Below are 106272 nucleotides of genomic sequence, written 5' to 3' on the forward strand. Positions count from 1 at the left end.
CTCCACACTGGGCATGGAGCCTGATGGGGGGCTCAATCCCACGACCCTGAGATCATGACCTGAGCCTAAATCAAGAGTCAGACACTCAACCAACTAAGCCACCCGGCACCCCTCAAAATGTCTTTTTTATGGTTGCTTTCTTCAAATCAGGATCCAGACAAGGTATACACACTGCCTTTGGTTATAGGTCTCTTTAAGTCTCTGATTTTGTAGTACTTTCCTCTCTCCCTCCTCTTTAAAGTCCATTGATAAAGAGACTGGAGCATTTATCTTATAGAATATCGCACATTCTGAATTTAGCTGATTGCTTCTCTATATCGGGTTCAATTTTTAGGCAAGAATCCTTCACAGGTCGGGTGGTGTGTACTTTCTGTTGCATCACCTCATGAAATACACAATGTCTGGTTGTCCCAGACTCAATCATAAGATCGATCAGTGAGGTGGTTCAGGTGGTGCCAGTCTAATCCACCTATAATAAGTTCCCCATAAAAAAATTACAAAAATTTTTTAAAAGTTTCCCATCAACATTTCACCTTAATTTTATCATCTATTAAATGTTGTACTTTGTATTATTTCATTAGGAGTAGCAAAATGGTGATTGTTCTATATAATTCATTTATTAGCTAGAATTCTCATTAGCATGTTGGCTACACTGAAATGCAGTTCATGCAAGAAATGATAAATGCGGGGCGCCTGGGTGGCTCAGTCGTTAAGCGTCTGCCTTCGGCTCAGGTCATCGTCCCAGGGTCCTGGGATCCAGCCCCCCATCGAGCCCCCCGCATCCGGCTCCCTGCTCAGCGGGAAGCCTGCTTCTCCCTCTCCCACTCGCCCCTGCTTGTGTTCCTGTTCTCGCTGTCTCTCTCTGTGTCAAATGAATAAATAAAATCTTTAAAGAAAAAAAAAGAGGATAAATGCTTGATGTCTTTCCCCTCATCAAGTTTTACAATAGTGACCTGATGCCCTAACCTTAATCATGACTAGTGTATTTCATTTTTAAGGAATTATTATGAAGTCAAGAATTTTTATGTATTTGTAGTGTTTCAATCAGGAAGTTATTCATTTTGATGCTCAAATTTTCCCATCTTAGGTGTGTCAAGTTAGCACTTGTGTCCAGTAATCCCTTTAATCTTTGATAACTTCCTTCCTTTGGGTGTTACCTTTTTTGATTAATCTACCAACTACTAATTCTAAGTCTATAGAACTAGTTCTAAGAGGACGTCTACAAAATAAGCTTTACGTACACAGAAAATTTCTAGAAGGAAAAAATAAACGTAACAGGAAATGAGAAATTAAAACTTTTCATTATATACTGTTCCAAAGGAACGAAGTTTAGAGTTTTTAGTTTTTACTGTGGACTAATAATAGTAATTTTTGTAGAAACAACTTAAAATTACAGTATTTAGTGCTTTATAGTTTCCAAAATTCACGTCAAAATTGATACATATCTGATCCTTAACAATCCTTTGGATTACACTGTGAATTAAAAAAGCCAGGGCGGGAACTGTATGCGTGTCTATTTCCAGACGTAAACCGGAGTTTAACAGTCCTCTGGAGCTTGGATGTCATGCACCTCAACCTCATGAACTAAACGCAGCTGCTATTGCGCACTACATCCCCAGCCCCATCTCATCTGATGGTACCCTAAACAGAATTCAAGGAGTTATTCTGAATCTGCGTAGCACACGGACTAAAAAACTATTCGTTGTTTATCTGAAATTCACATTTTTAACTGGCATCCTATATTTTATCTGGCAAATTCACTCTTTAAGAAACAGCTCAGCTGGTGCCTCTCCAATTCTTGCCCCACCTCCTAAAATCTCACGTCGCCTCACTGCAGTTGTTACGTAGGCAGGCGATGGAAAGGGCTTTGGAATGCTAGGAAATCCTCAGGGATCAGTAAACTTTGGACGGTGAAAATGTGGCAGGAGCCCTAGACATGCAGAGGTCGGAGTCAGTTCAACGCGATCGTCTCCGACAGCTACCGCAATAGCCACGGCTCTGTACTTGACGGCACCTTTTGCAGCAGTTGCTGGGAATGCCGTAAAGCGGAGTTGCCGCCGCTGTTGGGTGAGGTAAGGTGTAGATGACGCCTCTTGGTCGCGGGGGATGGGAGGGTGCCTTCAGACAGGTATCGTCGGTGGCTCTGGTGCCCTCACCGGGCGTCCCCCAGCATTCTGAGCACCCGCCTCCCCCAGCCCCCCAGCGGCCGAGGGGGCCACCGGCTGAGCGCGCTCCGGGCGGGGCGGGGGCACTCTGAGTCAGTTCACCACTGGGGCAGTCCTTCCCACGCTCCTGGGCGTGTCAGCAAGTAAAATCCGCATCCTGGGACAGGCTCAGTTTTGGAGAGCGATCCAGACCCTCGTAGGACTTTGCCTGACGTTTGAGCAGGGCCCTGAAAGCCATCTCAGGATTTGCGAGAGCACAGGCACTGGGGGGTGGGGGGGTGGAGAGCGCTGCAGGTTGTGGGCCCAATGTGTGCAAGGGTGCAGAAGCATGAAAGGAACGACTGGGTTTGGGCAGCACCGCGTACATATTAGGGTAATGGCTGGAGGAATGGGTGCAGAGAAGGGAACGCTAGGAATGTGGCGGCTGCTAACGTTGGGTCTCAACCGGGAAGGACCTTGATGCTCTCTGAGTGTGGAGTTCTTCCACCGGCACTGGGGAACTACAACAGTTTTATAGAGAGGGATAATTTTTTTTTTTTAATTTTATTGTGTTATGTTAGTCACCATACAATACATCATTGGTTTTTGATGTGGTGATCCACGATCGGTTGTTTTCGTATAACACCCAGTGCTCCATGCAGTACGTGCCCTCCTTAATACCCATCACCGGGCTAACCCATCCCCCCTCCCCCCTCCCCTCTAAAACCCTGTTTGTTTCTCAGAGTCCATAGTCTCTCATGGTTCATCTCTCCCTCCAATTCCCCCGCCCATTTTTCCCTTCCTTCTAATGTCCTCCATGATATTCCTTATGTTCCACAAGTAAGTGAAACCATATGATGATTGACTTTCTCTGCTTGACTTATTTCACTTAGCATAATCTTAGAGAGGGATAATTTAATTAACCATCTCTCATTTTGACGCTTTCCCTGTGGGTTCAACTTTTAGTTCATTTGGGGAATATTTACTGAACCCCTTCTTGTGCTTCATAACGGATGGATGCTGCTAGCCATGCTAAAGTTTCATATGGCTTTGATGTCTGCCTTTTGTTTGCACTGTCAGTTGGGGGGATGTCTGGAAAGACTGGATATGTGTAGAGGTGGTTGTTACAGGCTTTGAATAGGAGTGAGGAGAACTGAGTTCAGAATTCATCACCATCAGTTTCTCAGGTAACATGAGGCAAGTCACTTCTCTCAGGGCCTTGGTTTTCTCAGATGTAAAAAGAGGACCTACATGATGTAGGGAAATGAGGGAGGCCTAGTAGAAGAGACTGGGATACTCTGGGGTTGGGTAAGGTTTGAATCATCAGGAACCATCTCTGTTGAGCATCTTGGGTAAAGATAGAAAAGTCAAGGAAGAGGCATTCATATTTTATTTATTTATTTATTTATTTAACTTATTTTAGAGGGTGGGGGAGGGTCAGAAGGGGAGGGAAACAGAGAATCTGAAGCAGACTCTGCATTGAGGGGGAGCCTGTGGAGGGTTCAGGGCTTGATCTTATGACCTGAGATCATGACTTGAGCCCAAACCAGGAGTCGGACATTTAACTGACTGAGAGACCCAGGTGCCCCGAGGCATTCATATTTTAGAGTCTGTTTCTGGCTAGGTTTCAAGGGCATAGAGGACTTGGGAAGGATGGCACTGGATATCAAAGGAACCCCAAGTGGAAAGAAAGTGCAGTATGTGTGAAAAGGAAGAAAAAGGAGTAAGAGACATGTCAGCAATATATAGGACTTGATTTCTTGTAACTAGGTGATTGATACTTAGAACCTGGGTTTTGAAAAAGTGAATTTAAGTGCCGTTGACAAAAATAAGCATTTTATCAGAGTTCTAGCATGCAATAATGTATTGGCAGTAAGGTGATTCAGGTTGTAGCTCTGGAGGTTGCCAATAATTAGCTTCTTGGGCTATCATTTAATTCTTCTAGAACCTATTCTCTGTAAAATGATATTGTTGGACAAGGTGGTCTCTCCTCTAAAGCCTGTAAAACTTGAGTCTAAGAATGGAGAACAACCTTCTGAAATGGGGGAGGGAGATGGTTGATGGAGAATGAAATGGTTAATTTTGAACATACTGAATTTGAGGTGTAGGAAATAGAGTTGGAAATATAGGCAGATGGAGTTCATAGACTGGAACTTAAATAGTGAGTTTTCTCTCAGAGGTGGTAGTTAAAAATCTGGAAGTAAATTTGCTTTGAGGGATAGATTCTAGAGTAACTAGGGGATGCGCCCATTTATGGGTGGCTAGAAAAATGACTGAAGGAGACACGTGGCTCTCAGAGCAAGGACTCGTTTTAAAAAAGATTACGTGTAGCCATAGTAGATTGTTGAGGCCAACGTTTTTATTAAAATAATTTAACAGCATTTGCAGCAAATATTAAGCACCCATTTCTGGGAACACTGGCAGAAAATAAATATAATCTCCATTGTCTATTCAGAAGTAATATCATTACATATTTATTTATTCAACAAATATTTATGTGTTTCAGGCACTGCTGGGTGCTAAGGATATACTGATGAACAAGGCAGATGTTGTTCCTATTATTCGTGCATGTAAGGGCCTTAGCTTCTAGGTCAGTGTTTTTCAAATTTTAGCATATGTAAGAATCACCTGAGGATCTTGTTAAAATGTAGATTGTAAATCAGTAAGTCTGTGGTATGGTCTCTATGTATTTTTGACAAACTCCAACATGATGCTGATGTTGCTGGTCTGAGGACCATGCTTTTAAGTTGCAAAGATCTAGATCCTGTCTGGCAAATGTGGCAGTTATTAAACCACTGCTACTACCCACCATCTGTTTTTTTTTTTTACTTTTTTTATTGTTATGTTAATCCCCATACATTACATCATTAGTTTTAGATGTAGTGTTCCATGATTCATTGTTTGTGCATAACACCCAGTGCTCCATGCAGAACGTGCCCTCCTCAATACCCACCACCAGGCCAACCCATCCCCCCACCCCCCTCCCCTCTAGAACCCTCGGTTTGTTTTTCAGAGTCCATCGTCTCTCATGGTTCGTCCACCCCTCCGATTTCCCCCGCTTCATTCTTCCCCTCCTGCTACCTTCTCTTTTTTTTTTTCCTTAACATATATTGCATTATTTGTTTCAGAGGTACAGATCTGAGATTCAACAGTCTTGCACAATTCACAGCGCTTACCAGAGCACATACCCTCACCAGTGTCTATCACCCAGTCACCCCCTCCCTCCCACCCCATCCCCCACTCCAGCAACCCTCGGTTTGTTTCCTGAGATTAAGACTTCCTCATATCAGTGAGGTCATATGATACATGTCTTTCTCTGTTTGACTTATTTCGCTCAGCATAATACCCTCCAGTTCCATCCATGCCGTTGCAAATGGCAAGATCTCATTCCTTTTGATGGCTGCATAATATTCCATTGTCATCTGTTTTTATTAATAATTTCATTGCCTTTATGAAAATAATGTATGATCATTATAACAATATTGGGACAGTATAGAAAAGCATAAAGAATGATGTAAAAAATCACCCATTTCCCCCACCTAGACATTATTGGTATTTTGGTGAATATCCATCCAGATTTTATATGTGTGCATATGTTCACACTTTATATATTGTCTTAAGTACTTGATACATTCTGAGCCCTGTGTTTGATTCTGTTAGCTGTATAATTTTACTAAGCTCAATACCCACACGTTAACCAAGCAATTAAGTACTCGCATTCTTGAGAGGAAGACTCTACTCAGTTAAAAATAACTTGGCTTAACACCATTCTGTTACTCAAAAAATGGGAAGGTATTAACATAATTAAAGCTTATAATGTGTAAGCTATAGTAAATGAGTACTTGTTAATTGACTCAGAATGAAAGACTTTTAAAAGCTTTTTTTATAACTTTTTTTTTTTAAATATTTGAAAATCAATTGATGTTCACATAGGCGAAGGCACCCAGATGAGATGGTACTGTATCAGCGGATTCATATAAAAGAATAGTACAAAATCAGCCATAGGAGGTCTTAAAGTAGAGGAAGTGACACAAAGAGGTACGTTAGAAATAATTTGACTTTGATCCCTAAGATGGGTATTTTGAGGACTGGTAGTAGGATATTCATGTAGGAGGCTTTCTATCTAGACAGAGGTAATAAGGCCCTTAAATGAGGCTAACTATATGCAAATGGAAAAGAAATGACAGCTTTTAGAGGCACTGAGAGGGATACACAGTTTGTTGACTCATTAGATACAGAGTTAGAACCACAAAAACTATTTTGTTTTGAACATAAGTAATTGAGAATATAGGGATACTATTAACAGAATAGATGGTCAAGTCATGGAAGAAATCTGGTGTGAAGGCGGACAGTGATTCATTTTAGGTGTTAGTGGAATGTTCAAGAAGACATATCCAGCAGTTAGCTGGAATATTTATAAGTCGTAATTAACCAGTAGATTATGGGACGTATCCCTAATAAAATGATTAAGAACAGGAGAATGTAAAGAGAACGTCCATCTGGATTTTATATCCAGGAGAGTATCGTAGGCATATTAGATGACATGGCTTTCTTCACCTTTTTACTTTGCCCTTGTAATATCAGTCCCCTCCTATCTTCACTTCCTTTCTTAGCTAGACTTTCTTATCTAGGTTTATCATTTCAGACACTCTTTGCAGAACCTTATCATTCCCTAGTCATTTAGAACGGAGTCACTATATATTTGCAATTTTTCTGGAGCATTAAATAGACCAATTTTTTTTTTTTTTAAATCCCAGGTGTCAGCATGTTGAGGTAGAGGTTATATTGCAGAGGGTTAAGAAGTAAATGAGTGTTAAGCAGTTAAAGAGAATTCTTAACCCCGTGCAGTCTAACCTTAACCCCCAGGCTACAGATAACTCAAGAAGTTAGCCCTGAAAGAAAAGGAAATGACCAATATGAAAGACCGGCAGTATTTAGGGAAGATTGGGTAGCATCTATTGCTACTGGGCCTTCTTTTGCTTATAGCAGCTGGAAATGTTGATTTTTTTTTCATGTCTTAACCTTGAATACATTTGTAGAAGCATTTTCTCTTTGTGCTTTCTAAAATGCTGCCTCATTTCTCTAATCATGCCTTTGCCTAATTACACTGCCCTCTTCTCTGTAGGTTAGCCTCCTGTTTTATTTTGCAGTGCAAGCCATATTTGAATTTCAGTTCTGTCTGATTCATACCACCCATGTCTCCCTCTCCTTTCTCTCATGTCCCTGAATAAGTTGGGACCTAGCAGCATTGAGGGGAACAGGCTAGCACACAGCATCTGTGAACCTAAATTAGGTGTCAGGGCTGATATTTCTTGTCAGAGGGCCTCTAATGTCAAGAGAGATGATCCAGAAGGCAGGAGTAGGGAAAAGTGGAATAAAAAAGTCAGGCAGTTAGACATTCTTTCAGACAGATCCTTACTGATGATTCTCAAAGGCATGGTGGTGGTGGTGGTCATGGGATGTCAGGTAAGCCAGGTGTCAGAGTCTTTCATTGCCATTATCTGCAAAAAACCCAAATAATGTAAAACGGGCAAATGGGAAGCCGAAAGAACATGAAATGCTGCTCTTGGCTGTAGAGAGAGCCTGGGAACTTGTCTTGAATTCCGCATCCTGTACATTTCCTTTCACATTTGTGTATAGCTTTGATCTACCACCAGTTTTTTTCCAAACTTTTTCATGTCTTGACACATAGTGAAATTGATAATAAAGGATATAAGAACGTGTTCGTTCGTGGCTGGAGATGACCAGTTTTGGGCTCTGGCTACCCCAGGCCCAAAGAACGAGAGGATTGATAGTTCTGACACGTATAACCCATTAAAGATTCGTTGGGAAGCAGATATACCCATTCCTTTCTTCATTGCCAATTCTCAGTTTATGGCACTAGTGATGGCAGGCTTCCATGTCATCTGAGACACATTCTGTGCTGTAATATACCATACTTACATTAACCTTCTCATATTTGCATTAGAACTTGAAGATACTTGAGTTACTTAAACCTCCTAACTCCTCTTAGTGTCGCATTATATATTTTTCTGAAAACATTTGCTTTTTTCCCTTTATTTTCCCCTCGTTTTATTATCTCTGCAATACTTGTTCCCTTTTTCATTAGACATGATATACTGTCTTCTTTAGGAAGCTTTCCCTAAGTATAAGTAAAAAAAATACATTACTTATCCTCCCCAGAACTTTTATTATGATAGGTAAAATATAACATGTAAAAAGAAATATATACACAATGTTTTTATTTTGCTTCTATTTTGCCATAGTTCTCCATATGTTATTTTTAAATGTTTCTTGTTCAGGAGTTGGAACAAAGTATGGGCTTTAAATTCTAAAAAAAAAAAAATCACTCTTTCATATTTCATATTTTGCTTTAACATAGAAGTTCCTGCAGGACAGAGTACTTTTTAAAATAGAAACTTTAAAAAATAATTTTGTGTACTCTTGAGCGTTGTGCAATGTATTTGAGTATACTTAGCATACATGTTATTTCTTTATATTAATTCAGCCAGTTTTAGACTGGTAGGGGGAATGATTCATAGGTACTAATAAGTATAATTCAAAATGGAAGGTGGTAAAAACCTCTCCTTGTGCTCCCGTAGTAATTTGTGCCTACTCCTTCATAACAATTACACTGTTTACATTGCCCCCATATTTGCCTCTGAAAGGGTCTATCACAAACTAGATGTGGGGGTGGTAAAGAATGAGGTTTGTGCATTTTGGAAAAAACTTCCATGCTATTCTTTAGGTACATCACACCTTCCATCACCATCAACATCACCATTCTTCTTTTGAAAACTTCTACTCATCTCTAAACTCTTAGAAAATAGGAAACTGTATCTTATTTATCATTTTATCTCCAGCTCTTAGCTTTTTGTGGCATCCGTGCTTGTAAGGTAGACAGTAAATATTCCCAGCAGGAAGGTAAAACTAGGAGTTTAAAGGTAGGAGAGATTAATTTTGACTCGGAAGAGCATGAAAGACTTTATAAAAGGGTTACCCAAGAGGAGTTATGAAAAGAGGTGTTGAGCTAGTTTTATGGAAATGGATGAGAGCATTTCACACAAGAGGGATGAGCAAAAGCAGAGGCAGGTAAGTGTGGTATGTATTCCAGGAATTCTTGGGCAAAAATTTCAGAGTGTGTAAAGTGGGAGAAGCCTACAGAATTTGCCTGTGTTCAGTCGGATTGTGAATACTCTTGTATGGAATTGGAACTTCATTTGTAGGTGGTAGAGAGTCACTGAAAAATTTTTATCATGGCATACCTTAATTCATCTTATCATCAACTTGGTATATTTGTCACTGTGTAGGTGAGGTTATGGGTAGGTAGAAAGTGCAGACTGGGGCTTCAGTTAAAATTAGCATATTAGGTACAGTTAGAGTCTAAATTAGAATGACAGTGAAGAAAGAAGAGGGAATTGATGCCAGAGATATTTTAGAGGAAAAATCACTAAGTCTTGGCCTCTCTTTTTTTAAGTATCACATTTTTCATTTTAAAGTGGTAACTACATTCCTAATAAAGAGATTGTGCTAGTGAAAAGGAATGTTTTGACAGGTGAATACTCTTCTTTTGCAATTGAATTGCCTTGGCATTTATAGAAAATAAGTAAAGTTAATTGGATATCATCTTGATAATAATAGTAGAGTTAAGTGATGATATGTGTTGGAGGTTTATTTTATGTTAAGAATTAATTATAGATTAGAGACATGTCCAAACAAGAGAACAAGACAATAATTTGGACCTTATGTTTCTATAGTAGTGTATATAGGCCTTTTATGCTTTCTTTCTATTTATTAATTCAGGCATAGAAGAGTCTCAATTACGGCACACTCTGAATGCCACTTTAGAAAATTACAGAGGAATCAGTATACAATATGTTGATGCACCATTTAATATAACTACAAGAAACTGAGCTGAAATATTGAAAATGAAGGATATTCTTCTTGTCATCTTGTGAGCTACTTTTATCAGAGTATTTGTTTTATTTTAACAGATTTTAACTGACAGCAAAAACTAATGTCATCATCAGTGTTATTTTATATATGTTGCTAGTTTTTATAGTTTGAGGAAACAGAACATGATTGTGATTTATTCAGTTGTTTTTGCTCTATATTACTGTTGGTATCATTTCTCTTAAGTAGTTTGTTGACTTTATATAATATCGTGTTTGCTTCATGTAGGCTTTAGCTCTGGAAGCTCCTTTGTATTGTTTTAAAACTCTAAACCAAGACTTTTGATTTTTTAAGATGGCAGAGTAGAGACATTTATGCCCTCTTCTATCTGAAATTACCTGAAACAACAAGGAGAATGAGAGACAGAGATTACATCTTTGATGAGACCAGAAATCCTATAACCCCAAATCAAAATATTTGAGAAATGGTTGTCAAATGTAAGCAGAAGGAGATTAAAAGAGGATGCTAGTAGGAAGAGATCTCAAAGCTTGCAGAGCAACGTGTGAGAGATCATCTGTTCACAGTGGGTCAGGATGTATAGGAAGGCAGTGAGAGCGTCCTTGGATTGTTTGGCTGCATGAACTAGCAGGAAAGGAAGAGCAAATGAGAAAACACACAGATAAGCCATCTTTGCAGAACACACTTTCTTGGTGAGGCAAGAAGTGATGGCTAAACAGCTTTCTCTGTCTTGTTCTCAGACACATTCTCTTTGTCTCTCATTCACACACACATGCGCAAAACACTCTGTCATAAATGCTTTCTTGTACATCAGTGACTATCTTCTGGTCTAGAACCAAGCCTGCTTCTTCCTTCCACAGTCCTCTTGCAAATAACTGATCCTAGTAGAGTTCACATCGTTCACAGGTAAATAATAAAAAGGAAACAAGCACAGTATCTACACAAAAATGCTGCAAGAAAAAAGGAAAAAAGAAACAGGGGAAAACAAGTGAAAAAGAACCCATGAGAAAACTGTATTGGCCTAACAAATGTGATGAAACAATCACTTCTTGAAAAAAATAGACAAAGTTTATTGACCAGGGAGAAATAGTAAGACAACAGGATCTGATAAATCATATTCTGGCAGAGCTCAAGAAAGAAAAGGAGAAAAATAAAATCAGAAATAAATGGCCATATTGGAAGCAAAAAGAATTAACATTGTTGAGAAGTCAGAAAAGGCCATGACGACAGGCTTTTGAAAGTTGAACAAAGTGAAATGAGAATGAAAAGAGATGAAACAAAAGCCCAGTTGTGTTCTGGAAATAGAGAATTCAACATTAGACCAGAAAAATATTCAAACATATAACTTAAGAAACTTCCCACTAAAGAAATCTTAGTTCTACAGATCAAAAGGGCATGTAATAAAAATTAGTATACATTAACCCTTGAACAGTGTGGGGATTAGGGACACCGAGCCCCCCCCATGCAGTTGAAAATCTCTGTGTTAACTTTTGACTCCCCAAAATTTTAACTACTAATAGCCTACCATTGACCAGAAGACTTATTGATAACATAAACAGTTGATTAACACATATTTTGTATATGTATTATATATCGTATATTTGCAAGAAAGTAAGCTAGAGAAAAGACAGTGTTATTAAGAAAATCATAAGGATGAGAAAATACATTTACAGTACTGTAAAAAATCCACGTATAAGTGGATCCATGTAATTCAGACCCGTGTTCAAGAGTCAGCTGTACAGTCATCAACATCAATATGTAATCTAGTTTTTAAAAAATTGGATTTCAGAGGTAAAGAGTGCATTCTCTGTTCACACCATTAAAAGGGTCAATTTACCTGTAGGGGAGTCCTGGGGGAAGGATCAGATATTGTCAAGGGGATATTTAGCATTATAGAACAGTGGTACAAAGCCTATAAGTCATCAGGGGAAAGAAAGTATGATCTCAGCCAAACTATCAGTTGACAAGTGTATTTGAACAATGTAAGAACTCAAGGTAAATAGTATCTATAAGTTTTTTGATAAAGTATAAGAAGATGAATTTCAGCCATCCAGTAGATGAATGGAGATGATTCAGCAAAAGGATTGGCAGGAAGGTAGGATGAACAAGAACAAATTAACTGTGAGATTTGTAGTAACAGAGTATAATAGAACTGTTACAGGGTAGAAATAACTAATAAAGTCAAGAATGAAGGAGGAGAAAAAGCAGGAGAGTAAGTATAAATTTGCTGATTTCCTCTTATTTGTCAGCTGGAGAACAAAGGACAAAAAGTTTAGACATCAAGTAATGGAGGTGTTAGTATATTTAAAGGAATAAAGATGAACACTTGAAGAACTAAATATAATATGTTTAACCAAAATCAAATAGTGCATAGGAGGTACAAAGAAGTAGAACTATATTAAATTTCTTATCTTAAATAGATGCAACCAAAGATGAAAGAATAAAAATTTTTATCTTTACACTTTACATTTGCAAAAAAACTGAAAACATATATGGGATATTTATAAAAACTGACCATATCCTAGATCACAAAAAAACAACAAAAAGCTATCATACAGATGATGTTTCTTCTTTCTTTTTTTTTTTAAAGATTATTTATCAGAGAGCGAGAGAGAGCACAAGCAGGGGAACAGCAAGCAGAGGGAGAGGGAGAAGCAGGCTCTCTGCTGAGCAGGGAGCCCGATGCGGGACTCGATCCCAGGACCCTGGGATCATGACCTGAGCTGAAGGCAGCCGCTTAACCGACTGAGGCACCCAGGCACCCCAGATGATGTTTCTTGACCAAAAATTTTCTCAATGTCTTCTATGGAAGTGGTTCTTAATATGGTCAACAGCATCAGCATGGCCTGGCAACTTGTCAGAAATGCAAATTCAGAAGCCCCATGCCAGATCTACTGAATCAGAAACTGTAGGAAAAGCCCCCAAATCTCTGCTGGTCAGGTTTTACAGATATCCCATTTATGTTTGTTATTTGCAGTTGTTATTTGTAGAATGCCATGATAAATATTTTTGTTCTTTCATGTTTGGTCTCATATCTAATTATTTAGGAGAGGAAATTAGTAAATCAAAGAATGTTCCGTAGAACTTTAGGTAACTTTTTCTTTGTTGTAGTGCTGGTTATTAGAGGTGGAAAAATTAAAAGTAGGTTTTGTTTCTTTAGAAATATCTCTTTTGTTTACAATATCTTTTTTGTTTACAGAAAGCAAGATTATCTTCTTATTCAAAAAAGATGAAACGAACACGGTTACTCTCAAAAGACAACCAAGTGAGCACCTTAGACTAATGAGTAGAATCAATAAGAACGTGATTTTGGCGCTTTTAACTTTGACAAGTTCTGCATTTCTACTGTTTCAGTTGTACTACTACAAGCACTATTTATCAGCAAAGGTAATATTTTTTCTCTTTTCTCATCATTAGGGAAATTAGTTTATTTTAGTACAGTGTACTTCTCCCTCCCATTCTAGGGGAGGATACTTCTCTGTTCTAGTTGACCTTGACCATGAGACTTACTTTGGCTCGTGGAATATTATAGACATACGCAGAAATTTCAAAGGGGCTGTTATGGTATGACTTGCCCTTTGTGTATCCCTGACTTGCCAGGAGAAGAATGTGCCCTGGGTAGATCCTGTCCCTCCAGTCTGGGCCCTGGATGGGATTTATGAAGCAGACCAAAGCATAGCTTCCTGGCTGACTTGCAGATCTGACAGAAAATAAATGCATATTAGCCTTTAAGACTGGGACAAGCCCAACTGGAGCTACCCAGGCACCCCTATGAGCTATTATTTTTATTATTATCTTCAATTTTATAATCAGAAGTAGTATTTGTTATATCATGTCCATGGCATACAAATTGCCTTAGTAATAAGCACCATATTCATTAAGCAGAATTGAACAAAATAAGGCATAAAATTAAATAAAGCTCAGTAAACCTGTATACTATTAAATTTGCAAAGTTTGTATTATTTGTATTAGAGTTCTTGTTTTTTATGTTCACTATTAAAATAGGTAGAAATGATGACATCTAAGTTCTGAAATACCAAAGGTTACTTTTATTAAAAAATATGGAAAATACATTAAGCTATTCCTAATCAAGTAATTTTGCATTCTATAAAATGGAGCTTTAAACTTTATTAATTCAAAACTTTATTTAAAAGTTGCCATTTGCCAGGCATTTTGACAGGGTGATAGAAGCAATGAGAAATGGTTCCTCTCTTCCATTTATTTATAATTTGTTGGGGATGGATGCTACTGGAAGTATAGATGCTTCTTGTATGTTATTAGTGTGAAGATAAAATATTATCTATAAGGAATACTAGTAGTTTATGCCAACAGGAAAAAAATTCTTTATTTAAAAATAGTAGGTGTAGTTAGAGTAATAGATGCTGAAGCTCCCAACTTTTTATTTTTTATTTATTTTTATTGTTATGTTAATCACCATACATTACATCATTAGTTTTTGATGTAGTGTTCCATGATTCATTGTTTGCATATAACACCCAGTGCTCCATGCAGAACGTGCCCTCTTTAATACCCATCACCAGGCTAACCCATCCTCCCACCACCCTCCCCTCTAGAACCCTCAGTTTGTTTTTCAGAGTCCATTGTCTCTCATGGTTCGTCTACCCCTCCGATTTCCCCCCCTTCATTCTTCCCCTCCTGCTACCTTCTTCTTCTTCTTTTTTAAAATTTTTTTAATTCTTTTAATTTTTTTATTTTTTAAAGATTTTATTTATTTATTAGAGAGAGAATGAGAGAGAGCACATGAGAGGGAGGAGGGTCAGAGGGAGAAGCAGACTCCCTGCCGAGCAGGGAGCCCGATGTGGGACTCGATCCAGGGACTCCAGGATCATGACCTGAGCCGAAGGCAGTCGCTTAACCAGCTGAGCCACCCAGGCGCCCTTCTTTTTTTTTTTTTAACGTATAATGTATTATTTGCTTCAGAGGTAGAGATCTGTGATTCAGCAGTCTTGCACACTTCACAGCGCTCACCGTAGCACATACCCTCCCCAATGTCTGTTACCCAGCCACCCCATCCCTCCCACCTCCCACCACTCCAGCAACCCTCAGTTTGTTTCCTGAGATTAAGAATTCCTCATATCAGTGAGGTCATATGATACATGTCTTTCTCTGATACATGTCTTACTTTGCTCAGCATAATACCCTCCAGTTTCATCCACGTCGTTGCTGATGGCAAGATTTCATTCTTTTTGATGGCTGCATAATATTCCATTGTATATATATACCACCTCTTCTTTATCCATTCATCTGTCGATGGACATCTTGGCTATTTCCATGGTTTGGCTATTGTGGACATTGCTGCTATAAACATTGGGGTGCACGTACCCCTTTGGATCCCTACATTTGTATCTTTGGGGTAAATACCCAGTAGTGCCATTGCTGGATCATATGGTAGCTCTATTTTCACCTTTTTGAAGAACCTCCATACTGTTTTCCAGAGTGGCTGCACCAGCTTGCATTCCCACCAACAGTGTAGGAGGGTTCCCCTTGCTCTGCATCCCCGCCAACATCTGTCATTTCCTGACTTGTTAATTTTAGCCATTCTGACTGGTGTGAGGTGATATCTCATTGAGGTTTTGATTTGTGGATTTCCCTGATGCTGAGCGATGTTGAGCACTTTTTCATGTGTCTGTTGGCCGTTTGGATGTCTTCTTTGGAAAAATGTCTGTTCATGTCTTCTGCCCATTTCTTGATTGGATCATTTGTTCTTTGGGTGTTGAGTTTAACAAATTCTTTATAGATTTTGGATACTAGCCCTTTATCTGATATGTCATTTGCAAATATCTTCTCCCATTCTGTCGGTTGTCTTTTGGTTTTGTTGACTGTTTCTTTTGCTGTGCAAAAGCTTTTTATCTTGATGAGGTCCCAATAGTTCATTTTTGCCCTTGCTTCCCTTGCCTTTGGCGATGTTTCTGGGAAGAAGTTCCTGCGGCTGAGGTCAAAGAGGTTGCTGCCTGTGTTCTCCTTTAGGATGTTGATGGACTCCTGTCTCACATTTAGGTCTTCCAACCATTTTGAGTCTATTTTTTTATTTTTTAAAGATTTTATTTATTTATTTGAGACAGAGAGAATGAGAGAGAGAGAGCACATGAGAGGGGGGAGGGTCAGAGGGAGAAGCAGGCTCCCTGCCGAGCAGGGAGACCGATGCGGGACTCGATCCAGGGACTCCAGGATCATGACCTGAGCCGAAAGCAGTCGCTTAACCAACTGAGCCACCCAGGCGCCCCATTTTGAGTCTATTTTTGTGTGTGGTGTAAGGAAATGGTCCAGTTTCATTCTTCTGCATGTGGCTGTCCAATTTTCCCAACACCATTTGTTGAAGAGACTGTCTTTTTTCCATTGGACATTCTTTCCTGCTTTGTCAAAGATGAGTTGACCGTAGAGTTGAGGGTCCATTTCTGGGCTCTCTATTCTGTTGCATTGATCTATGTGTCTGTTTTTGTGCCAGTACCATGCTGTCTTGATGATGACAGCTTTGTAATAGAGCTTGAAGTCCGGAATTGTGATGCCACCAGCTTTGCTTTTCTTTTTCAACATTCCTCTGGCTATTTGAAGTCTTTTCTGGTTCCATACAAATTTTAGGATTATTCCATTTCTTTAAAAAAGTTGATGGTATTTTGATGGGGATTGCATTGAATGTGTCGATTGCTCTAGGTAGTATTGACATCTTCACAGTATTTGTTCTTCCAATCCATGAGAATGGAATGTTTTTCCACTTCTTTGTGTCTTCCTCAATTTCATTCATGAGTATTTTATAGTTTTCTGAGTACAGATTCTTTGCCTCTTTGGTTAGATTTATTCCTAGGTATCTTATGGTTTTGGGTGCAATTGTAAATGGGATTGACTCCTTAATTTCTCTTTCTTCTGTCTTGTTGTTGGTGTATAGGAATGCCACTGATTTCTGTGCATTGATTTTATATCCTGCCACTTTACTGAATTGCTGTATGAGTTCTAGCAGTTTTGGGGTGGAGTCTTTGGGGTTTTCCACATAAAGTATCATATCATCTGCAAACAGTGAGAGTTTGACTTCTTCTTTGCCGGTTTGGATGCCTTTTATTTCTTTTTGTTGTCTGATTGCTGTGGCTAGGACTTCTAATACTATGTTGAATAGCAGTGGTGATAGTGGACATCCTTGCCGCATTCCTGACCTTAGGGGGAAAGCTCTCAGGTTTTCCCCATTGAGAATGATATTCGCTGTGGGTTTTTCATAGATGGCTTTTATGATGTTGAGGTATGTACCCTCTATGCCTATACTCTGAAGAGTTTTGATCAAGAACCGATGCTGTACTTCGTCAAATGCTTTTTCTGCATCTATTGAGAGGATCATATGGTTCTTGTTCTTTCTTTTATTAATGTATTGTATCACATTGATTGATTTGTGGATGTTGAACCAACCTTGCAGCCCAGGGATAAATCCCACTTGGTTGTGGTGAATAATCCTTTTAATGTACTGTTGGATCCTATTGGCTAGTATTTTGGTGAGAATTTTTGCATCCATGTTCACCAAGGATATTGGTCTCTAATTCTCCTTTTTGATGGGGTCTTTGTCTGGTTTGGGGATCAAGGTAATGGTGGCCTCATAAAACGAGTTTGGAAGTTTTCCTTCCATTTCTATTTTTTGGAATAGTTTCAGAAGAATGGGTATTAATTCTTCTTTAAAAGTTTGGTAAAATGCCCCTGGGAAGCCATCTGGCCCTGGGCTTTTGTTTTTTGGGAGATTTTTGATGACTGCTTCAATTTCCTTAGTGGTTATAGGTCTGTTCAGGTTTTCTAGTTCTTCCTGGTTCAGTTTCGTAGTTGATACATCTCTAGGAATGCATCCATTTCTTCCAGGTTATCTAATTTGCTGGCATAGAGTTGTTCATAATATGTTCTTATAATTGTTTGTATTTCTTTGGTGTTGGCTGTGATCTCTCCTCTTTCATTCATGATTTTGTTGATTTGGGTCATTTCTCTTTTCTTTTTGATAAGTCTGGCCAGGGGTTTATCAATCTCGTTAATTCTTTCAAAGAGCCAGCTCTTTGGTTTGTTGATCTGTTCTACTCTTCTTTTGGTTTCTATTTCATTGATTTCTGCTCTGATCTTTATGATTTCTCTTCTCCTGCTGGGTTTAGGCTTTATTTGCTGTTCTCTCTCCAGCTCCTTTAGGTGTAGGGTTAGGTTGTGTACTTGAGACCTTTCTTGTTTCTTGAGAAAGGCTTGTATTGCTATATACTTTCCTCTTAGGACTGCCTTTGCTGCCTCCCAAAGATTTTGAACAGTTGTGTTTTCATTTTCATTAGTTTCCATGAATTTTTTCAATTCTTCTTTAATTTCCTGGTTGACCCATTCGTTCTTTTTTTTTAAAGATTTTATTTATTTATTTGAGAGAGAGAGAATGAGAGACAGAGAGCATGAGAGGGAGGAGGGTCAGAGGGAGAAGCAGACTCCCCGCTGAGCAGGGAGCCCGATGCGGGACTCGATCCCGGGACTCCAGGATCATGACCTGAGCCGAAGGCAGTTGCTTAACCAACTGAGCCACCCAGGCGCCCCGACCCATTCATTTTTTAGTAGGATGCTCTTTAGCCTCCATGTATTTGAGTTCTTTCTGACTTTCCTCTTAATGATTGAGTTCTAATTTCAAAGCATTGTGGTCTGAAAATATACAGGGAATGATCCCAGTCTTTTTGTACTGGTTGAGACCTGATTTGTGACCTAGGATGTGATCTATTCTGGAGAATGTTCCATGGGCACTAGAGAACAATGTGTATTCTGTTGCTTTGGGATGGAATGTTCTGAAGAGGTCTTTGAAGTCCATTTGGTCCAGTGTGTCATTTAAAGTCTATTTCCTTGTTGATCTTTTGCTTAGATGATCTGTCCATTTCAGTGAGGGGGGTGTTAAAGTCCCCCACTATTATTGTATTGTTGTTGATGTGTTTCTTTGCTTTTGTTATTAATTGGCTTATATAATTGGCTGCTCCCATGTTAGGGGCATAGATATTTACAATTGTTAGATCTTCTTGTTGGATAGACCCTTTAAGTAGGATATAGTGTCCTTCCTCATCTCTTACTATAGTCTTTGGTTTAAAATCTAATTTGTCTGATATAAGGATTGCCACCCCAGCTTTCTTTTGGTGTCCATTAGCATGGTAAATGGTTTTCCACCCCCTCACTTTCAATCTGGAGGTGTCTTTGGGTCTAAAATGAGTCTCTTGCAGATGCATATCGATGGGTCTTGCTTTTTTATCCAGTCTGATAGCCTGTGTCTTTTGATTGGGGCATTTAGCCCATTTACATTCAGGGTAACTATTGAAAGGTATGAACTTAGTGCCATTGTATTGCCTGTAAGGTGACTGTTACTGTATATTGTCTGTGTTCCTTTCTGGTCTGTGTTGCTTTTAGGCTCTCTCTTTGCTTAGAGGACCCCTTTCAATATTTCTTGTAGGGCTGGTTTTGTGTTTGCAAATTCCTTTAGTTTTTGTTTGTTCTGGAAGCTTTTTATCTCTCCTTCTATTTTCAGTGACAGCCTAGCTGGATATGGTATTCTTGGCTGCATATTTTTCTCATTTAGTGCTCTGAATATATCCTGCCAGTCCTTTCTGGCCTGCCAGGTCTCTGTGGATAGGTCTGTTGCCAATCTAATGTTTCTACCCTTGTAGGTTACATATCTCTTCTCCCGAGCTGCTTTCAGAATTTTTTCTTTGTCTCTGAGACTCGTAAGTTTTACTATTAGATGTCGGGGTGTTGACCTATTTTTATTGATTTTGAGAAGGGTTCTCTGTGCCTCCTGGATTTTGATGCCTGTTTCCTTCCCCAAATTAGGGAAGTTCTCTGCTCTAATTTGCTCCAATATACCTTCTGCCCCTCTCTTTCTTTCTTTCTTCTTCTGGGATCCCAATTATTCTAATGTTGTTTCGTCTTATGGTATTGCTTATCTCTCGAATTCTGCCCTCGTGATTCAGTAGTTGTTTATCTCTCTTTTTCTCAGCTTCTTTATTTTCCATCATTTGTTCTTCTATATCGATAATTCTCTCTTCTGCCTCATTTATCCTAACAGTTAGAGCCCCCATTTTTGATTGCACCTCATTAATAGCCTTTTGATTTTGACTTGGTTAGATTTTAGTTCTTTTATTCTCCAGAAAGGGTTTCTCTAATAACTTCCATGCTTTTTTCAAGCCCAGCTAGTATCTTTAAAATCATCATTCTGAACTCTAGTTCCAGACATCGTAGTAATATCCGTATCGAGTAGGTGCCTGGCAGTTGGTACTGCCTCTTGTTCTTTTTGTTGAGGTGATTTTTTCCGTCTTGTCATTTTGTCCAGAGGAAAATAGATGAATGAGAGAGCAAAATGCTAATAGGGTAACAACGTCCCCAGAAAACAAATCAGAAAAGACCTGAAACTGGGGGGAAAGAAAGGGAAAGAAAGAAAAAAGAAAAAGATAAAAACAAACAAAAACAGAACAAAACAAAACAAAAATACAGAATATGATCAAATATGATCAGGCTGGTGCATAGATCAGTGCCACACACTAGATTTTAGGTGTATTTTGGTCTTTTAGAAGAAAGTGCCTCCCAAAATTTTAAAGAAAGAAAAACTTATATATGTACAAAAATAAGGGTTAATGGGGCGCCTGGGTGGCTCAGCCGTTAAGCGTCTGCCTTCAGCTCAGGTCATGATCCCAGGGTCCTGGGATCGAGCCCTGCATCGGACTCCCTGCTCGGCGGGAAGCCTGCTTCTCCCTCTCCCACTCCCCCTGCTTGTGTTCCTGCTCTCGCTCGTTCTCTCTCTGTGTCAAATAAATAAATAAAATCTTTAAAAAAAAAAAAAAATAAGGGTTAATACGATGAAGGGATGGAATATGACTTTAAAGATGAAAATTATAGAAGATTTTATAAAAGGAATTGATAAGATAAGAAGTTGTTTGAAAAAAGGAGGAAGAGGATTAAAAAAAAAAGGGAAAAAAAAAAAAGGGAGAGAATGTGATCAGGCAGGAGACTAGAACAAAGCCATACACTAGAGATTTAGGGTATATTTTGATCTGTTAGAAGAAAGTGTATCTCAAAATTTTAAAGAGAGAACAACTTATGCCAAAAATATGGGTAACTACTATGAAGGGATAGAATATGACTCTAAAAATGAAAAATAAAAATGTTTTTTCAAAGAAGGGATTGATAAGATGTTGGTTGAAAAAGGGAAAAAGAAAAATTAAAAAAAAAAAAAGACAGTTAAAAAATAATTAACTTTGAAAGACTAAAGAATCGTGGAGAAAAAAGCCGTGAATTCTATGTGCAGTATTCCCCCAGTGCTGGCGCTTGGCCGTTCTCATTGATCGGTAAACTTGGTCTTGGCTGGCTGTTCTCGCTGATCTTCTGGGGGAGGGGCCTGTTGCTGTGGTTCCCAAATGTCTTTGCCAGAGGTGGAATTGCCCCACCCTTGCCCGGTCCGGGCTAAGTAATGTGCTCGGGTTTGCTTTCGGGAGCTTTTGTTCCCTGCAAGCTTTCCGTTCGGCTTTGGAGGCCGAGAGTGAAAATGGTGGCCTCCCAGTCTCCGCCCCAGAGGAGCCGAGAACTTGGGGCCCCACTCCTTAGTGCACCCCCAGAGAAAAGCCGTCAGTCACTCCCGTCTCCCCGGTCTCCGGCTGCACTCTGTGCTCACCCGGCCTGTGACTGAGCATTTCTATCTCTGGCACACAACCCCGGGTGGAGTCTCCAAACCCAGCCGATCCTTGCGTTGAGCTCCCGGGCAGCTCCTTCCCGGGGGAGGAAGGGGAGTCTCCCCAGATCTGCAGCTTGTTGGGTCCCTGCTGGAGGAGCAGTGGCCCGACTGTGCCGCGGATCACGGTTTATGGTAACCCCGAGCTGAGAGCCCGCTCCTCGGCTCTGTCTCTGCAGCCGGCTTCCCTGCTCTGATCCCTGGGAGCTCTGCCGCACTCAGGCACCCCCGGTCTTTCTGTGACCCCGAGGGTCCTGAGACCACACTGTCCCGCGAGGGTTCCACACCCTGCTTAGCCACTGGAGCAATGTCCCTCAGCGGAGCTGACTTCTAAAAGTTCCGAGTTTTGTGCTCCGCTGCTCTTTCACTTGCCAGAAGCGGCCCATGGAGGCCCCCTACCCCACCATCTATCCTCCCAAATATCTCCTCGGATTCACTTCTCCACACGTCCTACCTTCCAGAAAGTGGTCGCTTTTCTGTTCAGAAAGTCGTTGCTATTCTTTTCTTTGATCTCCTGTTGAGTTCGTAGGTGTTCAGAATGGTTTGATCCCTATCCAGCTGAATTCCTGGGACCAGACGAAATCCAGGTCTCCTACTCCTCTGCCATCTTGTTCCGCCCCCCAACTTTTTTTTTTTAAGATTATTTATTTATTTATTTATTTGAGAGAGAGCAAACGAGCAGGGTGTGGGGGAGGAGCAGAAGGAGAGGGAGAAGCAGGCTCTCCGCTAATCAGGGAGCCCAATGCAGGACTCCATCCCAGGACCCTGAGATCATGACCTGAGCCGAAGGCAGACACTTAACTGACTGAGCCACCCAGGCGCCCCTGAAGCTCTCAACTTTTAAATTTTTTTTCAATTTTGTTGAAAATATATAATTTTTGGCTTTTTATTAAACTTCAAGATCTCACTTAAACTTCAGGGAAGTACAGATTGATCTTGAGTATTCTAGTATAGTTTCTTGTGACATAGGAAGAGAACTCAGTTTTGTAAACTTTGTTTACTGATTATATCTGAATAGCATTTCTCATTTGTTCAACATTCTCATATTCTCAATCTCTGTTAGATAAAGAAAATTCACACAAATAAAATGATTTGTAGTTCAATTAAGTTAGTTTGATTTGTTAGCAGAAGATTACAGAATGGTAGCTGTGATCAGCACCAACTTACAGGTCAGCAACATCAATGTAAAAACCATAATTTTAGGTAATGTTTGAATTTCAAGGCAATTTAGAAGGACACTTGAGATTATGTATTAAAGCTAGGACAAGAATGAAAAGTTGGTTTTATCTGTGATCACGGCCTACTTGTAGTAGTAAATGCCTGCAGCAGTAAATGTTGAGAAGGACTGCAGAGCTTTTCAGGCTCTTCAGGAGAGAGTACTCTTTTATCATTGGTTAGAGAAGAAGGGTTATTGCTATCTTAGAGTTAAGGAGGCCTACTTCTGACCATTTCTAGGGCCTCACCACTGAATTCTCTTGGCCCTAGCTGGTTAGACAAGTTTAGCCTTTCTATGATTTTCTAAATGAGGTCTGAATAATCTAGTTAGTTGATAGCATTGAAGAGAAGGAATTAGTATATTATATCTCTTGGGTCGGGTACAACTACCTACATGGGTGGACTTGACTCTTCAGATTCCAGAGAACAACCCTCTAGATCTTTGAAATAAACTTGTGTGATGGCCTTGTGAGCATTTTCTTTGAGCTCCAATTTTTAAGTAATTGGCTGACAGTTTGCAGCACAAAGGAAGGGGTGTCTGTAGGATCCCCTAGGGAATGTCAGTTCATTATTTTTTTACTGCACCAACCAGGACTGTGTGATTATAATTCTGTGTGTTCATTCAATCTGTATTTACTGATTACTTGTTATATACAGGCCACTTTACCGGAATACAGAGATAAATAGAACACAGGTCCTACTCTCAAGGAACTCATAATTTGATAGAAGAGGCAACAGTATTCATTCTTGAGTTTGGGGCCTAGATAGTCCTGAGTTCAAATCCTCATTTGGTTGTTTGGCTTACTACAAGTCACCTAACTTTTTTGAACCCTCAATTTCTTTAAATGGGGCTAATAGCAACATTGCTGGTTGAGATAATGTATGAAATGCATCTAACTTAGTGTTTGATACATGGTAGATGCTCAGTAGATGGTAGCTATTAATAGTTTACATATTCTAGTCCTTTTAAGGTTTACATTGCTGTTTGATAAATAAAATTGTATTTAATTATTACAGGCTTCTCATGAGCCTACATTTATCATTTTTTCATAAATGAGTTATCTGGGGCCCAGATATCTTAAGCTTCTTGCTAAAGATTGCCGAGTTCAGGTCCTAAAATGTTTTCGTTAATAGAGTATCATACAAATATGTTCAAACAAAATACTATAGCATTTATAAGGTATGAAATGAAATTGCTTTAAGGTATTATGAATCACAGTAGAAACTTTTAAAATATTGCTGCCTCAGTGGAAGGAAGACAAAGCCAACAGACTATTTGTATAAAGTATTGAGTGAACCAAACCTTAGTGATGTTCTTGACTTAGAACCATAAGCAACAACCAATGCCTGCAGTATTCAGCTATTCTCATTACCTAGAAAGCCACTTACAGGGTTCTGTGCTAGGATATCTTTCTTTGCATTATATGTAGTAACCTCTGTGTGTTTGGTTAGAAGGCCAGGAGAGAGTGGAAAGTTTGGATTTCAAGTTTGGCAATAGTCATTCACAGTGAACAATTTCATATGCCATTATTAGAAATGGAAATTAATCTGGTAGCCATTTAGATCATGTGCAACAAAGATTTTTGAAATATTTTGAGTTGGTCAGTTGCTTGTTAAAATCATGCAAGAAACATGATTGTAAAAAAAATCTTCTTTGACTATTGGCTGGTTCTCTTACGCTCTGAAGGATAATATATGGGTCATTGCTGGAGGAAGAGTATTCCATCTGATAATCTGATCTAGTATGATAAACTTTGATAAATGCTGTTGTCCCTCTCTTCCTATCCTTTCCTCCACCCTACCCCGCCAATTACCACCATTGTTCAGGAGAAATGTGAAAAAATTTCTTACATTAGAATTGAGGGATATTTAAAAAATACTTCCATGTATTCCCAGACTTTAGACTTTAGGTTTTCTGCCAAATTATTTTGTCATATTAATAAAGCTTTCCCACTGTCTCAGATCACATTTATGACTCTTATTCACTAAGAACTTCAGTGATTTGGGAGTAAGTAAAAGAACAGTGCATGTACTAGAAGGAAAGGCACTGAGATACAGAAGGGGAAGGCTGCCTGGAGGGTTGGTGAATTTACCATGATTAGTGTTTCTGATCCTTAGGATTGCAAATTTATTTATTTATTTTTAAGATTTTATTTATTTATTTGACAGAGAAAGAGAGCACAAGCAGGGGGAGCAGGAGGGAGAGGGAGAAGCAGGCACCCTGCTGAGCAGGAACCGGATGTGGGGATCCATCCCAGGACTCCAGGATCATGACCTGAGCTGAAGGCATATGCTTAACTGATTGAGGCACCTGGGTGCCCCAGGATTGCAAATTTATAAACAATTGAAAAAGATCAGTTTTTTAAGTCTTACTGTTTGATTCTCTATAGGCATGAGTAATGATCATGCTAGATTAAGAATTCTGGTTTTTGGTTTCTGTAAGAAACTGATTGTCGGTTACTGTCTTTCAAAAAAATGAAAGGATTTTTCCTTGAATCTTCACCTCCTATATCCCAAATACTTTCTCTTTAATGGCATATCTTAATTTGACTCATTTATCAGTGAAGTTCAGTAGCCACCAGACTTTTTCTACCCTCCTTTTTGGTATCTGATTCCATCTTTCCATTTATTTATTCACTTCACATAATTTTTACTTTATCCTATAGGAGTATCTTTAGGCTTTAAAAATTTTTTTTAAAAACTCCTTATTTTATATAGCATTTCTTTTAGAACATTCAGCCATTTATTTCTCTTTTTTTTATGTTATGTTAGTCATCATACATTACATCATTAGTTTTTGATGTAGTGTTCCATGATTCATTGTTTGCATATAACGCCCAGTGCTCCATGCGATATGTGCCCTCCTTAATACCCATCACCAGGCTAACCCATTCCCCCACCCCCCGCCCCACTAAAACCCTTAGTTTGATTCCTGGAGTCCATAGTTTTTCATGGTCCATCTCCCCCTCTGATTTCCGCCCCCCTTCATTTTTCCCTTCCTTCTCTCAAGTGTTCGTTGAGTGCTTTCTGTGTGCTAAACACAGTACTAGGCTGTGAGCCAAGATGATGAGTCAAGCGTAATCCTTGCTGTCTAAGAAGTCACAAATTGGGGAAATTTGGGATTGAAGAGGAGAGGAGTTAAGAAACCTTAGGGCACCTGGGTGGTCAGTCGATTAGGTGTCTAACTCTTGATTTCAGGTCATGTCATGATCCTCAGGGATCAAGCCCTATGTACAGCTCTGCACTCAGTGCAGAGTCTGCTTGACATTCTCTCTCTCCCTCTGCCCCTCCCCCTGCTCTCTAGCTCTTTCTAAAATAAATCTTAAAAAAAAAAAAAAAAAGGAGAGAAACCTATAAAGAGACACACAAGCAAATGACAATATGTTACTTCTTCAAAGCACAATTCATAAACCCTGTTCTGCCTACTTTACTAGTTACAGTTTAAGAACTCTTCTGTTCTTTAGTCTCTAGCTTTTGTAATCCTCTTCTGTACAGCTGTCACAGTTATTTTTCTTAAGATCTGATCCACTTATTCTCTGCATAGCATACCTGTGAAATAAGATCCAAATTTCTTACCATGGTATGGTAGATAGTCTCTGCTTCTCAAGATCCTGTCTTCCCCATACTGTGGGCCTCAGGAGGCTGACCTCTATGGACTGCATTAGCTGAATTCCCTTGCCTTTTCTAGTTGAGGTCAGGCAATGGGAAACATCACCCGGAGGTTGGAGACCAGGAGGAAAGAGTGGTCAGGTTATTTAGTCTCTTGGTTCTCTATTTCTGGGATCATTGCTTGATAGGGACTGCGTTCCTCCGAAACAGCTACAGTGTAGCCACTGGGTGCCAGTAACTGTTCCTCACCAGAGATAGATTAGCCATTAAGATAAATGAAATTTAAACTGCAGGGCTATATATTTTGGTAAAGTTTGCAGAAGATATTTTTGCATTCTTTTTCTTAAAAAGGACCACCAAAATTGTATAATTTTCAGGCCCCTATAAAACTGGATCCTCCTATGTCCTTATCCTTGGCCCTTCAAGCTTGGGTAAGTGCAAAGTTTATAAGGAATGAAAAACAGCTGAATAACCTACTTAGGGAGGTTATGATTGAATATTTAATGGGTGAAATAATATTTTGAGTTGGTTTTATGAGTATAAGTTCTCCAGGTAAAGAAGGATGGGAAGGCCATTGCAAATAGAGGAAATAGCCTATTTGAAAAGGATGAGCTATGTGGATATCTAGAAGAGGAGCATATTACCTAGAGACCAAAGGAAGCACAAAAGTCCTGAGGCAGGAACATGCCTGGCAGTTTTAAGAACAGCAAAGAGATGAATATGGCTATAGAGGATTTTTGCTTTTATTCTAAGTGAAATTAGGAACCATAGGAAAGTTTTGAGCTGATATGTGACATGATCTGACTTAAAAAAAGTAGTAGAGTGGATGCTCTGTTGAGAACAGATTATTGGGTCAAGGGCTAACACAGATCATTTAGAAGGCAGTTCTAGTAATTTACATAAGACGGTGATGGCTTGGACAAGGGAGCTAATGGCAGAGTTCATGAAAAGTGGAAAGTAGAGCTGTCAGAATTTGTTGATGGGCGAGATGTTGGGTATAAACAGAAAGGAGTCAGGGATAACTTTAGTATTTGGGGCTTAGATAATTGGAAAAGGGAAGTTGCTGTTTACTGAGATGGGAAAACTAGGAGAAGCAAACTTGAGGGATGGTTAGAGATCTGGAGTTTTTTTCATACATGTTAAGTTTGAGATGCTTATTTGACATCGAGATGAAGAAAGTGAATAGATAGTTGAATAAGTTTGGAATTCAAAGGACTGGTTTGGTTGGAAATATAAATTGAGAGTTGTAAGCGTATAGATTGTGTTTAAAGCCATTAGAGTTAATGAGTTACCAAGAAAGTGAACATAGAGTAAAAAGAGGGAGAAAAGTCTCGTGGTCTGAGTTTTGGGACCCGCCAATACATTGGAGGTGGAAGACCTAGCAAATAAGAAAAAGAAGGAGCAGCCAGAGAGAAGTAGCAGGAAAACCAGAAGTAGTCGGGATTCTGAGAGCCAAGTGAAATGTTTGAGTGAGACAAAAGTGATCAACAATTCTTGATAGATCAAATAAGACAAGGAGTAATAACTAATCATTGGATTTAGCAACGTGGAGGTCATTGGTGATCTTGATGAATACTTGGAAGAGTGAAATTAATCTTGTGGGCTCATGGGAAGAGAGGAATCGGAAGCAGTGAGAACAGACAACCCATTAAGGGTTTTGCTTAAAGGAGGACAGAAAATTGTTCGTTGGGAAAAGAGGAGTTGTTTGTTTGTTTTAAGATAGGAGAAATAATATCATATTTATATATTGATGAGAATGATCCAGCAAAGAAAGCAAACAGCTCAGAAATTCATTCTCATCTACTAATGGAGGGCTATGGTGAGCAACAAGGGCTGTGTTACAGTTTGCTGTCTCTTTTTAAGGATGAAGATTACAAAGCTGTCTCTTTGTGGTTTAATCTCAAATATCCCTTGGTATGAAAATGTTATTGTCTAAGTTGCAGAGCTTATGAGGAGAGACCAGTTCTGGCTTTACCTTAATTACTCAATATATCTCGTCCTCTTTTCCACTCTCCTTCCCTGCATTTAACAAACCATCATTAAACATTTACTCATTACCGAGCACTATACTAGGCACTGTCAATACAGAGAAGGATTGGACTTGGTCCCTACCCTTAAATTTGCAGTTTAGTGGGGAGATGAGTCTCCTTTTTAGGAACTTGGGGCATATTTCATTTTTAGGATAAAGCTATTCTTACTGTTCTTCAGCATCCTCCCAGCTATATCTTATAGGTAAAGAACTTACTCAAGGCATAAGAAACTTCTCTGGATCTTCTTTGAGCTTAAAACATTCTCCCTATTGTCTCTAGACCATCAGACATTCTTTTTCCTATTACTTTCTTTTTTTTTTATTTAAAATTTTTTTTTAAAAGATTTTATTTATTTATTTGAGACAGAGAGAATGAGAGACAGAGAGCATGAGAGGGAAGAGGGTCAGAGGGAGAAGCAGACTCCCTGCCGAGCAGGGAGCCCGATGCGGGACTCGATCCCGGGACTCCAGGATCATGAGCTGAGCCGAAGGCAGTTGCTTAACCAACTGAGCCACCCAGGCGCCCTTTCCTATTACTTTCAAAGTATTTTGGGCCTGGGTGCCTGGGTGGCTCAGTCGTTAAGCATCTGCCTTCGGCTCAGGTCATGATCCCGGGGTCCTGGGATCGAGCCCCGCATCGGGCTCCCTGCTCCGCGGGAAGCCTGCTTCTCCCTCTCCCACTCCCCCTGCTTGTGTTCCCTCTCTCGCTGTTTCTCTCTCTGTCAAATAAATAAATAAAATCTTTAAAAAAAAAAAAAAGTATTTTGGGGCTTATCAGATGAAAACTGATAATGCTTTCTTCCTTCTGATTCTATAGACCTGAATATTTTTTTAATTTTTATTTTTTAGTGGAGTATAGTTGACACACAATGTTACAGTAGTTTCGACACAGTGATTCAGCAGTTGGTACATTAGAACATTAGTTAGTACATTAGTACAACACAGTGATTCAGCAGTTACACTATGCGCACCACAAGTGTAGCTACCATCTGTCATGCAACACTATTCGAGTACCATTGACTGTATTCTCCATGATGTCCCTTTCACCCCTGTGGCTTGTTCCTTCCATAACTAGAAGCCTGTGCCTCCCACTCCCCTTCACTCATTTTGCCCATCCCTCCACCTCCTCCCCTTTAGCCGCAACCAGTTTGTTCTCTGTATGCCAAGCAAAGTAAGTCAGAGGAAGATGGCTTTGAGTTCACTAAAATGTTCTTTTATCTTCTTAGAGTGGAGCTGGTTTATCAAAATCTAAAGGAAGCCGAAATGGATTTGAAAGCACACAGTGGGTATGTATGATAAGCCTGAATGGAATTCCTCATTTACAGTGTTCATTGGTTCGTTCGTTTACGTACTCCGTAAGTATTTGTTGAATGATGATGATGATAATCGCTGTCTTGGTGGGCAGTGGGAGTAGGTGGTGGAGAGGGAGGGGTAGGCCCTGTGTCAAGTGTGTTACATGCAGCATCTCATTTAGTCCTTATGGAAACTTTATGAAGTCAGTACATACTGTTATCCTTAGTTCACTTAAAGGGTTTAAGGTTAGTTGGCTAATAAGTGGCTGAGTCCAGACTCCTACGTGTTTGCCTTCAAAATTCTCACTCACTGAACTATGGTGCATCCCCAAATGAAAAAATATGTGAATCAGAATTGAACTATGAATAAGGGAAAATAATGATTAGGAATAAAAATCTATTCAGCTGGTTTCCTTTTTAAGATAAGGAAAACTAGCAGTATGTACGATATAGCCCTGTTTTGATTTATAAATTTCAGAGCCTATACATTTATAAAAATGTTTTCCTACCTTTTTTCTAAGCAAATTTTGAATGAAAAACAATGCTAGGTTACTAGTTACTAATAAAAAATTACATTTATCCTATTTGTATGTATTTTGGATATGACTAGTTATTTCTTGTGGATGACCTCAGTCTTTGGCATCTCTTTAACCAGGACATGAAGCTTCTAAGATAGGAAGTGGGTTTTCAAAATCATGAAGCAGCAATGAAGTAGTAATAATTTTAGGTCCTTGCTGGCACCAGTTGGTTTTGAACTACTATTTAAAAAGTAAAGTCTGGGATATCCTATACCAGGCTCCTCAGTTATGAAGTATCAAGATGAACTTTTAATTTATTAAAAATAGCAGATGTTTGCTCTGTGGACTTAGGGAAGTCTGAGGGGAACAGGAAGCCCCATCTTTTTCATTCAGGGAAGGATCCTGAGGTGGGAGAAAATAACTCTTTTTTTTTAAAGGGTTTACTTCCAAGATAAATGAGCAAAAATTAAAGAACAGCTCACTACATTCAGTGAGTTCTCTTTGTTAATTACATTGCATGGTGCTAAGAATTAGTCTTTATAATTGCAGAATCATGTGGAAGGGGAGAAATACTAAAATACTTTGTAATAGTATTTTAAAAGGAAGGAAAAGTGAAATCTGATCAGTAAGTGTGATACTGAGCCCTGAAAAAAATTCTAGAATGAGTTATTAAACAATGACTTGAGAGCACTTAGGAAAGGGAATGATTATTAGGAGCTAGCCTTTCACTAAGAACAAGTCCCACCAAGCCCTTTTAGATGAATAGACTATTATAGTCTCAGTATACCCTGTTTTCAACAAGACATTTTTCTTTCTTGCAAACAAAATGAAGGTCAGATGATAATAGTCATGTTTATTTAGAATTAATTGGATTTAGAGTCAATTGGACATCTTTTTCCAAGGAGCATTGATGATTGCATTGATAACAACCTGGAAGGCATATTTAGAAGGTGAGTTAGAGAATCTCTCCTCTACCCTGCCCTAATCTATATTTATATCAATAATTGTAATAAAGCCATAAATGTGTTCATGTTTCTATTTAACACTAACCTGAAAGAGATTCACTCAACAAACATTTATTAAGCACCTTATATGCGCAGGTGTCTGTCACATCATCATCTTTCTTCCAAAATAATTTCTTTTATTCTCCTGGTGTAAAGCACAGAAAGCAACAACTATAAAAGAAAAAAAAATTGATAAATTAGAAGATCAAAATTTAAAACTTCTACTCCTTGAAAGACACCATTAAGAAGATGAAAAGAAATGCCACAGAAGAAGAAATATTTGCAAAACACGTATCTGACAAAAGACAGGGTATCAAGAATATATAAAGAACTCCCACAACTCAGAAACAGATTTTTTGTTCATACTCTTTATCAGCTTGAGAAAGTATCCTATTCCTGGTTTGCTGAGAGTTTTTAATCATGAATAGGTATTGAATTTTGTCAAATACTTTTTCTGTATTGAAATTATCATAGGATTTCCCCCCTTTATTCTTTTGATATGGTGAATTTCATTGATTGATTTTCAAATGCTAAACTAACCTTTCATTTCTGCCATAAACCCTACTTGGTCAGGATATTTACTTTTTTTTTTAAACTACTGGAATTTATTTTCTAGTATCTTTATAGTGGTTTATAATTTTCTGTTTTGTAATATTTTTGTTAGGTTTTGGTATTTGGATTATACTGGCCTCATACAATGAGTTAGGAAGGATTCCTCCCTGATCAGTTTTCTGATAAAGTTTTTGTAGAATTGGTATTATTCCTTAAATATTTGATAGATTTTACAGATTATTGTAGTCTTGGTATTTGCATACTCAGAACTAAAAACAAATGGTAAGAGACTTACTACTAGCTTTATCTCATTTTTCATTTAAATTCAATTTAGTTGGGGTGCCTGGGTGGCTCAGTCGTTGGGCGTCTGCCTTTGGCTCGGGTCATGGTCCCAGGGTCCTAGGATCAAGTCCTGCATCGGGCTCCCTGCTCCGTGGGAAGCCTACTTCTCCCTCTCCCACTCCCCCTGCTTGTGTTCCCTCTCTCACTATGTCTCTCTCTGTCAAGTAAATAAAATCTTTAAAAAAAAAAAAAAGAGAGAGAGTCTTTTATGGTCATTTTTTCTATCCTTAAAATTCTTAATATCCTATCTATTTATATCTTGTATATATTTTACGTATTTCTTCAGATTATGTGAATAAGAGTTTACCCTTAATTCTATGAGGCACCTTTTTGATGGCGTACATCCCTTTGAAATGATTATTACTTTCATTGAAGTATGTTTTTAAGCAGTGATATACACCAGTTATTCTATTTATCTTTGCTGCTCTTTGGTGTTACTTACTCTTGAGTGTGATTATTGTGTTTCTATTCTAATTTTGAAATTTACATTTTCAGTAGGGGACTCTACTTACTGCCCAAAAGAATTATATTTTAAAATATTACATTATTACTAGAAAATCAAACTATATATGGGAATAGTCAAGCAGGCAATATATTTTAGTTTGAATCTTTTGCTTAGAAAAATTATTAAGCAGTATTACAAATATGAAGAAAAGTGGCACATACAATTGATTTTTGATTTTGAAAAGGTTGACATGACCAGTTTTTAAAAACTGACATCTGGTATTTCCTCTCCCACTTTGGCTCAAAAAGATTTAGTTAATACCTAGGGAATAATTTGTAAGCCCAGAGTTTTCATTTCAGATACGACTTCCTCTGTGAAGATTTTGTTATTCTTTGGATGTACAGTTAATTAGTAGCTTACTATTCTCTATAGTGTGTTGCATATGTTTTTGCTATAGCATATTTTACCTTATATTATGAATCTACTGAGTGAAACATATATATTCTTATAGAATTAATGAATAAAAATTTAATAAGGTAGATTGTTGTATTGGTTTAGAAGAATTAAGGGGATTCTTTTCCTCTCAAACAGCGTGCAGTTAAAAAATTTATTATGCTAACATCCAGCCAAAATGTACCAGTGTTCCTTATTGATCCTTTGATTCTGGAATTGATTAATAAAGACTTTGAACAAGTCAAAAATACTTCTCATGGCTCCTCTTCAGAATGCAAGTTTTTCTGTGTTCCAAGAGACTTTACTGCGTTTGCACTGCGGTATCACCTGTGGAAGAATGAGGTAAGATGATTCACTTTCAGATAACAGAATGTGTCTTTTACAAAATAGTGTGGGGTTAAACCAGTTTGAAAAGTAAAACATTTCAAAAATCTTTAAAGCTTTTTATAAATTGTATTGGGAATATTTTCAGTAATAAGTAACAGAAGACACTTAATAGTGGCTTAAGCAAATAGGGGACTTATTTTTCTTGTGTAACAAGCGGTTGAGATTGGTGCCATTGGTATTAGTTCAGCTGCCCACTGATGTCAGGATGGCATCACTGAAGTTCTTTCTTCATTTTTCTCGTCATTACAAGGTAGCTGTCATAGTTCCCACGCATCACATCCATGTTTAAGGCAGGCATCATGAGAGGAAGGGATGGTGACGCTATTCATTCTTTGAAGCAAAAATTTTTCTCAAAAGCTCTGATAAACTGCCTGTACTCACTGTCCAGAATTAGACTCCTATGTCTTCTTGTTGTAAAGGGAGCTAAAAAGACAGGTATTTAGGATTTCCACCAGTGTAGGCAGGCAAGTAGGAAGGGATCTGGTAATGAATATTCAGTATCTGCCACGTAAGGTATGTGAGGGCAATATCACTAGTCTATAGCACTACTCTTTCCATTCTGTAAGGGTGCAGTACTTGTTTGGTACTCAAATGGAGGGCTGCTTAAGTGTATCCAAAAATTCAAACTTATATTTCCATCCTGTTTAATGGTTACAAGCAAAAGTCGACCAAACATGCCAAAAATTTGCTTGCTTCTTTTTTTGGAATACCTCTAACTACCCAGTTTCACTGTTTTTCATTCTGAGGAGTTATTCAAATAAGGGTGAGAAAATCAGCATTAGAGTAAATGAACTTAAGTAGTTTAGTCAGCCACCTGTGATAGATGTGCACCAGCTGTGCAGTGGGATCTGTTCTGGTTGTGCTGACCACTGGTAGGTAGGCTTGTGCTCCAGGGTGGCGATGGGAAGGCAGGATAAGCGACATGTTTCCTTGATTGCCCTGGGCTCTTAACACAGGGCGTCAAGAGACTGAGCTTTGACTTTTTTCTGGCCTACAGTTGGTTTTTCCAGGCAGTGATACAAGTGATGAGACAGACAAAGTGTACATATAAGTACATGATTTTTGTTGGCATATTTTTTTCTTTCTTCCCAATTTTATATTTTTAAAATATTTAAACTTGTGGAGAAGTTAGGATATGGTATTTTAAATTTAATTTTTATATTTTTAATTAAAATAATACTAGTCCTAAGTTTTAAAAGTCAGATAGTAATACAGAACTCATAAGGAAAAAGAGCAATATCTGCTCTTCTCTCCTCATCCCTTATTTCTACTCCTAGAGTCAACCACTCACAACTCTTTCTACCTTGTTTATTTTCTCATTTATAAATGAAATGTTTCCGCTTCTATTTTTAATATTTCATAAAATATTTCATGTTTTTAACATTTCATATTAAAAATTTTAAATTAAATTTTCATATTTTAATATTTCTAATTTAGTTTATAAATTATGAGAATTTAGCTCATATCTATTTTGTCTTCCTATATACACACACAGTCTCTTCTGCCATTATCATCCTAAAATGACTATATCACATTTTGTATTAAACCAGTAGTGTTGACCTTATGAGGTAGCACTTGGATGCTACCTCATTTAATCTCATTATATTCCTTTTCTCATGCAACTCTTTTTTTTTTTTTATTTTCCATTATGTTCAGTTTGCCAACATATAGTACATCGTAAGTTTCTGTTGTGTTCAACAATTCATTAGTTGCTCTTTTTTCCTCCTTTTCTGTTAACTAGTTTTCTATGTATCTATTAATAATCTGTGTATAAACTCTGTAACAGAAACATGACACTGCCAATAGGATCTAACATACTGGGTAATCTCTCAGTTCCACTTTTTTGCCCTTGGAGACATCCCTCCTAGAACTCTGGGTCTTTTTGCCTTAATACAGACTGATCTGCTGTGCAGATACTGTTCTGTAACTCCCCTTCACGACATTTTAGGAATTCCCTTCAGAGAAAGTGTGAATGGGAGGTTGAAACCTTGCATATCTGAAAATGTTTCTTTTTACCTGCGTATTTGGTTTCTAATCTGACTTATATAGCAGTTAGCTTCTACTGTGTAACAAATCACCCTAAAATGTAGTGGCTTAAATGACAACCATTTGTGTAGCTCATGATTCTGTGACAGTGATTTGGGTAGCATTTAGCTGGGCAGTTCTTCTAATCTCAGCTAAGCTCAGTTTCCAGTCAGCTAGGCAGCTCTACTTCTTCAGGATGGCTGGCTGTCAGATGGGCAGTGGAGGTGCCTGGGCCATGTGTCTTTCATTATCCAGGCTAGTCTGAGAAAGCAAAAACATGAGAGGTTTCTTGACATTGTTAAAATATTAAGATTTTTTAACCATGAACATAAATATACCTCCTTTCATTCAGGTGTCCTTTAATGAGCTTTAACAGAATATTGTAATTTTTCTAACAGATTTTGTACATTTTTTAAAAAGATTTAATTAATTAATTAATTAATTAATTAATTAATTTATTTATTTATTTATTGTGAGAGCACGCACAAGTGGAGGGAGGGGCAGAGGGAGAGGGAAAGAGAGCATCTCAAGGAGACTCCGCACTGAGTGTGGAGCCCAACATGGGCCTCAATCCCACAACCCTAAGATCGTAACCTGAGCCAAAACCAAGAGGCAGACACTTGACCAGCTGAGCCACTCAGGTGCTCTATATTTTACACATTTTTGATAAGATTTATTCCATGCTACCTTACAGTTTTGTGTGTATGTTTGTGTGTGAGGGGTGGGGGCAGTGGATAATGTGGATATTTTTCCTCTTCCTTCTCCAATTCATTGTTATAGGTAATGAGAATGCTGTTGATTTTTGTGTATTGATGCTATTTCCCAGCTACTGTTCTGAACTCTGCACTGTATAGATAAACTCCAAAGTTTCTTCCTCCCATTCTCCTTTCCTCATTCCCATTCCCCCTCTTTCTTTTTCTCTTTCTTTGAATGTAGATGGTTGTATTTTCTGCACAAAAAGACATTTTAGTCTCTTCCTTTCCAACCCTTAGACCTTATTTCTTTTTCTTGTGTTATTGATTTAAGTAGGACTCCCCTCCCCCCAAGATAGTATTAATTAAAAGTGATTTTTCTTTCTGAAAGAAAGACCATTTTATTACTGGGATGTTGGACTTCCAGAATTCTCTCATTTTCTTATCTTTGCTCAATGATTTTTCATCTCTTTTTTCTAATAACTGTTCTACTTTTAGGCAAAATCTTTAACAATGTCATTGATTTTCTTCATATTCTTGCCCAAAATTTTTATATTTTTCTAAAAATTTTGTGTACTCTTATAATAGGATTCTTGTTTCATGGGTGCAGTTTTGTCTTTTTCACTCTGTAGATTTTCATGTTTTTTGGTTTTTGTTTAGATGTTTGCTCCCTGCTACTTTTATTTTTCTAAATCCCTTCATTTTAGGTGTTTATTTTTTGTTATGGTTATTATTAGTATAGATACTAACCAGAGAACACTAACCTGAGCATTTTCTTTTCAAGGAAGAAATTGGTATTAATTTGCATAAAGAGAGTCTTTGAACATGTCCACCAAGCTACGTAGTTTCCCTTTTTGGTATTCTCCTTTTTTCTCCCACCACCACCTTCCCCCTTGCCACCCTTAGTTTGAAATCTTTGGGCAAAGAGCAGATTAGCAAAAATATGTATGGCTTAATTCAGTGTAAGAATCACTTTAGTTTTGCTACCAGTATTTGGTTTTACATATTTAAGCTTGATGTTTCTTTTGTTTTAGGAAGGCTGGTTCCGGATAGCTGAAAATATGGGATTTCAATGCCTAAAGATTGAGAGCAAAGATCCCCGGCTAGATGGGATAGACTCCCTTTCTGGAACTGAAATTCCCCTGCACTACGTCTGCAGATTGGCCAGTCATGCCATCCACTTGGTGGTCTTTCATGAGAGGAATGGCAACTACCTCTGGCATGGCCATTTACGACTCAAAGGACACATGGATAGGAAATTTGTTCCTTTTCGAAAGTTACAGTTTGGTCGTTATCCTGGAGCTTTTGACAGGTAAATTCAGGATCTAAAGACGAGTTCTGAAACCTCTATTGTCCAGTCATGAATTCTTACTCTTTGTTTACACTTAGTAATTAAATCTAATATGTAATTCACACAAATCAGTTTTGAAATGTAAATATTCAACAGGAAGAAGTCCAGGGAATGTGCATCAGGAAATATATATAAGAATGTTCATAACAACATTGTTTTCAATGCTGCCAAACATCGTATATTCATACAATGAAATATTGTAGAGCATGGAAGTGAATGAATTAGTGCTCTGTGTAACAATATAGATGAATCCTACAATGTTGAGTGACAGAAGCAAGACATAAAATAATACAGCTCTTGATTATATTTATAAAAAGTGCAAGCACAGGAGAAAGTATGTTGATGGATATATGCTTACATAGTAAACATGGTCAAAAGGTACAAACTTCCAGTTACAAATAAGTTCTGGGGATATAATGTACAGTGTGGTGACTATAGATAACAGTGCTGAATTGTATATTTGAAAGTTGCTGAGAGAGTAGATCTTAAAAAGTGATCTCAGAGGTAACTGAGGAAAATATACTTGATGTTTAGCTGTTTTACTTATGTTGTATATTTTGAAGAGGCTGCCAGTTTTCTGGGTTAAGTCCTTGTAATAAATCTTAACTTTTGTTTTCAGGCCAGAGTTGCAACAAATTACTGTTGATGGACTAGAAGTTTTCATCCCGAAAGATCCAGTGCACTTTCTAGAAGAAATACCACACTCTAGGTTTATTGAGTGTAGGTATAAAGAAGCTCGAGCATTCTTTCAGGTTAGAAATAATCAAGTGTTGTACTTTGTAAAAAGAGATGTGTTTATTTTTAATATTTCGGGGGAGGAAATGAAGGGACTTACGGAAAATCAGTAAGAAAACATCTTTTTCGATTCATCTGTTTTCTTCTAGATTGTTTTAATTTTTTAAAAGTAGATTAAAGATTTTTTATTTATTTTTGAGAGAGAGAGCGCGAGCACAAGCAGGGGAAGGGGGCAGAGGGAGAAGCAGACTCCCTCCTGAGCAGGGAGCCTGATGCGGGACTCAATCCCAGGACCCTGGGATCACGACCTGAGCTGAAGGCAGGCGCTTCACCGACTGAGCCATCCAGGGGCCCTAAAGTAGATTAAACATTAACCTTAAGAAACTATTTCTTCCCTAGTTAAATGGTGTGATGTTTATGGAGACATTGTTTTATTTGAATAGACTTTTGGTAGGGTTAGCACTGGCCTCTGCTTTCAGTTAGGATACACCATATGCTTTATCAAAGGTGGTGTGTTCCTGAAGCACCCCAGTTAGGATGAAGCCGCTGTAGGAGACAGACCATGTAGATTTGGAAAAGATTTCATGGAATGAAATGAATATGAATGTTTTGTGTTTATGAAGGTTTTTGAAGGTAAATGCTACACAGAGACCAGTGCTCTTTGAACTTTACTTTATTCTGCTGCTGTAGCTTTCAATTCAATAAACATTTATTGAAAGCCTGTTTCCCAGGAACTCTCCTGACCCTGGGGATGTAAAGATGATTTTGAGAGTCATCAAGGTTTAGCTCTAAGGTATGACTTGAAACAGAAATACAGTAAAAACAGATTTATGGTGGGGTTTTGGTACCCGAATCCTTCCACTTGCCCTTTATTTTCTGGGATTCCCTTCCAAGAAAACTGTAGACACATGGACAGGAATGGAATGAGGAAATGAAATACCAGCCGTATCATCACTGGCCCAGTGCCCCACACCCGCAAATGCAAGGTTTTTCCGGTAGGCTGTGTTATTCCCCTGGACCGAGGCCTGCCAGCCTCCCTGGTGGGTCTTCCCGGCCCAGTCCCCTTAAATCTGTGATTGTGGAGCTGTGAAACATACCCAGTCAGCCTCATGGATGAAAAGCTGGCAAACTGCATCTATGGATGGGCCTACTCTCACAGGCAAGCGCTGATCTTCATTTATCACGTGGTAATAACAAGACACAGAGACGATGCAGCCTGGTGCTTGGACTTGACCACTCACTCCTCTGGCCTTAAGGGAGTTTGTTCTGGTTGCTGCCTCTGTCAGAGCTCTTATCACAGTGAATTGTGAATGTAGGTCTTGTCCCCCTACTAGATGATGTGAACTTATTGATGGCAGGCATCTTACTTTACTCACCTCTGTAGCCCCAGTATCTAGAACAGCATCTGGCACAAAGAAAAGGTCCTAGAATTATGGAAAAATGTATGGAGAATAAGGTGCTCATCTGAATGAAATTATTTTTTTTAAGGATACTTATTAGGACTACTCCATTACCTAGCAAGCATTTCCCCAGACTCATTTTGTTGATCTTTGTGAGAAAGCAGTATAAAATATAAAATGTTTCAAAATATTGATACAGCATTAGGATAGTATCAAATTTTTTAATTCTGTATTTTTATTATTGCTTTTGAAATTTTCAGTCAAGCACTCGACCAGCATTTGAGTAAAGGATGCTAATGACAGATGCTCCGAGGGCTTATCATATATAGCCTTGTAGTTTTGGTGTTTAAAGTACCATCACACTGGAGACTGTAATCCTGTCTGGAGGTTTATATTTATAGTAGGATCATGTGTGTCCTTCACTTGAAGCAGGGTATACTTGTGATTTCTAATTTGCTTTTCTCTTTTGCTGTTGTATTAATATTACTGATGTAGGGTGCCTAATTAGGTTGATAACTCTTTTTTCTTATTCTCTTAAATGTTTCATTCTTCATCATTTAAAAGTACCAGGAGTTTCAGTTTTCAAATTGAAGTGAGCATACATCACTTTGAACACTTGATGGCGCCAAACAGTCTGAAATATAATGCCTGGTGTAAAACAAGCAATGAACTAATCTAATAGAGCTCATAAAACAAACTTCTAACTTTCTGTTTCTAATATTTTTTTGGAAACATTCTCAAACTATCAGGAAAGTTATAAATGAAATACAAGTAATTTTTTCCTAAACCATTTGGGAGTAAGTTGTTGACTGTGTATCCCACAACCTCAAATAATTTAGTATTTTCCCAAAACAAGGACATTGTCTACATTGTCTTAATAAAAAAATCAGAAAGTTAACACATAGAGTATCACTATTTAACCCCATTCAAGTTTTGCTAATTGTCTCAGTAATGGCCTTTATAATAAAAGGATCCAGTTCAGAGTAAAATATGATAAAAGGATTTAGAATCACATGTTGTATTTAATATTTCTTTTTCCCTCTATTTTTTTAAAGATTTTTTTTTATTTTAGGGAGAGAGAGAGAGAATGTGAGTGGGGGGAGGGGTAAAGAGAGAGGGAGAAAGAGAATCCCAAGCAGACACTGCACTGAGCGTGGAGCCCAACCCAGCACTTGATCTAACGACCCTGAGATCATGACCTGAGCCTAAATCAAGTCAGTCGCTTAACTGACTGAGCCACCCAGGCACTCCTGTATTTAATTTTTCTCTCTTTAGTTTCCTCCAGTCTGGAATGATTTCATAGTCTTTTTTTTAACTTTTATGACTTTGATGCTTTTGAAGATTACAGGCCAGATATTTTGTAAATTGTCCCTGTTTGAGGTTTGTCTGGTTTTTCCTCATGTTAGATTCAGGTAATACACCTGTAGTAGGAATAATACGGAAGTGATTCTATGTTTTTCTCATTACATCCTATCAGGTGCTGCATGGTTGTGATTTGTCCCATTACCGCTGATACTCACATTGATCACTTGATTAAAGTGGTATCCTAGCTTCACCCCTCTAAAGTTTCTGTTTTTTCCTTTGTAACTAATAGAAATTTGGTATGAATCTTTTTTTAAAGGTTTATTTACTTATTTATTTGAGAGAGCGTGCATGAGGTGTGGGGGAAGGGCAGAGGAAGAGAGAGAATCCCATGCAGACTCCCTGCTGAGTACAGAGCCCGTTGTGGGGCTTGATCTCATGAGCCATGAGGTAATGACCTGAGCCAAAATCAGTCAGAAGCTCAACTGACTGAGCCACCCAGGTGCCCCAAAGGTACCTTAACACCAGGTAGATATTGTCAATATCCTGAGGCTCCTGGGTAGCCTAGTTGGTGAAGAGTCAGACTCTTGATTTCAGCTCAGGTCATGATTTCAGGGTCATGAGATTGGGCCCCACATCAGGCTCTGCACTGGGCATGGAGCCTGCTTAAGATTTTCTCTCTCCCTCTACCCCTTCTCTGCCCCTCCACTACTTCTGCACTCTCTCTCTCTTAAAAAATAATTGTCAACATCCTTATCAATCTTTCAATTTATTTGTTTACATCAGTATGAACTCATGATTTCCTGTTTTATTCAATAAGTTATAGTCCATTATTTTCTTTTTTAAAAATTAATTCATATTTTTTTAGTAATCTCTACACCCAATGTGGGGCTTGAACTCATAACCCGGAGATCAAGAGTCGCATACCCTTCTGACTGAGCCAGCCAGGAGCCCCCTTTATTTTCATTATTTACTTTGATCCTCAAATTATTCTCTATTTGGCCAGTGGGAACCTCTTCATGATGGCTTACATGTCTTTTTGACATGTCTTCATCATTTTTTGAGTACTTTTTTGCTTTTTGGAACAAGGTGCTCTAGGTTCATCTTGTAATTTCCCTGAGACAACGCTGGAATCAGCCATTTCTCTAAGTCCTGGTTCCTTTTAGAAGCCAAGGTTTGGATGCCAGGTGTGCTCTTTGCTACTTGGGTTTTGTTGCACACAGGCCCTCTCAGTGACTGTGTGTGTGTGTTTATTTCTGTATCCGTCTATCTATCAAAATCCATGAATTTACATAGATATTGCCAGTCCAACTAATTTATGTTTCAGTTAAACAGCATAGGGTTTGTTTCCTTATTTGTGACTCCCTTCTCAAACAGTGAGAAACTTGACTCCTATTATTCTTAATACATTTGCTTATTTGTTCAATCTCCTGTCGTTGCTTCTGTCCCCTCTCCCACATGGTTGCTGTCCTCACCCTGCTTGAATGTTGCTAATCTCCCCCTGTGCTGCCCCCATCTATGGACACACTTCTCAAACTACTCGGGCTCTGACTCCCCACACTGGACATGGAGGGGCTGTCCCCTCCATGTGGATTCCCTCATCACTTCCTCAGGCTCTGATACCCATACCAGGCCACCCATGTGCCTTTTCTTGCTCTGCCTTACCTAATAGTTCTAGTATTGAATAGTTCAGGAAGGGAGGAGGAGGAGAAGAGGAAATGCTCTCTTGACTTACTTTATTTACTTTTATTTTCTCAATCTACCAAGAAGTTTAGAAGTAGGATAATATACATTTTCCTGAACTTGATTTTGTTTCAGCAGTAACCATCAAAAAATAATTAATGACTTTCAGTCCAGTCTGTTGAATTCCAGTGAAAAACCAGAGGGAAATATGGAACTATCTGGACACCTGGCCTAGGGATATCTACAAAGCTATATTATCCTCCTCCTTTTACTAATTTTTTTCTGAGACTTTGGACAAATTTCTAAGTCTTAATTTCCTCATCTATAAAATAAATGTCACGTTATTTTCCATCCGTATTTTGGGGGAAGCCTGGGGAAAGGTTACCTGAATAACAAAGATCAAATGGACATGATATTTAAATTAGGATTTTGTCTTTTTCTAGAGGCGTGATAAGCCCAAGATTGATATAAGACATCTTTAAGTAGAAAAAACATGCATACTATAATTTTAAAAATCCCTAACAGATGCAAAAGGTTTATAGGTGTATATACTTTAATACATATGGGGTCAATTCTAAGAAATGGAATTTCTGGGAGTGTCGTGCTAGGTAAGGTATGTCAGAGGTGAGAGTATGTCCATGCAGGCGCAGCCTCAGTAGGACATAACTATCAGAGTAATGTCTTTATCAAGCACAGAGTTTCATGTCTGTTACTTAATTTGACCCTTTCAGTCACTTTTTGAAATTAGGCAAGTATTTGCTTTTAACAAATAAAAAAATTGAGGTTTCAGTGTGCTACACAGTCATTATTGGCTGAGCATAGACTAAGTCTTGCGTCTCCAGTATTTTCCATCACACCAAGGATAAGAACATGTGCCTCCCATTCCAATCATGTGTTCTCAGAGAAGCTGTAGCTCTGAGAATGTTTTCATCTTGAAGGGATCCTGTATAATTTGTATGTGTAGAGAAGGCAACTTATCTTCTGGGATCCCACTTTCTTCCTAGGGATACTTTTTTCTTACGATCCTTAGAGTCCCTCCAGCAGCTATATTTTCTCCTGCTATATTGTAAAAGAATGACAGGATATTTTGGGTATTATAGGCAGGGCCTAGTACAGGAGGGGCTTGGTCATTTATTCATTTACCCATTCACCACTATATGTGATACTCACATATTATGTGTCAGGCACCATTCTAAATTGTTACATACAGTGATGCAGAGGTTTAGTACACGCCCTCAAGGAACTGTCTTTACAGCCTAGTGGAGGAAACCTAAGTAAAACCAATAATGTGAATTAAAAATGATAATAATTATGGTGAAAGTGTATACACATGGTAACTATTATAAACTCATTGGACAGATTCTTTCATTTGTCTTTGCCTATATCTAGGACAAATATTATTCTTTGCTCCCTAAATGTTGAACAAAAGGGTAGCACTGGGAGAATAAATACATCTTCCTAGAAAAATTAGGGAATGTTTTTCAAAAGGTAGAACTGAGACCTGAAAGATTTTGTTAGTCAGGAGCATTTCTGAGAAAGGAAACACGTATAAAGGCACAGAGGCTTGAAAAGTCATGGTGTATTTGGGGAGTTAGAGGTTATTGCTGTATTATGAAGTGTGAGGAGAGGGGCAGTGAGGCTGGACCAGTAGTCAGGGACCCCAACACAAATGTCCTTGTCTCCTATGCAAAGAAGTTTAGATTTTGACCCATAAGTAACGAAGCATCACTGAAGAATTTATAGTGTTTTCCTCAGTCTAGAACACCCTAAAAATGGAGAAAATTAGAAAAGCATGACTAGGTAAATGATAATGATAATATTTATCTAGAACTTCATATTTATGAAGCATTTTTCTGTAATCCATTGTGTCATTAAGTCTTCACAGCGGTCCTGCAAAGTGTAATTAGTATCCTTTAGTGCCTGATGAGGAAACCATATCTAAGAGAGCTTTGTTCTTTCACTCTCTCACTCATTCCGCAGATGTTCAGGTGCTGTGCTGGGCTCTAGAGATAAAGTGATAAAATGAAGTCACTTTCCTCATGGAGCTTGTGCTCTCCTGAGGTGATACGCCCAGCACCACAGCTAAGAAGAAGTGGGGCTGGACTTGAACACAGATAATCTGAACCAAAATCCCAGGCTCTTTTTATTATGCCCTGTAGTCTCTAAAGACCAACTGAATCAGTGAATCATGAAAATGTCACTAAGTGCTTTTGGCTCAGATATGCTTATAGCTCTCAGAATTAGTCTTCTTTTCTCCTAACTGCCCAATCTGCTCAATTGTGATGTGAAGGAGTTGATAAAAGTGGAAGTCTCATCCTTTGGGAATCCTGGTTATACTCCTTCCCCTTTAACTTGTCTTTTTCTAGAATCTGTTCCTGTAGTCTTATAAATGAGCAACTAACAAGGAACTCTGAAACTTGATTTTTTTATAATAGAAAAATGTATAATATGGGGTTAATTTTCAGATTTAATTTAGATGTCACAGAAATATTTCTAGCAATTTAGAAATGGCTGTAATAGCTGAGTATTTGTTGTATCTGTAGCAGTACCTTGATGATAACACTGTGGAAGCTATGGCCTTTCGGAAGAATGCAAAGGAATTATTGCAACTGGCAGCCAAAACATTAAAGAAATTGGGAGTACGGTTCTGGCTGAGCAGTGGAACTTGTCTAGGTAAAATTCTTATTGCTTTACATTTGTCTTTTTGTCATTTCATCCTCTTTGGCTTTAGGGATAACTACTTGAGATGACAAAACATCAGTGATATTTGAAGTGTCATATTTATAGACAGAATAAATGTAGTGCACAGAGCAGGAATTTCTTGATTTCTTTAAAGAAATTAATTTCAGAAACATACAAGAGAGTTAGGAAGGCCATGTTGTGTTTACCAAAAACTGTAAGTCATGTATAAAATTTATATCAGAACATGTAGACTATATTTGATCTTCAGGCAATCCTTGGATTAGCATTTTATTATTTCTGTCCCAAAGATTGTTCTGCCTTTAAAAAAAATAATAAAACCCAAAAAAACCTCTATTCTATTTCTTTACTTACTTACACATTTACTTACGCAAACGAGAAAAAGACTGAAGGGAGTTCCAGAAGGTCTTTCTACAAGTCTTTTCCAGGTCACTGATACTCTCACTGGTTACATCACTGCCTTACCACATTCCATTCATCCTGAGGTGGGGAAATGTACACTTTTCTAGAGTCCTTATGCGAGTTGTTATTAGCATCAGAGAAAGATTTTTGGATCTCCTTCCACTATACATTAGATCAAACTTCTTGGAATTTAGAATTATTAAGAATCTAAATTCTGTTGTTTTTATGCCCTCTTGTTAATAACTATAGTTGGTCATAACTGTATTCTTTCTTGATTATAACTTTATTTGTACAAAAATTAATTCTGCTTCTGTTTTTATAGTGTTACAATATAATTTGTTGTCCAATTCGAGAGACTTTTAAGAGTGAAAAGGAGTACCATTAGTAATTATATTGATATGACAGATGTAAACTGGGATATATGGTTATCCTATTTATTAGGCTTTGTGGAAATTCATGTGGTTCTTATTGTCACAGAGCTTTTAGGTAGAGTAAGCCAAGAAAAAAACACATCTCACACATGTATATGATATATGCTTTAAGGTTTAACTTTTTGAAGTAAGATTGTGTTATAAAACTATGTCATCAGAAATACTTCTTAATTACTTGTCGTGTTTTATTATGCATTTTTAGCCCCATGGTTTTCTTCATTTAAGAGCAAAATGAAGGAGTTGAATTAGATGTTATTTCAGGAGCCTTCCATTTTTTTTTTAAGTAGGCTCCATACCCAGCGTGGAGTCCAGTGCAGGGCTTGAACTCACAACCCTGAGATCAAGACTTAAGCTGATATCAAGAGTCAGATGCTTAACCAACTGAGCCACCCAGGTGCCCCAAGGAGCCTTCCATTTTTAATAGTTTATGATTCTCTGATAGATGTGGAGTGTGGAATTTTCTCAAGCTAGAGATGAGATGCCATCCTGGACTTCTAAACATCTCTGTTACAATGAAATTAAAGTTTAGAATGCCAGACAGTGTTGCCCAATAGCAATGCCTATAAAGACAATCATAGACATTTATATACTTTCTGAATAATTTGGATGAAAGAATTAGAAGGATACAGGGGAGACCCAAGAGCCCTTAGTAGTATTACGGTATAGATTTTGGTTTTTTAGAACAGTAGTAGAGCACCTAATTGAGAAGTAGGTACATAGTAAATATACCTAGAAATATCTTTTGATATTGACAATGTGCTGAAAATTGAGGATGATACTTCTCTTTTTTATATGACCCATCAGGGGCACCTTGTGGTGCAGTCGGTTAAGCGACCGACTCTTGGTTTCAGCTCACGTCGTGATCTCAGGATCCTGAGATCGAGCCTTTCGTTGGGCTCCATGCTCCATGGGGAGTCTGCTTGAGTTTCTCTCTCCCCCTCCCTTCTCCCCTCCTCCCCCCACACTTTCACGCTCTCTTTCTCTGAAATAAATAAATATATGAGCCATCAGACACGAGCTGTTCAATAAATTATTTCTCAGGAAGGGGATATTGGTTAAGCAAAAGAATTAAATTATATTTTTTAGCATACCTTAAAGGCAGCCTTCATCATTAGAGGTTTATGATCAAACATTCTCAAAAGTAACTTAATTTTTTTAAATGGATGGCCCAGTTAACATTATTTTTTTAAAGATTTTTATTTATTTATTTATTTATTTATTTATTTATTTATTTATTTATTTATTTATTTATTTGAGAGAGGAGAGAGAGAATGCAGGGGAGGAGCAGAGGGAGAGGAACAAGCAGACTCTGCATGGAGTGCGGAGCCTGATGCAGGGCTCAGTACCACAGCCCTGAGATCATATCCTGAGCTGAAATACCCAACCAACTGGGCCACCCTGGCGGCCTGGCCCAGTTAACATTATTAAAGCTAATAGCTTATTTAGAAATTAAAATACATCATGAAAGTTTTTGAGGATGCTGAGTGCTCAGAGCAGTAAAAATGAAGGAAAGAAAAAAAAGGAAAGAAAGGTTCTTCAACAGATGGCTTCTTATAACCACAGATTTTAGTTTGGGATTTAAATTTTTTTTTTTTTTAAAGATTTTATTTATCTATTTGACAGAGAGAGACACAGCGAGAGAGGGAATACAAGCAGGGGGAATGGGAGAGGGAGAGGCAGGCTTCCCGCGGAACAGGGAGCCCGATGCGGGGCTCGATCCCAGGACCCCGGGATCATGACCCGAGCCGAAGACAGACGCTTAACGACTGAGCCACCCAGGCGCCCCGGGATTTAATTTTTTAAAAATATTTTTGGTAAAGCGCTGTAAGTCTAATCTTAAGAAATAAAATCCACTCTTACAAAGATCATACAATAGTGACTAATTTTTTCCAAACTTAAGTTTTTAAAAAGTTTTCTTGTTTCTTTTTTATTTTTAGGGTGGTATCGGCAATGCAACATTATTCCTTATAGTAAAGATGTTGACCTAGGAATTTTTATACAAGATTATAAATCTGATATTATTTCAGCATTTCAGGATGTAGGACTTCCACTCAAACACAAATTTGGGAAGGTCAGTAGTAAAAATCTGCTTTACTTCATAAGTACCATGTCTCAAAAGTAAAGTTTATATTAACTCAGAGATGGTTAAGAATGTTACATGTGTATCACTCAGTACTGGCCAGGCTGAGCTTAGCAGAAGCTTGTTATGTGACTTTTTGTTTGTTTGTTTTTTGTTGTTTTTTGTTGTTTTTTGTTATGTGACTTTTGCACTATTTAAGGAAACTAGAAAATCTGTCTTTCTTTTGACAATGAGAAGGAGAAAAGGATCTTGAACTCTTGCAGGTGATTTGTTGCCATTATGTTAGATAACAATATAATGTAATTAGTATACCATGTAATGCAAAATTAATACAATTATTAAGAATCTCACCTACCCCACCTGAAATTATATTGTTTCTCATAAGTCATTTAATTTCTTATTCACTTAGGCATCCTGTCATTATCAACATGAAACGGTCCTTTGGTAGCTAAGGGTTAGAACTATAGAATCATTTCAAATAGTACTTGAATTTCTTATTTATTTCACATGTTCTGGGTCATAGCAATTTTCTGAGTTCAACTAGGAATAGGTCATCATGACTTAAATGAAATCTCCTTTTAGACAATTTGATTTCTATGCCCTAAGCCCATGATTCCTTGCAAACATCTTACTCTTTTTTTTTTTCCCCAAACAACATCTTACTCTTAATTTGATTGTTCCCAGTGAGGTGTTGTCCTGGAAAGTGAGTAGAAGTATGTTTAGTCACTGAAAAATTTATTTATCCTAATTATTCCAGTTTATAAAAAATATTTAATAAAATATTTTCCAGAGGTCAGAGTCAAAGCAGTAGAACTCTAGGCATGCAACAAATGTTTACTCTACACTCACTTTCTGCCTGGCACTGCACTCTGCACCTGGGACACAAACATGAATAAGTTACAGTACTTTTCTTTGAGGAGTTCACTGTCTAATTGGGAAAAAAAAAAAAAGCACATAGTAATTATGTGATTAGTGCTATATCAAGACAGAGGCACCAAGTCTAATGGGAACATAATTATTTGTAGGTTAAGTTTCTTTAGGGAAATGTTCTCAAAATTCTTTGTATCTTTAACTTTTGTTTTTTCTTTTTTCATATACATAATATAATTTATGCTACATAGATGGGTTTCTGTGATGCCACATTTATTTAAGTACTTATTATTGATTGAGATGAGAGACTTATTTCCTAATAGTTTTTCTTGATTATTAAAGGGAATCATTTTTCTTTGGTTCCTTTCCTTCTTTAGTCAGAAAGGGGCTCAGGAACAGAATGTTCTGCAGAGTGGTAATTGAGCTACTGTAAATCATTTACTCTGAGTTTTCATTAATTATCAGAAGCAACATTATTTTATATGCATTTAAAAAAGAAATCAAATCTTGGCACGCTATTGATAAATCCCAATTTAAGAGATGTTCCAGTTTGAAAAAATATATTATCTTAGAATCAGTATTCTTTCTCTATAAAACAAAATCTTTTTTTTTTTTTTTAAGAAAATATATTTCCTTCGTTTCAGTCTGTGATGGTTTTTGTCTTCCTCCTAGGTAGAGGACAGCTTGGAACTATCTTTCCAAGGAAAAGATGATGTAAAACTCGACATTTTTTTCTTCTATGAAGAGACTGACCATATGTGGAATGGAGGCACTCAGGCCAAAACGGGAAAAAAATTTAAGTATGAATCAGATAAGTACTTATAAAAGGGGCTAGAGAAATAATTTCAGAAGGTAGAAATAGTAAGTAACTGAAAATGAAAAACAAACGAAAGACTGTCACAGCTTCACTCTTAGCTAACTTCCTCAGTTTACCCATAAAGCCCAATTGTGTTTGGAAAGTATGGACTACTTATAAGGACAGTGTAAGAGGAGGAAGTGCCCCTGGGACTTCAGTCCAAAGAGTCATTATGATTAGAAGCCCTTGAGTCATCAGAAAGGGAAAACCAAAACAAGGAACACAAAAACCAAGCCCAGAGCCTTAGCCAAAATACTGATTGGCTGTTAGAGTTACAGGAGCTTGTTAATTTGATGGAAATGGATAAGGGTCAGTAAGAAGGAGATAGGGTGAAGTGAAGATTAAGTGAGGACACTGGAACTGAACTGGTCTGAGGCCACAAATGCTCGGCAAGCTCAGGAATGAGCCTTCAACAATGACTGAGGGCTGATCCTTAAAGCATACTCATTGAGCTTAACAGCTACCATATTTTGTCAAATATAAGATAGTATGGATTGTAAGATGCACCATTATTTTATGTGCTACTCAGAAAGGAAAAATACTGTCAATTATAATTCTGAGACACATGATTCACAGATGGAAAAATTTGGGTGGGGGGAAATGTCTCGGAATTGATGGAGTGCAGTATGTTAGATTGACATTTTTAACATTTTTTTTAATGCTGCTACAGTAAAACTCTCTGATGAGAAAAGACAAAAATGACATTAGAGTAACAATGCTCTCCTTTATGAAGCAGTTGACCTATTCTCAATTCTGAGAGAGAAAGAGAAGGAGAGGCAAAGGAATGGGAATGAGAACCCAAAGAGCATGGGCTTAGGAGTCAAGGCAGACCTGGGGGACCTTGGCTGCACCCTAACCTATTTGTGGCCTTTAGCTTTTCTCTGAACATTAATCTCCTAGTCTATTAAGTTTGGGTAGCACTACTATGCGTTTGACTGTTATGAACATTTTGCATGTGTTAACACATCTAATCGTCAAAACAATCTTAGGAGACAGGTATTCTGTGAGGTGCTGAGAATGTAAGTAGTTTGTTCAAGACCACACAGCAAGTAATGAAAGGACTCAGCAGCCTGTCCCTTAACCACTACTCCCCACTGTCTCCCTGATACACCTGATGATATGAGGCACCTGACATAATGCTTAGCATTCATTATCAGTAAATGATGGTTATCATTGTTGTTATTATGATTACTAAAGTGATTATTATTATTACTGTCATTATTATGGTAGTTATGTGCCCAGAAGCTTAAATTTGATTCACTAACTAGCTGAGATTGGAGCTTCTATCATAAATTTGGGCCATTGGGCAGAGTGGGGAGAATTCTGTGACACAGAAGAGAAATGCCATATTCAGACTGGTTTCTCCTGGGTACATTGACACACCCTCTTGGTATTGCTGAATCTTTATTTGAAGGCAAGGAGTCTTCATGTAAGGTAAATTCTGGAGGTTTGAGAGTAATCCAAACCTTTTTCTAGTTATAAAGTATCCCCAAACTGACATTGACCCCAGAGGATATTCTTGAAACTTTTATTTAATATAAAAATTATTTTGCTTTATGACAACAACACATTCATGCTGGGTAAGCTCTGAATATAAGACAGAAATTAAGTTAATGAATATATAATTGACATTCTCCCTATGACCAGGTGAATGGGGATAAGTGTTTATGACATTCAGCTATAATTTGTTTATTCAGATATAATAAAGAAACTGAATTTGGTGGTGCCTGGGTGGCTCAGATGGTTGAGTATCCAACTCTTGGTTTCAGCTCAGGTCATGAGATAGAGTCCTGTGTCAGGCTCCGTACTTGGCATGGAGTCTGCTTGGGATTCTCTGTCCCACTCCCTCTTTCCCTTCCTCTTGTGCTCGCTCTCTCTCTAAATTAAATAAATAAACCTTTAAAAAAAACCCACAAAAAAAGCTGAATTTAATGTATAATTTAGAGGCTTCTTTAAAAACTGTAAGATAGTGTAGCACAGAAATTAAAGGGATGGAGCCAGTCAACTTGCTTTTGAACCCCAGCTATTTTACCTTGGGCAAGTTATTTAACCTCTCCGCCTAAGTCTCCTCAAGTGTAAAATGGGAATAATAATAGAAATTGCTACATAGAATGGCTTTTTAAGGATTAAGTGAGTTAATACAAAAAAGGGTTTTGAAGAGAATTAAAGATGTCCTGAGTGCCAAGAATTATTAGCTGCTATTACTATTACTATACTAGTAGGACAAGGGTAAAGAAAACGATCTCTCTTCATAGTCTTATGAGAAAATTACAGATTAGATACATATATAATTAACTCAATATTAAACTGCCAAATCTATTCTTAGAGAAGTCATATGAGGATGTCACCTTTTTTCTAAGAAAGATACTTTCTAGAGCCAGTATTATAATTCTTTTATTCTTAAATTTCCTTCTAAGACTTGAATTTCTTTCTTCTCACTGACATGATCTGAAACCCACAAACTTCAAAAGAATGGTTCATTTCTAACCACTACATTTCTGCATAGAAAGAGCTTCTATCATTCTGCTTTAACTGCTCTTTATTGTAGCAGTGTTTGGGAAGTGTGAAGTGTTCTAATTATTTAACAAGAGAAATGAGCAGTGATGGAACTGTCTGGACAGATGGTGTGAGTCCCAGATTTTCTATCCTGTTACTGTGACCTTAAAAGGCAGAGAAAAGAACGGGGGATGGCTGTGTAGAGTAGTTTCTTTGGAAGATTCCCCCAGCCATATGCCATTTTTATTCTTTTCAGCACTATTTACTTGAAGGAAATACAGTATTTTCACCACTAGTGTTCCTAGAGTGGGGAAAAGAAACCTTTTAAAGCTACTCTAAAGGTCTTTTTATCTGTATAATATTTTACTTTGTATTCATGTATAGTTTATTCTGAGAAGAGCTTAATAATATAGATGCTTACCATTTGGGGAAAGAAAAAGGCTAAGAGGAACTCAGGAAGGAAGAAAAAAGTTCCCCCTTTTGAAACTTTACTCTGCATGCCTGCAGAATGATGTTTTTGGTCCTCAGATGTAATAATAATATTAGCGGCAATAATAAAGACACAGCTACGAGGGTATCAGCTGGTTATCTGGCACATGATAGGTACTTTACGTTTGTTATCTCAGACAGTCCTCACATTATGCCTGTGGGTTAGGTGTGCTCACTCCCAGTTAGGAGAAAACTAATGCTCAGAGAAGTGAGGTAACTTGCTCATTACTGGCAGGACCACGATTTAACTCCAGAGCTGTTGGACTCGTCAGCCTAAGTGCTTATTTCTAAGACTTAATACGTTGAACGAGTTAATACATGAAATGCATTTAAAACAGTAGCTGGCACATAGGAAGTGCTCTGTGAACGTTAACTACTGCTGCTACTATCATTACAGTATTATTACTACTATTACTGCTACTGTGTTACTCTGACACAAAGCATGGTACCTTCAACACAGTGGTAACTTGGATTAGTTACTCCAGTGGGCTCTGAATTTTTTATACTTATTTTTCTTCTCCAGAGTCCAGTCACTAGCAATAAAAAGTGAACTGTGCCACCAGGATGTGATGTTTTATTCCATCATGTCACAGTTCCTACAGATGCTGCCCAGGTTTCTTGGGATTCTTTCTTTCCTTGCCATCTGAATCAGCTGAATTAAGTAGAGGCCAGAAGTTTGAGAGGCAATAATAAAAATTAACTTTGAATATTTGCTATGTGCCAGGCACTATGCCAAGCTTTTGTATGCATCATCTCATTTAATCTTCACAAGCTTATGAGAGAGATCTTAATTTTGTCACCTTCATTCTGTAGATGTGGAAATTAAGGCAGAGCTAAAATTCAGACGGGGGGCTATATCACTTTAGAGCCTGGATTCTTAGATAAAACACAATGTTAGTGTCACCATGATCTATCATATTGTTAATATTCCTTCTATGAAAATAGCCCTTCTACTCAGTGATATTATCAGGGTAATACAGCTACCTCTCTAACCTCTAATAAGAAATATGCTACCCTCTGGGCTACTAGTGGTTCCTTATATCTTCTGATATTTGTAGTTTCTGCTTATTGTACAGATCTTCAGAAAATTTGGATTTGTTCTCTGTGGGACTCCTGTCCAGGTGTGCCTCCTATATAATGTAACGTTTCATTTCTGCAGAGCCTATTTACTAACCCTGTGTGCTAAGGATTCTCACGTGAACATACTTAGGTTCTGCTCTCAAAGTTCTCATAATGAGGACCATGAAACAAATTATTGAAGTACTTTATCAGTAGTATAGTAATTGAAGTATGTGTTATATATAATTGAGCTACCAAATCAAAGTCTGTCTAGAAGCAACAGCAAGGAAGTGTGGCTTAAAAATAGAGAAGTTTGTTAGGTAGACTTGGTAGGAATATGGAGAAAGGCCTGATAATAGTTTTGCTTAACTATTTTTCTCTTTAGACTGTTCTGATTTTTTTCTTATTAAAAATTCTATGAATGTCTTTTTTACATAAAGTGAAAGCCTTATTAAGGAGTTTCCTTGACTAGATTCCCAGAAATGGAATTATTATTGTTTGTGCTGTTTAAGAAGTAGAAAGGGTAAGTGGGCAATGTTCCTAATACCAGTAAAGTTCAAGATTTTATTCCTCCGTCTCTACTTTTTCCTTTGACTCCTTAGGACTCTTTAAAGTTACATGGGCTTCCTCAATTCTTTTTTCTGTTTTAGGGTCTAACCCAAGATACCACATTGCATTTAGATACCCAGTTTTTTGCAACTTCATTTGAGACCAAGATTTTAATCACTAAGTAGTACCAAGTTATACATCATCACATGTCCCAGTTCTGCCCATTCAAGGGCATTGAGTTGTCTTTTTTTGATGTTGCTCCTCAGTACCTCTAACTGGAAATAATCTCCCCTTCTTCTGAATTTCCATAGGTTTTTTTCTCATGCCTTATTTGTGGACTTCTGCTGATTTGTCTGTTGTTTCTGAGTTATAGATAGAATCAGGCCTGGCAAATCTGTTGGGACTGAGTGAGACCTGAGCCCTACATGAAACCAAAATCAGCTCTTAAGTGTATTTGTTTTGTTAAGATGATAGGGTGATGCCAGATTGATGTCTTGATCCAACCTTCCAGCTTTGGAGAATCAAAACCATAAGGTGAAGCCACCCAGTTTTTCAGTCATTCTGCTTTACCAGAAACTAAAGATGAGAGTTCATTGTTGAATCCCCACTCATAGGTTCTCTCAGCTTCATAGATTGATAGGCTACCGTGGTTTTAGCTCTCAAAAATACACTTGCCTTTTTAGTACTTACAGCTGTGAAGCTAAAAAGGCAAATTTGGATTATTTCTTTAAATTAGTATATTTAAAACATTGGTTTTTCTGAAAATAATCTCACATTTCCTACTCTGTTTGTGCCTTCATATCTTACCACAGATATATTGTCTTAGGTTTCCTTAATTGTATCTCCAAACCTCTAGTGAGTAGCAGGTACACATTATATCAATGAGGGAAGAACTTTGAATGCATTTTGTATGCATTTTGTATGATAATTGTATACAATGTACAGAAGTGGGAGTTATTTATATAGTTAGCTTTGCTTATTTGTTTTTTTAAGAGAAGATTACCTCAAGGGGTACCTGGCTGCCAAAGTCAGTAGAGGATGCGACTCTTGATCTTGGGGTTGTAATTGTGAGCCCCACATTGGGTGTAGATATTACTTAAAATAAAAAAAAATCTTTAAAAGAAATTACCTGAGAATGAATAAATGGCAGACCTTTCATTTATGTGAAGTAAATTATGTTTTTTAAGACTGCCATACGTCTTGTTGTTTGAATGTAATTCTATAAAGTATTTTATAAGGTAGTAGTCTAAGAGAAATAAAAACATATTTTTGCTAAAAGAGTTGACATGAATGTTCATAGCATTCTTATTCATGGTAACAATGGAAACAGCCCAACTGAAATGAACTACTGATACATGCAATAACATAGATGAATCTCCAAAATATTATGCTGAGTAGAGGAAGTCAGATAGGACGAGTACATACTATATAACTGCATGTATTTGAAATTGTAGATCAGGCAAAACCAATGAAGGATGTAGTAAGATCAGTGATTGCTAGGGGCCAGGGTGGATCTACTGCATGACTTGCCAAAGAGCACAGGGACCTTTGGGAAGCAGGGTGGTAGAAGTAGTCTGTGTTTAATTGTTGTGGTGGTTACACAGGTATATGTGTTTGTCAAAACTTAACATGGGTTCACTTTGTTATATGTAAATTACTTCTCAAAAAAGTGTATTTAGAAAACAAGTTTATTTACAAGTTTAAAAAAATTATGGGGGCGCCTGGGTGCCTCAGTCAGTTAAGCGTCGACTCTTGATTTCATCTCAGGTCATGATCCTCAGGATCATGGGATTGAGCCCCACATTAGGCTCCGCACTCAGCGTGGGTTCTGCTTGTCTCTCTTCCTGCTCCCCCCCCCCCAATTCGTGTGCACTCTCTCTCTAAAATAAATAAATAAAATCTTTAAAAAAAATTATGACTTAGAAAACTGATGTGAAGAGAAAAGAGCCCAAGATTACATACTGAAATAGAGAGATAACTGGGACCAGAGTGATGAATTTGATCAAGGCAGGCTTAATTGCAATGATAAGCTTTGAGCCTTTTGCATCTGATTGTACAAATTAGGTAATCTGAGTTCAAAATAAAACAAGCTTTTTCTATTTAGTATAACATTTGAAATCATAATTTAATCTCTTTTTAAAATTATCTATTATATCCAAAGAGAAATACTATTAAAATTGTCTGAGAGAAAGCAAGCACAGCTGAGTCTAATTGGTTGTTGATGAACTATAGATCTAATTTTTGGAAGTTATGCAGTAGAAATGAAAATGTCCTGGGGCTTTGTTTCTGGCATTAAAGAAGAGTTATGTGCATGCTTTAATGGGTAGTTTTTGATACAGTCATTATGCAGGTGCATTCGGGTGTTGCATGATTAACAACCACCTATACAAGCTTTAATTTGTCTACTCATTGATAATATAAATTTGTTCTTGTTTCTCCTGTGGTACAGATAATCAGTAGTTCTGTCCTATGGAGATTGCATAGCATAGTTTAAAAGTCGGTAGGATAGATGGAATCACTCAATTTACACTGGAAATCAGTGGGAAAATGAGTTCAGTGGGTAGAATTTTATTTTATAAAACATGTATGTGCTGTGTATATTGCTTATATGTTAGAAGTTTGGGATGGGAGTGGAGTATGGGATCAATAAAGATCTCAGAGATTATATTCTAGTTTAGGCTCTGAAAAGTATATTAGCCATTCCACTATTACCCTTTTTGCTTCTGTGTTATCTGTGGTAGAATTGTGAGGGGCTTAGTGGAAGAGAGAATTTAAAAAATGCTAGTCAGCATGCTGTAACCTTGGTTCTCAAGAATAGATTGTAATTCTTAGAAAATTGGGCAAAATTGATGGTGAGGACTTAATGACTTAGTATGCACAGTAATTCCTCACTTTGCCACATTCCCTTTGGTTTAACACAAATCACTGGTGAATGTCTAAAAGACATAGCTGATCGGGGCGCCTGGGTGACTCAGTTGGTTAAGTGACTGCCTTCGGCTCAGGTCATGATCCTGGAGTCCCGGGATCGAGTCCCGCATCGGGCTCCCGGCTCAGTGGGAAGCCTGCTTCTCCCTCCCCACTCCCCCTGCTTGTGTTCCTGCTCTCACTGTCTCTGTCTCTGTCAAATAAATAAATAAATAAAATCTTTAAAAAAAAAAAAAAAGACATAGCTGATCAACATCACTAATTATCAGGGAAATGCAAATCAAAACCGCAACGGGATCTCACCTTAGGCCTGTCAGAATTCAAAAACATAAGAAATAACAAGTATTTGCAAGGAGAAAAAGGAACCCTCATACACTGTTGGTGGGAATTTAAATTGGTTTAGCCACTGTGGAAAACAGTATGGAGCTTCCTCAAAAAATTAAAAATAGAAATATCATATCCATTAATTCCACTATTGAGTACTTACCCAAAGAAAACAAAAACACTAGTTTGAAAAGATATATGCACCCCTGTTTGTTTCAGCATTATTTACAATAGCCAAGATATGGAAGCAAACTAAGTGTCCATCAATAGACAAATGTCTAAGGAAGATGTAAAGTGTACACACACACACAGACACACGGGAGAATATTACATGGCCATGAAGATGGATGAGTTCTTGCCATTTGAGAAAACATGAATGGACCTAGAGAGTATTATAATAAGTGAAATAAGTCAGACTGAGAAGGACAAATACCATATGATTTCATGCATAAGTGAAATCTAAAACAAACTAAACTAAATGAATGAACAAGCAGAAAGCAGAATTAGACCTATAAATACAGAGAACAAACGGATGGTTGCCAGAGAAGAGGGGAATAGGGAGTTGGGCAAAATGGGTGAAGGGGAGTGGGACATATAGGCTTCCGGTTATGTAATGAATAAGTCATGGGAATAAAAGGCACAGCATAAGGAATATAGTCAATAATATTGTAATACCAGTGTATTGGGACAGATGGCAGCTACACTTGTGATGAACATAGCATAATGTATAAACTTGTCTAATCACTGTGTTGTACACCTGAAACTTATGTAACATTGTGTGTCACCTATACTCAAATAAATATAAAAAATAGATATAAAAGCAAATAAAATACAAAAAGATATAGCTGAGCTAAAAGAAAATGGAGTGAATGATGAAAAAGCAATATTTAAGCAGAATTCCCAAATTAAAGACAGATGAGCAGGATAAATAATAAATCTACATCTAGATACTTCTTAAGGAAACTGTAATGTCAAAAACAAAAAATTTGGGGCGCCTGGGTGGCTCAGTAGGTTAAGTGTCTGCCTTCGGCTCAGGTCATGATCCCAGGGTCCTGGGATTGAGCCCCACATCGGGCTCCCTGCTCAGTGGGGAGCCTGCTTCTCTATCTCCTCCACTTGTGCTTTCTCTCACTATCTGCTTGTGCTCTCTCTCTCTCACTATCTCCGTTGCTATCTCGGTCTCTCTCAAATAGATAAATACAATCTTTAAAAAAAAATTTTTTTTCAGGCTACCAGACAAAATAGATTGTTCACAAAGGAGCAGCAAATATACCTCTTTAACAATAGAGGCCAGGAGATAATGGAAGTTACAGCATCTTTCAAAAGCTGAAGAGAAATAACTAAGTTATGTGCAGTTAGAACTAACATTCAAGAGGGAGGTCAAGATAAAGACATTTACATGTATAAAAAGACTAAGAAAGTTCACGTCTCAGAGATCCACGCTTAAAGATCTATTAAAGGACGCAGAAGGATATATGAAATAATGGTGAACCAAAAAATGGGTAAACTATGTCAGTAAATTTGTGAGCCATTGTCTGTAAAAAAATAAAATGACAATGTGTTAAAAAGAGAAAAGTCAAAAAAGGAAAATTCTTGATGATAATAAGTTGAGGAGGAGGTGATTTGTCAGTGTTGAAGGAGTGAAGTATATTTAAGTTCTGTGTAGTAGGAAGAGGGTCGAGATTCTGCATACATTCAGTTTTTATTAGAAACTCTTAGATTGAAGTGTATAGGTTAAAAAATAGACAGTAGCTATTACAAACGGTAACTACTACTAGATAGAAATATTATTTAAAACTTCCAAATATGGGTGCCTGGCTGGCTCATTTGGTAGAGCATGCGACTCTTGATCTCAGGGTTGTAGGTTCAAGCCCCATGTTGGGTGTAGAAATTATTTTATTTAAAAAAAAATGAAATCGTTAAAATCACTTCCAATTAAGCAGAACAAATGAAAATTTATAAACCTTTATTAATTAAATGAAATTAGGAAAGTGGGACAAAGAAAAGGTATGGCAAACTGAAAACATGTAAAGGTAATTGTAACAGCATTGTAATACCACTTACTGTGTATGTGCTAGGCACTATTCTCAGTACTTTATTTATTTTAGCTAACATCTCTCTAAGATACTGTTAGTACCTTCATTTTGTAAATGAAATGAGGAAGTTAAGGCACAAAGAGATTGACCGGTGTATTGTAATGGTAAGAAGTGGAGCCAGGATTTGAGCCCAGGCAGTCTGGCTCTAGAATTCAAAATATGTCTAAATATAAAATTAATTACAGGAAATATTATCAGATTAAGCTAACCCATATAAAGATGAAGATTAAAATGGGATAGAAAAACAAAACATAGCTGTATAGTGCTTGGCAAGAGGCACACCTAAAGGAATCACACAGAAAGGTTGAAAATTATAGGGACGGGAAAAGATATGCCCCAACATTATTAACTAAAAAAAACTGCTGCTATAATATTAATATCAGGCAAAATAGAATTTTAGGGGGAAAATATTAAAGGATTGAAAGACCCATTACATAATTTTAGAAAGAAATAGTCCACCCAGAAATATTGTATGATTTTAATAACATGGTCTTTAGGAGCATCTGCGTGGCTCAGTTGGTTAAGTGTCTGACTCTTTTTTTTTTTTTTTTTAAGATTTAAAAAATTTTTTTATTAGAGAGTACAAGCAGGGGGAGCAGCAGAGGGAGAAGGAGAAGCAGGCTCCCCGTTGAGCAGGGAGCCCAATGCAGGGCTCGATCCTAGGACCCCAGGATCATGACCTGAGCCGAAGGCAGACACTTAACAGTCTGAGCCACCCAGGCACCCGAAGTGTCTGACTCTTGATTTCAGCTCAGGTCATGATCTCAGGGTTGTGACATTGAGCCTCACGTGGGGCTCTGTGCTCAGCGTGGAGTCTCCTTGAGATTCTCTCTCTCCCTCTGCCTCTCCGCTTGCTAATTCTTTCTCTCAAAATAAATAAATAAAATCTTTTAAAAATATATGTGTAAATCAGAAGCTGATGAAATTCTAATGAATATTTAACATGTCCACAATTATGATGGGAGATTCTGAAATACTGTTATTTAAAAAACTGCTGATTCAGGCAAAGAAGATATTAGTAAAACTATTGAAAATATGAACAAAATCAACAAGCTTGATTTATTGGATATATATAAAATATATACCCAACAAATGCTGAATAGACTTTATCTGCTATAAATAGAACATTTACAAAAGTTGATCATGTATTATATCATAAAGGCAATCTTAATAAATTTCAAAGCATAAATAAAAATCTTCCTGTGTTTGTATGTATGTATGAAAGAGAGGAGGGGGGAGGGAGGCAGATTCTCTACATTAACATTAAAGCGAGAAAACTTACATGATTATTTCAATAGATGGCGTTGTATGACCACAATGGAATCAAATTATAAACAATTAAAGACATCTTTTAAATGTATGGAAAGGGGCACCTGGGTGGCTCAGTTGGTTAAGCGGCTGCCTTCAGCTCAGGTCGTGATCCCAGGGTCCTAGGATTGAGCCCCGCATCGGGCTCCCTGCTCAGTGGGGAGCCTGCTTCTCCCTCTGCCTGCCTCTCTGCCTACTTGTTCTCTCTCTCTATCTCTCTGTCAAATAAATAAAATCTTATAAATAAATAAATAAATAAATAAAATAAAATAAAATGTATGGAAACATGGGTGCCTGGGTGGCTCTGTCAGTTAAGTGTCTGCCTTTGGCTCAGGTCATGATCCCAGGGTCCTGGGATCGAGTCCTCCATCTCTGCTTAGCGCGGAATCTGCTTCTCCCTCTCCCCCTCTCTCAAATAAATAAATAAAATCTTAAAAATAAAATAAAATATGGAAACTTTAAAATGCCCTCCTTAATAACTAATGACTTAAAAAGGAAATAATGGGAATTGTAAAATTTGGGGGGCTCAAAGATAATGTACTACATATCAAAACTTGTAGGATGCAGTTAAAAGGAGAGAGGTAAACTTGCAGCCTTAAAAACACAAGTATGAAAAAATAGATTAAAAAATTAAGCATTTAATTGAAGAAAGTAAAAGAATAATACAGGTAGCCTTAGCAAAGCAAAGAAAGTCAAAAGAAAAAAAATTAATGAAATAAAAAACAGTATCAAAGATCAACAAATCCAAATGCTGGTTCTTAAAAAAATAAATAAATTAAAAACTAGTAAACAGACATCTAGCAAGATTGATCAAGAAAAAAAAAAAGTAAAATTAAAGACAGTATTCACTACTGAAGTCCAAGAGCTTTAGAATTTATGCTCTGAACTAAGTTACACTGACTTTCAAAAGAAAATGCTAGGGACAACTTTAAATCATTAAATTTGATAATTAGGTATAATGTGAAAATGATAAAAGTTTTCTGGGAAGAAATAAATGTCAATCAATTCAAGAAGATCTAGATAACCCATTATGAGAAATTGAATAATCAGAAATTCTCCTTTCCCTTTCTTTTCCCTACCAAAAGAAAGTTTATAGGGAAGTTTTACCATGCCTTCACAGGAATAGATTACTCCCTATGTTATATCTCCTATGTCAGAAAATTTAAAAATAAAACAAATGCTTTAAGCAACTCATTATATGAAACTGATAGCAAAACTGGATTAGGACAATGCCAAAAAATTTTTAAAGGGAAAATACACTTGTTAAACACGGATGAGACTATCTTAAACACAATGAATCAAATTTTGTAGTACTTGTGTATTAGTGTAATTTTCAACATTAAAGGATTAAAAGATTAAAGGGAAAAAACCCTCCATTATTATTTCAATAGATGACATTAAAAACTTTTGATAATTTCATAATCAACCAAAAGTGGGGGAAAGGCCTTCTGGCAAGCTTGGAATAAAATGGATCTGGAATTTCTTTAACTGGATGAAGGGAATATTCTCAAAACCTAGAGTGAGCAATCATATTTCATCATCAACTTTAGAAGACTTTCTGTCAAAATCAGAAAAAAAAAAAAGTATGCTCTCCCTGCTTCTATTAAGCAGAATGCTAGAGGGCTCAGGCACTGGAATAACACAAGAAAAAGAAATTAAGAATTAAAAGCAGAGACAAAATTGGTAATGAGAATAAACCATTTGTGTTGTTTTGCAGGAAATTCTTGTTTAAAAAATGGCTCTGCTATTCCAACTTCAGAGTTTAACGCAACTTATGTTTTAAAAAGGCCAAATTCAGTTGTAAATGATGGTGTCTCTCTCTTAGCCTAGCTAACTAGTAATAATAAAAACAGTGTTTTCCATTTAGCAATTATGTTTATCAGTTGTACAGTTAAACTGATGAGATTACTTTATCCAACCACCAGTAAGTAGTTTTACAGATTATAAGGAGGTTTGTGAGGAAAAAAATGAAATAGTTTATTCCAACTCTTTTTTTTTTAACTCCAGCTAACTCTTAATTCTAATTATTCTTTTGTGCAGAGATGAAATGAAGTAAAGGTGCTATGAAATAGAAAATATGAATGGAAGGATTTTTGTGTGTGTGAGAAGATTCGTTGAGCTTACACGGGTTGCCTTAGTCTGAATTTAAATCTGTTCACATTTTGGATCCTGTCCCAGAACTCTGAAGTACACACTGCTTAGCCAAACTTAACCTTAGCTCTGAAAGCTAAGGTGATGTCGCAGACCCATGGTGTGTTCTAGTCTTAGTCATTGTTCCCTGGTAACCTGGACAGAGTACATGGCATGTGGTGGTGTGTCACCCGCCCCCTGTCTGCCTCTCCTCCATCCTATTTTACACTCCGCTTTTCACATTTTATGGTTTGTTTATCTTTCTTCTTTTCCTCCAAGGAAGCTGGAATATTCTTTTTTGCTGACTGAATTGAAAATTATTCAGTGAAAAGAAAACCGCAGCGATTCAGGGATGTTTCCATTTAGGAACAAAAATGAACATTTGAGTTAAATTGTCTTTGAGTTATTTTTCACATTGTTTATGTATTTTTAATGTTTTGGTTTGGTTCATTTGAACATTTCATTGTTTAAAATATTGCTTTTGTAGAATTTGTAGTACTCTCATCCACCCTGTCTATCCTGGACCTATGATCTTTGATAGACTGGAGAGGCTAATATTTAGAGAGGAGTTTCCTGGCCTATGTTATGAGATGGGCCATAATTTCTGCCTCATTTCAACTAGAGTGTGTCAACTTGATAGGATGCGACAGGTGGACATTCTGCTGACCAGCATCTGATAGGGGAAGGTGGAGGCCCATGATGGATGGCTGTGTCTGATGACAAAATAAGCAATTCCATGAAAATGAGTGTGCAGAATAAAATTGGGACCAGCAGATGGTGGAGCTATGCTGTATCGTATTTCTTCCTCAGCTATGAGATTTGCTGTGGCCGCCTTTTCACAGAAGCCAGCTGGGGTTGTCTATTAACTGCCAGCACCCATTGGTTTGGGTAGAAGGGACTTGTTGCTTTCTTTAGAATTTGTTCAGCCTCTCATTTTCATGTATGGCTTTATGTTCATCTGGTGGTAAAACATGATATTTAAAAGCAGAATATATGAGAACTGACCTTTCCTTGGAGAACATCCCAGCTAGATCCCATTTCCACAATATGATTATGCTTTGACATCTGGCTCTTTCCTGTTTCTTTTTTCTTTAATCCTCTGATATTTTAAATTTCTGTGATCTCTGCTGTTGTCACTTCAAATCTCATTACTGAAAGTTCGTTTCATTTTGTGAAGAGAAGAAACATTTCTCAGAAAACACCAACACAGAATATCGGGCTGTAATATAAACTTAAATCTAACGAACTGCTCGTTTTAGCTTTCCTTTGTAATATATTAAATTTACTGATCTGGAGTACCTTTAAGAAACATGTTTTGGTTTAATTTCTTAAACTTACCCGCTAGTTAAAATAGTTCCACTAGAGATAGAGTAAAATTCATTATAACTAACGTTGCCTGAACTGGTGTAGAGATTCTTTAGTATTTGAGATGAAAGAAAGGCAGAAACTACAGATAGGTTCATCTGAGGGACAGAAGCCTGGGAGTGCATCTTGGAGTCATGCTTGCTATCTATCCCTGGGGAGTCCAGGTTATGAAAGAAAAGAAGATTCACCTGACACATACGCTGCTTATTTTCGTGTTCTGTAGTTAGAGTCTTTCAGTAGCAGTTTGAATTTGATGGGGATTTAATGATGTGTGAACTGTTAAAAATAAGAAAGTAAGTTTGTGGCCGAGAACAGAGATTTAAAAAGGGCAGGTAGTAAAATAAAAGGCAGAGCAGGAAAAATGTGGTCTGTATAGCTGTCTTTAAGGGACATCTTGTTGACATACGGACATCTAGGCCTTAGACCTCTCTTCCTGCATTTGAGGAGCGGATGGGGGTGTGAAGCTTTCCTCAAAAAGCCATCTTAGGGGTGCCTGGGTGGCTCATTTGTTAAGCGTCTGCCTTCAGCTCGGGTCATGATCCCAGGGTCCTGGGATCGAGCCCCACATCGGGCTCCCTGCCCCGCGGGAAGCATGCTTCTCCCTCTCCCACTCCCCCTGCTTGTGTTCCCTCTCTTGCTGTCTCTCTCTCTGTCAAATAAATAAATAAAATCTTAAAAAAAAAAAAAGCCATCTTAGTGCATCCTACCATGCTCACGTATCATGTGAAATTTTCACTACAGTATGAGTTAGGAAAGGAGTTTGAAAAATACCCTGGCTGACTCTGGGAGTTTCTTCTTTAACTATCTCAATTAAGTAGGTCGTTGGAAGCCATCTAGGAGCACAGTGAACCCCAGGACACAGGAGTTAATAAGACCTGCCCCAAAGGCACAAGCATGGGTGATGCTGTAATTGGAGAATGTCCTGTATTGCCAGAGCTGACTCAGGTTCTCTGGCTGGCTAGAAGAGTTTTGTTTCCTTTCTCACTGCTGCGTGTGCCTCCCTCTGTGTAGGAAGAATTGCAAATATTAGAAATGTAGTAAAAAATATATATATATTCTTGATGAATATATGAATATATGTATATTCATTGGTTTGCCTGAGATGTTTAAGAAATGGCCACAGCCAAATCCAGGTCCTTCCCTAGGGTTTTATGAGCTCTGTCAGTTTCCTCCACCTTTTGGGTGCTTTTTGCTTTGACTTCATTCTCAGACAGGCTCTCATTGCTAATAGATAACAAAGATGCTCAGCTTCCATCCCACCAGCTTAGAAACCTCAGCAAAAAGAATGCCTCTTTCTTCCAGTAGTTCCAACGAAAATCCCAAAGCTGACTTTTATTTGCCTAATTTGTGTATATTCTTATCCCTGATCCAATCACTATTATGTACCAGTTAGGCCTGGGTCTTTTTTGCCCATCTCTGGGGACTGAGGGTGGGTCAGCCCCTCCTGAACCATAGGGGAGGGAAATGAGGATGCTGTCAACAGTAGAAGAGGAAGGGGACAGTCAGAAACAACAAAATGTCCACTATATCTGTCCCCAAAGCTATTTATTTATTTTTTTAAAAGATTTTATTTATTTATTTGAGAAAGAGAGAGAAAGAGGGAGAAAGAGCATGAGCAGGGGAAGGGGCAGAGGAAGAAGCAGGCTCTCCGCTGAGCAGGGAGCCGGATGCAGGGCTCCGTCCCAGGACCCTGGGATCGTGATCTGAGCTGAAGGCAGACGCTTAACCGACTGAGCCACCCACGTGCCCCATCCCCAAAGCTATTTAATGGGAGAGGATTTTCCTTCAGCCCAGAGCTCACTAGCAGCTGGGTTCTTTAGATCACACTTGTACTGTTGAGCCTAACCCCTCTCCCCATTGCCTCTGTTTTGCCACAGATACCTGTTTCCCAAGTTTACACTGTGCTGGACCGAGTTTGTAGACATGAAGATTCATGTGCCCTGTGAAACTATTGAGTACCTTGAAGCCAACTATGGTAAGAGCTGGAAGATTCCTGTGAAGACATGGGACTGGAAGCGCTCTCCCCCCAATGTGCGGCCCAATGGAATCTGGCCTATTTCTGAGTGGGATGAGGTTATCCAGTTATACTGAGACAGTAGGTTGAAATGGTAGAATCCCCCTTCTGAAACAAAGGTGGATAACTGTTTAAGAAGATAAATCTCTATTTGTCAAATGTAAGTAGGGGCCAAAGATATGTCAAGAGTGAAGATGCAGAAAGAGTCCTAACCTCTGAGCCATCTGATTTAATTCTCTCATTTTACTTTTATTAAGGAGTCCCCGTGTGCCAGGTACAGTGCTAGGTTAGAGTGGAGAAGCGGAGATGAGTGACACACATGCCTGTCTCTTCCCCTTCCCTTTGGTAAGCACCTCAGTTTTCCTTTGAGGGAAACACCCTTACCTTTGAAGCTCCTATAAAATACGATGTTCTTTCAGAATGTTAGATAATGGTTGGACTGGATGATGGGTTTATTGGGCAAAGCTAAGGAGGGATATGCCAGTAAAAAAGAATAGCCCGTTCCTGCAATCAGAAGCTAAGCTTGTATGTTAGTGCTGCTTTTAAGGTTGTAGAGTTGGAGTTAATATCTAAGTGATCAGACTTTAGGTGGCATCAGGAAAAGATGCTAGATTCATTTTACAAGCAACAGAATGAGAGCTTCTTTCTAGCTTTGTCAAAGATATGCAAATTTCCGTACATTTTCTATTTTTATATTCGAAGTGAAAAGGAAGCTTGTGCTTGTGTGATGCTTTAATTCCCAGCTATTGTGAGAATATTTTCACTGACCTCTGTAGCACTTGTTAACAAATCATTCAAGCGAGATCATGCTACCAGACATGATTTTGAAAGGGTTATGATTTCACAAAACTTACTTTCCTTGTTTCATTACCAACCATCTGTTAGGTAAAAATACGAGCTATTCAAGGACTTTAATATTTTCTGAATTTTTAATCCTTGTACTTCCAATTTTAATGTTAACACTAAAATATTAATAGAAATACCTCTAATTTTTCTAAGTGTACTCTTCTGTGTATTCATTCATCAATTACAGCTCCGTATCTTTATTTATGGCCTATAAACCAATTTAAATGGTATATAAGCCTACCTGTCCCCTCTCCTCTATACTATATCACATGTCCAAAATGAAGATAAATGGCAAATCTGACAAATGCTTTCTCCGTCCTCCTACCCCCAGATCATGGTGTTCGTAAAATTTGTGTCCATTCTCATTGTTCTATCTAGATGTTCTGTCTGTTGCATATTGATGGGACGAGAACTCAGACTTCCCTGCTTTATCAAGTACCACCAATTTTAAAACCCTTCAGTTTCCTTTCCCCGCCTCAAGATGTGTTTCTGAGTGGGCTGGGATGGCCCTGTCTCCCCCATCTCTTCATGAGTCATTTAATGGTATATTCCAAGTGAGAAGTAAAGGTATATGTAGGCACAGTAAACACTGCTATCTTTTTCTTTGTCCAGGAAAGGAAGCCAAGTCTTACATTTCATCCAGGCTGCTTAGGACTACTTTCTCAACAAAATCCCAGACTTTCCTCTAAAACCAGAGAATAATAGCAATGTCAGAATGGAAACCAGAGGGTCTGAGGGAATAGGCTGACTGAATTTTCCTAAAACAAAGTTGGGAAAAGTGACCTGCAGCCACCGAACTCTATATTTTCAAAACACCAAAAACTTTTTTTTTGATAAATGATAACCACTGACCTTCCTCTCTTAGGATGAGCTTTCAATGTGTACTCATTGGATCTTTTCATAACTAACATAATGAAGTTTTCAGGGACTCTTACAGATTACCAGTACACTTGTCCCCAAATGACCGGCCACTGTAATCAGATTCTCTTTGCTGGAAAATCAGCCCATAGAAATTACACCCGAATTCTAAATAGCTGAACCTAATTTCATTTTTCATGGTTGAAAAAATATCAGGATAATAATAGTGTTCCTCGGTAAAATCTACCCTGCTTAGTGAGGACCATTTGCTTGTGCTCAGCATCTAGAAGTGTATGTAAAAGTACATACATATTTCTGCCCATTTCAAGTTGGGGCTTCCACTGTTTGCCAGGGGGTCCTACCCACCCTTTATATATATATATAGATATATTAAAGATTTTTATTTATTTGACAGAGAAACAGCGAGAGCAGGAACACAAGCAGGGGGAGTGGGAGAGGGAGAGGCAGGCTTCCTGCTGAGCAGGGAGCCCGATGCATGGCTCGATCCCAGGACTCTGGGATCATGACCTGAGCCGAAGGCAGACGCTTAATGACTGAGCCACCCAGGCGCCCCTCTACCCACCCTTATTTAAGTTATTTTTCTTTTATCTCTCCCTGGAGTCCAAGGTCTTGAAGAATCCAAAATCTAAGATGTCTTGGCCCCATTGACAGAGATTCTATATCCTTCCCTCCACAGCCCACTGGCAGCTGAAATGCCTTTCTTGACTACCTTCTGGTTTCACAGGCTTCTGCTCTTGCTTGGTTCCTACCCTACCTTGGGGGAATGAAAGCTTTTCCCCAGACTCTGAAGGCCAGGCTTGCTTCTGATACAGATTCAGCCATACTTCATTCTGTGCTTCTTGACAGTTCTTAACTGTGCTCACTGTCCAGTGGATCTACCATCAAACCTCATCAGACCACTTTTCTTTCTTCACCTGAGTATTCCAACAACAGTTCTCCTCTTATGGCCACATTCAGGTCCACTTTGGTTTACAGGAGAAAACCTCTTATATTAACTTGGAAGTTAGGCACCCATGGATATCTCCAGACAGATCCTGAGAGGCAAGAGTGATAACCTCTCACTTGACAACCAGGTGGCCACTTGCTTCTTCTCTAAGCAGGGATTACTTGGCCTTCTCCCCTCCGCTGCAGCTACTGACATCTGGCCCCTGGAATAAAACTGGAGTACAACTGCAGTTCCTAAAATCAAGCATCCCTAAGAAGCTGGGCAGTGGGATAGCCAGTTTGATTCCCTAGTTACAAACCCTGAAGTATGACTAGATGGCAGAATGTCTACCACCATCCTCCCGGAACAAGTTCATCTCAAGTGAAAATCATCTTGCTCTTGAGTCTTAAAAGCTATAGCGTCACATTCATTCTCTCCCTCTTATTTTATAGCTAAATCAAGAAGAGAGAGCAGTGATTTGAGAACCTCCTGAAGCTAAAACTCAAGAGTGCCATGACTTTTGGCCCAGTCCTTGTGTCATTGCCTCACAGCACAGCATCTTTAACTCTGCTTGAGATGCTTGACAGAGAAGTCATCCTGTGTCTCAGGAGTCAGTTTCAGGGTGTTTCTGCCATTCCCCACTTCATATCTTTCTGCTAAGATTGAGAGCCTGAGGTGACAAAGAGATCAAGAAGGAGTATTTCTTTCTTGTCCAGAATACTTAGGCTGTCTTCATACCTTTATCTGCAAAATGCCATATCTCCAAAAGGTGAAATAGTTCATGTTTGGAGACATCAGCCTTTGATCATGATACTGTTAACATCCAGGAGTACCTGATTCTCGTAAGCTCAAGATGTGTCCCATTGCTACTTCACCCCTTCCACTTCCCCGGGAAACCATTAGCTAAGCACTCATTTCTGAAGAATTCTTCCTCCTCCCCTTATTAATACTCTCTGACGGATACAAGCAGTTGAGAATAAGTTGTACTCATTCCTTTTCTTCTTTGTGACCCCCAAACCACTGTATCTAGTCTTAACTTGGCTCCAAACTTCAGATGGCACATAGGACAACAAGGTGTTACATAGAAGAGCAGCAGTTTGTAGACTGGGGACCAGAGCTGCATTTGGGAAACCCACTTGGAATGAATTCCCACACTCTAGCCTAACACCTCACCCAGTACCATAAGCCTAAGGCTGCAGATGTTTCTAAGTCTCCCCCAAGTTTCAGCTTCTGGAAAATGAACAATTCTTTCATCCTTAATATTATAAATCCCCATGGGAAAATTTCCCTCAAAGACTAGTCAGAGAAAGTGCCACATTCCCAACTGCTAATATATAATTATCATGGAAAAACTCCAGTTCCTGATCAGACAAAAGGATATCTTTGAAGAAATGTCCCAGCAGCAATTTCTCTTTCCTCCTCCTCTTCTTCTCTCATTAAGACCTGGGCTAGGTCACCTGACATTTCACTTAGGGGAATCAACATGCTGGTATAAAAAGATCACAAACTTCTGAATTAGGCCCGAGTTTGCATCCCAGGTTCATCACGTGGGGTTTGTGGTAGAGGACCTCTCAGCCTCAACTTCCACATGAGTGAATTGGGGAAATGTGTACTTCTCAGGGTTTTTAGTTAGGATAAAATGGAACATAAAGTGCTTAGCATCAGGCCTAGGATTAAGTAAATACTCAAGAAATGTTCCATTTCTTACCTCCAAGTCCCTTTTCTAATTATTCTTCAAATGTGATTAAAAAAACTATGGTTCAGAACATAAGCCTTACTCAGGAGGCTGGATGACTGAATTTGCTTAGTGAAAAAAATTGTTTCATTGTATCAAGGCATTAAAGGACAAATTGTATGGTTCATGAATTCTGAGACATTACCGAGTTGCCTCCTTCTCTAAATAGAACTAGTATTTTTATTTTATTGGTCAAGCTATTGTCTCCTAAGCTCTCCTTATATGATCCCTTATGTTACATAGTTCCTTGGTCCCAAGCAATTCACTCTCTCTACCTCCCTAGATTTGGTACTTGTTCTGCCTTGGACTTCTTCAATATTCTAGCTTTTTCTAGAGGTAAACCCTCATCTCCTTGTTAGTAAATCTCTACCCAGCAACATCAGATATAAGTCATGATTTGCAGAGGGAAAGAACTTGGAATACTTAGTTTCATGTAACTGTCTGTGCTGATGAATGTTTATATCTGTGTTTTAGTAAAGGAGAATTGAAAATACTCATTTCCACCTTCTTCCATCAAATTTGTGTTTCTCTCACTTAGGCAAGAATCTACAGGGTATGTTTTAAGCTGTTTTAAGCTTCTCTGCACAAACTAAAATCTAATTATAGTTTATAAGTCAAACAGACCAATTCAATAGTGATACCTTTTCACAGGACCAGTAGGCAAGTCTACATTTTTCTAATGAGGAATCTGTACTTCTGTATTCTCAGAACTTGTAGATTAGAATGCCCCTTTTGCCATCCCCCACAACCCAACCCAATGTAGAGATGATATAGGAACCCGTTAGCCAGCCAAGCTGCTAGATGCTTCAGAGCAGCTCTCACAGTGGAGTTGAAAAGGATTATGAGGAGAATTAGAAGTACTGTATTTTGTTTTATAAAACAATGTACTGTCTCATGCACCATTAAAAAAAATTACAAGATTTTGTAGTCTTTTGATGACTCATTCAGAGCATGGGTTTGTTAAATGAAAATCATATATAGCTATTTGTGTGCCCCTTCTACTTCATAACCAGAAAAACATGTATGTGAATTTTTTAAACAAAATATTTTAAACATGGGTAAATTTCAGCGTATGCTTACCAGTTGACTATTTGGTTTTATCTTCAGGTACAGGTAGTTTGTGGTACTACTGAAAATACCTTTAATATTATTATTTTGATCAGAATTTGTAATATATGATCAGTTTGGGATGACAAATAAAATTTTTTTAATCACTTGAGATGTTTTGAGTGTATTCTTGAAGTTTGCAGTACATATTACAGCCACTAATGTTCATAAGCAATCTGGTAAAATAATAAATCTTGCCACCAGTACAGTATTTCTAAAATTAAGGTAAAATGAAATCATATGAGTGGGCCCTAATCAGATATGACTGGGTCCTTATAAGAAGAGATTTAAGAATACAGACAGGCACAGAGGGAAGACTGATTAGGTAAAAGGAAGGTAGCCATCTACAAGTCAAGGAAAAAGGCCCTCAGAAGAAACCAGCTGTACCAACACCTTGATCTTGGACTTCTAGGCTACAGAACTGTGAGAAAATAAATGTGTTTTAAGCCACCCAGTCTGTGATACTTTATTTTTTTTTAAGATTTATTTATTTGAAAGAGAGAGAGTACACTCTCATGCAAGCAGGGGAGGGGCAGAGGGAGAGGAAGAGGATCTCAAGCAGACCCCTCCTGAGCTCAGAGCCTGACACAGACCTCCATCTCATGCCCCTAAGATCATGACCTGAGCCAAAGCCAAGAGTCAGACACTTAACTAACTGAGCCACCCAGGTGCCCCATCTGTGATACTTTATTAGGCAGCCCTTGATTAATGCAGTAATCAAGACAGTGTGGTATTGGTAAAGAAATAGACACATAGATCACTAGAGCAGAATAAAGAACCCAGAAATTGACACACAAATATGCTCAATGGATTTTTGATCAAAGAGCAAAAGCAATTCAGTAGAGGCTAGGATAGCCTTTTCAACAACAAAAATAACCTTAATTTGCACCTCATACTTTATACAAAAATGAACCCAAAAGTATCCTGTACTTCAATGTAAGACTATGAAAATTTAGGGGGAAAAAATAGAAAATCTTCATGATCTAGAGCTCGGCAAAGAATTCTTTCTTAAGACTTGATACCAACCAAAAGCACGATCCGAAAAAGGGAAAATTGGTAAGCTGGACTTCACCAAAATTAAAAACGGCAAAAGCCTACAAGAAGAGGATGGAAAGTCAAGCCACAGACTAGGAGGAAACATTTGTAAACTACATGGCTGACAAAAGAGTAGCATCTAGAATATATAAAGAACTTGACCCTCAACAGCTTAGAAAAATCCATTAGAAAATAGGCAAAAGACATAAACAGACATTTCACTGGAAAAGATCCGCAGGTGATAAGCATGCTAAAAAGCATTCAGGACTGTTAACCAAATAGCCAAAGCAATCCTGAGAAAAAAGAACAAAGCTGGAGGCATCACATTTGCTGATGTCAAACCATATTCTAGTGCTATACTAATTAAAACAGAGACCAATGGAACTGAGTTGAGAGCCTGGAAAATAAACCCATGCATATCCAGTCAACTAATATTTGATGAGGGAGCCAAGAATACTCAACAGGAAATACAGTCTCTAATAAATGGGGCTGGGAAAAATTCGGATATTCATATGGAAAAGAGTAAAACTAGACTTCTGTCTTCCACCACTCACAAAATTAACTCAAAATGGATTTTAAAACATAAATGTGAGACTTGAAGCCATAAAACTCCTAGAAGAAAATGGGGAAAAAGCTACTTGACATTGCTCGTATCAGTGATTTTTTGGATATGACACCAGAAGTACCAAAGGCAACAAAAGTGAACATAAACACGTGGGACTACATCAAACTAAAAAGCTTCTGCACAATAAGGGAAACAACAAAATGAAAGGCAACCTATAGATTGGGAATAAATATTTGCAAACAATATATCTGATAAGGGGTTAATATCCAAAATATATAAGGAACTCCTACAACTCAATAGCAAAAAAACAATCCAATTGAAAGTGGGCAAAGGAACTGAATAGACATTTTTCCAAAGGAGATAATTCATGTGGCCAACAGGTACATGAAAAGGTGCTCAACATCACTAATCATCAGGGAAATGCAAATCGAAACCTCACACCTGTTGAAATGGCTGTTATTAAAAAGACGAGCTAACAAGTGTTGATGAGAATGAGCAGAAAAGGGAAATCTTATTCACTGCCAATGTGAGTGTAAATTGGTGCAGCTACTAGGAAAACAGTGTGAATGTTCCTCAAAATATTAAAAATAGAGCTACCATATGATCCAGCAATTCCAGTTCTGGATACTTATCTGAAGGAAATGAAATCATTATCCCAAAGAGATTTCTGTACTCCCTGTACATTGCGGGTTTATTTACAATAGCCAAGGTATGAAAACAACCTAAGTGTCCATCAACGTATGAATGGTTAAGAAGATGTGGTATATACAGAGAATTGAATATTACTTAGCCACAAAAAAAGAGGGAAATTCTGCCACTTGGGGCAATGTAAGTAGACCTTGAAGGCATTATATTAAGGGAAATATTAGAGAAAGATAAATAACTATGATCTCATTTTATGTGTGGAATCTAGAAAAACCAAACTCAAACAGAACAGATTGGTGGTTGCCAGAGGAGGGGGTAGGGACTGGGGGAATTGGGTGAGGGTGGTCAGAAGGTATAAACTTCTGGTTATGAGACAAATTTGGGGGATATAATGTACAGCATGATGAGTATAGTTGACAATACTCTATTGTATATTTGAAAATTGCTAAGACCGTTTCATCACGAGAAAACAAAAATTTTTAGCTATGTGAGGTGATGGATGTTAACTAAACTTGTAGTGATCATTTCACAATACATACGTATATCAAATAATTATGTCGTACACTTTAAACTTGTACAGTGTTGTAGGTCAATTATATCTCTATAAAACTAGGGGAAATGTTGCCATTTTTCCTTGTCATAATTTCTTCCATGAACACCTCCTGAAGTATTACTGAAGCAAATGCTAATAAATCAGTCCTTGCTCAGCCGATAATTAGAAAGCATTTTCTGTGTTGTCGCTGGTACGAGAAGTGACTGGTCAAAGAGCTTCCAGGTAGTTCATCCTCTCCCTCAGCTCTGCTTCATCACACTTTGTGTTTGGACCTCTTATTCTTTCCTTTGGATGCAAAGATACAAAATCTGCTAAATTTCAGCATATTCCTCTTCCAAAATGTATCATTTTCCAGAAAATGTGAAAATGTCCATCTTTACTAAAAGTCACTACTACTTTTATTTCTAACCTTTTTACCTTTACTGTTCTTCCCATAAAGAATGTTTCCCTAGGACTCTTCTCCCCCTGCAAAGCTACCTATAAACTGCTGAGCAAAGGTGCTAAATGTAACAGCATTTTCTGGAGGGAGTAAAAGTTACCATTGATAATAGCGAAGTAAAGGGAGAGAGCTATAATATTTATTATTAATATAACTTTTTAGAAAAGATGTTCAACATCATTAATCATCGGAGAAATGCAAATTACAACCACGAGATATTACCGCACACCTATTAGAATGGCTAAAATTTTAAATAATGGTAACATCAAATACTGTGGTTGTCTCTTTTATGGTTTTCTTTTTGCATGTGTACTGTGCACATGGTTTGTACTATGATTTTATTAGAGAGTGCCCTTCAACATTTTACAAAAATTCATATAACACTCTTTATAAAAAATTTAAAGGAATGACCTTGCCACCATTTTTAGAAGACAGATTTTTAGGTTTTTGTTTTTTCTCCTTTCTTTCCTCCAATTCTTCATTGATTTGCTCTGTAAATTTAATAATCCTCTTTAACATTTATTTTCTTATTCTTTTGTGTCCTTTTTAGTTAACTTTTCCCCCAATTTAATTTACCAGCAAAAGCCCTTTAGCAGCTGGTGTCATTATCCTTAGGTTTTTGTAAGTTTAATTAATTTCATATTTATCACCAGTTTTTTTTCTCACCTAAAACTTTTAAATTCCATCTTTTTCTCTAGTTTCAGTAATCTGGAGAATATTTTCTAGTGAATATGGCAGGAAGGGTAGTTGGATGACTAATTTTCTGAATGTTTATCACCACCAAATGTCTTTCAGGTCACTTAGAAGAATGATAGTTGCAGTGTGTTAAGAGTTTGTTTTGGAACCTAAACTGTGCAACCCTCTAATCCGACCAGATTCCGTTTGTCTGACTTTACAGACAAAGGAAAAGCCTTTGCTTTTAGGAAGCTGTCCTCTCCTCATATCATGCCTGTTACAATTTACTAGAAGCCATCTTTTCCCCATACTCTAGTGGAAGACCAGAGACTATCTATAGCAGTGCTGCCCACTAGAGCATCCATCCTATGATGCTGGAATTGATCTCTGTCTGCACAATCCAATACAGTAGCCACTAGCCACATGTGACTATTGAGCACTTGAAATGTGGCAAATGTAACCAAGGAACTGAATGTTTAATTTTAATTAATTAAATAGCATCATGTAGCTAGTAGCCAGCATATTGGATAATGTACATCTAGAGAGTTTGATGGGACCAGCAGGGGCTTTGGAGTTGTACAAATTTGGACTCAGCTCCAGGGGTGACACTTCCTAGTTTTGTGATCTTGGGCTAGTTATTTAAGTTCTGAGTTCCAATTTTTTTCATCTAATGGGGCTAAAATTAATTTCTACCTATGAGGGTTATTATAAGAAATACAGGAAATCTACAGCATCTGGGACACTGTTTAGTACATAGTAGATGTTTAATAAATGATAGCTATTGTCAATATTATCTTTACTTGCTTTTATTTCTGCTTTTGGAATAAATCCTATGAACTTATATTTTCCTGATAAACCCAAGTAATAATTTTTCTGTAAGATTAGATATTTGAGTTCTCCTGGGTATAGGGCCCTGTCCTGAGGTCTGGTGATAAGAAATGACCCTGGCGTCAAGCGCACAGATGCATGCTGTCTTTTGGGGAGACGGGACATGGGATTAAAACAACACTTGACAGACCAAGCTTAGAAAAGGAGACCAAAAGTCCCAGACTTTGTAGAGGGCAGCCTGAGCACCCAAGGCTACAAAAAACTCCAGGAAGGAGAGCATGGGAGGGACAGTGAGGTGCAACTGGATCTTAAGACATTATTAGTGAACAGTAAATATGAGTGAAGAAAGGGAAGAAAGCATTTCTGGAGAAAAGAAGCCATTGAAATCATGGAGTGGCCTTTATAGGACAGTACATAAGACCACCTGGCTATATATGGATAAACAGTAAAAAAAAAAAAAAATACACACACACACACACAACTAGAAAAGTGGGCAAGGAGCAGATTGGGGTGGGGGACTGAATATCCTGCTGTGAAGGTTGGGTAAGAGAAAGTGTAGAAAGGTTATTTGAATAAGAACATGATGTCTTTAATGAACACTCCTGGCTAGAGTACTACTCACAGATACTGTGTAGAGAGCTGAGGTTCATTTGTTGACTCAGCAAATATTCATGAAGCACCCTCAAGGCCAGAGTGGGGATTTGGGAGAATTTAGGTTTACTGAGACTGATCCCAGAACCCTGGGATCCCTACAGTTGCAGGGACAGAGGACAGAGGCTTACCCAGGTGGGCATAAGATGCCAAGTGGCTCAAGTAAGGTCACTCCTAGGAATTCCCAGCTGGTGCCAGACACTGACACAGGGCATCCAAGAATAGGAAGAGCGAAAGGCTCAGGGGCACTTGGTACTGTTCTGGGAAGTGGGGCTCAAGAGCAGTGCTACAGGCCACAGAGAAGAAGTATGATGCGACTGAGGTACGGTGTGATCCAGAGAGCTCACGGGATTAGAGAGCCAAGGCAAAAGTTTAGTCAGATGAATTGGGGCAGGACAGTTGGTAATGAGATCCGGGTTCTGGAGAAGATAAAAGCAATTTCTAGAAAGGGATGGAGGAGTAAGGACACAGTGGTCAGTGTTAGACCTGGGACAGAACAATGCATGCAATGTGAGAGATGTGGGGAAGAGGCTGGAGCCATTTCTATACCTGTTGCAGCTGGAAACCAGGACAGGACATACTCTTCATGTGGGGACAAGGCTTAGCTATGGGAACTGGGGAAAGCAGAAGTCAGAAGAGGAGATGGGCCCAGTAGAGATGTTAAATTCCAGGTCTTAACTTGGTCCTCATTTCCCTATTGTCTGTTTACCTCTGGAGACTCTGGTCTCCAAAGTAGAAAGAGGAGCTATTCTAGTTGTATGAGGAGGGCAGCTGATGCTAACAACGGACTTTACTCTCCCCACCCTACCTCCTATCCCCACAGGACAGCTTGGGTCCCCATTGGCTTTCTGGGGCATTCTAGGCTTCAAAACCAGGCCAGGCCAAGTCCATTTTGTTTTCCCTCTTCTCCATTTCCACCCAGCCAGATTCTGCTGCCTAGGTCAGAGAGCTGAAGCCGGGACTACTCACTAATGAGGTCTGGGCCAGCCTCACTGCCTGCTTGGATCCTAGGATGTCGAGTATAGGAGGAGAGGAGCCAAGCACAGTTGTATTCTGTTAAAAAAACAGTCTAATTCAGCTACAATGTGTGTTCAGAATAGTCTGAAACTCGAGCTGGTAATTGACTTATTTCAGGCAACTTGCAAAGAAACCAGATCTCCACCAGCTAGAAAAGATGGATGTGTTCTTGGGTAGTGCAAAAGTATCTGTATTATGAAAAGCAAACGTGAGAACTGTGGCAAGAAATCAAGGTTTCCTCTGTAGGTTTTTTATTGGTTACATTTAAAATAACATCCTGGGGGGAAATTGCAGGGGGAGAAGAACCATGAGAGACTATGGACTCTGAGAAACAAACAGGGTTCTAGAGGGGAGGGGGGTGGGGGAATGGGTTAGCCTGGTGATGGGTATTAAGGAGGGCACCTACTGAATGGAGCACTGGGTGTTATATGCAAACAATGAATCAAGGAACACTACATCAAAACTAATGACGTATGGTGATTAACAACATAATAAAATAAAATTAAAAAAAAAATAACATCCTCTAATTGTCCTAAGAAGCCCCCAGTGGAGCATCCTGAAAACATCTGCTCAATTTGAGGACTAAGGGGGTGCCTGCCTCATCCCCTCAGCGGATGTGTTGTTTGGTTTGGGATTTGTCAGTCTGGAGAGCTGAGGGCTCTGGGAAGCTCAGGCCTGGCAGATTTCCCCCACCTGCCTAAAATATAGCCGAGGGGGGCAGAGGCCCCTTCCCAGCCTCATCCTGTGCCTCCACTCTGCAGCCCCTGGTCCCCAGGGGGCTGAGTGGGGAATGAGGACAGCTGATAAGCCTGACATTATTGACTTTATGGAGAGTATTCAATGAATTTACTTTCTGTAAGAAGGCTGCACTCTTATCTGTTGCCCACAGAGCGTCCAAATCCCCATCTAGGGGACCCATTTGATGAGTCATGTCTCTTAGACAAAGACCAAAGAATATAAAGAGGAGAAAGGGAGTCACACCCCACCTCTTCCTTTTCTCCAGTACCTGGTTCTGCTCACCCCCAACCTCCTTGCTTTCCCACTGCCCTTGGGGTTATTGGCCGGAAGTAGCACTTTCCGCTCCAGTCCTTTGGAGTGAAGGCCAAACCCGCCTGGTCTTGAGAGTGTCAGCAGCTGGGCACACCCAGGGCTGTGCATCTCTCTAGTTGTAACTATGGGAAGAAAAACCCACTCATTTGAGGCAGTTATGTGCCCCGCTTTCTGTTGCAATGGTCAACATTTGCTCTGGACAGGCCTCAACACCAGGTGTCCTGAGGGAGATATTTGTGTGCATGTGTGTGTCTGGGTGTTACCAAGGGGTCCTGGGTCTGGGGAGCTGGAGAGTGGCAATTAACTGTAAGAGAGAACCTGATGCTCAAGAGAAGCTTTTCTTTCCCCTCTTTGTTATCTCCCTCATCCAGCTCTGGGCTCTGTTTGCTTCAAATACTAGAAGGAAATAAATAAGTGGGAGCCGGGATGGCTGGGTTGGGCAAATGAAAGAAAAAAAATGAAAGTGCCCTCTGGAGGATATTAGAGGCATGTGTTCAGACTCTCCATTTAGTTTTTGGATAGAGTTTTTCTGGCAATAAAAATGAAAACAATTGTTTATTGAGCAACTATGACTTTATTAGATGCCTGTTCTCACCGTTTTTAAGCATTTACTCCAAATCATTCAGTGAATCTTCACAGTAAGCCATGAAGCCGAGGTTTCCAATTCACAGCTGAGAAAATTGAAACTGGGAGACTAGTGTGGGAGCAAGGATTCAGACACCAAGCAGTCTGCCTCTGCAGCCACAGAAAAGGCCTTCTCTTAGCTGTTACTCACTTGGTATTGCTTAGTACTTTATCCCACTTAATTCATAGCACATCAATGAGTATTTGTTATTCCCATGTTATAGAAAACAGCCTCAGAAGGGTAAAATATGTTTGTTTGTTTGTTTGTTTGGCAATTCTACCAGCTTTTTGTTTCTTAAATAAGTAGCCAGTTTAAGTGGGAAGGCAACAAAGCAGCATGGGCCTGTAAAGCAATTAATAAATCCTCTACTTGCCATCAGAACCGGTAACCTTATCACTGTACTTATCCCAGACAAGGCGCAAGATTAGACAGCACACAGAGAAAACAGAGCAAACAAGAAAAGGCATCAAGAAGACAGTGTTACAACAGTGCAGGAAGTCTTTGCAAATCTTTGAAATCTGATTGTAGATGGATCACTCACCCTTCCCCTCTTCTTTATTCAAACAGGGCCTTATATTTGGATCCAGTGGAGGATCATCCCTGAGATTCAATGTTGGCCTTCTGAAATGCAGGACGTCTGATGGCAGGCTATGGCAATCTTCCAAGTAAGGATAACTTTGTTTACAGAGTGATATCGTTTCTCTTCCTTTGTCAACTAAAGTCACTGTATGCTGTAGGGGAAGACCCAATGGACAGCAGGTTTGTTTCCTTCTAAATCAACACCACTTTTTCCTTGATTGTTCCTATCTGTGAGTATGTCCAGGGCCACAAGACCAGTGTACATCAGAGACTCTGGCCTGCAGATTCTGGCATCCCTCCTTTCCTGTCATGGCTAGGGAATGACCTCAGGAAAGTCCAAAAATGATGATAAAGCAGCCAAATCTCTCTTCCCTTATGAGAGAAGACCAAAGCTCTCACTCATCCAAGCACCCTTCCCAGCGCTTCCATAGAGATATGGACCATGTCAGCTTACTTCTCCTTCCAGAGGCCCTGGTTTCCTACATCACCTGCTCTCCTCTGCAGCTGCTTGCTTTATTACTTTTTTATTTGCAAGAGGTTAGAGAAGGGGAGGCAGGAAGAGCTTTGGAGGAGGTGAGCTAATCAGTAAGTGGCTCTGTGGGTCCTATGAATCGAATGACATTAATGTCCATGAGAATTTACAGCCTCTGCTGGCTCTGGAAAGATGTTTGTATAAGGACCACTGGTAAAACAGAGTTAGCTGCGTGTGAAGTCTTGCTTCTTTGGGCTTACTTTTTAGTATTTCACTTGCTTGGGTGCCATGTTTTGTTTTGTCAGGGATGATAACTGGTTATGTCACTTTATAATCAAATATATAATTTCTCGTATTAAATGGAAAAATTGGGTGTAATGCCTTGCATGACACCTAGTACCCAGTGCAAAATAATGGGATAGAGAATTTGGCACCTGACCCCCAGTTGGTGCTTGATATCACCCCCTAGGTCAAGCAGCATCTGCTCTCCTGCTCTCCTGTCACAGCCTGCTAGCTAGTCTCCTCACATCTTTTCTCAACCCCCTGTGTCCAGCAGCCAGAAGGCTCCTCTCTTCTCCTTAAAACAAACAAATAATCATCCAAACCCCTCCCATGGCCTTGGAAGCATTCGTTTCATAGAAACAAGTTATGTGTCTTGGGACAGAAAGCGGGGCAGGCTGGGGGCAGCTGTTTGGGGAAATGAGTCAGTGCTGTCTTGCATTCATTCAACAAATGTCTTATCAAGCAGCTTTTATGTGCAGTGAACACAGTTTGTGGGGTTTAGTGATTAACGAAGCCAAGTCCTTGCCCTCTTGACATTTACAGTGTATAGTGGGCAAGCCAATGAGCAAGTAAACCAGAAAGAGATTTGCTTTAAAGAATTCACCATGGTGATGGGGCTCCTTTAAAACACCAGAGTCAAAGGAATTTTAATTTACCAAATAAAGTTTCACAGAAAGATAAAACCTAGGACCAAGAGTCATACCCACACACCTACAAATTAACTGTAAAAGAACGAGCATGGTTTTATTTGGAAAATGCAGAGTAGGTTGTCATAATATAAAATTCATGATAAGAAGCAAGGCAAAGTGGGCCATTTTTATATTGATAGGGGGTTTATTCTCTAAATCAATAAAACTTCCTGAGTCTTCATGTGTCAAACTCATTGTATCCTAAAATATAAAGATCTAAAGCAAGCAGTCCTGGAAAAACTGAAAGGAAGGAACAGACATGGCGCAATAGAGGGAAATTTTCATACAACTCTGTCAAAGGGATTAAAACAGACCAAAACTCTCAAGAAGGATGTGAAGGATCAATTTAATGGATGTATATAAAAACATTTTATTTTTCAAACAGGATATTTACCTCCTTCTCTATTGCTTATGGATCATTTATAACAGTTAATCATATGTTTTACCAAAGAGAAGCTCTCAATAAATATCCCAAAGCAAAAAATATACAGAGCATATCTTTGACTATACCACAATGAAATTGGAAATTAATGGCAAATTGTTACCAAAAAGTACAATAAAGAAATTTTAGGGGCACCTGGGTGGCTCCGTCATTAAGCATCTGCCTTTGGCTCAGGTCATGATCCCAGGGTCCTGGGATCGAGCCCTACATCGGGCTCCCTGCTCCGCGGGAAGCCTGCTTCTCCCTCTCCCACTCCCCCTGCTTGTGTTCCCTGTCTTGCTCTCTCTCTCTCTCTGGCAAAAAAATAAATAAATCTTACAAAAAAAAAAAAAAGAAAATTTAAAAATACTTTCAAAAAGAAAAATTAAAATAAACAACAGATGTTAGAAACTAATGACAACAATAGTATAAATGGAAACACAGAATGACACCGAAGGTATATCAGGAAAAAATTCATAGCCTGAAAATTAATAAAATAAACATTCAATCTAACAGTGGGAGGTGGAGAGAGAACAAAATAAACATAAGCAAATGACAAAGAGCAGATTTAATAAAGATAGCATAGACATTAATACATTAGAAAATCATAAAAATGTTGGAACACAGAGGTAGTTTTCAAAAAGAACAATAAAATGTATAAACTTCTGCAAAGCTAATCAAGGAGAGAATGCATAATGTGAGGACTGTGAAAGGCAACACAAATACAGATACATTTTTTTTATTTTCATTTTTTTTTTTTAAAGATTTTATTTATTTGAGAGGGAGAGCTTGAGCGGGAGGGAGGGGTAGAGGCAGAGGGAGAAGCAGGCTCCCCACTGAGCAGGGAGTCCAATGCGGGACTTGATCCCAGGAGCCTGGCACCATGACCTAAGCCAAAGGCAGATGCTTAACCAACTGAGCCACCGAGGTGCCCCCAGATATATTTTTTTAAAAAATCATCAAATAGCTGTATAAAACACTTTATTAATGATTCTGAAAATGTCAAAGTTTATATGTCAAAGTACCAAAATTAACTTAAGAGATAGAACACTTGAAGGAACAAAACCTACCTAAAAGGATTTACTAGTGAATTCTATTAACTATCAAGAACTAGCTAACTCATGTGACGAATAAATTGATGGCTGCATACACAATAGGTGGATGGAAGAAGGGATGGATGGACAGTTGGATGGACGGACAGATGGATGGACGAATGGAGAGATGGATGGATGGATTGGGGCCTGGAAATGCAGAATTGGGGATTGAGAAAGGAGTTAAGAATGAGAGGGGAGGAAGGAGTTTTTAAGATTGGGTAAATAAGGCTGATGCTTGACCTCCAGCCAAAATGACCTTGGCCCACAACCACCTGGACTGAGAGAATTCCCTTCTGAAAACCTCAGGTTTGGTCTCTCCTGAAGCTGACAACCCCTGCACATAGGACTAGAGGTCCAGTATTCACCGGCTAATCCAGACAGATCAATTAAGCCAGCAAAACCAGGCTCTCTTAGCGACCTGCCCTTCCCTGGCCAGGAGTCCGCAGGTGCAGTCTCTCCAGGGGGCAGTGAGAGCCATGAATAGTAAGGGTTTTAGCTCCAGCACACAGAGGCGTTTAGCTGCCCAAACTTAATCCCCCAATAATCGGATTATGTAAATTCCTCCTTCAACCCCTTTCCCCTGGGGGACCCGGACCTAGCCCCTAACTCCTGGCACTGGGAGACCAGGATGGGAGAGGGCCCATCATCTGAAGAATTACTGCTAGTGGTATGGGGCCCCAAAATGTTTTCCCATTTTAAAAATGATAAAGGCAACAATAACGTCTAAGACAGTTTTGAGAAGAAAACAGATGTCGACCTTGGTCCCCGTGTGCCGGCACAGGGGTACCCCTTTCTCTGCAGCTCATGTCCAGCTGTGCACAGATCCCCCTTACAGCTTCTTGTTTCATCTTGCATCACACATTTCTGATCTTGTGGTCCCGTTGCCACAATTCTTTTTTACACTCACAGAATATGCTATTAAGCACATATATTCTCTCACAGGTTTTTGGCTAAGATGAAGGGTAGTATAGGTCCTTGGTTTAAAATACAACCTGCGCTCTATCAGAATTGTGATATAACAGGGCCTGGTAGAAAAGCCTGGGTACTGGGAGGACACAGTGCCCCTTCCACAGCACACAGAGAAGACAGAAGGGCAGAAAGAGGACAAATCGGGGATGTTTGCTGGAAATATCAAGTTGTGTTTCTAAAGGCCCCCTTGTGCGAAAGTTGACCAATTAATTTTCTCCAACTCACCCTCCAATCCATCCTTTGCATTGCCACCAGAATGAGCCTTGTAACCTGTAAATCTAAACATATCGTTCCCATCTTCAATCCACGCAGGTGGCTTCACATGGACTATCTTCTCCTCCACTCCTCCCCAGGTGATTCCGGCAGTCTTTCCCACCCTTCCACCCAGGTACCCAGGCAACTGGGACCCCTGCCTTTTCAGATGTGCTTTAGATGGCCCTGTACTAGCCCTCCTCCAGTACCCATCTGGGGCCCATTTTCCACATTCTAGATCACATTCTTGGTATTCAGGACCCCTGGATTTAGACCCCACTCTGGGTATCCAGGACCCCTGAATTTCTGCTCCAGTGGCCCTGAGCCCAATTTCAGAGCCTGCACAGGGCTCTTCCTTAGGTCCATTTGGGCTGGGAGTCCACATCATTCACTCAAGGCCCTTCACAGAGCAGAACAGAGCTGAGCAGTGGGTAAAGAATGGGGATGGGTCAGGAGTCTCCAATTGTACCTTTGTCCTGGATCCCACAAATGTCAGGGGCAGCCCTGCCTCAGGGCCTGGTTTAAATGCCATCCCTCCCACAAGCCATCTCTGATCCTCCAGCTAGAATCTTGTGCCTCCCCAATTCCAAGATCACACTCTCTGGCACTCAGGACTTTCTTTTGTATTTAGTCATTTTTGTCATGCCTTTCCCTCCCAAAGGCTGTGAACTCCTTGAAGGCAGATGGAACGTTTTCTTCACCTTCTTGCCTCCTGAAACTCTAGCAATGCATGCAACAGCTTTTTTTATTTATAATAAGAACTGAATTTTTTTTTTTATGGAGGGGGACAAAGAACCCCAAAGTCTCAGTGGCTTACAATAGCAAAAATTTACCCCTCACTCATGTTACATGAGGGCTGTGGTTGGTTTTAGGTTTGCTCTGTGGCTTTCAGCCTGAAAGAGCAACCCCAAACATAACTTTCTCATGATAACCCAACTAGGAATCACTCTTTTTTTTTTTTTTAAAGATTTTATTTATTTATTTGACAGAGACACAGCAAGTGAGGGAACACAAGCAGGGGGAGTGGGGGAGGGAGAAGCAGGCCTCCCGCCGAGCAGAGAGCCCAATGCGGGGTTCAATCCCAGGACCCTGGGATCATGACCTGAGCTGAAGGCAGATGCTTAATGACTGAGCCACCCAGGCATCCCTAGGAATGACTCTTAAAGCTCCCACTCCATCACCACAGATGGCAGGTCTGCTCATATTCCATTGGCTGATGCAAGTCACATGGCCAAGCCTGGCCCTGGGTGGGGAAGTCCTTTAGGGAGGCACTGTCCCTCCCATGGCAATGCGTGAGGCTATATAATCCTCTCCCAGGGAAGGGAGCTGGTAGTTGTCTTTACAATCCTGTCATTGTCCCTATTTTCCAGATGAGGAGACTGAGGCAGGGAGAAGTTACATAATTTGCCTAGGGTCACATAAATGGGGTAGACCAGAGAGTTCAACTTGGGTAATGCAGTTCCAGAGTCCTTTACTCTTAACTGCTGAGCTGTAATGCATTGTGAGTTTATCATACCAAATCCTTTGCTGGGTCCTTCAGAGAATGTGATGTCTAGAAATTCATTACTTATCCATTCTTTAATTAACCAATGTTGATGAATTCCTATTCACTGGGGTTGGGAGGAGACAGGCAGAATAAATAAGGAAAATATTACTAAATGGGGATGAGCACTAAAGAGAATAAAGCAGGGAAGGAGGATAAAGAGTCCCTATGTGTGTGAAGTGCAATGTTAGATGTGGTTCTCAGAATCTTCATGAGAAGGTGACATTTGACCAAAGACCTGAAGAATGTCAGCTCCTTGAGTGCAGGGATTTGTGTCTGTTTTGTTTGAAGTTGTCTCCCTACACCTGCACAGGGTGGGCCATAGTAGGTGCTCAGTAATAAGGGTGGAATGAATGAAAGGAGGTGGGGAGGAGGCTGGAAAACTATGTGGATAACTTGGAGGCAGAGTGTTTCAGGCAGAGACAAGAGTGCAAAGGCCCTGAGGCAGGAGGGTGTTTGGTGTGTTCCTGAAACAACGGTCAGAGTGGCTACATTTGACTAAACCACAGGGAGAGAAAGAACAGACAGGTCAGTAAAAGGTATATCTTAGGGGCCATTGTGAAGACGTAAGTTAACTCTGAGTGAAATGGAGAGCCACCTAAGGGTTTTGAACCAGAAGTGACAGGAATCCAAACTGGATTTTCATAGGATCCTTCTGAGTGATGCTGGATGGCAGACAGGCAGAGCAAGCATAGAAGCAAAAAGACCAAGTAGAAGGCCACTGAAATAACCAAGCTGTGTGCTGGGCACTGTGGACCCCGAGATGCATAAATCCGGGTGTCCGCCCAGTGCAGTGACTGTTACACTTCGCTGGGCATCTTCATCTCCTGGAATGCTTAGTAAAAACGCAGATTTCGGATCCCACCCCCAGAAAACCTGATCTAGTGGGTCAGGGTCGTGGGCCTGGGAAGCGGGGCCGCAGGCAGTGGGGAGGGACGGGCGGGAAGGGGCCCCGTGGGTCGCGGAGACAAAGGGCCGTGTCCTATAAAGGCAGCGGCGGAGGCGCGGCGTCCAGGCGAGGGCGCACACGGCCAGCGACGGCGACAACGACGGCGCGGTCTCCCGGCTCTTGGCGAGGAGGTGCGTCGACCCTGGAGGGACATGGGTGCCGCCGGGGCCGGGCTCGTAGGCCAGCCGGTCTCCCGCGCAGCCCTGGAGTCCGAGCCGCACTCGCCCGGGAGGACAGAGGTGTGGAGGCGACTTGGTAGCAGCTACCAAGTCGACTCAGTGCGAAGACCTGGGGTTTTTCCGAGGGGTGGGGGTGGGGGGGCGGGTGGTGGCGCGACTCCGGGGGGAGCAAAGCGATGCCCTTGTGCTGTTGGCCTGGCCGCTTCGCCTTGATACGCGATGCTGGAGACACCCCGCAGCACCTCGGAGGGCCGTTTGGGTAGCTTCTGCGTCCGGGTGAGCTACTCCCCCGCACCTGGCAGGTGCGAAACTTGAGCGCGAGATGCTTTCCTGGCCGCCGCATTCAGGCTAGCGGGAGCGAAGGTTATAAAATTAAAAAGGGAAAAGATGGGAAGAAGTGTGTCGGGGCTTCAGGTTGGGCAGGGTGGGCGGAGCATTCAGGTGCATCAGGCGGTGAGGCGCAGGTGGAACAGGCAGCTCTCCCAGAGCGCGGGGTGCCCACCCAAAGACTGTGACTCATGGTAAGTGTATTTATTTAGAACATCAACGTGCAGAGTTGTCTAATGAGAAAAGTAATTTGCATAATAGTATGTGTTTTGATTTTTAGAGGACATATGTATTCTGTCTAAAGGATCTGTATTATATTTATACACACCAAGCTGGCTGCTTCTGGGGAGTAAGATTGAATAGGTAGAGAGCCTTTATATTTTTTTACTTTATGCACTTGTGTAGTGCTTGTTTGTTTGTTTGTTTCTTGGATGAGCACGTGTTACTTCTATAATGATTTCAAAAGGCAAAGCTATGCCCAGTGCTGGAGGTTAGGCACCTTCCCCTAACCCAACTCTATAAGCCACCTTTCATCTCTCTCTTTCCGGAGTCTGTTTTCACTTATTTTCGAGAAAAAGGTGAAAGAAGAGACAAATACACATGACCAAAAGACAGGAGGAGAAATTTAAAGTCTTATGTACAAAGAGCCATATGAGTCTGAATGCCTGGGACAGGCCACCGCAGGAATGTTAGGATGAGCCTGTGTGCTCCCTTTCTTGTTGCCGCAGGCTCTGTGTCCAGGAACCACTGTCATAAAAAAGCAAGCAGTCCCTACTGGGGGCATCCATTTCTGCAGGGGCATAGTTGTCATTCTTCTCTCTGGTAACTTGTTACCTTCAGTGGTGACAATATAATAGAGAGAAGTTTATGCACACCTATATTCCTATTATATCTACCATTGCATTCCTCCTGCCCAGGCATCCCTAACCCCATGTCCGTGACACCCACCCAACCAGAGGCATGTAATTAGAAATCAGGGGTTCTATACATTTGGATGGGGAAAAAATTACATCTTTATTTCCAGTAACCTTTGATCTAAATTTAGCATTTCCTTTATTTATGAATGTAGGTAATAAAAAATAGTACTGGTGACGATGTCATCAACAAAAATCATAAATACTTTCATCTTACAGATGTCGTATATCTTTTGATTACATATCACTGTGTAGAAAGTATGGTAATAAATAATTTAATATGTTAAAAACAAAGTATATTATTACTGTATTGCATTTTAAAATTATTTTAATAATTATTAATTATAATTGGTGATTTTTATGTGTCTATTTCAGTTCATGCATTTAAAATAATTGTTTTGAGAAGGGAACCAAAGGCTTTTTACTTTATGTATTTCAAATCATTGTTCTGGGATAGAGTCCTCCCCTAGGCTTCCCCAGACTGCCAAAAGAATCCATGCCTTAAAAAGGTTATGTACCCTGACCCAGCAGGAGTCGGTGGTGACAAAGATGCATCAATACAGAGGCGTGGGACACAGGCTGTGCCACTGACTCCCCATGTGACCTGGGACAACATGTTTTACCTCTGTTTTGACATCTATCAGACGTTTTCTGATTCTGTGGCATCTGGTGTATTTTTTAAGGTCTTAAATTATTCTGAAATCAAGCTTAGCAGTAATCAGTCCTTACAACTGGAAAAGCACTAAGTGCAATTTTCCTTTGATTTAATGAGTACGTTAGTCATTTCCCAGTGACCACTACTTTGAATTTTCCCAGCTTGTTAAAGAACTGATTTCTATTTCCCCCTGTGGAGGAGAGTAACACCCTTGAGGATAAATCAACAAGGCATTATTAATCTCCTTCTAGGATGGCAGGCTGTATTTCTGAAGCCTATCTTTTCCTCTCCTTATTTCCTCTGTCTGCTTCTAGCATAATAGGATTGAGCCCTCTTAGAAGAGAACACCAGTTAGTTTATCCTGCTTAATCTTTTTCTTCCAGCTTGAAAAAGACGCCCCCTGCCCCCACCACCACAAGGGACTAGAGTTGACTTAGTGAGTGAGCTAAACCCTCTTTTGGCAAGAGAAGCTTGAAAGTAACTTTGCTCCCACAGTCCAGGCTGCAAAGCAGCCAGCCTCGGTGTAAGCAAAACTGGATAGTTTTCTTTCTATCTTAAAATCCCTTGATTTAGGTTCAAACTGTCCTACGTTAGTTTTACTTGGTTACAGTTCTGACGACACCCATATTTTTCACTGTAGATGAAAGAGTAGGCTATTTAGAAATGAGTTAAGTGAGATCAAAGGCAATAGGCAGGGGCTCCTGGGTGGCTCAGTTGTTAAGCATCTGCCTTCGGCTCAGGTGATCCCAGGGTCCTGGGATCGAGCCCCGCATCGGGCTCCCTGCTCGGCGGGAAGCCTGTTTCTCTCTCTCCCGCTCCCCCTGCTTGTGTTCCCTCTCTCGCTGTGTGTGTGTGTCTCTCTCTCTGTCAAATAAATAAATAAAATCTTTAAAAAAAAAAAAAAAGGCAATAGGCAGGGCACTGTGGCGTTTTAGAGCAGAAATGGGCCCTCGGGATCACCTAGTCCACCCCCCTTCGGTTTGGAAGGATTCATGGTAAGCCCGGAAGGCCCCCGGAATGCCTGAGTTGGGTGCTGCTTCTCTGCTCCTACAGGCCCTGGGCTTCTCTTTCCATTCACAAGGCACTGGTTTCTTCAGGGTCCAGCAGCACAGTGTCCGGCACACAGGGTCAGTAAGTGTTGTTACGTAAGTTCGGAGTGCGTGTGACTGTCATTGGATCATGGGTCCTACCAAGAGTGTCTCCACGGAGACCCAAGTGGCCGGTGGAGGGAGCCTGAAGCCAGCCAGTGAGCTTGGGCGGCCATGGCTTCCCCTTACCACTGGTTCTCAGCACAGCCGTCTGTCTTCAACCCAGACAGAAGCAGGAAAGGCAACAAGAACGGGGTTGGGGAAATGTCCTGGGGCCATAGAGTTGACTGAGAAATGCTGTTCTTTGGAGTAATGACCCTTCCCGTCTGTATAGGGAAGAGAATCCTTGTATTTATTAAGCACCTATGTAGCAGGCTCAGTTATGTATTTATATACTTTACAGAATGTATTATTTAATCCTCACAAGAACCCTGGTGATGGCTTTATTTCCATTTTCCAGAGAATAAATCGAGGCTTAAAGAAGTTAACTGATTGTCTCAGAACCATATAACTAAGAAATTGGGAGCTGAGATTCACAGCCAGGTCTTTCTACATTCAAGCCCATAAACTTTCTTAGTTTTTCAGAATCATATAACTAAGAAATTGGGAGCTGAGATTCACAGCCAGGTCTTTCTACATTCAAGCCCATAAACTTTCTTAGTTTTTGTCTGTTATGAAGCAAATAATATACGAATCCTTTCTAGTTATAAAAATGTAAAATATTACCCACCTATATCAAATAAAACACACCCATCTCCTTTTTCTGTCTTCCCCCAACCCGCTGTCCTCCCCCAAGGACCCACTGTCAACACTTTGGCCTGAATCCTTCCATGTATTTTGCTCTGCATCCAGACATACATATATGTCCATAGACATATAGAGCAGAACAAACAAATACATAAATCAAGCTCAGACCTTTTCTACTACACTGTAGCTTCTTCATTAGGAAAAAAAAAAAATGCTAAGTTGCAACCAACTTTTACTTTTCCCTGTTTTATTTGTAGAGATAATAATTGTAATTATTTAGTATTTATTGACCACTTACTGTGTGCCAAACACTTCACTAAATTGTTTTATGTGGATCATTTTATGTGTCCTTACAGGTAGTACCCTGAGTTCTCCTTTACTTACGAGGCATTTGATACACAGAGAGTTTACGTAGATTGCTCAGGGTCACACAGCTAAGGAACAGAACCAAAAGCCAAACCAGGGTTCTGGCTCCGAAGCCCATGTCCTTACCCACCGTGGAGATGCTTCCACTGGCGACTGATCCCTCTAGAGTCAGGGCTTGAGGGTAACAGAGTGGCTTGTTCTAATTAACTGAGATCATCATTTGGTTCCTACCTAAGGGCAGAGGTCCCAGCACACAGTGTAAAGAAATAACCTCTGGGATATGTCAGCGGCCCTCGGCCAATCCCAGCAGTGTCTACAATGCCGTCACATAGCCAGCACTGCTTGCGTATGTATTTAGCATGAGTTAATGCATGAGAAACAATACCTGACACAGAGCAAAGGCGCTGGTTGCGCTTACATTCCTTAGTTTATAGTTCACAGAATGCTTTCACATGCAGTATTCCGTTTAATCCGTACAACAAACTCTGAGGAAAGGACGGTATAATTACGCCCATGGTATAGCTGAGGAGAGGCTCAGGTTGGTGAAGTGACTTAGGCAGCGCCTCACAGCTGGCTGGTGTTTGGTGCTGTGACCAGAACACACACCCTCTGAGGGAGAAGGTGGTTTTTCCCCTATGCTGAGCTCCTGCTGTACCTGCCTCCAGAACTGCAGGGATCTGGTGAGTGTACTGCTTCCTTATGACACAGAGTTTCGAGAGGGATGAGGGGTTCCTATTTCCAGAGTAGAGCTCTGGTGCTCAATATCCACCAGATGCTGAGAACACAGAGGGGTTTGTTTGCTGATGCATCTTCTGCATTCCCACTAAGGCATGTTAATGCAAGCTGCCTGGCAAAAGGGACCCATGCCTCTAAGAGTTAAACATGGCAAAGGAAGATTTGGCAGTAGATGGTGATAGTCAACTCTCCCGGAGTTGGAAAGGTCACCCAAGTGCAGGCTTGTGGAGGCCTGAATATCTTCTGTAGCATCCACGGCAAATCGCCACTCCCACCTGCCCCTTGTCTTTTCTTCTTGTCACACCAAATATCCCCACTTCTGTTGTTCATACAACAGGGTTTCAAGACTCTTCGTCACTCTGTTCCTCCTCCTCTAAATGTGGTCCAGGCTGATATTTTAGGTCTTGCACAGTGAGGCCCAACACTCCAGGTGAGGTCTTCACGCTATCATCTTCATTCCCCAAATTATCTTATTAGTGAAAGCTAGGAGTACAGCTTTTATTTTTTTGAGAATCCATATTTAAATCCCTATTGGCTAAATATATATTTTATCTGCGCAAGTACTAAATCCTATACTGTGCCTGATTCTGAACAATTTGGAGGATTTGGTGATAAAAGAAATAGTGGGGATACTGGGATAAAACAACCTTGCAACAGGAGGCTTCGAAACATCTAGGGAGAAAAAGGCTGAAGGGTACTGTTCTTACACTGTCCTTTCTTCTACCACATTTTCTTCTTTTATCAAAAGGAAGACTCAAAAAGAAAAAAAAAAAAAAGAAAAGAGAAAAAACAAACAAACAAACAAACCCCAAAACTAAAAATAAGGAAGTGGAATTTCCTAAAACCTGGGTCAAAAAGATCTAATATCTCAAATTCTTGGCAGGACATGCGATACCCACCATCGCTTACAAGGTATTGGCCCTTAGGGCCCTTTCTCTTTCCTGTCTCAGGAACTCAAACATGACCAGGAAGATCTTCACAAGTACCAGGGAGCGGTGGAGGCAGCAGAACGTCAACAGCGCCTTTGCCAAGCTGAGGAAGCTCATCCCCACACACCCTCCAGACAAAAAGCTGAGCAAAAATGAAACACTTCGCCTGGCAATGAGGTACATCAACTTCTTGGTCAAGGTCTTGGGGGAGCAAACCCTGCAGCAAACTGGAGTGGCTGCTCAGGGAAACATTCTGGGACTCTTCCCCCAAGGATCCCACCTGCCGGACAAGACTCTACTCGGTGACTACCAGGTTCCTTCACTTGAACCAAGCCACAGCATTGCGTAGCGGGGCTCTGGCTGTCCTCACCCAGGGCAGCAATTGCTCAGAAGCCACTGGCTGTCGACAGCCTTTTGCATGTTCCAGTGTCAACTTGATGAATAATTTGTGAGGCATGCATTTAAGCTTCACAGGAGGTGGCTCAGGGACAGCTGCAGGGAGCCAGACAGAGGCCATGAGGAAGATGGTTTTGGAGTCTGCCACCCGCGGAGCTCCAGGCAGAGCAGCCTGCCTCTATTTTATGGATCCAGGATCTGCATAAGAAGTTGTTTGGGCAGGGGGGGGTGGGGAGGCCGGGGGAAGCATAGGTTAAAAACAGGTTTGGAAATCGCTGTTTTACTCAGTATGTTTTCAGTTACAAGGAAGGAATTTCCCCATGACTGATCTCAGACAGATGAGTAGAAAATACTTGCCTCAGAACATATTTTACAGATTGTTTTGAAGAATGAGGTATATGTGATCGAGGGTGAACAAAATAACGTTGATAAATGTGAAGAGAGCCCTCACGGAAACCAACCTGGAGACTTGTGAAAACTTGAGGGAAAAGACCCTCCTGACACGTGAGGATTACAGAAACACAGCAGATAACATGTGGAAGAGCTCTGCATCCTTTAACCCTGTGGAAATATGAAGTGTTACCTGCCTTGAGCCATTTATATCTATGTTATCTCTGAAGCCAAATGGTGGATTATTTCTGTGAGAGGAAAGGACTTGATAATTTATGAATTAGAGTTCATAGTTTTCTAAATAGCTAAAATAGGTTATCTAACCCCTTAGTTGCGCATGTCAGGCATTAAAACTTTTAATTCAGCCTGAGTTCCTCCTGGTTTAAGACCTGTAAACTTCAAATATAATTATGAAAATCCAAACATTACCATTTAACAACTCATTTAACAGAGAGCTTAGTTTAAACAAAAGATCTAGAGTAGACAATAGGAATGTAATAACAGACTTTAATAAATTAATGAATTTGTAATTTGTCTTCCTAGCTATGGAGCATTAGCTCAATCTTATGCTGGTAGGAGTGGTACCCACTAGTCAATGAAACAGTGCGGATCTGGCAGAACTACTCACAACCACGTGCCCCGCCCCCCCAATGATTGGATTCAAAGATGGATTCAAGGATGAATCCCATAGCTGAGCCCAGAATACAAATAATGTCAGTTGATTGTCTCTGGGACATTTTATTTCCCTAAAGTTCTTGACAGTACATTGGTTTTAAAACCTTCTGAACCACAGGTATGAAACTGATGGATTTGCAATTATGGGTTTCCAGTGTATACACAATAGAAGAATTTAAATTTCCTGCTACTCTAGAAAGAAGATATTGATTTATGGAAGGTTGAACTGAGCCTCTTTGGTTTGGTGATCAGAAAAAAAGCTAGATGAGGCTAGATGAGGCTCCCCCAAAATCTCCTTCCCCCCAAATAACAAGGTCATAATGTCATTAACATTTACACAGCATTCACACTCATAGCCCAGTGCATTTATCCGAAGCACTATGTTTTCCTTCTAGGTCTTCCTTTAAACTGCATTCTATACACTTCCCTATGGACCCAGAATAGTCCAGGGAAACACATATGCACAGAGACTAAGGGACTTCCTCCAAATGTGCATTTCTTGCTCATGAGGTTATGTGGACTTAAATTTGTCCCCAAACTACCAACTGATAGTATATCTCAAAGCTTTGATGACTTCAATTGAACAACATTACTTACTCTCTTCATCTAGCATTAAATCAAAATAACACTTTTGACAGCGTTTTTATGTTAGCTTCCTATTAACATGTTGCTGACGAGGGCACAGAGGACCTCTTTGCCTGAATGCAGGATTTTACTGCTCTTCTCAGAATGAGTGCCCTTTTCTGTTGTTGGGGCCATGTCTGTCAGTACAGAGGGTCTTTCCACTAAAGTGTAAGAGAGTGCTCCTGAAAAGTCGTGAGACTGAGTTATCATTAAACTATATGAGGGGGATAATGATTTAAAGAAACCCTGCAGGAAATTCCATTGATAAATGAATAAACACTTAAAATATTACTTGATGTAATTTACCTCTTAAATTATTTACAAGCTTAGATTTTGGTATATCAAGTTGTGTGGGGTTAAAGTGACTGTCAAAAGGAATTGTAGGTACACATGGATCAAAACCTTTGGCAAGGTATCCATGGGACTGGAAACTAATTCAAAAATTACTCTGTGGTCTTTCATGGTGTCTTATACTCAAGGCTTGGTGATTGCAGTAGTAAGAATTTTCCATTAAAACACATTATAGTTCACTGATGGTACATCTCTTTATGGATTATTTGAACCCAACAGAAAAGTTTAGATGGATTATATCTACACTACTCTGTTACTTGAAAAAAATGTTTGGTCTGCTCTGGACACCACTAGAAATTTCTGGAAACCAGGCATAAACAGGGCCACTGATTTATATAGATCATGAGATTGGCTTGTTTTACAGAGGAGAAAATAGGTCCACAGTGTTGTGAAGTGACTTTCCAGAGGTCCCATGGACAATTAATGGAAACCCAGGACACAGTGCCTGATTTCCTGACCCTGTGTCCAACCTTTCTACAGCCCTGTTCAGCCTCTAAGTTTTTTAAGATTGAAAACAGATAAGCACCTTATTGTTATGCTCATCTCTTTTCAACAGCATACAGTAGTCTTCATATGCCTTTTTATTGAAATTGATTTATTGTGCTTTATAGAATGTGATTAGATGTATTAACCAAAGATTTTTTTGTTGATGTGTTTTGTGAGTTTTTAACCACTGAATTTGCTATTTAACTATTAATTTATTGCAAATAAATTATTTAAGAAAAGAAATTATTCTTTAAAAAAAGAATTTCATAAATTTACTAAGCTTTTCCTCCTGTTCTCTCCATCCTCACAGCCACTGCTCTGGCTTTGACCCCCTCCCCCACTATTGTCTTTAGTCTAGAAAAAATCTAACATGCCCTTGTTAGTCTTTCTTTCCTCTCTGTTTCTCTCTCTCTCTACCTCTGGCTCTCTCTTCATTTCACCTTACACACAGCTCCCTCACTGTCCTTCTCAAACCACAACTGGGGTCAGATCACTCCCTAGCTATCAAACCTTCAGCATCTTGTCCACCAGACTGAGACAAATGCCTTACTCCAGGCACTCTGCAGCCTGGTCCTTCCTTGTACCTTCCACAATCCTCTAAATATATTGTACATGCTAATGAAACTACCTCCCTTGATAGTCCCCAGACATGTTCTACTTCTTAGTAGCTCTGACTTTTCTCTTGTGATTCCACTTGCATGCATGAATGTTCCCATTCTCGTTCTACTCACCCCTCCACCTGCACCAAATTCCACTCACTAACATCCTTCATGACTGATCTTAAACACCACTCCTTCACAAAGCTTGACTCCTCGTTAAAACACCATCTCTTACATGAAGTCCTCCTAGATTTCCACCATTCAATTGAAACTCTCCTTTCTCAGAATTCCCTTTTGTGCTTTGTGACCCTTACTTCCTCTACTCTAGGTTGCAGACATGTGTGTATATTCTGTCCCCCTTCTCCAGTAAGCTAAGATCTCCTTGAGGAGAGGGATGGTTTTTAACATTTACTCCTCACAAGCAAGAGACCTCACTTTCAAAATGAGAAAACTGTATCGAGACTGCCTCTGTTAAGAATAATCCTCTAGCCTCCCCAAAAGAGGACATTGAAATGAAACTGGAACAGGCTGAGTTTTCCTGAGAAACCCAAAGTCTATTGCTCTTCTTAACAGTTTGTTTCTCATTTCTATTCAGTGTGCCCCTGGCAGCACCTGTCTTAGGAGGTTTCACCACCTAAGAATGGCTTGAGATGGCCAAAATATGTGTAAGTTATGCACAATTGGCTTTGTCCTTAAAAAGGCAAAAGATGAAAGAAGTCTGGGAGAATGGACAGCTTAACTGCTGACCCACAGGCCAAAGGTTAGTTAAAAGTCACATCCTTAAATAAAAAGGTCAAAGATAAGGAGGGAATCTGAAAGTCCAATGGCAATGCAAAGTGAGGGATTTAAACTGGCAGGTGTTAGAAAGGAACGCCAAGGAATGAATGCACTCAAAGGATTGCTGGAAGCCAGGGGCAGTCTCCTAAACCACTTTTGCCTCTGGTACTGTTGGGTTTACCAGAAATAGGGAAACTTTCCCTCTTATTTTTTCTTTCTTGCTGATGACCTATCACAAAGAGATCTTAAAGAGCACTAGATTTTAACATAAATATACATAAATTTAGTTAGGTTTGTCATCTGCCAAATAAATTTAAGAATTTAACTTCCAGAGCTCGAGGATTTTCTGGTAGTCAAGTGAAGCAAACTGTTGAATTGCCTTTTCTGGATAACTCTGACAAAACAGGATTATCATCCAATATGTTCAGACGCTTGGACCTAAGTAATTATCCTTCTAGGAACCTATCATAAAGAATTAATTGGAATTATGGTCAGAGATGTAAGGGCATGGATCTCTGTTTCAGAATTTTACAATGTACATAAAAGTATAATAATAAGAATAAGAGCTCAGACTCTTGGGGTTCCTCCCAACTGCCAGAAACTGAGCCAAGAGCTTCCAATGTGTCAGCTCACCTAATCTTCATAACAATGTTTATTGTTAACATTATGTTAATTATGTGTGTTGTTCTCACTTCACAGATGAGGAAACTGAAGTTTAGGAGTTTATTTATCTTGCTCAAGTTTCTACTGCAGAGTCAGAATTTGACTCTCATTCATTTTTACTCAAAATTACTGCTTTTCACAGATTTTTTTTGCATCAAAATTCTTAATTCTTTTATTTTTAAATTTTAAAAAGTTATTGTCTTTTTTTAATTGAAGTATATTTGACATACAATGTTGCATTAGTTTCAGGTGTGGGAATTCTTTTTATTTATGTTTATTTTTTATTTATTTTTAAAATTAAAATTTAATTTAGTTAACACATACTATATTATTTGTTTCAGGGATAGAATTTAGTGATTCATCAGTTGCATATAACACCCAGCATTCATTACATCAAGTACCTTCCTTAATGCCCATCACCCAGTTACCCCACCCCCCAATCACCTCCCCTCCAGCAACCCTCAGTTTGTTTCCTATAATTAAGAGTCTCTTATGGTTTGCCTCCCTCTCTGTTCTTGTCTTATTTTATTTTTCCTTCCTTTCCCCTATGTTCATCTGTTTTGTTTCTTAAGTTCCACATATGAATGAAACCATATGGTATTTGTCTTTCTCTGACTGACTTATTTCACTAGCATAATACACTCTAGTTCCATCCACGTCATTGCAAATGGCATGATTTCATTCTTTTTGATGGCTGAGTAATATTCCATTGTATATGTATACACCACCTCTTCTTTATCCATTCATATGTCAGTGGACATCTGGGCTCTTTCCATAGTTTGGCTATTGTGGACATTGCTGCTATAAACATTGGGGTGCATGTGCCCCTTCGAATCACTAATTTGTATCCTTTGGGTAAATAACTAGTAGTGCAATTGCTGGGTCATCAGGTAGCTCTATTTTTAACTTTTTGAGGAACCTCCATACTGTTTTTCCAGAATGACTTTTGTGGACGTTGCTGCTATAAACATGGACCCTTTCGAATCACTATTTTTGTGTCCTTTGGATAAATATCAGGTGTGGGAATTCTTAATTTTTTAAATCCTGACCACTTTCATGGAACATTATGGAGCAGGCATATTACCCAATAACACTATTGAGTAACCAAACACAACCCTGAAAAACAAAGCCTCTTGTTTAGAAGCACCAAGCTGGGGGTGATACCACGGTAAGACACCGTGAGGATACTGTCCTGCAGAGGCAGGCTTGAAAGGAGGAGCCTGCAGGAGAAGCTGCTTGTTCCTCTGTTTGGACTTGGCTTCCCCCTTCCCCCTTGGCTTGAGCATGAACTATGGCTCAGGGCATTGGTACTTGTGAATGACTGTGTGTGCGTGCACACACACGTGCGTGCACAAGCATGTACAAGGTGGGAAATCTACTCCTCCACATCTCCTACCTGTTCTTCTTCTGGTTTTAGCTCCTCTGGAGTTGAGGAGGAAGGAGGGTCTAAGGAAATGGATAGTGTTTTTCTTCACTGGGTATGGGATCGTATTCTCTTCCTATATTCAGTTTAGCTGTATCAATTCTTTTTAACTAGTGATACAAGTCCCAGGTTTAGAAACACTGTGGAAGAGCAGATAATTAAATCTCTTGGATTCAACAAGACTCTGCCTTGCACATAGGCTTATGGCCACTGTGACCCTCTCCCCAGTTTGGAAGAAGTGGAGTGCTGTGGTGAATATTTAGCATCTGCTCCAGTAGTCAGATAACTTCAGGGTATTTTTTTTGGATCTTTCACTAAATAAACCAACAAACTTGATGATGTGTGTATGTGTGCACATGTTCTCTTTCCACCAACCAGTGATACACCCAAGAGTGTACAATTGTGGGCGCCTGGGTGGCTCAGTTGGTTAAGCGACTACCTTCGGCTCAGGTCATGATCCTGGAGTCCCGGGATCGAGTCCCGCATCGGGCTCCCTGCTCAGCAGGGAGTCTGCTTCTCCCTCTCCCGCTCCCCCCTTCTTGTGCTCTCTCTCTCTCAAATAAATAAATAAAATCTTTAAAAAAAAAAAAAAGAGTGTACAATTGTGTCAGCAATTGGGAAGCACCAACCCTGTTGCACCTCATACAGGCATCGCACAAAGAATGGATTTTGAAGGATTTAAAAAATGAGACAATGGTGCCCGGAAAATATGTGGAAGGGGTTGGGCTAATCAGTTACATGAGACTCTTGGGTCTCTAAGAGAAGTTCGGAGGGAGAGGTTGTCATATCAGTAACATCTTTTGGCCTGCCCTTCAACTCCATTCAGTTTGGACCAATAAGTAACTAGACAAGGTTATAGCTGAGGATCTGTTGGCCCAAGATCCAGTTTCTTGGTGGCTCTTTAACACTCTACCCAAGGAGGTAGACGTTGTCACAGAGATCACAAAATGAGCCAGATCCCATAGGGAGGAACTGCCGCCAAGGGTCCTGGGATGTCCCCAGTCTTATCACATGGCATGGTAATATTCAGGATAGGACAGAATATTACTGTGCCTGCCAGACTGAGCATCAGGCACTTCCTGGGCAAAAACCGGATACATGTTTAGCTTTTAAACAGTATGTGAGAGGAGAGCCCCAAATGTTCTCTTGAGTTTACTCTCCCGGCATGTGGGCGTGAGTAGATTTAAAAAGGAGAGGAGAGGGCTGCTGAGGACAAAACAATCAAATAAACAAACAAGATAATATAGTGTTTGCCAAGTTAAGATCTGAATCTTCTAAAAAGCTTTTGCCTTGGAGCCCTAATTTGGGCAAACATATTGAAAAATATTTTGGAGTAAAAATTAGTTTTCAGCAGATAGTCACGTGCATAGATGAAAAGAGAACTTTCTAAGCAAAAGTTTAAAAATACAAAATTTCCAAGCCATAAACATCTTTTTTCCCCAGTACTTCTGTTTAAAGAATAAATGTGTAAGTGTTACCCAGTGAGATAAAATGTTTAAGTGGATAGACTAAATGTATAAAAAGTTAAAAAGCTATACATTTTATCATTTGTGGCTATGAGTATACTAAAATAAAATGGTCTCAATACAACTGCCATATTTTTTTTTTAGTTTTTTTTTTTTAAAGATTTTATTTATTTATTTGACAGAGAGAGACACAGCGAGAGCAGGAACACAAGCAGGGGGAGTGGGAGAGGGAGAAGCAGGCTTCCCGCCGAGCAGGAAGCCCGATGTGGGACTCGATCCCAGGACCCTGGGATCATGACCTGAGCCGAAGGCAGACGCTTAGCGACTGAGTCACCCAGGCGCCCACAACTGCCATATTTTTATAAATTGTTGAAGTGTTTTAAAATCTATAGTTTTTGTATTTTAGAAGTAATGTTTTTAAAGATAGGATTGAGATAATAGGGAGGATATAGTAATATGCCCAGGAAATGGTTATCAAAAAGTCACTTTCCAAAGCTGTTTTTTTAATTAAATAGGCTCCATGCCCAGTGTGGGGCTTGAATTCACCACCCTGAGATTAAGAGTTGCATCCTCTACCAACTAGCAAGCCAGTCACCTCTCGAAGGCTATTTTTTTAAAGAAAAAAAAGAAAAAAGAGAGTGGGACTGGGGTTAGTAACAGCATTATTTTTTCTTTTAAAAAGATTATTAAGCTCTGTGAAAGACAATGTCAAGAGAATGAGAAGACAAGCCACAGATTGGAGAAAAAAATATTTTCAAAAGACGCATCTGGTAAAGGACTGTTATCCAAAATATACAAAGAACTCAACAGGAAGAAAACAAAAAACCCAATTAAAAAATGGGCCAAAGACCTTAATAGACACCTCACCAAAGAAGATATACAGAGGTCAAATAAGCATATGGAAATATGCTCCACATCATATGTCATCAGGGAAAGGTGAATTAAAACAATGAGATACCGTTACACACCTATTAGAACAGCTGAAATGATCACTGACAACAGCAAATGTTGGAAAGCATAGGGAGCAGCAGGAACTCTTAGACACTGCCGGTAAAAATGCCAAGCAGCACAGCTGCTTTGGATGGCAGTTCGGCAGTTTCTTAGACAATGAAACATATCCTTCCATACACTCCAGCAATTGTACTCCTCAGTTTTTACCCAAAGGAGTTGAAAACTTATGTCCACACAAATACCTTCACACAGATGTACAGCAGCTTTATTCATAATTGCCCAAACTTGGAAGCAACAAAGATATCCTTTAGTAGATGAATAGAAAAATAAACTGTGGTACATCTAGACAAAGTAATATTATTCACTAAAAGGAGATGAGCTTTCAAGCCAGGAAAAGACAAAGAGGAAACTTAAATGCATATCACCAAGTGAAATAAGCCAATCTGCAAAAACTAGATATTGTCTGATTCCAACTACATGACATTCTGGAAAAGGCAAAACTGTGAAGACAGTAAAAACATCAGTGGTTGCCAGAAGTGGGCGGGGGTAGGATGAATAGGGAGAGCTCAAAGGATTTTTAGGGCAGTGAAATCATTCTGTATGATATTATAATGATGCATACATGTTATTATACATTTTTCCCTCCACTAGAAATTTTTTTTAAGATTGTATGTATGTATGTGTTTAGAGTGTGAGTGGGGGGAGGGGCACAGGGAGAGGGAGAGAGAATCCCCAGCAGACTCCATTCTGAGTGTGGAGCCCAAGGGGTTGTGGGGGGGGGCCTCGATCTCACAACCCTGAGATCATGACCGGAGCCAAAACCAAGAGTTGAATGCTTAATGGACTGAGCCACCTAGGTGCCCCTCCCGGTCGAAATTTTATTCAGGATGCCAACTCGTAACATTAACAAAAACTAGATTTTTAAAATTAATAACATTTATTTGTATGAGTTTATGTAATATCTAGTTATAAAATTAATCAGTGATAACAAAGAAGTCCTTTTAGTGAATACAAAATTAGTCCTTCTAGTGAATACAAAACTAGAATTTTTTTAAATTCCAAAATAGTTAACATATGGTATTATACTAGTTTCAGGTGTATAATACAGTTATTCAACAATTCTGTACATTATTCAGTGTTCATCATAAGTGTGCGGTTAATCCCCTAAACCTGAGTTTAGGATCCTCTTATTCCGCCATCTTCCATATGTCATTATACATTTATCAAAACCCTTAGAGTGTACAACACCAGGAGTGAACCATTATCTTTTAACTAATGTACCTGTATCTTTGTGCAAACAATATATATTCTCATTTCCTTCTTTCTTTTTTTTACATTTTTTTAAAGATTTTATTTATTTATTTGAGAGAGAGAATGAGAGAGAGAGCACATGAGAGGGGGGAGGGTCAGAGGGAGAAGCAGACCCCCTGCTGAGCAAGGAGCCCGATATGGGACTCGATCCCGGGACTCCAGGATCATGACCTGAGCCGAAGGCAGTCGCTTAACCAACTGAGCCACCCAGGCGCCCATTTCCTTCTTTCTTATACCACCTTGCTTTCTCTCTTAACACTACATCCTGGAGATCTTCCAATACCATAGAGAACTTTCTCACTCTTGTTAACCTCCGCATGTATTATATCATATGGATGTACCTTAGTTACTGAGGGACACTGGGTCTTTTTCTAGCCTTTTGCTGATACTAACAATGCTGCAATGAATAGCAATGAATAGCCTTCAACACACAAGATTTCCCATTTGTAGATATCTGTGGGATAAGTGCACTGTTAGCAGCAGTGTGTGGGAATTCTTGTTTCCACAGTCGACTATAGAGCTTATTGATCATTGCTGGGATACTTGCCAATCTGATAGGTGAAAATGTTATCTCAATGCAGTTTTAATTTGCATTTTTCTTTTTATGAGTGACGCTGACATCATATGCTTATGAATCATTTGTGTTTTTGTGGACTGTCTATAGATATTTTTAGCTTTTTTTCCTGTTGGGTTGTTGGGCTTTTTATTTCCAGTTTCTAAAAGCTCTTTACATATGAAGGAGATCAACCATATTCCTGAATAACAAATATCCCCCCTCCAATGTTTTATTTGTCTTATGACTTTGTTTATGGTATTCATTTGCCATGTATAAGAATTTGATTTTTATGTTATACAATTTATCAGTTTTATGGTTCTGGATTTCTAGTCATAGTTAGGAAGACTTCCTTCATTCTGAGGTTTTTGTTTTTATGAACCCACTTTAAAATCTTGCTGTGAGGTCCCATTTTTGAGGTTTCTGAGGCAAGAAATGGTGGTGGTGGTGGGATGCTGAGTATTTCCTCCCCTTTAATACGAAGGACTTATTAAGACATTGAAAATTACATATTTCAAATAAATTCAAATAGATAAAATTGTTCCCTCACCAAATTCTAAATTCGGCTCTAATAAAGAGAAGTTTCAAAAACTTCTTCCTGGTACTCTGACACAGGGCCCACCAGGTCTGAGATAGATCGGCCCTCTCTATCCTAACCTGGCAGAGCTAAGAGGACACACACTCTTGGGCAGGAAGAAAAAGAAACATCCAAGAGGCAAAACAAAAAGAAAAGGAAGGAAAAAAACAAAAAAAGAAATAAAAGTTCAGAAGAACAATTTTCTCAAAAATTGGGTCTCCAGAAAGGGAGAGCTGGGTAAAGGTAAAGTCTGCTACTGCCTGGTACCCGCTGTGTGACTGGCCTCCTGTAAAGCCGTGTTCAGGATGAAGGGCCGTCTGATAGGAGCTGTGGTTGCAGATGAAGGGGTGGGGAGGGGGACGGATAAATACCTTGACCTTTTTTTCTCCTGCTACCCTCTGCTCTGCTACTGCTTTCCATTTGTGAAGCCAACCAGAAGTCCAAGAGTAGGGAGGCTGAGGTTTGTATAGATCTACCTCCTGGGGCATAGAGGAAGGCAGTTTTCACTCCCCACCCCGCCCCAAATAAGGGCCAGGTAATACATTTTAATGAAAGGTTTTTGGTATCTACTGAAATTGGTATGGGATATGTAATATTAATATATTTCTTTGCATTGTTTGGATAAGTCTTTAACTTGGTCATGATCTAAATATCATGATATATAATTGTATATAATTTCATATATTGTCAAATTATGTTCCCAATCTCTATCTTGACCATGATGTAAAATATCCCTGAAAAAGTCAGACTTGCAAAAGCGACCTTTACTAAAGTCTGCACGGGAAGGCAGAGCATCTTGTCCGACTAAGGACACCCTGCACCACTTCCTTTTATGCCATCTGACCACTCTACGTAAGAGAGGTATGAAGTGCAATTGTTTCAACCCACAGCCCGAGGGAGATATAGGCTGTCAGGGTTAATGAGCTTCTCAGGACTTCCCCTGATCACCTTCTTACCCTTTCCTCTAGGTATCAGGCCTCCAGACCGCCATCTCACACTCAGGGTGTTCTGCATGCTCACTTTGGCTTCTAGCACATAGAAATTATTTTCCTACCTGCCTCCTCAGACTAAATTTTTTCCCTCGGTTCCAGAGCTTCTGAAAACAACCTTGTAGGGTCTCCTGGGTCCTCTCTGAGAGACAGAATGACTCTAGGCTCCCAGAGGAAAGATGTTCCATCACAGAAACTGAGAAGGAAAGATATACTGGCCAAAAGTTGGGGGAGACAAAGCAGAGAAAAGTCAGCTCTTGGGACTAGTAAACTCTCTGCTCTGTGTTTGAAGATCATGATACCCCTACATCGACATACAACATAAACAGACGTGAGTATGGCAAGGTGGGGATGGGGAAGGGATGTTTAAATACCTTAAGGAA

At 39.3% G+C, this 106272-nt stretch overlaps 2 protein-coding genes across 13 annotated transcripts; both read left to right on the forward strand.

Moving 5' to 3' along the window:
- The first annotated feature begins 1940 nt into the window (after positions 1-1940).
- On the forward strand, positions 1941-93794 carry FKTN (fukutin). Of its 9 annotated transcripts, none has more exons than XM_064579590.1 (12): positions 1977-2072; positions 13255-13442; positions 29845-29904; positions 33363-33566; positions 37363-37640; positions 38299-38431; positions 45343-45472; positions 48270-48403; positions 49955-50082; positions 66757-66854; positions 81036-81133; positions 93656-93794. In XM_064579590.1, exons 2-11 carry the CDS (start codon positions 13338-13340, stop codon positions 81107-81109), a joined length of 1344 nt encoding a protein of 447 aa, XP_064435660.1. In that variant the 5' UTR covers positions 1977-2072; positions 13255-13337; the 3' UTR covers positions 81110-81133; positions 93656-93794. The 9 variants fall into 9 exon arrangements, 7 of the variants coding, with proteins under 7 accessions (XP_064435659.1, XP_064435661.1, XP_064435660.1 ...); XR_010407777.1 differs by lacking the exon at positions 93656-93794 and adding an exon at positions 67151-67238 and having other exon boundaries at positions 1978-2072; positions 81036-81126; XR_010407778.1 differs by lacking the exons at positions 81036-81133; positions 93656-93794 and adding exons at positions 67151-67238; positions 69996-72497 and having other exon boundaries at positions 1978-2072.
- TAL2 (TAL bHLH transcription factor 2) lies at positions 88054-96034 on the forward strand. Of its 4 annotated transcripts, none has more exons than XM_045882834.2 (2): positions 88054-88199; positions 93656-96034. In XM_045882834.2, the coding sequence occupies exons 1-2, from the start codon at positions 88117-88119 to the stop codon at positions 94005-94007; spliced, it is 435 nt and encodes a 144-aa protein (XP_045738790.1). In that variant the 5' UTR covers positions 88054-88116; the 3' UTR covers positions 94008-96034. The 4 variants fall into 4 exon arrangements, with proteins under 4 accessions (XP_045738790.1, XP_045738791.1, XP_045738789.2 ...); XM_045882835.2 differs by having other exon boundaries at positions 93680-96034; XM_045882833.2 differs by lacking the exon at positions 88054-88199 and adding an exon at positions 88211-88418 and having other exon boundaries at positions 93680-96034.
- Positions 96035-106272: the final 10238 nt, after the last annotated feature.

Source organism: Mirounga angustirostris, unplaced genomic scaffold (genome assembly GCF_029215605.1).
Source record: "Mirounga angustirostris isolate CCGP_5_RB_7025 unplaced genomic scaffold, mMirAng1.0.hap1 SCAF_15, whole genome shotgun sequence".
NCBI lineage: Eukaryota > Metazoa > Chordata > Mammalia > Carnivora > Phocidae > Mirounga > Mirounga angustirostris.

Excerpts from the sequence above, each read along its gene's own strand:
- FKTN (XM_064579588.1), top strand. The coding sequence starts at position 13,338 with ATGAGTAGAATCAATAAGAACGTGATTTTGGCGCTTTTAACTTTGACA. Across the intron at positions 45,473-48,269 it reads GAGCAGTGGAACTTGTCTAG|GGTGGTATCGGCAATGCAAC; the intron begins GTAAAATTCTTA and ends TTTTATTTTTAG. Across the intron at positions 50,083-66,756 it reads AAAACGGGAAAAAAATTTAA|ATACCTGTTTCCCAAGTTTA; the intron begins GTATGAATCAGA and ends GTTTTGCCACAG.
- TAL2 (XM_045882832.2), top strand. The coding sequence starts at position 88,285 with ATGGGAAGAAGTGTGTCGGGGCTTCAGGTTGGGCAGGGTGGGCGGAGC. Across the intron at positions 88,419-93,655 it reads CCCAAAGACTGTGACTCATG|GGCCCTTTCTCTTTCCTGTC; the intron begins GTAAGTGTATTT and ends ATTGGCCCTTAG.